This window comes from Pituophis catenifer, unplaced genomic scaffold (assembly GCF_029215685.1).
Source record: "Pituophis catenifer annectens isolate HBS135680 unplaced genomic scaffold, rPitCat1.0.hap2 SCAF_8, whole genome shotgun sequence".
NCBI classification, from domain to species: Eukaryota; Metazoa; Chordata; class Lepidosauria; order Squamata; family Colubridae; genus Pituophis; species Pituophis catenifer.
In genome coordinates this window covers 56766181-56910359 of record NW_027256888.1, presented here as the reverse complement: position 1 = coordinate 56910359, position 144179 = coordinate 56766181, and the positions used below count along the sequence as shown (strand labels likewise).

General features: G+C 38.3%; 1 protein-coding gene across 1 annotated transcript; it reads right to left on the bottom strand.

Annotated features, from left to right (window-relative positions):
* Window positions 1-79602: 79602 nt before the first annotated feature.
* On the bottom strand, window positions 79603-119428 carry FHDC1 (FH2 domain containing 1). Its single transcript, XM_070948847.1, has 11 exons — window positions 118958-119428; window positions 107026-107087; window positions 105990-106089; window positions 97458-97543; window positions 97271-97371; window positions 93331-93401; window positions 93116-93223; window positions 92134-92204; window positions 91476-91593; window positions 86743-86907; window positions 79603-81573 (listed from the first exon to the last, which is right to left on the bottom strand). The coding sequence occupies exons 1-11, from the start codon at window positions 119426-119428 to the stop codon at window positions 79603-79605; spliced, it is 3324 nt and encodes a 1107-aa protein (XP_070804948.1).
* Between the last annotated feature and the right edge of the window lie 24751 nt (window positions 119429-144179).

Here is a 144179-nt window from a genome sequence, read left to right as displayed (position 1 = left end):
ACTTGATAAACTGCACAATACCAACACAACCAAGGCAGGGTCATCAGATCTGTAATTCTTCATAAGCAACTTCCATGTTATTTTAGGAACCAAGACAATTTCCTGAATGATTTTAGATGAACCACAAGGATAAAAGTGAGACGTTTAATGAAAAAGGAACTTCATATGGCAGTGTTTGTCAACCTTGGCAACTTGAAGATATGTTGCCATGCTAGTTGGGGAATTCTGGGAATTGAAGGCCACACATTTGCAAGTTGCCAAGGTTGAGAAATACTGCCATTTGGTATGCTACATATTTGGGTGTGCCTAAAATATCCATTATGTGGATTCCTGTAATGATGAATCAGGAGATAATTGATGCTGCTCAGAGAGATCAAAACATGTACCATGAGGATAGGTTGATAGCCAATGAGACAACACAGCTTTGGTATTCATGATTTGAAAGAAAACCTGTGCAGCAATTAGTACTGCTCAATTATTCTTTTATCCAGATTATAAAGGCACAACTGACCATATAATTGGATAAATACAGGTTCTTTTTACAGAGATGGGATACAAGCAAGGAATATTTCTTATACTTTACATACTTTACAGGGCCTTTTAATTTTTTAAAATTTTATTTCTGGATTTATTAGAAGTAGACTATAATTCTACTATACCGAGAACCATTGGGAGGCTCATATAATTGCTATCAAAAAATAAGCATCTTACTGCTTTATTAGCTCCCAATTAAAACAGTAAATCTACCTTTATATTAACTAATATGCATAATAGATGTGCAGGATGGAAGAGGGGCAACATATTTTTGGGCACATACATACAAATATGAATAGACTTGTAGAGACAATTGTATAGAGCTGAATATATTTGCAGTAATACTAGCTTATTGTTATAATTTCACCCTCCCTTGTATGTTGTATCACATAGCAATGCTTATATAATGTAATGCCAGCATATTCTACAATACTTGAATACTAATATTCAATTAGGATTCTTTCTCAATTCTATTTTTATAACTAAGTTTAAATCACATGCTTTTCATTTTTTTTATAGCTGAAAAATGCATATATATATTAAAGTTATGAAAAAATGTCCTGTCCTAAATTGATCTCATTTTCATATGTTATATTTATAAAATGCTATATTTCGATTCACAGATTTCATTATTATAATCTCAATCTATTTGGAATCTTTGAGTTCCAAAAGAATAGCTACAATTACATATAGTATTCGTATTTATTTGTTTCTTTCCACCATATACAGTAATTTTTAATTAAGACAAGATTCCAAGGATCTTAGATTTGATTTCTGATCAATACTTTATATTTCGAAGAAAATTGTAGGTTCAGGAATCAGGATCCGAGAACACTAAATCCATCAAAGGCACACAAATATTTAAGTTCTCCATTATGCAATGCCAGGCAAAAAGCATGCCATCAGATAATTTCTATTCTTCTCCCCCTTCCCTTATTTTTAGTTTGTTCATCTATGCTTCTAAAAAGATACTTATACATTTTAGACTTTTCAATTAAAAAGAAAAAAAACATCTTCTATTGCAAATGGAAATTGAAAGTTTTGCTATCTGCCAGAAGCAAGTACTCCATGCCAAGAACACTTAATAATATCTAATGTTTACTTCAAAACATTTTATAAAACATTTAATTAGTTAAACTATAAGGCAAACTGCTTTAGCTCACAGAACAAGCTTGAAATAACTGTATAAGATGCATTTACCAATTGCTGGTGCATTAGCCTAATTCTAGTTTGGAATCCATAAGCAATACCAAAGTTCATAAATTTAATATTCTCTTGGAATCAGTTTATTAATACTGTAAAATAGTATTTTAAAGTACTGTCTTTTTTTATAAAAATATTCTAAAAAGAAGACAAATTTAGTAAAATTTTCTTTAGAAAATACAAATTGCACATTTAAAAGAAATATGTAAAGCAAAATATTTACACTAGAATTTATGATAAAGCACTCACTAAAGTTTGAGAAGGAATTTTGCATATATTGAACATAAAATGGGATAACAATTAAATATAATTTTTCTTCCAAAACACTGTGGAGTCTGTATAAATTTTCTTCCCATTCTAACGATTCTGTTACAAATAGTAACATTAAAATCTATCCATCCTATATCCTGGAATTTCCTGGGATATAGAATCAGAAGAGAGGTCAAGGAAAATAAAAAAAAAGTAAGAGAATTATTAATAAGAAAAGAGTTTAATAAATATAACAATGAAAAATTAGAAGTGGAGTGAATGAAATACGTGTTATCTCGATCTTCCGGTTGGCGCCGCAGGGACACAGACAGGGAAATGGCGAGCTCCGCTGAGCCCTGCCAAATCCTCTCTGCTAAGCTGCCACCGATAGGTCTGCGGACCTCCCCTGTCTTGTAGGGACAGGGGGACAAGAAGGAACGCCTTGGGCAGCCAAGAGGAATGGGCGGGTTCCTCGGGGCCGGAGGCTTCTCCTTCACGCCGGCGGCAGCGGGACGGCAGCCATGGTGGCTGCCCTGAAACTGTGGCAGCCGGGAACAAGGATTGTGCTGGAGGAAGAAGATGAAGAAAGAGCAAAAATCAAGAAGCCGGGTGACTTCCGTCGCCATCAGACGGTCCTTTGAGACCGCCAGCCCCGTTGCTCGTAAAGAGCCACCTTTACATCTGAAAGGCGGCTCGAAAAACTCCATTTCCATAAGGAAATGTGAGATAGAGCAGGCGAGGGCAGGTAGAGCCCTCTGCGAAGTCCCCAGAGTTTTTCTTTTACTCTTGGAGATGAAGCAGGATGAGGCTCCCTATTTCCCTCGCCGCTGCTCCGGGCTTCGGGAGATCTCTGCCTCTTGCAGAGCCAGGCGACGAGATCAAACCTTTCAACGAAAACAACAGATTGCTTAATTAAAGAGGATGAGATCTGGACTTGGGACCCTAAATTGCAAGTATTTTTAATGATTTTATAAGCGTTTCTAAGTGAAGGGAAAAAAAAGCTTAAAATGGCGACCGCTGAGGCTTGAGAAGTAGCCGAAAGTGAAAGTCCTTCCATAACAAGTTACAAAGTAGCAGAGCAAACAGTGCTGGCTAGAATAGAGAAAAGAAAAAAAAATTATTCTAAGTTTCTTTTTTTTCTTGGAGATCTGATATTGATCTTGTTGGAGAGAAGTCCTCTTTCTTCAAAAAGAGTTTGTCTGCGTGGCAGGATGGCATTAAAATTAACAAAGCCAGACAAACAAGCAGCGGGAGGAGGGTTCCCCCATTTACAATTATGTGAACAAGTTTCGAGTTTACAGACTCAGAAGAATGGTTTTAATTTAAAAGAATTTGTTTTGAAGGAAATGGCAAGACATGACGAGATTGTGAACCAGAATTTTGAAAAATTTAAGCAGGAAATTAAAGAATTCATACAATTAAAGTATGATAACTTACAAAGAAAGATTGTAACAGTGACTAATGCTTTTTCAGAAATAGTTATAAAGATGGATACAAATATCAAGTTATTAGAGTCTAAAATGGAGGAAGTTGATGATAAGATTTATAATTTGAACAATAAAATATAAAGAATGGAAAATGATCTGATAAATATTCAAGCCAATAGCTCTGAAGTAAAGTCTAAAAAGGAAGCTGATCACGAGACCTACAATGCAGAAAATATAAAACAAGGGATTGAAAAAGAAGTTACAATGATGCAATACAGGCTCACAGAATTTGCGGTTAGAATGAGAGGGTTACAGGAAAATAATAGAGATGATTTAAGAAAAATATCTGCTGAAGTTCTGGCTGGGATTTTAAAGATTCATCCAGAGGAGGTATCTTGTAAGATCGACAAGGCCTATAGAGTAAATTCTTGGATTGCAAAGCAAAGGCAATTGCCTAGAGATGTGGTGATTTATTTTACAGATAAAGAAATAAGAAATGATATTGTGCAAAAATCTTTTAATTCCACTCTACAATTGTATGGAAGAAAGATCTGGATATATAAAGAGTTGCCGCCCAAGATATTAAAAGATAGAAAGAAATTCAGATTTTTGGTGACTGAGCTAAACAAACAAAACATCTCATTCAGGTGGGATGTCCCAGTTGGCATAATATTGAGATATCAAGGAGAAAGATACCAACTAAATTCTGTTGAAAAAGCGGAAGAATTTTACTATAAGGTTCTTAAAATGGGTTCAACATCTTCATGTATAATACATGAGTGGAATAAAGAAAAGCAAAATCAACAAGAGATAGAAATTCAGGATAAGCAGAAAGAGATGGAAGTAATGGAAAAACAACAAGTTACAGAGGACTTTGTAGATGAGCAGCTTCTGGATTCTCCTTCAGAGGTTACAGCTGGACTATTTATAAATACAAGAGAGGTGGCTTTGGTTTCTAATGTGATGATTCATCAAGTTACAGACCAGCATAGAAATCAATCAGTTGACATACAACTCAAAGAAAAGAAACCAGAATGGAGACTTAAGCCACAAAAGCAAAACCAACAAGATCAAGTTATAGATCAGCATGAAAACCAAATAGTTGATACACAATTTATAGAAAGGAAATCAGGATGGAGATCTAACCCACAAAAAGTCAAGAAAAGAAGAAGCAGGTCTTACAAAAACAAAAACTTTTAAACTAAACAACAGTGCAATGCCAGTTATCTAAGAGATGATTGAATAAAAGATAGCTGAGGCAAAGTATTGATTTATATTATCCTGAGGACAGTGATAGATCTCTGCAGTGCTCTACTTTTGGGATGTGAAAAGGGCCTTAAACTGAATGGATTGGAATTATCTATTTTGGATTCTTTGATAAATGTATTACGTTTATGTTGAGCTACAAGGCAAGAGAGTTATGGGATTGGGGCACGCAGAAGATCTGGTTGTTACCCTATTACGGTGGTTGGAATTAATAATTTAGATGAAAGACACTACTATAGACACTATATGGAATACAAATATAAAGTCACTCGGGTGGTTGTTTTTTATATATCAAGACATCTATTGTTGACGGGTGCAGATGGTAATTGAAGATACTGAACATACTGTTGGAATTAGGATGTGATGTTACCCTAATATGGGTGATGGAGTTAACAATCCAGCTGAAAGACACTACAGAAGATATTATATAGATTACAAGCTTAAAGTTATTTGAGGATTTTATTTATATAAGGGAATACTTCTTAGTGGTGTGGGCAGAAGAATAAAGATATCAAGAACTATTATGTATGGTAGTTCTGTAGGAAAGTGGGTGGAGATAGGTTAGCTTATTGATTGTTTAGTTGAAGAAAAGGGATATTATGTTTAGATATGAATATATGTAAAAGATTTGAGTTAAGAGATATATCTATGGGGGTGGAGGAAATGGGCAGACTATGAGTTGAATAAATGTTAAATTAGGATTTATTATATAGTTTTATAGTGGAAGGTTGCTTTGAAATGTCATATTAATATACAAAAAAGATTTGATTTAAGAGATATATGTATGGGGGAGGAGTAAAAGAGTAGATCATGAGTAGAAATTGTTAAATTGGGGGATATAATAATATTACTATGCTAAATTAGGAGTTATTATATAATGTTATAGTAGAATGTTATTTCGAAATGTATAGTATAAGGGGGATATAATAATATTATTAGAAAGAAAGGGTCAGCATATGGGGGATGGAGCAAGGGGATGGTAAAGTATTATATAATCTGTTATGAATTTGGGTTGTACCTTGAAGAAGCCACAGGGGGAGGGGAGGGGGAGGGGGGTTAGGGAGGAGGGGGGGAAAAGGGGAAAAAATTTGTATTTGAAAAACTTTTTCAATAAAAAAAAAAAAAAGAAGAAGCCGGGTGAGTGACACCAACCCAGGCAAACGTACCTATTTGGAATTATTGGAAAATAAGACCCCAAAATTAAAAGCGGCTGTTGGACTGCGGGGCTTAAAGATTGAAAAGGAAAAAAAATGGGTAAAAGACCCAAATTGAATTTTGTTGCAGTAAACTTAAACTGGATGATTTGGTATTAATAAATTTCTGAAATTTGACGGTGCCTTTAACTGGAGTGGAGAGGAGAAATGGATATTCCTGAGAATTAATGCCTCTAAAAGAAAATGAAGCTAATGAAGATAGAGATGGATGGCTACAAAATAGCCATGGAGTTTGCAGTGATTAAACAGAGAAGTGGATTAAAGAAATTTTCCTTTCTGGGTGGAAAAGAAACATGTTAATTGGCTTTTTACCTTGGATTACTTGAAATTAATATTGGATATAAGGATTTTGGAGATTCCTACTCTGTCCCAGATGATTTTAAGAAAGAAGAAAGAAAGAACATTTTGGATTTTAACAATGGAAACTGACAAAACTAGGTGTGGGGTAGTTAACAAAGACAGGAAGCTGATGCACTACGCTTGGATCAGACATTTTAAAAGTTTTAAAGGGACATACAGAAATTCTTTACTTTGAACTGATGAACCTTGAAATAGAGCACTTTGGACAGAGAAGAAAAGGAAGAAAAGGAAGAATTAAAGTGGATAAATTTAAATGTGACTAACTGAAATGTAAAGTTTAAAAGCCTATGTATATATGATAAAGTTTAAAAGCCTAGGTATATATGATTTTTGGATAAAAACAGGAAGGTTGTGAAATAATAAAAATAGAAAATAAGAGGTGGCAATTAAAATAGTGGATGATATCAAGGGGATAAAAATAATAAAGAAGAATATATTTTGAGGCAGGAAAATTTTAAGAAAATGTACTGTTTGATGTAATACGTTTTAATTTTAATTTGCAAACAAATGTTAAACTGATGAATAAGGATTGATTGAACAAAATACAAGATACACAGATGCTAGTGATTAGTCTTGAATTAAGGTAATACAAGTTGGAAATGATGACTATTATGAAATATACTGAGATTTAAATTGAAAGAGCAGGATGGAAAAATGATATAAAACAGATAATTATATTACAGTTAAAATGTGTGGGATGGATACCAACTAGATAAGAGTTTGAGACTCGGTGGAAATACGTTGGAAACTAATTCAAAATGCTGGAAACAGCCAAACAAATAGGAGGAGAGTTGGAGGAGACTATGCTGGAAATCAGCCAAACAATCAAGGGAGTTAAGGAGGAGACTATGCTGGAAATCAGCCCACAAAATGCTGGAAACAGTCAAACAAATAGGAGGAGAGTTGGAGGAGATTGAGGAACTATTCTAAAATCAACTAAATAGTTGGTGTTTTGGAGGGGATTAAGCTGAGAATTAATCAAATAGAACAAGCTGGAAGATAGTTAAATATTAGAGGGAGATATAGTGGAAAATATATTAGAAATTGGAGTAAATAAATATGCCTTTGAGAGAAATCTATGTAATATGTAAACTGGGAGAAAAAAAAATCTAAGGTAAACTGATTTGAGGATAAGGGTCAAAGGATTAAAATTAGATAAAATGTTGTTTTATAAAATATAATAAAAATGGAATGGTATTGAATTGAAACTAAGAATAAATGGTGATAAAATTGTAAGGTAAACACTTAACAAGAGGTTAGAATATTGTAAAAATTATTTTGATATGATTTGTATAAGATATAAGGTAAAGAAGAATAAAGATATGTTTAGAATTGTTAAGCAGATGTAAAAATGAGTGAAACTGAATTTGAAACTAATTTTGGATAGATATAATGGATTTATATAGATGAAAATGTGAAATTTGAGGTAAAATTGGTTTTTTCTTAAGTTTTGAATTTCTTTTTTATCTTCTTTTTTTTTCTTTTTTTGTTTATTTATAAAAGATGTAATGGAAATTGTGAATTGAGCTTGTGAAAGGATTGTAAGCGTGGTAACCATCTATGACCGGATCGAGATTTTTGCTCTTGAAAGTTATGTTTTTACGTTTAAATTTGAAAAAATAAATAAAAAATATTTACAAAAAAAAAAAAAAGAAATACATGTTATCTCCTTCTGCAAGTGACTGTGAACCCCCTATTGATACTGATTTGAGACCAGATAAAATAATTTTTATTAATTTGATAATGTCACAAATAGATCATTTTACTCTACAATTTATGTATTTTCTAATACAAATCACAGATTTTTTTTGTTTACTTTACATTTTCCAGATGTTCAACTATTTTCTAAATCAACTCAAGCAATAATTACCTTATTCCTTTGGAATTTTATGAGATGTAGTTCCCTTTCCTTAGACTCTTTCATCAATCAAAATATCAAGATTTTTCACTGTCATTCAGCAACATTCCAAGAGTTTGAACAGAACAATATTTTTGTCATTCATCTTAGTCTATCGTGGCTGTTCCAAATCTTGCGTCATCCAATGTACAAAAGGTCAAAATGACTTCTACAACCACTTATATTCCCTAAATCCTGGATCATTAGTATAGGTAAATAAAGGAAGAACAATTCTTTCTCAAACTTATACATTTTGAAATACAGTTAGAGGATTGATAAGAGAAGTGACATCCACCACAGCACAACTTATTGTGTTTGTCAAACTTATTCCCTGGAAACAAAGCATTTTACAATTAAAAGTTCTAATCAAAAACTGCTCCAAATCTAATCATTCTATATTAAATGATTTATTATTCTTTTGGCACCAAAAAAGTTGTACGCTCTCTGTAAAGCGGACACACAATTGAATCATTGCAATAATATAAGGCTTATATGTCTGTCCACATCTGACTGAAGCAACATTTCCACATGACAGGCTGCATGATTTGCTGGTGCCATAATATAAGTAGTTTATTGTGTGGCTGCCTCTTAGCCAATTCAGTTGTGCAAAATAGACAGTAGGATCAATATCTTTATTAACTTAAGTTCACTTTGTGAGAGAACCAGAGGGCAATAAGTTATTCCATTTGGCTATGTCTTTTTTTAAAATGATATTCAATATGCTTTTACTGAACTAGCAAGAACATGCATAATGGAATTTACTTTTTGATGCAATCCTATCCATGTTTCATTAGCATTGAAACTTATTATGCTGAAGAAATTTGTTCTAAGAGACTGTAGGTTTATTTCTTCTGCCTTTGAATAAATAGCATGTAAAATCGTTACCTTACGGTTTCTCCAGTATAAGTACAAATTACAATGGATCTGGTCACAATGATAACCTTTTCCCATTATCAGTCTACAGGGAAGGCAACCTATATTTTATTGCTACACATCAAAAGCCAGAAGCTTTCTGACTTGTGCTGGCTCAAATGTGCTAAACTGTGCTTCATTACACTGTAGGCTGTGTAATTGTAATTGCTGCCATGCACTGTAGCAGGAACTGCCCTTCCCTTCCAGTCACTGACTATATATATATATATATATACCAAGTCAGCTTATTGCCCCCACAAACTGGGTCCTCATTTCACCTACCTTAGAAAGGATGGAAGGCTGAGTCAACCTTGAGCCTTGGAGAGATTTGAACCAGCAGAAATTGCAGGCAGCTGTGTTAATGACAGGGTGCACTAAACCACTGTACTATCAAGGCTCTTTCATTGCCTTTCACAGCCATTTTCACAGCCATTTTGTTTTACAGGCTTTCCGGTGGAATAGTGAAAAGCTGGGTTTGGAGTATTTGGCTTTTGGGAAATTCAACTGAAACAGTGTAGCTGTGTTGTTGTTGTTGTTTATAAATTTACTTATAAAACAATAAAAATATTTTTTAAAAAACATATAAAATTGAAAAAAAAATTGTCCTGGCAGCCCAAATGGTAAAAGTATGATAATCCCCTCCTTGTTCAGTTCAGAATGGGTAAAGGAGCAGCTGAACTCATAACCCGGACTATGGAAAATGTGGTCCAGACAGAATATCAGCCCATTATCATAGCCAAAGGGGAGGAAGGGGTTGAAATCAGGAAAGGATTTAAGACAGCTTCATTTCCAGCCAGTTTTAACATGGGAATCCAGCAGCTTTTTAAAAGCTCTTTTAAAAAAGGGAGATCTCTATAGATAGGCTTTCATCATCACTTGATTCCTGTAATCTCTTATTGCCAGACCAACAATACAACTACCACACCACAGAAACCACTTCTAGAACAAAGGAAGTGGCTCATGAGCAAAGTGCATAATACAGGAAAATGGCATCTCTTGAGGCACTGCAACATTAGCAGCTCTCTTGCCCGATCTAATGACCACAAAATATGCCCGACTGCCATTATTTCCGGAAAGAATAGTTAAAATGGCTAGGAGGATTGGCACTGTAGCCCAGCATATCTAGAAAGCAGCAAGTAGGGCAAAATTCTTAAAGATTAGGAACAGTTTCTAGGCTAAGGGCCAGCAATCATAATTAATCTGGAAAACAAATGTGAGCAATTTGTAAACTAATTGGTGAAGATCTAATTCTAAATATTCCATATAACTCTTTCTTGTTGTTTTAAGAACAGTAGAGAGCAAGGTTTTCAATATTGTGCATTATTTAATTGTGGCTATTTAACTTTTAGATGTGAATAATTAAACCTCTTCTCATTAGTACCTTACTCTTGTCATGAGAGAATAATTCCAGTTGGTGGCACCACAAACCAATTTTCATAAAACGTGTCTGAACTTGCAGTTTAAAGTTTTTTTACAGGTGGAAGCAGCAATTACAATACATGCTTAAACATGAAGCTTATGTCCAAGTCAAATATGATATCTAAATCACATGATGAATTTGCTATGAATCTTGTCAATATGACAGAGCCAAATGGTATTCAAACGTGCATAGAATCCCCTACATTGATGAATTTTCCTTACCAAATATAAACATGGGCCCACTTGCCTTTGGATTAGGGCCTAAAACGGGACAGCCAGAACTTTTTACATCACCATTGCAGTCCCACTTGAAACTGTCAGATGTAAATGCCTTATTCTCTAATGTGTAAATAATGTATATATGGAACATCAGGGGTTAACTTATTACTTGAGCTTTAATGTATTCATATTTTACCACTCCCATTCCTGGCTCCGCCCCTTGTATATAAAAGGAGCCATCCTCCCCATTTTCCTAGCTTCTATCTTGAATATTCAGCGAATATAGAATGCCTATTATGATTAAAGAGAATTATATTTAAACCAATAACTTCTATTATCTTTATTGAGTCTGATCCTGAAAATATTGCAACAAGCTGGTAGCAGAGGATGGTTAATTGACTCAATAAGTAATTAAAAATGTCCAAGAAAGATAGGCCCAACACCAGGGCCTACAGCAAAGAAATAGAAACTGATCAAGAGATGATCAACGAATCCACTAATGCGATTTCGAGAGAATCCGAAGAATACACCACTGAAGAAGAAGAACTGATGAGTGAAAATAACGACCAGGAAGAAATCGAGATAGAAAATAACGAACTCAGGTCAGAAATATTAAAAATACTAAAAAGCCAAAAGAATGATGAAAGCCTCATCGCGGACCTCCAGGAGATGCTGAGGAACAGCGGAGCAGCGAGAGAGAAAAACATCATTAAAGAAAAACCCAAAGATCAAAAAACTGTGAGTGAAATGACTACTGAGAAAATAGTTGTAAAAAAGAAAAGATGTGACCCCGCGCGAAATTTTGAACGGCAGCCATCTTGGTTTCAACGAACTTCAAAAGAGAGTGAAGCAGAGCCAATCAAAACGCTCAGTTCAAAATTTCTGGCGCGAAAAACGCTATCAGACGAAGAAAGTGAAAAAGAAGTCTCAAACTCTTCAGATGAACCAAAATCAGAAAGTGAAGACGATTTAACAAAGTCTCAAGTAGAGTCAGCAATGAAAACACTTTTTGCTGCTTTTGGGCCAAGATTGAAAATTTCTAAGACATCAACGAAGAAGCAAGCAATCAAACCGACAACTCAAGACCTGCACGCTCCCATCCTGACTTCGAAAACGACGACACCCGAGCCCAGAGAGCCATGCCGACTCCGTCCTACACCGCAGACAGAATCGAGTGCCAGCACACACAAGAGAAAGAGAAGAACCGCCGCCATCACCAAAGCCCCAAAAACCGAGCCAGAGACCGACTCATCTGAAGAGGAGCGGATCGAGAGAGCTGAAATGGAGAGAACCTTCCACAACGGCGCCAAAGAAGAAATGAGCAACGCGCATGTGCAAAACTACGTAGACGGCCCCGAAAGACTTGAACTGGCCAGAGAACCGCGCAGACTCGTTACAAGCATCCCAATGCCGTTCTGTAATTTCCTGCACTTGAGAGACCACGGACTGCCTCAGGTTGTAAGTAATGGACAAAATAATGTGGGGAACTTACCCAGTGACTTCCCAAAACTTAGAGTTGATGGCATTAATTTACAAGAGTGGTACCAACAGCTTCAGGTTATTTTTATGAAAGAAAATTTACTATTCTTTATAACTAGTCCTCCAAGAAGACCTTGGACTTTAAAAATAGACTGTTTACATCATAGAGCATTTTTCATAATAATTTCTAGCGTGTCTCCTGCAATGTATCATAGCATCAAACCAAACCTAACTGTATCAGAAATAATTCAATGCATGTTTAATCTATTTCACAGCGATAGCGTAGCCACAACCACAAGAATGTCTAAGGATTTCTTTTCTTCTAGAGTGAAACCAGGGGTTTCTATAAGTGAACATTTGATAAATCTAAACAAAATAAGAGCTGAGCTGCAATTGAGGGGGGAAGTGATTTCAGATCAAACTATGAAAAGTGTTATTATCAATTCACTTGATCCATCATGGGATAGCTTTATGTCACACTTAGATACCATTAATTTGGGATATTTATCAATAGAAAGTCTATCTAACAAATTGATAGCAGAAGACAATTCAAGAAAAAATCGTTCCAGTAACCAAACAGAACACAAATCTTTTAGGAAAGTAGTCTTTCAAGATAAATATAATGAAGCCTTTAGATGCCACAATTGTGGATCCAGGGAACACAGTAGAAGAGACTGTCCCAAAGTCCCAAGGGAGAGACATAGGCCAGAATATAGGAGCAAATACAATTACAGACAATCTTCCACAGATAGACACAAATATAGAAGTCCACCAAACTACAGAGAAAGTAGAGGGGGTAGAGAAAATTCAAAAGAGAGAAAATCTGGGTCACTAAATGGGCTAAATAAACAAGACAGCACCAAAACACAACAAGATGAGAACAATAATTGGCTTATTGATTCTGGTGCAACAAATCACACCACTAATAACAAAAGTATATTATCTTCATTTACAGAAGATAAGTTTGTGATAAAGGTAGCTAATCAAGAAAAGGTTCAAGTATTAGGCAGAGGAAATGTGACCTTGCCTGGTTTAGGGAAAATAGAGGGGGTATTATTAATCCCAGAAATACCTCACAACATACTAAGTGCTATAAAACTAAGCAGAGAATCTGACATCAATATAGTTTTCTCAAAGGGGAAAGCAACTATAGAAAAGAACAAAACAAATGTAGGCACTGTGATGATAAAAGGGGGTCTACCCTATCTGATAACCAAAGAAAGATGGTTACATAACATTGATTCAAATATGGAAGATTGTATTGAAGCAGATGATGAAAATGTCAGTAACAGTGACAATGATGAATGTAAAATAACTCATGATAACAAAAACACACACAATGAGAAGAAACCAAAAATAGGTAAACCAATTCATGATGAGTGTGCTCATATCTTACATAGGAAGTTAGGACATGCAAGCTTTCCTGTAGTACAAAAAATGACTGAACACGCAGAAGGTGTAAAAATAAAAAATTGTGAAAATTATTTAGAATGCTCAGTATGTAAATCCACCAAACTAAAAACCAGTCCTAGACCAAAAAAATCTAACAGATCAACTAACAATATTTTTGATTTGGTACATATGGACTTAGTTGGTCCATTAACTCCATCAATTACCTATAGAAAACGTTACTTCCTAACAATAGTGGATGATTACAGTCGCTATGGTTTTGTTTACACATTAAAGCACAAGGATGAAACCTTTCAGAAATTTAAGGAATTCTACAAACGCATAGAAACACAACATAATATCAGAATAAAACAAATTATGACAGATAGGGGATGTGAATTCATGTCTAAAGAATTCTCCCAATGGTTAAAGGATAGAGGGATGCTACATTTCACGTCCAATCCATTTTCTGCCTTTCAAAATGGGATTGCAGAGAGAAAGAACTCCACACTACAAACCATGATTAGATGCACATTAGAGGATGCTGGTTTAGGCAAACAATTTTGGTCAGAAGCCTTACATTATTCAAATTACACTCAAAATAGAACATGGTCCAGTATTGTGAATAAGACACCATATGAGGTGATGTACAATAGAAAACCTAAATTAGCACACATGCACATATTTGGAGTTACTGCAGACGTGCACATACCTAAACAATTGAGGAGAAAGGGAGAAAACGTATCCAGGAGATTAAGATTCATGGGATACGAAACTGGAACCAAAGGGTACAGATTCATCGATAATAATAACAAATTTATAGTATCCAGAACAGCTGTGTTTCATGAGCAGGCCAATTGGTCTAAGTTGCACCTTAATGAAATTTTTCCTAATAAAAGCAAAGATAATATATCTTGCGAGGAAGGAACAACAGAAAATCAAAATATTAACAAAAGTAAGAACAAAACCAAAACTTGGACAAATAGTCAGCATAAAATAAAGACAGACACATTAACAAAAAAGGAAGCCAGATATTTGCATGACAACCATAGCAAACCTGAAAGAAATATTAGAAATAATAGAAACCAAATACCAAATAAATACAAAGATTATATTATGCATATGGATGGAGAACAAATAACACCTAATACATATGAGGAAGTATTGAAACTTCCCCGTGAAGAAAGAGAAAAATGGGAACTAGCTATGGAAAAAGAAATGAAAAGTTTACAAGGATTAAATGTATTCACACCTGCGATCGCACCTAAGGATAAAACAATTATAGGTACCAGGTGGATTTATAAAATTAAGAATTTAGAAGGAGGTAATACCTTATACAAGGCCAGACTAGTTGCACAAGGTTATGCACAAAAATATCCAGAAGACTATACTGACACATATTCACCCACAGTGAGAACAGAGAGTGTCAAAACAGCTCTTGTAGTAGCATCTGCACTCAATCTAGACGTGTTTCAATATGACATACAGACTGCATACTTACATGCAAAATTAGATAAGGAAATATATGTAAGAGCACCACACAGTCAATACACTAATAAGAACGAAATTTGGTTACTAAATAAGAGTCTGTACGGATTGAAGCAATCTGGCAAAAGATGGTACGATTGTTTGGTAAAAGTACTAAAGACCATGGATTTCAACGCCACCACTGCTGATAACTGTTTCTTTGTAAAAAAGAGTAATGATCATATTGAATTTGTATTAATTTATGTGGATGATATTTTATATATTGGAAAGCATAAAGAGAGCAGGGAAATCTTTGTAAATAAGTTAAACGAACACTTCTCATTGAAATCACTAGGTAGAGTGAATAAATACCTTGGTGTACAAATTAACAAAACAAAAAGGGGATTCAAACTTACTCAAAAAGATAAAATCATTGAACTCCTAAACAAATGTAACTTAAATAATGCCAAAACATGTGACACACCTATGCAAACTGATTTTCTTAGAAACAATGATGAATCTTCCCCTGAGTTTAAAGACAACACATTTTACAGATCAGTTATAGGTTCACTCCTTTATATATCTAATTGGACTAGGCCAGATATTGCATTACCTCTCAATTTATTGTCAAGATATGTTAGCAAACCAACCTTGTATCATTGGGAAGCTGTCAAAAGAATTTTAAGATATCTGAAAAGTACATTAGATTTTTGTTTAATATTGGAACCCAATAATGACAAAGAACCAAAAATTACTTGTTATGCTGATGCAGATTGGGCTGGTGATACATCATGCAGAAAGAGTACCTCTGGTTATGTTTTTCTATTGAACGATTGTCCAGTTTACTGGTATACTGGTAAACAAGAACTGGTAGCCACCTCTACCACAGAAGCAGAATATGTTTGCTTGTCTAAAGCTGCAAATAACCTTGTATGGTTCAATGATTTGATCACAGATGTTTGGAAGAAACCTACTTTACCATTTATTATGCATGAAGATAATAAAGCGGCCATTGAAATTTCTAGATCCGATGCAATTGGACAAAGGTCCAGGCATATTGATATAAAATTTAAGCACGTGAGACAACTATCTCAAGACGGATTCATCAAAGCAATACATTGTGATACTTCTGAACAATTAGCTGACATATTAACAAAACCCTTACCTTCTAAACAACACAAATATTTAACTTCTAAATTATATGTATTATATTGTCCTGAATCTGAATGTAACTGGTGTTGTATAACGAACCGGCATTTAGAGGGGGATTTGTCAGATGTAAATGCCTTATTCTCTAATGTGTAAATAATGTATATATGGAACATCAGGGGTTAACTTATTACTTGAGCTTTAATGTATTCATATTTTACCACTCCCATTCCTGGCTCCGCCCCTTGTATATAAAAGGAGCCATCCTCCCCATTTTCCTAGCTTCTATCTTGAATATTCAGCGAATATAGAATGCCTATTATGATTAAAGAGAATTATATTTAAACCAATAACTTCTATTATCTTTATTGAGTCTGATCCTGAAAATATTGCAACAGAAACGTTGTACGCAAGTTTGCATTTTCTATGCATTTTGTAGATGTGGCTGGGACTAAGTTAAATGTTTTCATTCCGTATCAAGAACATCAGGGGTCGAAGGAAGCAGCATCAAATTGGCTGTTAATCCTTCCGGTACACTTGTTCTTACCCCTTCTTTCTTTTCATCTGCCAGCATATCTAATAAAATTAAGTTAAAATCATAGAAGAAAAATTTACTGAAATTGCCTCCTTAGCATAACTATACAACCTGTTGAAATATTTATTCCTTAGCAAGTTTGTTTCTGAGATGGATCGGAAAAAAACAGGAAGTTGCATGAAATTGTTAGAAGAAATATCCTTCTGGGTTCAGCTCCAAGTGGGGAAAAAGACACTGGAAACATGGAAACCGCTTGGAAAGATGGTTTAATGGTGGACAGGATCAAATGGTTTGAGTTCCTGAACAGAAAAGGGCGAGATGCAACAAATCACTGGGTTTCATGCCCTCTCTGGCTTTGAACTTCCTGGGGCCCCGAAAGAGTATCCTGATTGGTTGTCAGATCCCAGGGGGGTGGGGGTCTTAGCTAGCCTTGCTGGCTGATGTACTCTTCCCAGGTGCCATGTAGTGAGTTTCTGTTGCTAGATGGGTCCTATTGTGTTGCAGATGATGGTCCATTGACAAAGATTGAGTTTCTGCCTCTGGCCCATTGACAAAGGGTGGGGGCAGGAAGATGGGAGCTGCTTCATCTTTAAAACATGCTTCTCCATTTCTCATCCAGGGAAACATAATATTCTGCCTTTTTAATAGTTCCTAAAATATTTCATTCTTCTAGGAAAGGGGTGGCACTAACTTCCTACAAAATTAAATTCTTTATTCTTCACCCAATAGCCATGACAATAAGCTCTTGGGTGGGTGATGCCAAAGATGCCGTCCATCCTGCACAGGTTATATTCATTACAATCCATCCCTCATACAGAACATCACCTTTACTCAGTCACTCATATCCCTCCTTACATCATTCCATATAAGGAATTCCTTCCTTCTTTTTTCTAGGTTTCTTGAGAATATTTATCTAAGGAGAAACTATCCTTGGAATGTACACCTTATCTCACTCACTTCCCTAGGTAAACTGCTTTCAAAGTGTGTGAACAATAAAAGGTAAGAACGCCAACAAATCTTAGTCAACAAAAGGATACATGGTTTCTGAGCCTTAATAAAAGTGTAACTGCTCAGGTGAAATTTCTAATACTATGTTCTTTAAAATATTTCAACAAACCCATACATTTTGATGGATGATATATTTGATGAGGTTTTTTTTTTTTCATATAGAAGAATACAACTTCTATTTGGTAATAATCAAACATGTTCTTGGAGGAAGAGATATTGCGGAAAACAGAGTGGAGATAGAACCTCCATCATTGGCCCTATGTGAACTTCAGATAAGGTTGTCTAGATTTGTCCAAAGGCCCGCTCTGTGTTCCAACTCCACTCAGTATTAGTGACATTACTAAATGCACCTTACTCAGTCTTGTTACTATAAAACCAATTCAACCAATTCTTAAATTCAGTGAAGCTTTACTTTTGTTAATCACATTAGTCTGGTTGCAGGAAAAATTAAAGTCTTATATTTAATTTGCTTTCTCTAATTTGCCTAATTATTTTTAATAAATGCTAAATTAGTGGAGTAAAAGGTAATATATTGCAATACTAGTGAGAACTGTGCTATGGATTAAAACTAGGGTGACAATGAATTAATTTAAAATTTTCCTTAATTATAGGAAAAAATAAGATATAATACTGGTTTTTATTTAAGAAGTATTAAAGTGAGTAAAATGTTTATTTGTTGTAGAAATGACTTTATATTTCACAGGTGTGGAAAATAGTTGCTGGGAATTTATTGGATGTTGATCCTTTCTTACCTTTGCTACTGTTCACAAATGGTATTGCAATGCCTTGTCAGTCACTAATTGCAAATCACTGGGTGACAGCATTAATTGTTATTGCAAAATATTTGAGACAAACCCAGTTTCTACACATGAAGAATGTAAATGTCAGCATATAAGGCTCCTGAAAAAATTACAGGAGAGATACCTATCTACTAAGAAATAAATTCAGTTGCTTTCAACGAAACTCAGTCTTAAATATATGAACAAATGATTGTTGCTTTCATAAAATAATGCCACCCTTCAGTTTCAGAAACTATGGTTCAGTTTGTTCAGTTTTGGAATCGTAATAAGAGAACTCAGAATAGAACGTAAGTAAAGCATTTGGAATTAAGAATTCACTTTTTCCTTGATTTTCCTCTTTCTTTTGAAAAAGTGTTTTCTACCATATTCCCTTGATGTTATTTATTTATTTATTGGCTATACATCAGTTATCTGATTGAACTTCTTCTGATCATTGCTGCAGATCAGGGAGAACTCGTCAAGAAGCTCAGGGCTGTCCTTACATGGTTTAGGACAGTGGGGTTAAAACTGAAAAAAGAAAAATGTCGCATCGGGGTGCCCCGGATCGAGTTCTTGGGGTTCCTCATCGATGCTTCTGGCATCCGGCCCGCCCCGGCCAAGGTGGCGGCAATCAAACACGCCCCTACCCCCACCTCCAAAGCCCAGTTTCAGGCCTTCCTTGGCCTTCTCAATTTTTATTCCATTTTCTTGCCCCACAAGGCTTCCTTGGCGGAGCCTCTCCATCGGCTCCTTGACTCCAAATCCCCGTGGCACTGGGACTGGTGCGCCGCCGACTCTTTCAGGGCCGTTAAGGACTGTCACTGCGTTTTTGTATTTACCAGCTGAGCTCATATTTCTGGACTTTAAGACTTTCCGTAGCTTGCCAATTTTGTTATCAGTAAGCTAACTATGCATGTCCGCATTCTTTCTACTTCACACTTTTCTTTGTTCTCTTGCCAAGAAGTCCGGCTGCTGAGAGGTAGTCGGCAGGAACTTTGCCAAAATGTAACAATTTAATTATTTTAGATTAGTAAGATGTTTTACTTTCTTTATAACAAATAAATGAGTTTATTCTTAGAAAAAATATCTTTGGGGTTTATTTTCTTGCAAAGGTATACACAAGGAAATTGCCACGATCCACGTCTCTAAATCAAGGTGCGATTACCCAAAAGCAGAATGGGATTAATCAGTGCCCTGACAGTCCTCTCCTCCAACGCTGTCCTGGTACAGTATGATGACTCTTTGCCTCTCTCCTTAACTTGCGACGCCTCCCCCTACGGGGTGGGGGCTGTCCTGAGCCACATTTTGCCAACCGGCGCTGAGGCTCCTGTCACCTACTATTCCAGGACTTTGTCGGCTGCGGAGAGGAACTACAGTCAGATTGATTGCGATGTGTTAGCAGCCGTAGCGGGAATCAAGCGATTCCACGACTACGTGTATGGCAGGTTTTTCTACCTGGTCACCGATCACAAGCCTCTCCTGGGGTTGCTGGCAGGAGACAGGCAGACCCCCCAAATCTTATCCCCGCGCATGTCGCGCTGGGTGGAATTTTTGGTGGCTTACTCCTACCAGTTACTATATAGGCTGGGTAAAGCTATTGGGCACGCGGACGTCCTCAGCTGCTGCCCGCTTCCCTTGCCTGTCCACGACCCAGCCCCCATAGCAGCCGTCCTTTTAGTGGACGAACTGCCTTCCTTGGTGATGGCAGCGGAGGTTTGCGCCCGCTCGGCGGTGGACCCGGTCCTGTCCAAGGTACTAGACTCCGTGCGCAGGGGATGGCCAACCTCACAGGGCTCTGCGGAGTTTCTTCCTTTCTTCCACAGGCGCCACATGTCAGTGTTACAGGGCTGCCTCCTTTAGGGTAACCAGGTGGTCGTGCCCCCAGATCTTAGGTGCCAGGTCCTGGCTGGCCTTCACACTGCCCACCCGGGGGTGGTTCGAATGAAGACCCTCGGCCAAAGCTATGTGTGGTGGTCTAAGTTTGACCAGCAGGTTGAAGACTGGGTAGCCCGTTACCGCCAGTGGCAGCACATGCATCCAGCTCTCCCTACAGCACCCATACAGGAATGGGAGCCACCCAGGGCGCCGTGGGCAAGGGTCCACCTAGACCTAGCAGAGCTCTTTTTAGGCCAAACCTTTTTGATCGCAGTTGATGCCCATTCTAAATGGGTGGAACTTGCCATAATGCAATCAACTACCACCACGGCCGTCATCAGGATATTGGAGGGATGGTTCGCCACCCATGGGTTGCCGGATACCATAGTCACCGATAATGGGATGCAGTTCACTTCAGCACCCTTCCAGCTGTTCCTCGCCTGGTTGGGCAGCCGCCATGCCCAAACTGCACCACTACATCCGGCTGCTAATGGGCAGGCGGAGAGGGCCATACGATCCGCCAAAGAGGCATTGCGCCGTTTAGGGTCCACTGATTGGCACCACAAAATTCACCAGTATCTGTTAGCCCAGCACACGACCCCCTTGCGCCACCATTAAGCAAAACCCCGCAGAGCTTCTCATGGGCAAATGGCTCCGGACAACCCTAGACTGCCTGCACCCTAACTACACCCACAAACCGCCTTCCGGAATGAGCATTCCACCAAGGGTCTTTGGTGTGGGGGACCTGGTACATGTACTGAACTTTGATAAAGACTTACGATGGCTACCAGGACGAATAATTCAAATAACCAGGCCCTATTCTTATAGGGTCCAACTCGCCGACGGGAGAGTTTGGAGACGGCATGTAAATCAGCTGAGACGGCGGGCCGAGAACCAGAGCCTTGGCCTACGTTAGATCCTTCAGCGACAACAACAGAACGCCGTCCCGACGAACCGCCTCCTAGTTCAGATCCCGTCCGGCCTCCCCTGACCGAAGTGTTCTCGCCGGAGGGCTTACCTGACATCCGGGGTCTGGCAATGAGTTCGAGTCCTTCTCCATTGAACGAACGACGCTCCACTTCCCGCTGTGCTGGAGAGAGAAGGCAGGGCTCCGCCTGAGTCATCGGCCACGCCCATGTTGAGACGGTCTGGGAGGCGCCGTCGTCCCACGTATTTGGAGGATTACGAATGCACGAGCCAGGTGTGAAGGGGTGTTGAGTCCTCACAGTTACCACTCTATGCAGCCGCCGCTGTTGCCGGGCTAAGTTGATTGGTTCTGATGCGAGCAGCTGAAGTGGAGGGAAATTGCTGCTCGCTCATTGGTTCTCGCATCTGACAGCTCGCTATTTAAGCGGCTGTCAGGAGTCGTGTCCATTCTGTTGCTTGCCAAAATTGATGGTTCTTGTTTGGTGTCTTGTTAATAAAGTTGAGTTCGAGCAACCAAGCCTCCACTTGTGTTTGCACACTGAATATTACAGAGGGTAATGAACTTTTCTATACCATAAAAATATAACAAACTAGATGTAAGTGGAGATGAAACCTCACAGTGTAATTGCTAACAGTAATTTCTGAACTACAAAAACACTTCTGCCACTCAGGTAGAAGATGAGTGGCAGCATGGTTCTATATTCTAGCTTCAGTCATACTTCAAACCTGCAGTAAATAGATAATAACTATGATCTCTGTTTCATGTAAGTTCTATTCTACTTCCAGATTTGGAAATTTGGGAGTTAACAGTCTTAATCATATAAAGGACCCCTGGTTGAGAAAGACTTCTGTAACCCCAATGGAGTAATGTGTGACACACTCCATGTGTGCTACTTCATTACATACAGTAAATGCTAAGGAACTTCCGTTAATAAATCACAAGATTGCGAGCTTAACCCTACTTTAACCTTCATTTAGGTACATGGCAAACAGTTGTATAAGATCTGTAAATACACACCACTTCCAAAGAACAATTTATAACTGCTTGTCCATTGAACAATTTGCAGCATCTATCAGAAAATCATGGCTCAATTAATGATCTAAATTTTTTAAAGCTATACTATCCCCTTGCCCCATCCCTATTCTACCTTATCACCTGCCAAAGTATGTAAACGTTTGCATATATTTACATATATACACAGTTACAATAGAAAGTTGGTGGCGACACCACTGTTTCTAAGAAGCTCATACCAAAAAAGAAGGTTATGCAGTAGGAAGGAAGATTTGACACTTTCTGGACTCAATCGCTTCAGATGTATCACCTTTTTCAAAAATTATTATGCCCTCTTTTCCTTTCTTAGAAATTGCACATGGCCACCTCTAACAAATCACTATTTAATGTATTATCTTTGCTCTCAATAGGTAAACAATGAGTTGCAATGTCAAGCATCTTGGCAGCACCACTTTCTGGTAGCAAAATATTTATCAATAAGGATTCCCATTCACCATAAGGGTGTGTAAGCATGTTCCATATACTTACTAGTTAGTAGAATGTGACCAACACTATGTTCAAAAATTCTAATTTGCATAGGATGGTTTTAAAAATTGCTTGCCCTTCTGGTATATTGCCCAAAATATGGCCAAACTCATAAAATTTAATTGGGGACTTAAGAGCAGGAACTGTTCTCCTAGTTGTGCCTGAAGTTGATTTTATTGAATTCCAGTCTGCATTGCAATAGTTTAGCAATGGGGCTAGACGGGATCAGTTCAGATTATGGTAACCATAAACTTTGATTAGTCATTCACTTGCTTTTTCCCACTCTATACAAAAAGAAAGAAAGCCTTGCTATCTGTTCTATGTGTGGGTGAGTCTATCAGTACTATATTTATTTTTTAATTTTAGAGATAGTTCCTTTCTCACTAATCCCTATCCTTGTCCTTTGGTTTCCTAGTTATTTGGACACACAGATCCCCTTCAGTGGTGAGTTTCAAATTTTTTTACTACCGGTTCTGTGGGTGTGGCTTGGTGGGTGTGGCATGGCTTGGTGGGTGTGGCTTGGTGGGCATGGCAGGGGAAGGATACTGTAAAATCTCCATTCCCTCCCCAATCCAGGTGAAGGTTACTGCAAAGTCCCCATTTCCTCCTGATCAGCTGGGACTCGGGAGGCAGAGAATAGATGGGGGCAAAGCTAGTCAGAGGTGGTATTTATCGGTTCTCTGAACTACTCAAAAATTCCGCTACCGGTTCTCCAGAACTGGTCAGAACCTGCTGAAACACACCTCTGATCCCCTTCATATCCCCATGTTTTTTCATTTGAAACTAACCAGTCCACCCTCCCTCCCCCTCCCCCTCCTTCCCTCCTCCTTCCTTCTACCCTCTCTCTCTCCCTTCCTTCTCCCCCAGTGTAACATTGTGCTTTAATAGAGAGAATCATGTTAATTCATTCCTTTATTCTATAGAAACCCGGATATGCGGCTATGAAGAATTCATAGATCAGGTTAATAGAAGCAAAGGAACAGCAATCATAAGAGAGATGAAATCATTGCAGTATAGTGGGCATATGGTGAGAAAGAAAGGAGATTGTTTCATCAGGCCAGGCAGAAATCAAAAGGATGCTCACTGGGAAAATGTAAGAAAATCTTGGTGGCCAAAGCACTCTTCTGGACATCTATGGAGATGCTCAGTCATCCAGTTCATGGTTGTCCCAAAGGTGCTTTTTCAAGAGGCAACTGGACTTTCTGATTTTTCTTTGAAGACATTTTGCTTCTCATCCACAAAGATTCTTGGAAGCAAAACATCTTCAAAGAAAAACCAGAAAGTCCAGTTGCCTCTTGAAAAAGCACTTTTGGGACGCTTCTGGACAGCTTGGCCTTTACAGAGTTATTGAATCAACTAGAAAACAAAGAGAAAGCTGCTAATCAGCTGAAAAGACCCCAGGTTGGGTAGTCATCATTAACTGGAAAAGAAGGCATGTGCTACAGACAATCGGAGGTAGGATGATGCTAGACCGGATTTAAGTACAGTAGATGAAACACTTGGAAAGGCTTCAGACAACTCTAGACAAAAAGCAGCAAAGCACCAAAACACAGATAGTGCATATGAATGAAAGATGAGATCATTTGTTCCTCCTCTCATGAAATAGTGCGTGGGTGACAATAGGGCAAGCAGGAACTATGGATCTGGTCTTAGCCAGGGAATGATGCATGCGTCACTGGTACGACTAAAACTGCTACCTAATATGCCTTCTCTACTTTCCCCCAAAGCATTATATGTTAGCCTTGATTTAACAAGTTGATGGTGGATAACTATGATCCCATCTGCTGATGACCATACACATGGAAGATTATGACTTACAATATAAGTGAAATAAATGGTAAAGATAATGAATTAACAAAATGAAAGAAATAATATATGTTGTACCTGTGAAACTAAGGGAAAAGAAAAACATGTGCTACATCTGTATGAAAGTAGTGTGGAGTAAAGTTGATAAATACATAAAAATAATTATGAAAGAAAGAGATAAAATGTCAGAAACCATGAACTGGTGTTATCTAGACTGTTATGAGTATGTATACTATACTTCCATGTCGGAATCACTGAAGCACTTCTGTGGTTAAAGGATTAACCCATGATATCACTGTTGCCAAGGGGATGCCCAGTTGGGGATTCCTTTAATGTTCCTGTTAATGTGCCCATCAAAGTGGTAACTATTTATCTATTTGCATTTGCTTGCTTTCAAATTGCTTGGTGGGCAGAAGCTAAAGCAAATGATGGGAGCTCACCCCATCACACAACAGCACTCCAGCTTCAAATGCAGGCTTACAAATTGTCAGCCCAGCATCCTAAGTATGTGAGCCACTGCGGTCCTTTTGAGGATGTATAAAAGCAGGAATCAATAGGTAGGCGATAAATATATACTTGAATTCCAGTAATAATGGAAGAACAAGATAAAGATTTTCAGAAAAAAATGGGCAATATTTTGAGTGAATACACTCCAGAACAAAAAAAAAGGGGTTTTTTTTGTTAAGTGACGTGAATGAATAGGTAGAAACAAAATTAGAGACTACAGAAAAATTGCGCAATTTGGAAATTCAGTAATACAGGAGAATGATTAAAAAAAAATTGTTTCAAATTTAAACATCTATTTATACATATTCATGGCTATTTAATTAATCAATTAAAATGAATATAAATATCAGTATAATTGATTTGATTGTTTATGATGAAAGATTAAGAGAATTAATGAGACTATGAAAATGAAATGTGCAGAATGTAAGATAGTAAATTCTGGGGGTGGATCATGGGCAAAAGTGATTGTGCTAAGAACAACAGATGTTAGGCAAGCTGTTTCACTGATTAATTTTTCTGACTGTCAGGAAATTTCTACTTAGTTCTGGGTTGTATTTCTCTTTAATGAATTTCTACCCATTGTTTCTTGTCCTACCCTCTGATGCCTTCGATAATAAATTGACTATCTCTTCTCTGTAGCAGCCCCTCAAGTATAAGAAGACAGCTTTGATGTAACCCCGTAATCCTTCTGTTTGTTAGAGTAGACATACCTAGTTCCAGGGGTAAAATGTACTTACCTTCGCTACCGGATCAAAGATGTGAGCATGTGGGCAGAGTGGGCAGAGCCTCCCGCCACTGGCCCTACCGGCTCACACGAGCCGGATAGATCTGGCCGGATTTCACCGCTGCCTAGTTCCCTTAACCATTCCTTGTACGATTTAGTCTCTAGTCCATTTATTATCTTTATTATCTTCTCTGCATTCTTTCAAGAGTCTCAGCATCTTTTTTGTACCATGTGACCAGAATTGGATTCAGTATTCCAAGTATGGCTTCTCTAGTGCAGTATACAGTGGTACTATTACCTCTCATATCTTATGCTATCATCTATTGATGCAGCCTACTACTGCTTTGGCCTTTTTTGGCAGCTGCAGCACACTGCTGACTGAAATTTAAGTGGTGGTCCACTAGGATACCTAGATCCTTCTCAGAGTTACTACTGTGGATCCAGATGTTGCCTATCTTATATATTTGCATTTGTTTTTTTTCCTGCCAAGGGCAAATCTTACTTTTCTCATCACTGAACTAATCTTGTTGACTAGGGCCTAATGCTTAAGTCTCAGGATCCTTCTGAATCTTGAGCCTATCTTCCCCCTGCCCCACAGTTTGATGTTGTCTGCAAAAATGCAGTATTGTAAGCAAACTCTGCCCACAATCTGGAGTTCAATCCTGACAGGGCTCAAGTTGATAAAATGAGGACCTAGATTGTTGGGGGCAATATGCTGACATTGTAAAGCATCCAGAGTGCTGTAAAGCATTATGGGGAGATATATAAGTCTAAGTGCTATTGTTATTGCTATTGCTATATGCCTATTCTGACCTGCATTTCTGTTCTGTTTCCTACAGTACTGCTTTTAATAATAATAATAATAATAATAATAATAATAATAATAATAATAATAATTATAATTATAATTATAATTATAATTATAATTATAATTATAATTATAATTATAATAATAGCCACAAACTGTATGAAGGCAAAAATTCAACACGTTACCACCAACAGCAAATGCCGCCTCTGCAATGAAAAAGAAGAGACAGTTGACCACCTGATCAGTGGGTGCAGCAAAATTTCACAAACTGACTAACTACAACGCCATGACCGTGTTGCTAAAATCATTCACTGGAAATTGTGCCAGAAGTTTGGATTTGAGTACAGCAAAAACCACTGGGAACATCAGGTTGAGAAAGTTTTAGAGAATGAGAAACTCAAGATCTTGTGGGACTTTAGGATTCAGACTGACAGGCACTTGGTCCACAACACACCTGACATAACAATAGTTGAAAAGAAAAAAGTATGGTTCATTGACATTGCAATACCTGGTGATGCACGAATTGAAGATAAGCAGCAAGAAAAAATCACAAAGTACCGGGACTTACAAATTGAAGTTGAGCGACTGTGGAAAAAGAAATCGTGTGTTGTCCCGATTGTAATTGGAGCCCTCGGAGCAATACCCAAAGGACTACCCCGCTATTTAGAAATTCTAAATTTGCCGGACTTGAACATTTTGACTCTACAAAAAACCACCTTACTCGGAACAGCTTACATCCTCCGACGATACCTTAACAGTTCCTAGGTCCTTGGTTAGGACTCGAGCTGCTGAGCTATTAACCAGCCTCAAAGGCTGTGAATCTCACTAAAGATTAACCAATAAATAATAATAATAATTTTATTTCTATACCGCCCTTCTCCCGAAGGACTCAGGGCGGTGTACAGCCAATTTAAAAACACAAGACACAACAATAATTAAAAATTAAAATAATTAAATAGATTTGGCCGATTTAAAACCCCAAAAATTTAAAATACCCCAATTTTGGTAGGTTGGACTATTTTCTCCTTTTTCATGAAGATAGATGCAAAGAAGGAATTAAGGAGTTCACATCAGGGGTGTGAAACTGGCGGCCCGCAGGCTGGATGCGTCATGCGCAGACCACACCCATCCCAGCTCCACAAAGGAGGAACATGTTGTGAAATGTCACATGACAGCAACATGATGCCGTGGGTTTGACACCCGTGAGCTACATAATACACATACACTGTGAGCTCAAACATAGTTTTCTCAAATAACCCATCCCCCAGGGCTTATATGATATAGTATAGTGGTCACCAGCTGGTGGTCCATGTACCACTGGTGATCCATGAGAAGATTTTGGTGGTCCTCAGAAAAATTATTTGCATTTTTTATATTGTACTAAATACTATTTATCTTTTTAAAAAATGCATATTAGTAGTCCACGGGATTTAAAATTATGAATTTAGTGGTCCCTTAGGTCCGAAAGGTTGGTGACCCCTGATATAGTAAACCATAAATTAAACATTTAGGCTTGGTTCTGCCATAATATAGTAGCTAAAATGGTTGATTGAGTTTGGTTATAGCTGTGAAAACTCATCCTATGGCTTGGAACTAGGTGAAAACCTTGCTAATCTTGAGAATTAGCAATCATAACTTGATTATAACCCTAACCCTAACCCTAACCCTCAACTGCAAATACAAGTAGCAGATCACTGGATAAAAAGTGGCTATGTTGCTGGAATCACGTGCAGTCAGGAACTTGTGCCATTCACTGCACTGCCCAAGTATTCCAGCTCTGGACTAGATAGAACAACTCATCATTGTTGCACCTAACAATTTTATGTTAACTTTCAAGAAAAGAAAGATTGCAGTCTCGTCACTCAGATGGTAATTAAATATTTAAGTTGAACAAACAGCTGGTGAAAATAGGCTAGGACATGTAATGGGCATTTCTCTCCAGTTGTTGAAGGGTAAACCCAAAGTGGAAAAGTTGGGATTGAACAAACAACGGGACAATGGGAATTAGCCACCATGAAAGTGTATTGGAACTAAGCCAATAGGGGGTTTGTTTAGTTATACTAGCTCTCTTAGCAGGGCACTTAACCAACACTGAAAAGAGCAATAAGATTTCTTTTGATCAGAAGGATAACTTTCTAAATGTCCTGCTGGTTCAAAGAGCAGGTAAACTTCCTCTGCCTCACCCAAATCCTGACCTTTTTCTTTGTAGATAAAAATCAAGGAACCTTGATGATCCATCCACCAGTCATCAGTCCTTCACTTTTCTACAGCTGCTTCAGCAGTGACTGGGGAACCCTATCAACAACAACTTAGCAGGACCCTTCAGATGCTTAGAAGGGATCTTTATGGGATAAGAACATCCCGTGTTTTATTCTATTGCACTGAAGTGTTTCTGGAAGAATTGGATTGCAGCAAGCTTTGCTAATATTAAAGAGATCAACATTTCTCTGACACGTTGCAGATGTGGAGGTTGGTGATCCATAAAGCAGTCAACCCTTATGCCAGATGCAGCACAGTAAACAGTCTTTTACTGCCTTGATCCTTGCCCTAGCACGTTTTCCTTCATTGTCTTTCACACAGTACCCTTAATCAGCTGAAGAAACATCCTGCTTACACATGTGCTTGTAATCTAGACTTTAAGAACAGTAAATGTTTTATTTATGTCTTTATTGTGTCTTTAAAAACTGTTTGGAGATGCTTTATTTAATATTAGTTTATTGAAATTATAACTGCCTGGGTTTATGCAACACACTAAACTAGAACTCACAATTCACCATGCTGGCTTGCCCAGTGGGGCATTCTATATTTCTCAAATTGCATTTTAATTTGAAGCACGTACAAATCATGAGCTTTAGTCAATGTATCTTAAAAAAAAAACCTGGCTTACTAAATCCTTAGACTAAGTAATTAGGGTACTGATAGATCTTTAGATGTTACAGAACTACAACTTGATATGAGTTATAGCTCATTAACAGTGTGAGTGTGCATATGTGTGTGTTAAAAGTTCTCCCTTCTTAAGGTTGCATGGAGTTCCCCAAACCTTTCTTCAGTGCTGTTCTACAGGGTTCCGCTGAATTGTAAGCTGCAAATTATTAACTGCATAGACGTAATTAAATTTTAAATCAATGCAAATTAAATGCAATCAATTTTAGTTGTTTTGCCCTGGCCCACCAATTCCTTTCACATGGTTTTGTGGCAACTACATTCCACATGGCATTCAATACTATGAAGTGAGCCCATCATCTGAAAAAATGATCCTACTCAATTTCAGACCTAAAACCATCAACAGGGAAGGAGTATTTTGAACAGATCCTTTTTAATATGTTCATATGTTTAGCAACTGCTTTAACAAATATTTGTGCAGCTACTGTATGTTGTAAAATGTATGCAGTGTGCACACATGAAATGCTAGGTGTGTAAAATGCTTGCATGTGTATCTTCCTAAGGACTTTGCTGGGACTATCTCCCTTTGGCGCCAGGATAGTAGGTTGCTGATTCAGGGAACTTGGTTTTGCATTTGTGGAGCATCCCTGCAACAATCATCAAAGGTCTTGGGAGTTGCTTGTACAAGTGAGTCAGGCCTAAGGGCAAATAGGAAATGAGAAAAAGAATCAGTGAAGGGAAAAAAGACTATGACAAAGGATAGGTAAAACATGAGCAAAATCAAAGAAGTAAAAGACCGGGAGGGAGCAAGCAAAGTTAGCAGCAACACAGATTTTTTTTAAAAAATGACTGGATAGACCAGACAACTGTGTTATGGAAATAAAAAGCATGAACTGCAGTGAACAAAACATTTGTTATTTCCCACAGAAACTTGTCAAGCAGCTCACTGTTGTTTGTTTTCACATAAAAGAGAAGCTGATGAGAAAGGCTCGCTCAGTCTTGCCTAAAAGTTGTCGTCCAAGTGTGCTGTCATTGAGAGTGATTTCTACAATCCCAATGTTGTTACTCAAGTTGTGTGATATCCAGAAATATCTCTGGCTTTGTGAATAATTCTCCACCTAGATAATCTACAAAAACAACATTTTAAGCATTTCACAAATCAAAACAAAGGCAGAACCCACTATAACTAGTGAGTTAATGTAAACCTTTTTGGACTTGGGGCAAGTTTGGAAAATATAGTTAGTCCTCGACTTACAATAGTTCATTTCAGGGGTGAAATGCTCCCGGTTCGGACTGGATTGCCCAATCTGGTAGTGATGGAGGCGGGTGGTTCAGAGAACTGGTAGCAAAAATCCCTGCCCCCCCATGCCCAGCTGAGTTGCGCGATCATCAGAGGCTTTTTTTCTTTTAAATGCTTCTGACGATCCAAGCTGAGTTGCCTGATCGTCAAGCTGAGCTTGACGATCCAAGCTGACATCCAAGCTGACGATCCAAGACGATGCCTGATGATCCAAGCTGAGTTGCCTGATCGGAAGAGGCATTTAGAAGGAAAAAAGTCTTTGACGATCAGGCAACTCAGCTGGGATCGTCAGAGCCTTTTGAAAGCATTTTTTTACAACCTCTTCACCGAAGAGGTTGTAGAAAAAATGCTTTTAAAAGTAAAAAAAAAAAAAAAGTTGGCCACGCCCACTCAGTCACATTACCCGCCACCAAGCCACGCCCACAGAACTGGTAGTAACAAATTTTAGATTTCACCACTGGTTCATTTAGTGAAGTCACAACGAAACTGGAAAAGCGACATGACCATTGTTTCAAGTTTATGACCACTGTAGCTTCCCCATGGTCACGTGATTTATATTCGGATGCTTGACAACGGACTCATTTATGATGGTTGCAGTGTCGTGGGGGTCACATGATCCCCTTTTGCAACCTTCTGACAAGCAAAGTCAAAGGAGAAACCAGATTCACTTAATAACCGTGTTACTAATTTAGCAACTGCAGTGATTCAATTAACAAATGTGACAATAAAAGTTGTAAAAACTCACTTAACAAATTTCTCACTTAGCAACATAAATTTTGGGCTCAATTGTGGTTGTAAATCAAGGACTACCTGTAAATATGTTGTTTAATGAAATAGCTATGAATGATACAATGTAGTGCTAATAACATAAATGTCCCATGCAAAGCAAAACTAACAGTTGTTTTACTCCAATTCAGTAATATCTCACTTGTGCATAAAGTCCTGGCCAGTGGGATAGAGCATCTGTATTAGATGTGATTCTTGATAGTGTCGTTAGCATTCCACTTCCCAAATTATACTGAGAATATTTTTTCAAAACAGTACAGGTAGTCCTTGACTTATGACCACAATTGAGTCCAAAAATTCTGTTGTTAAGTGAGATATTTGTTAATCACATGACCCCGGGACCAGTGATGGGATTCAAATTTTTTTACTACCGGTTCTATGGGCGTGGCATGGTGGGTGTGGCATGGCATGGTGGGCGTGGCAGGGGAAGGATACTGCAAAATCTCCATTCCCTCCCCAATCCAGGGGAAGGTTACTGCAAAATCCCCATTTCCTCCCGATCAGCTGGGACTCGGGAGGCAGAGAATAGATGGGGGTGGGGCCAGTCAGAGGTGGTATTTAACGGTTCTCTGAACTACTCAAAATTTCTGCTACCAGTTCTCCAGAACTGGTCAGAACCTGCTGAATACCACCTCTGCCTGGGACACTGCAACTATCATAAGTATGAAACAGTTGCCAAGCAACTGAATTTTGATTACATGATCATGGGGATGCTGCAAAGGTTGTAATTATGAAAAACAGTCATGTCACATTTTCCAGTGCCTTTGTAACAGTCACTAAACAAACTGTTGTAAGTCGAGGACTACCTATACAATTCATTTTAGATATACAGGTAAAAATGGAAATGGTTTGATTTGAGTTTATCATGGTGCATGAACCTAGCCACTTTGGATCGTATTTTTAATTTGTTGTTTATTCCTCATGATGTTGACAGATTCAGCCAATTACATTCACTCAATAAGCCATAGTTAAAACATGGTTTACATCTTTAATGAGAGTTTCAGAAGCTGAAATAGCCAGACCTCATATTTTCCTCCAAATGTATCTTCCAGGCCCTTTCCTAAAGTCTCCCCAAAGTAGAAAGGAATAAAAAACAAAATTGCCCAATAAAATTGTCAGAATTTGATGATGAAGTTTTCCACTTAAAATGCATGAGAAAATGTGTGTTGTTAAGGAACAGTGTGCATTAAAATGCAAACATCATGAAAAAGTATGCAAAAATGGATTTATAAATTGGCAATGGAAAATTGCTACGAGTTTCTAGGTGAAAGTTTTACTTTTGTGCAAAAAATGTATTTGAATAATCAAACATACATTTAAGTCTTGAATAAATGTATACAAGACTTAAATGTATGTTCAAAAGTTACCATGGAAAAACAAAATTTATTGGTAGAAAGAAAAATAGACAATATATAGAATTGTCTATTACAACCTAAAACCAGTGGTGAAATCTGGCCGGATCTATCCAGCTCGCATGAATCGGTAGCGCTGGCGGTGGGAGGCTCCACCCACCAAGACATCATTATGTCCCATATTTGGCCCTCATGCAGAAGAGGTGCATGCATGCATAGCATATGCACGCTCCCATTCCCGAACCGGTAGCGAAGGTAAGTGGATTTCACCGCTGCCTAAAACCAATATTTATGTTAAGAGACAAAATGAATTTACTAAATGTATAATATAGCAACTTTTACATTCCTTTCTCTGACATGAACATCTGCCTTATTCCACAAAAATGAGACGTATTAGGATATGGTATAAGTCTAACAAGTTGTCCAGGCAATATATGTGTGCTATAACTTTAAATGTATTCTGTAACTCTAAGATGTAATGCTGAGTAATTGTACTGCTGAGTCATTGTAATGACTAATGACTGCTGACTGAACGCTGACTGCAATTATCATTTTATTTATTTTATTTTATTTTATTTTATTTTTGAATTTGTATACCGCCCTTCTCCCTGAGGACTCAGGGCGGTGAACAGCCAAATAAAAACATCAAATACAAATATTAAAACACATTTAAAAAATATATATAGATTTGGCCCCATTAATTAAAACGATAAACAAAACAAAACAATTAAAAAACCCTTAAAAAGAAATTAAGCCAGCCCGGCTTGTTGAAAAAAGAAAGTTTTAAGGGCACGGCGGAAGGCACTGAGGTCATGGATTCTCCTTATCTCAGGGGGCAACTGATTCCAGAGGGTGGGTGCCCCCACAGAGAAGGCCCTCCCCCTGGGGGTCACCAGCCTGCATTGTTTGGCTGATGGCACCCCGAGGAGGCCCTCTCTGTGGGAGCGCACGGGTCGGTGGGAGGTCGTCGGTGGCAGTAGGCGGTCTCGAAGATAGCTAGGCCCTATGCCATGGAGCGCTTTAAAGGTGATAACCAACACCTTGAAGCGCACCCGGAAGACCACCGGGAGCCAGTGCAGTTCACGCAGGAGCGGTGTTACATGGGAGCGCCACGCTGCTCCTGTCACTACCCGCGCTGCTGCGTTCTGGACCAGTTGGAGCCTCCGGGTGCTCTTCAAGGGGAGCCCCATGTAGAGAGCATTGCAGTAATCAAGGCGAGAGGTTACGAGGGCATGAGTGACTGTGCACAAGGAATCCCGATCAAGAAAGGGCCGCAACTGACGGATCAGGCGAACCTGATAAAAGGTCCCTCTGGTTACAGCCGTCAGATGTTCCTCCAAGGACAGCTGCGTATCCAGGAGGACTCCCAGATTGCGAGCCCTCTCTGTGGGGGCCAAAGACTCGCCCCCAATAGTCAGTGATGGAGTCAACTGACCATATCGGGATGCCGGGAACCACAGCCACTCAGTCTTGGAAGGGTTGAGCTTGAGCCTGTTCCTCCCCATCCAGATCCGTACAGCCTCCAGGCACTGGGACATCACTTCAAGGGCATCATTGGGGTGGCCTGGGGTGGAGATGTACAGCTGAATATCATCAGCGTACTGATGGTATCTCACCCCAAAGCCACGGATGATCTCGCCCAGCGGCTTCACATAAATGTTGAACAGGAGGGGCGAGAGGACCGACCCCTGAGGCACTCCACATATAAGAGGCCTCGAGGTCGACCTCTGCCCCCCTGCCAACACGAACTGCCACCGGTCGGAGAGAAAGGAGGAGAACCACCGTAACACGGTGCCCCCCATCCCCAACTCTTCCAACTGGTGCAGCATGATACCATGGTTGATGGTATCAAAAGCCACTGAGAGGTCTAACAGGACCAGAACAGAGGAACAACCCCTGTCCTGAGCCCTCCAGAGATCATCAACCAACGCGACCAATGCCGTTTCCGTGCTGTGCCCAGGCCTGAAACCAGACTGGAACGGATCCAGATAGGATGTTTCCTCCAGGAATTGCGGGAACTGTCGCGCGACCACACTCTCAACAACCTTTGCCAGAAAGCGAAGGTTGGAGACAGGACGGTAGTTGGCCAATATTGCCGGATCCAGGGACGGCTTCTTGAGGAGAGGCCTCACCACCGCCTCTTTCAAGGCCGCGGGGAAGTAACCCTCACTCAACGAAGCGTTGATAACACCCTGGACCCAGCCTCGTGTAACCTCCCGGGAGGCCAGTACCAACCAGGAGGGACACGGGTCCAATAAACATGTGGCCGCACTAAGTCTCCCCAAAATCCTGTCCACATCATCGGGAGTCACAGCATCAAACTCCTCCCAGATAACATTCTCAAGACTATTCCTCGTCACCCTGCCCTGATCTACCCAGTCAGAGTCCAAGTCCCCCCCGGATCTGAGCGATTTTGTCATGCGGGTATTGTCCGAAATCCTCCGCCCTGCCTTCCAAGGGATCCTCCCGCGCTCCCAGGTGGAGCAGGGAGCGGGTTACCCTGAACAGGGCAGCCGGACGATTCCCTGATGACGCAATAGAGGCGGAAAAGTAATTAAACTTTGCCGTCTTTATTGCCACTAGGTAGGTCTTAATATGCGACCTTACCAGTGTTCGGTCAGATTCAGCGCGACTGGCCCTCCAACCGCTCTCTAGGCGTCTTTTCTGGCGTTTCATCTCCCTCAGCTCCTCGGTGAACCAAGGAGCCGCGAGGGATCGACACCGGGTCAGAGGCCGCAAAGGCACGACTCGATCCAAGGCCCCACCAGCCGCCCGGTCCCAGGCAGCTACTAGGTCCTCGGCCGAGTCGTGTGCCAGATCATCAGGAATTGGCCCAAGCTCCGTCTGGAACCTATCAGGATCCATCAGGCGCCTGGGGCGGACCCATCTAATTGGGTCCGCCTCCCTGCGGTGGGGTGTAGCGGTATGAAGGTCCAGACGAAGGAGTGAGTGATCTGACCATGACAAGGGTTCCATATCTATATCCCCTATAACAAGATCACTTAACCACTGGCCAGAGACAAAAATCAAGTCTAGAGTGTGTCCCCCCCCCGTGAGTGGGGCCATGAACTAACTGGGTCAGGTCCATGGCCGTCATGGAAGCCATGAACTCCCGAGCCATCCCAGACGTTTCACCAACGGATGGCAAGTTGAAATCACCCATGACCATAAGCCTGGGTGTATCAACTGCCACCGTGGCTATCATGTCGAGTAGCTCAGGCAGGGCTGCTGCCACGTGGCAGGGAGCCAGGTACGCAAGCAGCAAGCCCATCTGAACCCCATGACCCCATCTCACGAAGAGGGACTCACATCTGGCAATCTGAGGCACAGTGGTCTCCCTCGAACCAAGACCTTGTTTAATAATAACCGCCACCCCCCCCGCCCCTCCCCTGGGCTCTTGGTTGATGGTATGCTCTGAAACCTGGTGGGCACATCTCGACCAGAGGGACACCTCCCTCCGGTCCCAACCAGGTCTCCGTAATATCTGCCAGGTCCGCTCCCCCCTCCTGGATAAGATCGTGAATAATTGTACTGTTGAGTCATTGCACTGCTGACTTCACTTATCTTAAGTGGATAATTACTAGTGTAAACTGTATATAATGAGGAAGCCGAGCTATAGTTATTGTTAGACCTGCTCTCATCATTGCTTGACTGGCTGCTTGACTGGAACTGTTGATTGGAACTGTTACTGTCGTGTATGAAGAAGCTCTCATCGTGGATAGATATGCTATCATCGTGATTTGTTACCAGTGTTGAATTGCTGTTTGTCTGGTAAGAAGATATCTGTAACTTCGGACTGATTTGAATGGCTAAAGACTTGGATTGATTAAAAGACTATGCAATTGTTTTTCACTACAAAGTAAAAGCTTTGTTAAACCAGTTTGTATGTATTCATTGCTCTCAGTACCGTTTCTCTGTGCACTTACTCTGCTGGTTGGTAACACAACAATATCCTTAACAAGACAGAAACGAGCAGTTGTAAAAAGGCTCAGATAATGAGGTTAATAATTGTTTTATAAATATTAAAAATTGGGTGTTCTGAATAGTAATCTGTAACAATATAATCCCTCACATAAATACATCTAAAATTTTTATTCTTTCAAATAGTGCATTATATTTTCATTATGTTTCTATGTTATTTAACAAATAGCTGAACACAATTAATTGGCCCACCACATGAATTTAACACTATAAATAAATGCACAATATATTTAGCCTATATTGCTATCACACCTTATTGTTTGCAGTTACTTCTGGGATGAGTTCTACTTACCTTTACCACTGGTTTACATCGTGCCCACATGTGCAGATTATCTATGATGACGTCTGGGTCAGTGGGTGGAGCCTCCTGCCAGTTTTACTACAGGTTCTTGCGAACTGGTCTGAACTGGGGCCACCACTGAGTTACTTACTTACTTTTGGCATCCAGGTTTAATGTAATAATTGATTCTCTAATAATAGCCAGCTGGTATTTTCAGCGTTTTACATTATTCCATCAAAGTGGCAAGTATTAATAAACCAATGGCAAATGTAAGATTGTGATAAAGTTACCAGTAAGACCAGATCTGGAGCTACACAAATACGCAAGGTTAATTTTGTATCTGGATGACTCCTTTTATGCAAACAAATTCAGGTTCGTGCAGAAACAGTGTATCAGATGTAAAATCTGGCTTAGTCAATCATAGGTTATTATGATATGCCCTCATAATGTACTTAGTGACAGACACTGCAAGGGAGAACTCTATAATCTATTATGTTAATTCAGGTAGAGTTACAACATTGGATTATTTCAGAATTTTTCTAGATTACTTATTAGATAATGGATGAAATGTCTACTAAGAAGAAAAGCATTGAAGCTAACCATAAAAAAAAAAGGCACATGAAAAATGTAGTTGTGTATCACAACTTTTATGAAAAGCAAAGCATTCTAACTTGGAAGAATTAGAGAAACTAATAAGAATGCAATTCTATACATATTCACTTAGGAACAAGCACTACTAAAACTTAGGGGCATTTCTAAAAGAAATAAGCATACGTCTACACTGCTAATAATGCCGAAGGTAGCATTTATTTTACTGAACACAAATGTCAAAATTCTGTAAGCGTGCCCAAAGCTTCACCTTTCCACCACAGAATTCACAAACTGCCACAGCTTGGATTCTGGTTTAATGAAAGCATAAGGTTTCTGTTTTCAGAACTAAGAGAAATGCTATTTAACCTATTTTAATTAGGTTAAAGTATCTAACCTAATTATTGGATAATGTTTCTTCCATGTCCCCTGATTTTTATAATACCTTGTTAGATGAAGAGTTGTAGAGAACTCAAAAGATTTGCAAACTGGTTGCTCTAAATGAAATTATTCATCAGTTCTGAAAGATAGACATAATTAAGCTGAGCAACATTGTCAAAGCAGATTTGTTTAATAGACTTCTGTTCTGTCTTTCTTTTGAAAGATCAAGACACCTTATGTGAAGATCTCCACCCATTTTTTTTTCATTCAATCCTTGAGGTAAATTGGGTTGAGAGACATTCCTTGGTTCACAAGGACAAAATAAATCTTCCTGATTCCAGATCAGCATCAACTCAATAATTGAGTTGGCCACAAATTCCTATCTGCAACTATTGGGAAAAGTTTGGTGAAAATAAGTAAATCTCCTATTCTTAACCCAGAAAGGTCTTACTCTGTCCTCATGACTACTTCCATAGAGGGAGTCGATGCGATGGTCATACGGTAGTAGTAAGACCACAAAGGAGAATTAGGAGAGATAAAGAGAGTTCTTGAGCTCACTTGTATACTGCCTTCCATTGAGGACCTGTATCATTTATTTATCACTGCTAAATAAATTTATAATTTATATATTTATAAATTTATAATTTATATAAATATATTATCATTTATTTATCACATTTATCACTGCTGTCCATTGAGGATCCGTATACTGCACAAGTCAAAAAGAGGGCTGTGAAAATATCTACAGACCCCTCACTTCCTGGGCATAAATTGTTTCAACTTCTACCCTCAAAAAGACGCTATAGGGCACTGCACACCAAAACAACTAGACACAAGGGCAGTTTTTTCCTGAATGCCATCACTCTGCTAAACAACTAATTCCCACAACACTGTCAAATTAACTACTAAGACTCTATTGCTATTCTTCTTCTCATCCTTCCTAGGACTTATCTCTTCCCACTTTTGCTTGTAACTTTACAACTTATATTGTTTCTATTGTTTCCTAGTATAATTTAATTGCTTATTAGTATCCTATGACTATCACTAAGTGTTGTGCCTTATGATTCTTGATGAATATATTTTATTTTTTTTCTTTATGTACACTGAGAGCATAGGCAACAAAGGCAAATTCCTTGTGTGTCTAATCACACTTGGCCAATAAAGAATTCCATCATCTATCTATTCTATCTATCTATCTATCTATCTATCTATCTATCTATCTATCTATCTATCTATCTATCTATCCTGTTTCCCTGAAAATAAGACATCCCCTGATAATAAGCCCAATTGGGCTTTTGAGCACATGCACTATAATAAGCTTCCCCCCGAAAATAAGCTCTCCCCAAAAATATTTAAACGCAGAGCTGGAAATCAGGTAAGATGGCAAGAGGAGACCAATCTTGCTCCAAGTGCCCCAAAATAATAAGACCTCCCTGAAAATAAGGCCAAGTGCTTATTTCAGGGTTCAAAAAAATATAAGACGATCTTATTTTCAAGGAAACACAGAATCTATCTATCTATGCATTTATGTATGCATCTATGTATGTATGTATGTATGTATGTATGTATGTATGTATGTATGTATGTATCTATCTATCTATCTATCTATCTATCTATCTAATCTATCTATCTATCATCTGTCTATCTATCATCTATCTATCTATACAGCATTCTTTACACATAAAACCAATTCAATACTTCATGCATACCTTGTGTATTTTTATAAATAATTTTTAGTCCAACAGAATCTATTTTAGATATATTTATTACATTTTCAAGGAAATAATTCAATTTTCTTCTGTGGAATAAGCTTAAAAAGAAGCAATCAGAAAACTTAAGAATAGGACAAGTTTGTTTGAATCTAAGTATGAAATAATTGATGTCACTTTCTTGCTTGAATATAGCTTACTAGATCTCAAATATAGTGTTTGGCTATTACTGCATTTTGAACTTATCATTTGTTTCCAGGATAGAAATACGAGAATTCTGAACAATTTCTGTCATTTTTTCACACAAAAACATGAAAAATGTTTTTGGTTTTTCAAAAGCAAATTGTGTCATATTAAGCTTATTGACCTAGTGGAAAACTTACGGTATGCAGATGAGTGGAAATGGCAATGCTCCCTTACAGTGTTGTGGGAGTTGGGTGAATAAATGGGAAGTCACCCCCCTCCTCATCTTTTGCTGCTGAAGTAGACACTGCATGTGCTGTCTCCCGCACTTGAAGTAACAATGTACGCTTTCATTAAGTTGCAGGTGTTTGAAGCCTGAGAGAAAAGGACTATTGTGAATTAGCAAGACAACAGTGGCTGAATGGTTAAGAACCCTCTAGCTCTACTTACAATGCAAGCTGCTGGGAATATTGTTCTTTGCTTGAGTTATCACTGAAAGCTGCCTCTCTACTGACATGAATAGAGGCAAAAATGAAGGATGACGTAGGATGTTCTAAGTTAAACTGCACTGAACTTTGACCTACTAGTTTCAGGGCATGGACTACTGTTTAATGGGTTTCTCAAAAGTGATTCAGTTTGTCCATAAGCCAAGGCTCATGAAACACATTTGCTGGGTTTGCTCAATATCTTAAGATTAATTTAAGCAAAGCACATGCTGGTTTAGTTGAGCATATTCTAGTATGTGAATCCAGGTTTTGTGTCCTAATTAGAGCAAAGAAACACTTTTCTTTTTGGGGCTTCATACGGTGATTCACAAAAGTGCCATCTTTACATTAGACCTGTGCATAAATAAGAAACTAAAATATGGACGTCAGTTTTTCACCTCCTTGTGGCCGTTTGGACATCTTCAGTTAACTAAATGTCAAGGTTAAATAGAAAAGCAAAGGAAAACACAAAAACAACAACCTTAAATGCATCAAAATAAACCTGGAAAGTGTGTATGACCTACTGAGTGCATTGCACTTATTTGTACCTTGCTAAATATGAGCATAAGTAGGGCAAAGTAGCTGCAATTTTGTCACAACTTTTTAAAATCTATTTTAAACATACTCCTGGCTTGTCAAGATTGCCTCCTAATTGCATTTTAATTAACTTATACTTACCAGTACTTGTTCTTCTGGTTGCTTGCCATGCAGATATTACTTATAGATAGTGTACATCTTTTACCCTTTAATGTCTATAAGCTACTATACGTGGCCCATAATAAAGAATATTTCAGGAGCCAGACAAATGCGTGTGTAATTGTGTCTAGAGTTCTGGTATTTGTCCATTTAAGATTGTCTTGCCAAAAAGATAATATCAACAATTGATGATTCTGTCTTAATAGTGGGATCAATTCAGTTCAAAATTTTAATTTGATGTGGACTTCCATTTGGGTTACCATATTTATATGATCTATTTATGAAATGTGTAAAAATATTTCTATGTATATAAAAATATGAAAATATCAGATCAATTCCGAAGCAACTGATCCATTTATGCACATTCCATGTTGACAATTCAATTTATAAAGTTGATTTTATGTAGGAATTAAATGAAACAACCCTAAATCCAGAATAACGTTTTGCACAGTTCCAATAGCAAACCAGATAAAGAATTCAGAGCCTTTGTTTTACTGTAGATCCATTTGATTTAGAATTGACCACATTGATACGCTCACCTACTTTCTTTAGAGCAGGGATGTCAAACTCGTGGCACGCGGGCCGGATGCGTCACACGCTGGCCTGGTTTAGCAAAGGGGGAAAAAGTCGCGATACATCTCGTGACGATGCCATGACAACGCAAGTTTGACACCCTTGCTTTAGGGGGTTTCTTTTGCTCTACTGGAATAATCCAGTGGTACAATCTGGGATTTTTGTTATCAAAGCAATATATTTCTGCCACAATCCTTTTTTATGCATTGAAATCTTCAGTCTTTCATTAGCAAAATAACTGAGAACTTTGACCTAAAATTGTAATTCCCAGTCAACATGGCAATAGGGTTAGACCAAACATATAGACTAAGTAATGGAAACTTATGATAGAGATTTATATATGGATTCCAGTTATTAGAAAGACAACGTATTGGAGAAGATTACAAAGTATCAAGAAAATACAGTGTCAATCTCAATATTGAAGTTGAAAGATTATGGCATAAACTGGCAGTGGTGGTCCTGGGAGTTATAGATGCACTGAGTATTATATCAAAAAACCTGGATGACACTTAGAAAATATGCACATTGACAAAATTTCCACCTGTTGATTATAAAATGCATACTGCTTGGCTCTGCACATATACTACATCAACACAGTACAATACCATAGGTTCTTGAGAAGAACTCAGTGTGAAGGAAGACCATTAGCTAAACACTGACAACTATGATTTTATGTTGGGTATATAATAATAATTTATATGGTACATCCAGTGGTGGAATTCAGTTGGTTCTATCCGGTTTGGGTTAACCGGAAGTGGCGACTGTAAAAGGCTCCGCCATCCCACGTAATGCGTGAGCAATGCGCATTTGTGCGGAAGGCGCGTGTGCTCACATTTGCGAACCGGTAGGGAAGGTAAGTGAATCCCACCTCTGGATACAACAATATATTGTAAATAAATTTATATGCTGCCTGACTCCCAGTAGCGCTGGGAAGTTTCTCAAAAACCTCATATATTTAACTGGCAAATTTTAAGTGCAAGTAATATAACTCTTATTTATGTTTTCTATTTTAGACTGCCTTTGTTACAGAAAAAAAGAAGTCTTCAGCTTCTGGCAAAGATACAATGCCAAGATATTATTTATTAAAAATTGCCCATTCCCATGGATTTGCTCACCTTGAGCAAACTAGAAACTTTTCTTAGAATATGTTGGCAACCCGTTTTTATTTTATATTTTTAATTTTTGGTGACTGCATGTGCTCTGCAGGCCTTCCATCTAATTCATTAGCAAAGCTAGCTGAGACAGCACAAAGAGTGCTTGTAAGAAAAATAAAACTGTTGTAATCTGCACCTGAAGGAACTTGTATACAAGTAAACCCACAAAGCAATTAATGACAGTCTTTCTTGCTGCCTCAAACTCATCCAACTTTATTCTAAGCAGCCAATTATTCACAAGATACATGCATATGGAGGAGTAGGAAAAAAAACCCCATAAAAGAAAATGATTTCCAAGTGATCAGCACAGATGCGCATTATCTGGGCAACAGTAAATGCTTAAAGCTTTTTGGCCAAGAAGTAAACCTATTTTACAATTTAATTTTAGCTACTGGCAGCAAATATTAATCATTAATTCCTGTTTAGTGGCTAATTTGGACTAAGGATGCCGTATTTTTTTTCTTAGACAATATTTAAGTTGTTTTATACTATTCTACTATTTCCATATTGGAAAATGGATTCGGTTACTGAATTTCTGCTTAATCCTTGATTTAACACATGTGTCAAACTTGCGGCATCACATTGCCATCATGTGACGTATCGCGATGTTTATTCCCTTCACGGAGCTTGGGTGGTGTGACACATCCAGCCAATGGGCCACCAGTTTGACACCCCTGATTTAACACATTACAGCATTACAGGTGGAGGGGATAGATATTAAAGAGAGTCAGTTTGCATAGTGATTAAGGTGCTAATCTAGAAACCAGGGGACTGTGAGTTCTAGTTCTGTGTTAGACATGAAAGCTGGCTAGGTAACTGTGAGCGAGTCCGTTTCTCTCACCTCAGCCCACCTCACAGGATTGTTGTTGTGGGGAAAACAGGAGGAGGAAAAAAGTATTATGTATGTTCACTGTCTTGAGTTACTTATAAAGTAATTAAGATGAAATAAAAATAAATAATATATAGATAAACTAGTAAGGTTACTCAAGTATTAATGTTCACTGATGTATAGTTTGAGTCATTATATATATATATTTATTTAAATATTATTTAAATTTATTTAAATTAGGCATATGGCCATCCCTCTTCCTGCTGTTTAACAAAATTATTGTCCCCAAAGTACATTTCCAATAGAAATTTCAGTATTATTAATGCAGAACTGAAGTGATATTGGAAGTCTTCATTGTCCTTATGTACTGTACATAAGGAAGAACTCAGTGTGAATGTAGGCCATTAGCTAAAAACTGGCAACTGTGGTAATAATAATTAGTAACAGAAACTCCATTGCTCAGTGATGGTAAGGCATAGGGTCCGGCAGATACAATTGCCATGGTTGCATGAATCCCAAAGTCATGTGACTGCCATTTTCAACCTCCTACTAGTTTCTCCATTGTTTGTTGAAAGCTGGCAATGAAGGTTCCAATTGTCATTCAAAGACTGTGGGACACTATGCATTGTATTTGTGAACTGGTCACCAATGCCCAAAGTGCACTTCTATGACTACAGGGATGCTTGTGACAGCTGCAATTATGAGAACATTTATTATTCGTTGTATTTATTTAATAGATTTATATGACTGCCCAACCAGCACACAGTTACTCCGGGTGGAGTATGACATTAAAATTCAACAATATAAAAACCCCAGAAATCTGCAGAAACTTCCTACAAGTACCCCTTGTTCAGCATCATGGTAACTTCAGTCACTGTCATGGATCTGCCCCAGATCTTTTTCCAGATGCGAATTCAGAGGAAGAGGGTGAGTTTCAGTCAGCAGAGGAAAGGATGGAGGAGAGTGTTAGTCAGGATAGGGAGAGTGCTAGCCTGCAGGAACAGCCTCAGGTGGGTCAATCAGACGAGCGAGAGGCTCAGGAAGGTGAGCCACAGCTTCAGCAAGTTGGCCAGGAGGTTCCAGGCAAGGATCAGGAGCAGCTGCCACCTGTTAGCAATGTGGAGGAGGTGGACTCCACACTACCTTCTCATTCAAGGACCCCTTCGCTAAAATGGGGGTGGGCGTGGCCAGCACATGACACATCTGGCCCATGGCCTGCGAGTTTGACACCCCTGCATTAGACAATCAGATAAGTTAGATTTAGTTTTAGATAAGTTATATTCCTTTTGTAGACTCTTGAGAGTTCTGAAGATATCATTACATAATAACTGACTGAGAGTGATGATTCTGTTATGACCATATTCTCAAGAAAAAATATGTCACCAACCGTTTTCAAATAAGAATGACTCCAGAGTACAGGTAGTTCTCGACTTACAAAAGTTCATTTAGTGACCGTTCGAAGTTACAACAGCACTGAAAACATGACTTATGACCATTTTTCACACTTATGACCATTGCAGCATCCCCAAGGTCACATGGTTTACATTTGGATGCTTTACAACCGTCTCACTTTGGAAATTTAACCAATTTGGCAAGAAAAGTTGTAAAATGGGACAAAACTCAGGTAACATATTTTTCACTTAACAACATAAATGTTGGGCTCAATTGTGGTTGTAAGTTATAGGACTTACAGGACTATCTGTATCTGTAGAAGGAAAGCCTGAGTGTGATGGAGGGTTAAGAAGTGTGACAGATTAGGTGATAGATAAATGATAGATAGATAGATAGATAGATAGATAGATAGATAGATAGATGATAGATGATAGATAGATAAATAGATGATAGATAGATAGATGATAGATAGATGATAGATAGATAATAGATATAGATAGATAGATGATAGATGATAGATAGATAGATAGATAGATAGATAGATAGATAGATAGATGATAGATAGATAGATAGATAGATGATAGATAGATGATAGATAGATAGATGATAGATAGATAGATGATAGATGATAGATAGATAGATAGATAGATAGATGATAGATAGATGATAGATAGATAAATAGATGATAGATAGATAGATAATAGATAGATGATAGATAGATATAGATAGATGATAGATGATAGATAAATAGATAGATAGATAGATAGATGATAGATGATAGATAGATAGATAGATAAATGATAGATGATAGATGATAGATGATAGATAGATGATAGATAGATGATAGATGATAGATAGACAGATAGATAGATGATAGATAATAGATAGATAGATTTTTTTTTTTTAATTTGACTTATATGCCGCCCTTCTCCGAAGACTCAGGGCGGCTTACAATGTGCTCAGCAATAGATGATAGATAAATAGATAGATAGATAGATAGATGAAAGATAGATAGATGATAGATAGATAGATAGATGTTAGATCGATAGATAGATCGATAGATATAGATGATAGATGATAGATGATAGATGGATGGATGGATGGATGGATCTTGGTTTATGATAGCCAAAAATCAAGTGTAATCAAGTAGCACATTTTTGGACAAATTTTATTAGACATTTTATTAGATTTATCTAATACTTGTTAAATTAATTAATTTGAAATAAATTTTATTTGAGAGTGACTGTGGCACAGTTACTCCTTCTCAGTCCAACTCATTTCACAAGGTTGTTGTTGGCAAAATAGGAGGAAGAATGTGTGTTGATATATCTGTAAAAATAATAAAGGCAGGAAATAAATAAAACAATAAAAATAATAAATAAATAAATAAATAAATAAATAAATAAATAAATGGCATCAGCTTTCATGCATCTGATGATAAATATAATTAAACAAAATAATAATGAAATTTGTTAAACAGCAAAAGTGCTACCAGATTTCCGATTTCTAGTTTCTCATGACAAGAAAAATCAAATTTAAATTCTTCAACTAATAAGACCCAGTTCTGGGTCTTATTTGGTTACTTATTTGGTTACTGGGTCTTATTTGGTTACTTTTTCAGTACTGAAAAAGTAACCAAATTCCAGATAATTAGTGCCCGGCATTGGTCAATCAGGTGTCATTTTTTGTCTGAAGTTTGGGATTATTACATGAATTCAGACTGAGCAGGATGATTTAGTCTCTGAAATCTTCTTACCTATCTAGCTGTTAAAATCTCAGCTCAAAATTTAACAAAGATATTGAATAATAAATTGTGCACTGAATAGAATATTACCGGCCTTTAAAATTACAGTAATATGAGCATCATAGTGTAAAACTGGTAGAACTTGATTTTCATGCGATGTTATGACATCTTGTTTCATAACAAATATACAAACTACTTTCTCCTGAAATTTAATTAATGCATTTTTAATTTTTTGGTAAATGGGAAAGCAAATGTATTGTGTGATTTTATTTACTTAATTCATATAACTTCAGTTCTTCGTACTTGCACTTACTTTTGAAACACAGACATATTTTTTAAAAGCAGCAGTAACAGATAAAGAATACAGAATAGGATTATTTATTGTTGGAAATGGGAATTTACGATTTCCGTTAAGCCTCATTTAAGGAATTTGACTTAAGCCAGATTCAGAAAGCTAATAAAACAGCATTTCCAATCAACTTGTATTTGACTTCATCTGTCATAATTCCCAGCCATGATGTTTAATACATCTAGAAGGCACAGGAAAGGAATGAAATATAGAGCTAAAGCAGTTTTGTACCATACCTTTGCAGCTGCAACTATTATCTATAACTTGATGGGTGTGCATGCTACTTAAGACAAAAATGATAAGATCCTGGCCTAAGGATCTTTCAGTCTAGTAAAGACATGCAGCAGAAGTGTAAACATTAAACCACAAAATGGGAGTGGGACCAGTTAGGAGAGAACCTTGAAAATTTATCTTTGAGTCATCAAAGAGTTGGAAGGAATCCATCAACCGAATCTTTGAGCTATTACACATTTTAAATAGGCAAGATGAAATCATGAATAATGAGTTCCTCCACAGGCTCTGCTGAAACAGGAGTAATGATGCGGGAACAACTTCCAAATCATTGTGCTGGTGCATATCAAGAAGCTTCTGCAACTCAATGTTTCTACTCATTTACAATTCCCTAGAACCAGGCAATCCTTTGCAAAAGCAAAAGCAATTGCATCCATCAGAACCCGGCCTAAACCATCCACTAATATTCTTGTTCTGAATCTACATGAAAATCCCTTTGACCCATCCTTCTTCCACTCCTGTATGTTTTGTGATTAGCTTTCACTAGGAGCATAAGGATTTCCATATTATATCAGTAATTTGATCTCCCAAAGCTACTATCCTGACATAGCTAGCCAAGTACATATAAAGTATTATCAGGCAGATGGAAAGTAGATAAACTTCCACAAATGGTTTAAGATCCGGATCATTCCATACCCAATAGCGAACTGCCAGAATGTTTGAACTCGTGATTGGAAGGAAGGGTATGCCTGTTTTTAACCATATTTTTATGAATTGTTGTGAGCCACCTAAAAGTTATTTTATGAGATAGGCAGCCACATAAATCCTGTAAATAAGTAAGTAAGTAAGTAGGTAAATAAGTAGTAACCAAAGCCTATTTGTAAGGTCATTTTTGTTTCTATGAAACTCATTTTATTCTATTGCAGTTTTATGTATCTAGCCCAGGGATGACATGCTCCTGGTTCGGACCAGATCGGGCAATCCGGTAGCGATTGTGGCAGGTGGTTCGGAGAACCGGTAGTGATGGCGGCACGAGACTCTGCCCACTCACCCAGGTGTCATTGCTTCCTGCTTTTAAAAGGTAAAAAAAAGCTCTGACGATCACAGGTGTACCACATGATTGTCAGAGCCTTTTTTTTACCGTTTAAAAGCATTTGAATATGTTGTAAAAAAATGCTTTTAAAAGGTTAAAAAAAAATGTTGGCTATGCCCACCCAGTCACATTACCCACCCACCCCACCAAGCCATGCCCACAGAACTGGTAGTAACAAATTTTACATTTCCCTACTGATCTAGCCTCATTTATTTGACAAAGGACGCAATTTGAAAAGGGATAAAGAACAAAGCAGCTTATACGCATCTGTTTCAATGTTTTTCCTCTGATAATTTCCATAATACGTTGGAAAAGACTAGGAGAAGGCAAAGGAACACCTTCTGTAATGTTAGAATTAGCAGAAGTCAAACTCAGTATAAAAACTTTACTTTTTAGATATATGCAACCGAATCTAGTTCATGAACGCAATGTATAGGAAAGATGCCACCTGATCTAGAATCTACTTATTAAAATGTCTAAATAAAAACCCTCCTCCAAAGTACAAATAGATTAAAATGGCACATCAATGCACACATGTGCACACCTAGCCACATACAGGGAGTACATGCAAATTCTTCTGGAAAAAAAATGGTGCTAGGAATAAGGACAAGATTCTGCTCTCCTTGTGTGTGGCAATTCTAATCTATCTAATGGTTACCACTTGAATGAATAGAAATTGGAATTGCTATCTAATTCATCAGTAAGTGTTGTATTATGTATTGGTTCCCATAGTTACATAGTGAGTCACCTTAAATTATTTTAGAGATGATGAAATCTATGGTAATATACAAATATTCTTCCAGGAAGAATTGGGGTTTGATAAGGATATTAATATAACCCAGTGGTGGGTTTCAAAATTTTTTACTACCGGTTCTGTGGGTGTGGCTTGGTGGGCATGGCATGGCTTGATGGGCATGACTTGGTGGGCATGGCAGGGGAAGGATACTGTAAAATCTCCATTCCCACCACACTCCAGGGGAAGGTTACTGCAAAGTCCCCATTTCCTCCTGATCAGCTGGGACTTGGGAGGCAGAGAATAGATGGGGGCAGGGCCTGTCAGAATTTTTACTACTGGTTCTCCGAACTACTCAAAATTTCCGCTACTGGTTCTCCTAAACTGGTCAGAACCTGCTGAAACTCACCTCTGATTTAACCTACGATAGGAAACATTGAAAAGTATCACCTCAGACTGTCATAAGAAAGTACACAATCATCACTTTGATTACATTTATGAAACTGTCAAAGCCTCACAGTTCATTCAAGGCAGAAAAGGAAAATCATCCATTTGTTTCAGAGAAATAATATTCTATGTACACAGCACAGTGAGGTAAAAATATACTCTAGTTTTAGTCATATAATACACTACATCAAAAATCATAACTTGCAAACCACAGCGGTTAAACTATAACCCAACAAACCACATTATAATTTAGCATGTTATATGAATTAGGCTATCATATTAAGCCATGTTATATTTTGGAATATTACATTATGTGACCAAAGTAATTTTCCTGTCTTAATCATAGTGTTTGATTTACTATTGTGCAAATGTGGCCACTTATAGTACTGTTTTCTCTCTTGCTCGCTTTCTGTCACACACACATACACACACACATACACATATGCCTTCTTCCAATTAATATTTATTTTTTTCTCCTTCTATCTGAGTAGGAATTACTTAAGAACAAAGTTAACAGTACGCAGTTACATATTAAGTAATGTACAAGAAGTGGAAGCATATCAAGAACTGACACGAAGCTAGCAGATCTTGATTAAACATAGACATTCATTTTACGTCATGGTCTCTTTGTCAGTCTCCTGAGCAAACAAAATATCTCACTTTAATCTTACTTTCTTGTTTCTGAGCTGCAGGCATGACTATCCACAGCAAGTTTCTTTGGCATACAAGCTGGGTGAAATCCAGCAGGTTCTGACAGGTTCTGGAGAACCGGTAGCGGAAATTTTGAGCAGTTCAGAGAACCGGTAGCGGAAATTTTGAGTAGTTCAGAGAACCGGCAAATGCCACCTCTGGCTGGCCCCAGAGTGGGGTGGGGATGGAGATTTTGCAATATCCTTCCCCCAGGAGTGGGGAGGGAATGGGGATTTTGTAGTATCCTTCCCCTGGAGAGGGGTGGGAATGGAGATTTTGCAATATCCTTCCCCTGCCACGCCCACCAAGCCACACCATGCCCACCAAAGCCACGCCCACCGAACCAGTAGTAAAAAAAAAATGGATTTCACCACTGCATACAAGCCATAATTTTAGGCTTGAAGGAAAAGAAAGTTGCAGTATTGTAGCATAAGACAAAATGTTCTAAAAAGCATGTGCATGGATACATTTCTTTGTGTTTGTGCATACAGACATATTTAAAACAGAAGTCAATATCATCTGTAAGTATATATTCATCCAAGAGCCGAAAAAGATCACTCTTGCAACATGTACTTCTCAAGAATTTATTAAAAGAAATTAGGTACAGACTATTAGAAATCTTGATTGTGTAGAAAGCATTGCAATTTCATACACATTTACATGGGAATAAACCTCAGTGATTTTCAGAGTAAGCATGCAGCAGATTATACTTGCATTGGATATACAGTATATAGGTTTGTTAACACACCAACAATGTGTTTGGTTTTAGAAAAATGTAGTGTGAAACCAGGCATTGTGATTTGTAAACCATAGTTTATGAATTGTGATTTATTCAGTAACCTACAATTGAAAACCACTGCTTAGTGTAATGTAAGAACTCACCGTATGCATTTCTATTTTCTATATTTTTCTATGGAAGCATTTAAATTAAAATCTGCAGCTGATCAAACACTTCTTTTCATATATAATAGAAATGTATGCATTGCTAGAAGCAGAAAAACCTAAACCTCAAGATCTACTAAATGTATGAGTTAGCTAGACTCTTAGCATGTGTTCATTGTTCTTACAAAACTAAAAGCTGTCAGATAAGTCCATGGTTAAAAATGGATAAAAAGTGCCTACAATGTTACTGTACAAACTAATTGAGAACATGAGATTGGTTTGCACAAATAATGAGGGGACAGGAATTGTATTCAAATATCACTAAGCATAATCAGAGAAGATAAAATGCAATCATGCTTTTGAAAATCAATTGTTGGGGAAATATAGCAGATCTATGTTCTTTAGGAAAATAGTCTGGTCCTCAGTACTATGTTGCTTTATTTTATTACTCTTCTACCCAAATCCACCTACCTTATGCCAGGGGTGAAATCTACTTACCTTCCTTACCGGTTCGGAAGTGCGCGCACATCACAGGCGCGTGCAGACCCTCTGCGCATGTGTAAAACCTTCTGCGCATGCACAGAGGGTAACCAACACATTACTTCCTGGTTAAAACCAGGAAGTAATGACACCTGGGTGGGTGGGTGGAAACTCGCGCCACCATCGCTACTGGTTTTCCGAACCACCTGCCAAAATTGCTACTGGATCTCCTGATCCGGTCCGAACTGGAAGGATTTCACCCCTGCCTTATGCTCTCAGGCAAGATTTCTTTAAACAGAAGATTACACGCTCCCCTTGCCTACCAATGCTCTTGTCAGGATCTCTCAATTTATTTATACCCCACCTTTATTATTTTTACAAATAACTCAAGGTTGTGAACATACATAATACTCTTTCCTCTTTCTATTTTCCTCACCATAACAATCCTGTGTGGGGAGCTGGGCTGAGAGAGAGTGACTTGCCCAGAGCCACCCAGCCAGTTGTCATATCTAAAGTGGAACTAGAATTTACTGTCACCTTGTTTCTAGGCTGGTACTAGACCAAATTGGCTTTCATTGAGTGATGCTCTGGTGATTTACATGATGCATCCATGTCATTTTCTTGGCAGCCATACAGAAGCATTGCCTCACTGCCTCCTCCCAATCTAATCTATAGCCCTGAGATTTCCTAATAAGTCAAGGTACTAACCCAGAGCAACCCTGTAACCTGTCTAACTTTTTCAAAGTCACCAAACCACACCCCAAAAGTCTTGTAGCTGTCTTAAAACAGCCTTGCTAACCTATACTTGAGAATTCTCAGCCAACAGACCACTTTATTATCCTGACTGGAATTGGAAGACTCACAACTATTACATCCAGAGGACAAGAACAGGGGTGAAATACTCCCAGTTCGGACCATATCTCCTGATCCGGTAGCGATGGTGGCGGGTGGTTCAGAGAACCGGTAGCAAAAATCCCTGCCTCTTCCCCCCCCCACGCCCAGCTGAGCTGCATGATCATCAGAGGCTTTTTTTTTTTACTTTTAAAAGCATTTTTTCTACAACCTCTTTGGCCGATTTTTTTTTTTTTTTGAAAAGTTAAAAAAAATGCCTCTGATGATCGTGTGGCTCAGCTGGGATTGTCAGAGCCTTTTAAAAGCATTTTTTCTACAACCTCATTGGCTGAAGAGATGCTAAAGCAGCTTTTGCTAGGTTCTTGTCCAGTGGTGAAATGTAAAATTTGTTACTACCAGTTCTGTGGGCGGGGCTTGGTGGGGGGTAATGTGACTGGGTGGGCATGGCCAATTTTTTTTTTAATTTTAAAAGCATTTTTTCTACAACCTCTTCAGCCGAAGAGGTATAAAAATGTTTTTAAAAGAAAAAAAGCCTCTGATGATCAGGCAACTCAGCTGGGATCATCAGAGCCTTTTAAAAGCCTTTTCTTTACAACCTCTTCAGCCGAAGAGGTTGTAGAAAAAAATGCTTTTAAAAGTAAAAAAAAAAAAGTTGGCCACACCCACCCAATCACATTACCTCACCACCAAGCCACACCCACAGAACCGGTAGTAACAATTTTACATTTCACCACTGGACAAGAACCTAGCAAAAGCTGTTTTAGCATCTAATTGACTGGGGTAGCCATAATTATCTCCATGGAATAATTCAATTTTCTGGGTTTCCATGCTGAGCCAAAAACTAACTACAGGTAATCCTCAATTTACAACCACAATTGAGCCCAAAATTTCTGTTGTTAAGTGAAACATTTGTTAAGTGGATTCTCCTTCATTTTACGACATTTCTTGCCACAGGGAATCACTGCAGTGATTCTTCACTGCAGACTTTGCTTGTCAGAAGGTTGCAAAAGTTGATCTTATGACCCCAGGACACTGAATAGCATCTGAATTTTGATCACATGATCATGGGTATGCTGCAAAGGTTGTAATTGTGCAAAACGGTCAGAAGTCACTTTTTTCAATGCCGTTGTAACTTGAATGGTCACAAAATGAACTATTGTAGGTTGAGGACTACCTATACAAAGCCTGGATTTGTATAACTGATTTATAAACCAGCCAACCACATTTTAGGTTAACACACCTTGGAATTTATTTGACCTATGAATTGATGAAGAAAACAGTCCCACCAAATGGGACAGCCAAAAAGTGATCTAGAACGGTGCCAGAAACCAAAAATGATCCTTTGTCCTTTGCTGAAGACATTTGGAATTCCAATAAAGTTAAAGAATATTAGAGGAGAGGAACGAGGTCATAACTATATTTGTATAACACATGCCTATCCATAATAAACCATTGTTGGTTCAGCCTGGTATTCTGAAAAGCACATTGACTAATAAACTAATCCTATCAGCTAGGTCAGTGATGGCTAACCTTTTTGCCGTCGTGTGCCAAAAGTGGGGGTAATGGGGAGGATTGCATGTGTGCATGCCCCCACCCATAATTCAATGCGCCCCATCCCCCCATGCATGCGTGCGTGACCCTCCCGCTCTCCCCCGCTTTTGGCACGTGATGGCACGGTGGGCCTGGTAGGCCCATTTTTTTGCCCTTCCCAGGCTCCAGAGCCTTTCTAGGAGCCTGGGGAGGTTGAAAACAGCCTTCCCCACTCCTCCAGAGGCCCTCCAGAGGCCCGGAAACAGCCCGTTTCCTGACTTCCGGTGGGCCCGGAAGGCCCGAAAATCAGTTGGCCAGCGCGCACATGCGTGCTGGGCTGAGGTAGGGCAACGCTTGTGTGCCCACAGATATGGCTCCATGTGCCACCTGTGGCACCCGTGCCATAGGTTCGCCATCACGGAGCTAGGTTGACCCAAGATGTGAGTGGGTACCAGTGGTAGGTTTCTACTGGTTCCCCCTGTTTGGGTTAACTGGTAGTGGCGGCAGCAGGAAGCTCTGTCCACCCACCTGCATATCATCACGGATGCTCTGCGCATGCACAGAAGCGCCGCAAGCGCACACTCACAGTTCCGAACCAGTAGCGAAGGTAAGTGAAACCCACTACTGGTGGGTTCATAATGACTCAAGTTTTTATGCCAATACTATCTCTTGAATGGTCAATAAGAAATAACACAGAGACTGTCTGTATGGAAGAATTTCTAATTGCCTACAGAAAGAGAGCTAGAAGTGGGCTTATAAAGACTGCGGGAAGTATTAAAATAGATAATTCAAACAGAAAATGAAACAGAATTCCTGAAAGGCTCTCTCCCTTGTCTTTCTATAACTGAAATTCTGTTTTATCTCAGGAAAATGAAAATCATAATTTATTTTTTCACATATTGCTCTATTTTGACAGCCCTCATAATTCTTTCAAGATTACTGTTCTAGAGACAGATGTTGAGCAATTTCTCCTTTCACATAAAATTAAGAATTATGGAAGGGAACATCAGATTTCATAACTCATTCACAATTTTAGGAAAGTAGTTTTTTAATGTGGAAAGAGATTGTCAAAGATTCAACAGACAGAGGTTCTCTATCAGGGGTGTTAAACTAGTGGCCCATGGGCCAGATGCGTCACACGCAGGCCACGCCCACCCCAGCTCCACAAAGGGGAAAAAGTCACAAAATGTCAAGTGACGGCAACACGTGGCGAGTTTGACAACCATGTTCTATACAATCAGCTTTCACGCTTTTCTTTAACAAATTAAAATAGTGCATATATATTATTTAAATATGCTGCATAATGAGACTTTAAGACATGCCCTCTGCAGGCTGAAGCTAACAAAACACAAGCTGAAGTTACTCAATAAACAGTTGAACTAAGAACATGTGATTTCATTTTATTTATTCTATCTTTCTTCCAGGAGCCATAAAAATGAATAGACAACACAAGAACTGATTTATTAAATAATCAGAATAATCAATTCTGTCATTGGAAATGAATTTACTATGATGTACATGTCAGGGCAGATCAATATCTATTTACTCAAATCTGTACAATAAATAATTTAAACTCAAATGTAGATAAAGTCCACATTCAAATATGCAAACTTGCATCTGTGTTTAAACTTGATTTATCCTAGTTCACTCATGTATAAACCAAATTAAGCACTAATTAGAAAAGGCTTCCGTAGTCCTTATACTAAAGTGTGGTGGAAATAGTAACAATATGTCCCTGGTCCTCTATATAACCAGAGCATTGGAAATACCTCACAGAAAACGGACAAGGGCTTTCAAGGGGTGAAGGTTGAAAAGATATACGTCCTAAGGCAGTGATGGCTAACCTTTTTGCCATCAAGTGCCAGGAGCGGGGGTGGGGTCACACGCATACGCGCGTGCCCACACCTATAATTCTATGCTCCCCGCCCCTGTGCATGTGCATGCGACCCCCCAGCTCCTGGCATGCGATCGCACGGTAGGCCCGTTTTTTGCTCTCCCCAGCCTCCAGAGCCTTTCTAGGAGTCTGGGGAGGGTGAAAGCAGCCTTCCCCACCCCGGAGGTCTTCCAGAGGCTGAAAACAGCCCGTTTGCCAACTTCTGGTCCCACCAGAGCTGAGCCGGAGATGAAATAGCATGCCCACTGATATAGCTACGCGTGCCACATGTGACATGCGTGCCATAGGTTCGCCATCACGGTCCTAAGGGATTCCAGTCCATTGAAGAGAATTTGATGGAAGAGATGCAATGCAAGAAAGAACATACTATGCAGGATCTGTCAAGTTAACATAACTGTCTAGCTAGAAAAGAGAAACCAATGATAGCAGTAGGAATGCTCAAATTTTACCAGCTGTGAGAAGGTGCAGCAGGGATTTTAAGGTGATAGTTCTCCCAAAGTGACCTTCAGGCAATTTAAACCTTAAATTGCTTAACGCATTAATTGCTTAAGGCATTGTAAGCCGCCCTGAGTCTCCGGAGAAGGGCGGCATATAAATCAAATTAAAAAAAAAAAAACCCATTGTTAATAAAATGCAAAACATATTTAAGAAGAAACAAATTACCAATTTCTGGCATCCTTCATAAGTACGTTGGTGGCATTGGTCCTCCTCTAGAGCAAATAAGAGACCAGCTCAGCAAGTTTCTGTGGTGACCTTTGCCCTCCCCCCCTCTTCTCTTTAGGCCTCTTTCCCGCAGGCAGCTGATGAAGAGGAGGTGGGTGTTATGTTACCAGCCCTAACCTATCACCAAAAATGCCCACATAGCCTGAATTTATCAGTTCATTAATCTACCTATTTGTGTTAATTGTCATGTTTTTTCCCCAACAATTCTAGAGAAAGTCTTCTGAAAAGCAAACAGAATGGGGAAGCCAGAATCATTTAGTATAATGATTCATTTAACAACTATGATAAGAAAGATCCTAAAGCGGGGCAAAACTCACTTAACTGTCTCACTTAGCAGCAGAATTTCGGGGCTCAATTGTCAACGTAAATTGAAGACTACCTGTATTAATAAAGATAAATCAGGAAGACAGCTGTTTAAATAGTCATAAGTCATAAGACAATAGACATTTTCATTTAGTGTTCTGGAATCTACTGGATGCTTATTAAAAATATTCCAACTTTGCTTGGCAGGTAACCTTTACTAAGGTCAGTAGCTAAGTGGACAAGTTTGGATATGTCCATAAAATTCTATATAGATCATAAAAATATTTATTAAAGGGGTTAAACAGAACAAAGGGTGGGAAAGAATAACATTTTGAATATCAAGCAAATGTAATTTTCTTTTTGCCTTATCCTCATGGCAACAAGGCAAAATTTAGCTACATTATGAGTAATAACGTCTTTATGATCTCATAGGAAGTTGGGGACCTGACCAAGCCTCTTCCTGGAAGTTCCTTTAAAAGAGATTGAGTCTATGCCTAAATCTCAAGTTCAGATCAAGTAGAGAAACAAACAGAATAAGAATAAAGTCCATTGCATATTACAGTGAGCACAACCATTGTAATCTAAAGCAGAGGCAGAAAAATAGGAGGCCTCTATTCTTGCTATTCCTGATCTCCACTTCTGTCTTGTTGGGCTCCACCCAAACATCTCAATATTTTGTTGCACTCAGATAGGATGTTTCCTCTTTTCTTGGCAAAAGATCAACTTTAGATCACTGGGAAGCCCAAATAGGAAAGAAATCATGTCAACATATCTGGAACTTGGAATGTTCTCTTTTGTTACATAGTATGGTTGGGGTATAATTGTATTTTTGCAGCAAAGGTGCTTTTTCAAGAGGCAACTGGACTTTCTGGTTTTTCTTTGAAGACTTTTCACTTCTCATCCAAGAAGCTTCTTCAGCTCTGACCATCGGGACAACCATGACCTGGATGACTGAGAATCTCCATAGATATTTCTGCAGCATTTTCACTTTTTATTAGAATTTCAGAAAGAACTTGATTTGATGGTCAAAAACTAGATATAGTTGGTCCTAATCCTATTCTAAGTGAAGGATCTAATATTTTATATCAAAAGCATGAGAACAAATCAGAAGTAAACACTCCAATGTAGTAGTATTTATAATCTACTTCAGAATCTCTCAAACAGGCAATTCAAGATGTGCAGACTTCAGCTCTCAGAATTCCCTAGTCAGCATGGGAACTGAAGTCCCCATGTCTTAAAGTTGCCAAGGTTGAGAAGCACTGATCTAGTTCATGAACAATGTGGGATTATCATCTTGCTAACAGCTGTGGAGAAAGGACCTGCTTCCTGTGCAACTATTACAGTGAGAGAATATGAAAACATAGTTTTAGGAGGTATTCCAGGGCTAGATTCTGCAGTTAGGATAATAGATATTTATCAGTAACTAAGGATAGTTTGGAAAACTTGGAGGAATCAGCACTACACAATCACCTAGGATACCCTGTATCTGTCAGTTGTCAATAGTCCAAGCTAATTTGCATATCCAGAAGCACCATCCTGTTAGGTCTTCCTACCAGGATTTTAAGTGTCAAGACTTATTGATCATTCATGGGCTTATTGGCTGATTAAAATATGGGAAGTTTGCTGAAAGCGTTATGTGGATTAGCTATATCACAGCTAGGAAATCTCACATTCATTACTGAAAAACCCTAATATTTATTTATTTATTTATTTATTTATTTATTTATTTATTTATTAATTACATGTATTTATATGCTGCCATTCTTCCAAAGGACTCAGGGCGGCGAACACAAGTTAAGAAACAAGTACAATAAAATCATACTTTAATCCAAATAATTAATTAGTAGTAAATAATAAAGCCCGGAATCAGTCTCAGCCTATTTGTTTGAAAAGCCAAGTCTTCAAGTCCTGATGGAAGGAGCGGAGATCAGGAGCCATCCGGAGTTCAGTAGGTAATTCATTCCAGAGGGTGGGAGCACCCACAGAGAACGCCCTACCCCTGGGCACAGCTAGGTGACATTGGCTCGCTGTCGGAACCCTGAGGAGAGCGGCCCTATGTGAGCGAACAGGACGGTGAGAGGCAGGCAGGAGAAGGTCATGCAAATATCCCAGACCTAAGTCATGAAGGGCCTTATAGGTGAGGACTAGCACCTTGAAGCGGACCCGGAGAACCACTGGTAACCAGTGCAGCTCACGCAGGAGGGGTGTTATATGGGAGTAATGAGGGGCTCCCATAACAACCCGGGCAGCTGCAATAATATGATTAATATGAGCAAGACCATCTTCACATATTTAGCTCCTTATCCCCAGCCTGATGTTTTTCCCCAAAAAAACTTCCTTTATTTCTAAAGTCAGATTTCACTTAGGTATATACTTACAGTTGTAACTTCAAAACATGGAAACTAATTTTCTTACAAACAAAATAAAGTTGGAATTCTTTTAAAAAGTTCTTTGCAGGTTGGTTCACAATCACATATTATTGAACTTGATACACTGAATTTGGTCCAGGGACCCAGCCAAGATTTACATGTTTTGAATCTTCAGGATGTTCCACTCAATACTTCATAACGATGTAGAAGATACACACCTGTCTGCCCTTACCCAATTTCACACTTCTTTCATTTCTTAACCAAATCCAATTTCTCTCACAATGGGGCTAGCTTGGTGATTGGCAAAATGAAGAATGCATTCCATCTAGATTACATGCAAAACCTGCCTTTTGGAATACCGCTTACCTAGATGCTCAGCCAGCCATACATGTGATCAGGCACATGTTCCATTGCTGAGTGGTAATTATATCATCTTTCTTGTAGCCCAGGAAATAGTACAAGTCTTCTCAAGCAGCAGTGAGTCACTCTGAATATGCATGGTGTGGTTCTAGTGAAAAAAGCCACCCTTATTACTCACCACACAGTTGAATAAACACATGGATATAAAATTGTGTTGGCAGTGAAATGGGCTAGTACAGAATGTTTACCAAAGCCAAGGCATTCCAAAATAGCAATTAGTGTGGTGTCCTGATCATTCCTTGTCGTCTTTGCTATTCCATTCCTGAGCTCCCAGTACTGCTTACATGCCAGAGCAGTTGCAGAAAGAGGAGTAAACAGGTTGAGTCAGAAGCCACATAATATCCTCTCATCCCAGCATACTGGATGGGGAATTCTGGGAGCTGAAACCTATGCATCTTAAAGTTGTTGAGGTTGAGAACAGAACAGAACAGAACTTTACTGTCACTTTAAATGAACACTAATCAGCATACATTAAAATGAAATTTCGTTGTATTCAGCTCTCAAAAGATAACCATTGTGTATATACCCCCCCCCCCCCCACACACACATATGTTGACATAAAAAGCCAACATGGGTTTTTCAAAAACAGATCATGCCAGACAAATCTTATTGCTTTCTTTGACAAGGTGACAAAATTAGTGGACCAGAGGAATATTGTGGATATAATTTACTTGGATTTCAGCAAGGCATTTGACAAAGTAGACCACAATCTACTACTTGATAAGATAGAAAAATGTGGGTTGGACAACATCACCACCAGATGGATTCATAACTGGCTGACCAACTACACTCAATCTCAATGGAAGTGCATCTACATGGAGTGATGCAGTGAGGTAACCCAAGGCTCTGTTTTAGGCCCAGTACTCTTCAATACCTTTATCAATGATTTGGATGAGGGGATCTATTCTATTCTATTCTATTCTATTCTATTCTATTCTATTCTATTCTATTCTATTCTATTCTATTCTATTCTATTCTATTCTATTCTACTCTACTCTACTCTACTCTACTCTACTCTACTCTATTCTATTCTATATATGACACAGAGAAACATCACAGTCTAATTTAAATTTATACATATAGATGGTGGGGAAAAAAGAATCCTGTGAGTTTACAAGATGGATGGCATAAGGAACAAAGCTGTTACAGAATTTGGTAGTCCTGCTATAAATACTTCGAAACCTCCTCCCAGAGGGGAGCAACAGAAACAGACCGTGAAGTGGGTATGTGGGTATGTACATAATGGTTATCTTTTGAGAGCTGAATGCAATAAAATTTCATTTTAATGTATGCTGATTAGTACATGCGACTTTTAATAATGGCTGTTTTCTAAGATAGTTTAGAATTTATTACAATATGAATATCAGTGTGGGGGATTAGTACTGAGAAGCTAGAGTTAAAACTGACAAGATAATTTTCAAGTCCTTCACCTAGGGCTAACCAAGATAGTTCAAAGCTATACCTTTGCACCCATAACAGGAAAGACAATAAGATAATCCATCGGGTTTATTAAAAAAATAAATAATTAGTTCATCTTTTGGACAGTGTCTGCTAATTATAGAAGCCTATAAATCTTGGAGAATTTACAAAGATGAGGCAACATAACAGGTACTCTTCATGTTGATCCTCGCAGAGAAAGGAAAAAGACAACAAGGGGCTTGCTCCTTACATGAACAGCCTCAGGTTAAGATTCCATTCTGACAGCTGTTGCATTTGACTATTCCAGGTTCTGCTGCATTTAGTAGTGTCACAGATTACTTGACGTTTCTATTTTCAACAGATTTAAAGCCCGTTTACATGCCCATTTCACATAACCGTCTATAGACCTTTGTCTACTTTTTGCCATAATGTCTTAGATTAGTTTAATTCAAAACTGGTTTTAATAACAAGTCATATCAATATAAAAGATTATCTCTAAGAAGAAATCCACATATTTTCTTTCCTAATACTTCAAATAAGATGCTGCAGATACAGGCTATTTCACTTGTAAACTGATCTTCTTCAACTTAATGACCTCCTTACAGTCCCAAAATTCTCAGCCTACATCATCCTTTGAATTTGAGCCTTGGCTGTGTTGGCTGCAAATTGTGGATCGTCACATCTGGAGGGTAGACTTGCCAAGACATTTGTGGAGGAATCTTATCCATTTCTTACATATGACATAAACTCTTAAATTGTCAATGAACCTTCCAGATTAGGAAGCCTTCCGCCCACAGGAAGACTAGAATTATACTTTATTAAGATAGGTAATATGAACAGAATCTTGCTAATCTGATTTTATTTATTTAACTAATTAATTTCTATGGTCACATATCTCAATCAATGACTCTTGAGTGACTTACAGTTCATAAAATATAGTACAACTAAAAATTAAAACATTTTAAAACTATAAAAACAGTAAAATCAGTTAAAAACATTAAAAATACCCAATTCAAGATACACAAGAACAAGATATTTGGCCCATTAGCAATATAGCCAGGAAATGGGGCCTTCGGCATATTCAATTCCCTAAACTCATTTTTTAAGCTAGGTTTTTAAGACCTTATGAAAGGCTGACAGAGTTGGGGTCAGGGGTGCTATTCAGCAGGTTCTGACAGGTTCTGGAGAACTGGTAGCGGAAATTTTGAGTAGTTTGGAGAACCGGCAAATACCACCTCTGGCTGGCTCCAGAGTGGGGTGGGAATGGAGATTTTGCAATATCTTTCCCCCAGGAGTGGGGAAGGAATGGGGATTTTGCAGTATCTTTCCCCTGCCACGCCCATCAAGCCACACCCACAGAACCGGTAGTAAAAAAAAAATTGAATTCCGCCACTGGTTGGGGCCATTCTGATCTTTGAAGGGAGGATGTTCCATAGACAGGGGGCCACTGCAGAAAAAGTTCACCTTTTGGTCTCTGCCAGTCAATATTCTGATTGTATTTCTTGTGCCCTTGTAGTTCAGTGAATCATGGATGGAGAGAATCATTCTGAATCTTAGTACAAATTCTCTGTCCAGAACTTAGGATATGTTTCTATCCTCTAAGTATACATGATAGTTTCTGAGTATGTGCCCCAAGACTATTTCCCTGGTCCTCTACATAACCGGAGCATTGGAAATAGCTCAGGGAAAACGGACAAGGGCTTTCAAGGGGTGAGGTTTGAAAAGATATGTGTCCTAAGGGATTCCAATCCACTGAAGAGAATTTGATGGAAGAGATGCAACGCAAGAAAGAACATACTATGCAGGATCTGTCAAGTTAACATAACTGTCTAGCTAGAAAAGAGAAACCAATGATAGCTGTAGGAATGCTCAAGTTTTACCAGCTGTGAGAAGGTGCAGCAGGGATTTTAAGGTAATAGTTCTCCCAAAGTGACCTTCAGGCAATTTAAACCATTGTTAACAAAATGCAAAACATATTTAAGAAGAAACAAATTACCAATTTCTAGCATCCTTCATAAGTACGTTGGTGGCATTGGCCCTCTTCTAGGGCAAATAAGAGACCAGCTCAGCAACTTTCTGTGGTGACCCTTGCCCTCCTCCCCCCTCTTCTCTTTAGGCCTCTTTCCCACAGGCAGCTGATGAAGAGGAGGTGGGTGTTATGTTACCAGCCCTAACCTATCACCAAAAATGCCCACATAGCCTGAATTTATCAGTTCATTAATCTACCTATTTGTGTTAATTGTCTTATCAAGCATGTTTTTCCCCAACAATTCTAGAGAAAGTCTATTTTAAATATTTTGTGCAGAAGCTATTGAACTCAACGTTAGAAAATCTTTTTTCTCTATACTATAAAATGAATTTATGGTGCTGTTATCCAGACTTTTTTTCAAGTCCATTACCATCAATCTCTTTTATTAAAATTAAAATGCAGTTACAGTATTGTGAAGCCAAGTTTGGAAACGACCTGTGGTTTGAACCCATGATTCGCAAATTAGGTTATCAATCATACATGCTTCCGAAGTCATCCTATGCATTTCCAAAGGCAATTGCCGTGTATAAACTTGAACCTGAGACTTCAAGGCCTACTATTACTTTAACTACTGTACTACATTAGCTGGAACATTCACATGGTAATAAACTCATAACCCTACAGGTTGGGAAATCAGATGACTATAGGAATGAGTTGGATGTATTGCTGGAAATTATTCAGACCTGTATGGACAAGGTGACATGGTGAATAATATATAGACCTCAATCTTTTAGTTCTTCCCCTTTGCTATCAACCTACAAGACTGCAGTGAGTTTGCTTCAATAGTGTTTGTCTGTTCTTGTCTTCTGGCTTCACTTCCAATTTCTTACACCTAACCGCCACATTTAGAGCCCTTGCTTCACTCTCAGATCATGCTAGATTTAAACATATTGAATCATTCTAGTTAGCAAGCTTGGCTTTCATGCAACCACGAGATGCATTTCAGGCATCTTTCTATAAAAGGAAAAAAATTCATGAGACCAATGCTGTCATATTCTGGTTTCTGAGCTTACCTTTAATACTTTGCTTTAAGGAAATTTGAGGAATTGAATTTACACAAGTGGTCTAATTCACTGCCATAGTGCTAACTGTTCACATTTGCACAGCATGGTAATTGCACTTTGATTTCAGTTATCATGTCATGCAAACAGGGCCTCCTAACCACAACAAAAATGATTAGGAGGAATTCTATAGTTTAAGGGTAGAATATATGCTGTTATATGCCAAGGATCCCAATGTACAATAAAACTGTTAAGTATGAGATTTGAACAGTCTTTATAATCATTCTGCATATCATTATGATCTGTCAGTCAGATATTATGACTGGATTTGGCATTTGTATCCACCTGTTGAGTCCTTCCCTAGGACCTCAGATAGGTTGGTGAGGCAGGCTGATGTTTGATGGTGTTAAAGATATTATTGCAAAATGATAGCTGTTCCAAGTAAAACTGCCTTCTGAAATTGATTGATGGTGATTTTGTCAACGCCAATTGACAAAATCAGGTTGTTTTGGGGTTGTACCCAAGGCCTTATTAGTAGTAGTACTACTTTTGCTTTATTTTGCTACAGTTGTTCTATTTTCATTTGCAGGTCTTAGTATTTTATCATCTTCTCCCATTCTTTCTCTTCTCTTCTGCTGTCTCCAAATACTATCATGACCACTATCTAGACACTTTTGTCTTTCCTATTGACCAAACAGGTGCCTGTATGTCTGAATTCTAAAGTCCCAGAGTACTTTAGCTTTTTCATTTTTCAATTACTTCTCTATTTTGTGGTCCCATCAATTCTTGTTTGCAGACAGATGGTATTTCTTACAGATCTTCCAATGCACCATTGTTGCTACTGTGTCGTGCTGTTGTTTGTAGTCAGACTGTGCGATCTTCTTGCAGTAGGTAAACATTATTTTTATTATTTTATTTATTTGTATCCCACCTTCGTTATTTTTACAAATAATTCATGACAGTAAAATATTCACCACATTTCCTCCTATTTTCCTATGAGGTGAGTTGGGCTGAAAGTGTGGCTAGCCCAAAGTCATCTAGCTGACCAAGGCAGGACTTTACCTCACAATCTCCCACTTTCCACTGTGGTGCTCTAACCACTAAATCTAACTGGTTCTAGCAATTACATAAGAAATAATAATATAAGTAACCAGCAGCCATGCCAATGACTGATGTGAAAGACAGAATTCTGTTTAGTGGTTTTATGCTGAATATACATTAAGACATAGAAATCATATTAATGAAGTTGAGTCTTATAAAAAACTAATATTGTTGTTAATAGTTGTCATATTAATGTTAAGCAAAGATCTTGTTTAGAGGATTGTTTTGATATTTTGACACTATACAGAAGTTTATACATTTAATTTCCATATTTTATTGTTAAATAAACTGACTAAACTGTTAATAAACTGAGACGGGTAAATATGCTCTAGGCAATAAAATATGTTTGTTTTATGGACTTCATTTTCTGCCAATAATTTAAAAAATAACCAATGTCATGCCCAGTGATGGGTTTCAAATTTTTTTACTATCAGTTCTGTGGGTGTGGCTTGGTAGGTGTGGCATGGCTTGTTGGGCGTGGTAGGGGAAGGATACTGTAAAATCTCCATTCCCTCCCCAATCCAGGGAAAGGTTACTGCAAAATCCCCAATTCCTCCCAATCAGCTGGGATTTGGGAGGCAGTGAATAGATGGGGGCCAGTCAGAATTTTTACTACTGGTTCTCCGAACCACTCAAAATTTCCGCTACCAGTTCTCCAGAACTGGTCAGAACCTGCTGAAACCCACCTCTAATCATGCCTCACAATCACAATGTACAAATGTGATGTTTAAAAACATTTCTTATATACCATAAAATTAGATCTCTTTATGTCCAAGAATATTATCTCACTTATTCGAATATGGTAGTAATAATTTATTTACTACTGGTGTATTTTAGATTCTTCTATCCACCTCTACAATAATTCTACCCAACTGTACAAAAAAATTATTTCTTAAAAATCTATTCTATTATCCTATAACATTACAATAGCAGCAAAGTGATACACAGAACTCTCATTTTTACTATCTAGTGTTCATCTAGATTACTGCAAGTCAGATGTGGTAATGCTATTATTCCATAATAGAACACCTGTCTAGGTAGCCTGAGATGAAAATGCAGATTTTTTTAATGAAGCACAACAGGTTATATGTGTCAGGCCTCTAAGGTAACCCAGACAAGAAGCACCAACCACAAATACCAACATTGTATTGTATGGTTACAGTAACAGAATCTTGCAACTGTCCCCTGCCTTACTTTTACTCACCTGAAAACTAGGGAGTATCCTTCTGAGATATTTTCTCCATCCTCAGCCCTCCTTCAGACTTAGATGTTGTTATCAGACAGTTGCCTAGGCTGTAGCTCTTCTTCTGCCTTCTTAGGTCATTTCCATATAACATTAAAACATGGCAGCAACAAACTTTTAATGTCCATGAGAATTTTAGAGTAATACACAAAAATATAGAGCATTTTATTGCCATTGGTGGCCCTTTTAAACTGTAATATAAAATTGCCTGGACAGAGAGAGTGGGAGGGAGGGAGAGCGAGAGAGAGAAAGAAAGAGAGAGACAGGGAGGGAGGAATGGAGAAAGGGGTAAGGACAGGGTGGTGAGAAAAAGATAGAGAAAATGGGAAGAGACAGGTAGGAGTGTCGGCAAAGCAGTTAGAAAAATCAAGATGGTAGCCATAACTAGGTTATTGAATCTTGTATCTTTTCATGCTATTGCACATTTATGGCACAGGTAAAAAAGTAAAACTTTGACTGCACAGTTGTCACTGCAAGTTTTCTACAACTATGCAAATGCCAAAGACACAGGACAGAGAGAAGCTCTTCAGCATCCATGACATACAAGACAAGTGAGATATTCAATAGCTGACATGAGATGTATTTGAAAATATTAGGAGACTGAGTGGCATCCCCTCATCTCACCAGCCAGCCTTCTCCTCACAGGTTTTTCTCCAGATTTCTACTCTAATCATTAGCACTTTATTTCCCAAGTTTCCTTCAGATCTATCGTCTCCCATCTCATTTTGGAGAAGAAATCTATTCAGATCTATTATCTCTCTCCCTACACAGGCCATTTTTGATACCAACGTCTACGGAGGCTTTCAACAGTAGATGTCTTCTGGGAGAAAGTTAGAGATTACCTCAGCTTGATGGCACATAATCAGTCAAGACAAGAACAGATCTCTTTACTACATTTGGAGAATAGGGGACTTATTTCTTCTTACATACTATTTTCCCTATATTTATTAGCTTCAGTCATTCACCCCCATTCTAGCATATCAAATCATAAGACACTGGCTGCCCAACTGTTAGAAGGTTACTGCATTTCTTCCTTACAACACCTAGCTAGCTGTAAATCATGGCAGAACCCATCTCCTTCACTTTGGTATTATTTCTGATTTGGTGCCTTTTATATGATTTCCTTTGTTTACATTTATTTAAATTTGAAAGATGTCTTAATGGTATAAGAAAAGAGGAGCAGAAAAAGCATTTCCCCTGCACAGACCTGACTGACAACTAATGATTATCTGGTGACATCTGGAAGCCATTAAAGAAATCAACTTATCTATAACAAGGCAAAAAAAAATTTGCGAATAATTCAATAATGATATCATGGAGCTGAATAGAAATTAGTAACAGGATAGCAAATATTATGCTGCCATTGTTCTAGGTAGGCTCAAGGTTAGATGGAGAACCCTTTTATTCATTAATAGGGAAAGATCGGCAGAGAGAGAGAAACATGGAGGAACCCATAACATTCCCTAAGATAAATGTTCTTTGATGGACACACAGTTTCGTTTGATAAAAAAGGTGGTTTTTCCATGGTCCTATACAAAATCGAGAAGTTTTAAGGAAATATATATTTGAGTATCTTTTCAGGGAGTTAACCTGTATTTGAAGAAATATATGAACTGTTTGGAGTTTTATTTTCAAAAGTCTTTTTACATTTAACCGCTCTGTCAGGGGGAAATACTTAATGTATAAAGCTTCTCCTATCCCTGCGTCTACATGACTTTAAAAAAAATAGCATCTGTGGAATTTCTCCTTAGGCAGACATAATGTGACAAATAATATTAATTTTAAAAGAAATTCACACCTGTGAAAATGAGTGGGTTGGCCATTTGTTTGTAGTTCTTTCCTGTCAAAATGCTACAATACCAGTGAACTCTAACTATCACAACGAGCTGCTGTAGGATTGTTAAAACGACTTTCTCAATATTCTCTCATCCCCTAGGATTATAAGAGGAAAATTAGTTATCAGATCTGAAATTTGAAGGTCTGGCTATACTAATTTAAAAAAAAATGAAGAGCAACCAACTATGTTGGGAGAGTGGAGGGGAAACAACATTCCAATACGAACAAAAAAAGAGAGAACAAATTATAGCATAGCTTGTTAGGATAGGGTGGAGAAAAGACAATATATGGAATGGGAGTGGAAGGAAATTACTCTAGACAAAATTAAAGGAAGGGTTGGAATAGGAGAAAAGGAAATGAAAATATCAGAGGGGAAAAATATAACCTAAAATATAGCTATAGGATTTCTGAATTTGAGAATGGAAAAACAATATTTAAATAGAACATGTAGCAATTTTATATTTGAAAAGATCACATTCAGGACTACAGTGGGATGGATGATGATAGCTGCCAGTTAGTTGCTGGGTTAGTATCTTCTCACACTACAGTTTAAACCGATGTTTCTCAACCTTGACAAGCACAGTCATAGTCATCAAAAGCCAAAAGAACAATATGAAGTTATTTCACTTATATGGATTTAGCTTTATTTCCTGTAGAGGGAATGACCTAATTTGTTATTCAAGGATAGATTAGGATTTGAAGCAAGAGATAACATAATCAAGTAGTAGCATCACCAGGAATGAGCAGCACAAGGGAGGAAAAGAAAAAAGAAATAGTATATTTAGGCTACTTAATTCAATCCTTAGCTCATAGGTGATCCCATGTAAATTGTACGGCTATTTTATGTTTTCACTAATTTATCAGTTGCTCTGCCATCCCATGTCTGCTAAAAAAATCCTATTTATATTTTATTTCTGTTCTTCATTAAGCAGACATCCGTATTTTTCACACAATGTACATTTGCAGTTACACCTATCTCTTTAACAGGAAGAGGAAATTAATATGAGAACATTTGCCAGCTTTGTTAGCATGGGTGTGGCTATGTAGGGAAATAACAGTGAATCTTCTCATACCAGCCAGCCCATTTATAAGTATCTAGTGGGGGAACACCATTTCCTGGTTGAAGGAGGCGAAACATTTAGGAAGTTAGACCAGTCATGAAATATCTTGTTCCATGAGTCTTGAATGCCTTAATTCACTTTATTTACTTGTGAAGACATTTTTACTTTGAGAAATGGTCAATATGTTAAATTGGCCTGAGAAATCTCACTAAATGATTTTATTTAGATGGGTGGATTAAAATCCATTGGGATGTGATTAGTTCACTGTATTCTTCCCCATAATCCACTTAACCTGACTGGCTAACCATTAACCCAGTGAAATTGCATTACCAGCGATTCTGGCAGCACGTAGGACAATGCTCATCATTTTTAAGAATACTCATTCAATTTCCCTGGAACTCCATCAGCTTCTTGCGTGCCCCAAGCGTCTTAATATAATTAGATGCTGGGAATTGTGGTTTCTTCAATGTGTCTATAAATATTCTTTGCTGCTGGGTTTGGTGCAGGGGTGAAATCCAGCAAGTTCTGGAGAACCAGTAGCAGAAATTTTGAGCAGTTCAGAGAAGCGGTAGCGGAAATTTTGAGTAGTTCAGAGAACCAGCAAATACCACCTCTGGCTGGCCCCAGAGTGGGGTGGGAATGGAGATTTTGCAATATCCTTTCCCCAGGAGTGGGGAGGGAGTGGGGATTTTGCAATGTCCTTCCTCTGGAGTGGGGTGGGAATGGAGATTTTGCAGTATCCTTCCACTGCCACGCCCACCAAGCCACACCACGCCCACCAAGCCACACCCACAGAACCAATAGTAAAAAAATTTGGATTTCACCATGGGTTTGGTGGGATGGTTGGACACAACTGAACAGATGGTTCTGCAAATAACCTGACCCTTTAGTGCTTTAGAGGTGACCATAAGCATCTTAAATTGACCCAGAAGTGAATGGGAGCTCATGTAGGGACAACTTGCCACAGCCAACCCACCATGGCCAACTTGCCATTTAAATTTAAATTTTTTAAAATTTTATTTGATTTATATGCCGCCCTTCTCCGGAGACTCAGGGCGGCTTACAATGTGCTAAGCAATAGCCTTCATACTTTTGTATATTTATACAAAGTCATCTTATTGCCCCCATAATCTGGGTCCTCATTTTATCTACCTTAGAAAGGATGGAAGGCTGAGTCAACCTTGAGCCTGGTGAGATTTGAACTTGCAGTAATTGCAGGCAGCAGATGTAAGTGGATGTTAATTAGTCTGCTGAGCCACCAGAGCTCAGATTTGCCATGGGACAAATCAACAATTCAATTTAATTATCAATGAGGACCCAGATTGTGGTGGCAATAAGATGACTTTGTATAAATATACAAAAGTATGAAGGCTATTGCTTAACGCATTGTAAGCTGCCCTGAGTCTCCGGAGAAGAGCGGCATATAAATCAAATTAAAAAAAATATTTAAAATAACTAAAAAGTTATTTTAACTTTTGTTCTTCACATTTCATTTTGTCCCTCCTTTGGAATCCTTTCTTTAGTGATTCTATTCCACTATTTCTATATTAGTGTAACTCTTGTCCCATGGTGAGTTGTCCTGTGACGAGTTGGCTGTGGCAAATTGTCCTAGACCTAGACTCATGTAGTGATTGACCTGCCTGTGCCACTGCATCCTAGACAAGCAGCAACTTCTAAATCTCTTCAAGGGTTGACCCCTGAAGAGTCATTGAAGTAATCCAGCGAGGTAGTGCTGTGACCAGAAGTTCCAGAATGGGCATAATTGACTCACTAGATAATTTGTGTAAAGGCCTTGCTGGTTACACCTATCACTTGATCTTGGGGAATGAGTCATCAATCCAGAAGGATGCCCCCCTCCCCATTATGTATCAACAGTATCTGAGAGACTACAGCCCCATGTAGAGCCTTCTTCCCCATCCAGACCCCCACAGCCTTCAGGCCCTGACGAAGAATCCTGACCGCATGACTTGGGCAGCCTCGGGCAGAAATGTATTGCTCAAAATCATCAGCATACTGATGGTACTTAATTCTGCACTAATGAATGACCTCACCTAGTAGCTTCCTGTGGGTAGATGTTAAATAGGAGTGGGGAAAGAATTAAACCCCAAGGCATTCTGTAATGAAGGAGTCTAGGGCAGGACTTCCTCACCAGTGATAGGAACCAGTCCCCAAGTAAGGAAAAAAACACCATAATAGTGTTCAACACTTCCAGCACCCTAGGAGCAAACCATAATTAATGGTATTGAAAGCTATTGAGAAATCAAGGAGGGCACACTACCCCATCCAAGCTATCAGAGGCTATCTGTAAATGCAATCAATGCTATCTTAGTATTGTAACCCAGACTAAAACCCAGCAGAAAATATTTCCAGATAATCTGCTTTCTGTATGCCTACTATCTTCTCAACAAGCTTCTCCAAGAATAAAAAAAAAATAATAGAGACTGGATGAAAATTGCCAAAGTCAGTTGGATCCAGTGATGGGCCTTTGAGGTGAGGGTACATCATCACTTCTTTCAAATCAGAGACCTATTCATCACTACCTGCTTTCAACCACATGTCATCTCCCAAGTGACCTGGATCAGTCAGGTGCGACCTGGATCTAAGACACAAGAGGCAGAACACAGAACCCAAGGACCCTTTATCAAAACTAATAGGCTTGAATCGCTTCCAGATAATCAAACAAGATAGGACCCATACAACAAGAATCCAACTCCGTTAGGATCCAAGCAACATGAAAAAGTTCTCACAGTGGTTTGCAAGGGTTTCTTCAGCCTGCAGTATCTAGAAGGGATTGAATGATCCAAAACAAAGTCCACTAGCTGAATATCCCTGAGTATAACAAGAGCAGAAAAACAAATAGATGAAGTCGTACTTATCACAAGGCAGCCCTTCATAAATTCTTGCTAGCTTTCTCCAGCAGCTTTCTAGGCATCCCTTGTGCCACTTTATCTCTTGAAGTTCCTTTGGAAATGAGGGGAACCTCTGGGATCCACAAACAAAGACAGTCTGCACAGATGATTTCATATAACCAAGAACCTAGTTGCATGCTCATCCCAAGCAGCAACAGGCTTTGGCTAAACTATGCCACAATTTCAAGTACTGTATATCCCAGATTCCCTCTGAAATCCTATTGGGTTAGGGTGTTGATTTGTGGCTGCACCTAGCTAAAATTGCTGATTGTAGAGGTGAAAAAACAAACAAACAAGTTATAATCTGCTTAATACTGGAATGGGAAACTGATCAAAAACCTGGGTTGCAGGCTAGTGTGGAAAAAAACATTCCAGAAAGAGGCAATGGCATGCAACTCTGTACTTCTGCCAAGAAAACTATATATATAACTCTATGTAGTCCTTAACAGTTGGGTGACATTCAGACGAATTTACCTTTTAGTGCTCCTGTAACCAAGTAATTTCATCCTATGTGGAAATGGGTCAGATTAAATTTAGTTTCCTGAATGACCCTTGTTTGGTCCTCCCACAATATATTAAATCTTTCTCCCATCCAATTAAAAGTATTGTGGTGAAAGAGTCAGCATGTCATGCAAATGCAGCCCTCACATAAAGTCAGTGTGTGGTTGCTTTTCCATTTATATCATCTTTCTCTTTCTTTATTGAAAATGAGTTGAAGACTAGAAGTGATTGTGTCAACTTCTGTCCCAAAACATCTTCATATCCAAAAGAGAATAGATTCTATTCTGGCCAAAATTATATTCTCCCTTGTGTTTTTATTTTACAGGGTAACTGTAATTAGTTCATCTTGCCATTATCATGAAGTTTTGAATTTGGGTTTTATTTTCTCTCAATATTTGCAAATGCAGAGTTTGAGTTAGCTTGGATTCAAAAGTACATTTAAAATTGACAAATGGTAGTCCTCAACTCAACAATCATTGTATAGTGACCGTTCGTAATTACAACACTGAAAAAAAGTGACTAATAATAGTTTTTCACAAGACCGTTGCAGCAGCCCCATGCTCACATGATTAAAATTCAAACGGTTGGCAACTGGCTGATATTTATGATGGTTGCAGTATCCCGGGTCATGTGATCACTTTCTCTGACCTTCTGGGAAGCAAAGTCAATGGACAAGCCAGATTCACCTAACAACAGTGTTACTACTTTAACAACTGTAGTGCTTCATGTAACTGTGGCAAGAAAGATAATAAATGGGTTGAAAATAACTGTGTTGCTTAGCAGTGGAAATTTTGGGCTCAATTATATTCATAAATTGAGGACTACCTGTACTTTATCACCTGTCTCGCTTAGCTCAGATTACTTGAAAATAACCTTAAAAACAGGTAAGACAACCAATATTGGGAGCCTATGAAACACTCCAAGGATGAATATGCAGTTGTGTTTCTTCTAAGAATGCATTAGCATTGAAAAGGAATTTTCCCACACTTTTTACTATGAAGTAAATCTTAGCTAACAAGCTGACGCAACTGCTATCCATCTGAAAACTCTACCCTTGTTAAAAGATGATTCTGCATCTGCTAGGCCTCTCCCAAAATGAAGTCATTATGCTAATGGTTATCTTATCTTTCAATTAAAATCAATAAGCTAAGTGCATGAAAGAAAAGGAAGTTAAAAAATCAGAGAAACATTTTTGCTTCCGCCCCACCCCCCAGGACTGGAATCTGTTTCCCATGGTGAGTGACAGTTGTCTTTTATATTTTCTCATATAGCCAAAGTTTAAAAAATAGCTAAGAATGCTAGTTTAAGAAATCAGACCAATGGGACTAATTTTGTTGCATTTTTGGCCTATGTTTCTGCATACTAAGAAGATCACATTTTAGTGTTTCCTTTCTTGCCTAGTTTTTTGTTAACTTTTAACATTTTAATTTCTAATCTTTTAAATGTTTTGTTTTATAATGCTGTCTTATGATGTTGTAAACTGCCCATAGTTGCTCGTCTATGAGATGGATAGCATATAAATTTAATGAATAAATGAAATACTCAAAGAAGAATATGAATGTGTGCGTGTACCAGTGGTGGGTTCCTCCCGGTTCGGCCCAGTTCTCCTGAGCCGGTAGTGGTGACGATATGACGTCACCAAACCGGTTCTGCCCCCCCGCCTCCCGCGCCCCCCCCCACCCCTGCATTATTCTTACCTTTTATTTGGTCCCACCCCCAATCTATTGCTGCCTCCTGAGTCCCAGCTGATGGCTAGAGAGAAAAAAACTGCCGCCCTACAGCTGATCAGTGTTAAAAGAAAACAAATGAGTAGATCAGTGCCTGCAAAAATAAATGGGTAGATCGGTATAGCTCTGCAAGCAGTTAAAAGCCTGGTAGACCAGTACCTCTGCTAATCCTAAATAATTGTCACATGACCATTAAGCCACCCCCACAAAATAAGCCACATCCACAGAACCGGTAGTAAAAAAATTTAGAACCCACCCCTGGCGTGTACGTTTATATCTATGTGTATTTATATAGGATTATAAAATGTTCTCTGAGAACAAGAAAATAATTAGGCAATTAGTAAAAATTGGTAATTGGGCCTTTCCCCCCCAAAGAGCAACATTTTTAAAAATGTGTAATCTATTATGCTATTCAGTCATCATATGGGAGATGTTAGTTAAGCATTTCAAGAAATCTTCTGAGGGAGATTTCCCAGGATGGAATACATGAAATTTCCAAAAATATATTAACAACATCTGAAACCTTTAGAAAGTTAAAGGCAGACTTGATGTCTTAAGAAAATAATACAAAACTCTTAAAAATGTGATCACTATTATGTAGCAGGTTAGCAATGAGAACATTGCCGTGTCTCCAGACCAAAACAACCAATGACAAGGAAAATATCTGAAACTATCATAGATTTTAAAGTTTTCTACATAAATTCTAATAATTATTCTATATAATTATTTATTATTATAAAATTTGTAACTTAAAAACCACATTAAATTTCTGTAACAGTTTTAATTAACAAAGTAATTTGTTGGGCTGACATACTGTATTAAACCATGATTTCTTAAAATAATTTATAAAACAAACCACAATTGGCTGGGTCCATGCAACACTGTACGTCAAAACCTTTTTGGCTTTAGCAAACTGTATGTACCACACAGTAGTGGGTTCCTCCTGGTTTGGCCTGGTTCAGCCGAGCCAGTAGCGGTGACAATATGACATCACCGAACTGGTTCTCTTTGTTCGGGAGCTGCCTGTCCCTGCGTTATTCTTACCTTTTATTTGGCCCCGCCCCCAATCTATTCGCTGCCGCCCAAGTCCCAGCTGATCGACTAGAAGGAAAAAAACTGTTTAAACTCTTGCTGCGGGGCTTCAAAGGGCCATCCTACAGCTGATCAGTGTTAAAAGGCAGTATGGTGGTAGACCAGTGCGCTCGAAAAACAAATGGGTAGATCGGTGCCTCCAAAAATAAATGGGTAGACCAGAACGCTCCAAGAACAAATGGGTAGACCACTACAGCTCTGCAAGCAGTTAAAAGCCTGGTAGACCAGTACCTCTGCTAAATCCTAAAGAATTGTCACATGACCATCAAACTATGCCCACAAAATAAGCCACGCCCACAGAACCGGTAGTAAAAAATGTTAGAGCCCACCCCTTCTGCCACACCAGGATGAAAGGCAGATTTGGAACACAAACCATCTTCTTTTAAAGAGCTTTTGGCAGTTTGACTTTGTTCAGCAGTTGTTGGTGTTTCCAATTGTAGTGTTTTTGTGCCGGATCCACTGTTACTTTGTGATACCATTTTTCTGTGTGCCTGTTTATAAGACAATTGTGTTTTTAACTTGTATTTCGGATGATTTGTCTTTATGAAAGGGCAACCTAATCTGTGTCATATGCTGCTTCCAATCCTGTCTAAACAAGTGTGCAATTCCCCTTCTTGAATTTATGTAGCAATAGATAAAATATTCTAAGTGAATACAAACAAATGCAAAGGCAAATGCAGACTTGTCAATTTTTACATATTCATAAGGCAACCTAAGCCTCAAACTAGAAGGGAAAATACTGCATCCAGACTATAATTTTTCTAAAAGAATATGGTATCTTGAGTAGTATTTGCACTCTAAGCTTAAGCACCTCTTAAATTTTTATTCAATTCTGAGTTATGGATGGTTGCTCTTATATCCTGCCAGGGACTCTTCTACAAGAGCACTGGTGGTTTGCAAGAAGCAGGAACACTGGATAGTCCAAGATGGCTATTCCTTAGGGTCAGAAGACAGGCATTGGTTCTTTTGGGGTTGTTGGGGTTTTTTTGCTTATATTGTTGCAATTACTGTTAACATAGTATAGTTATAGTTATTAGCCTGTATGTTATTTACCATTGATCTCTCTCTGGTTGTGCTTTATTTGCATTGTTATCCTGACATGACACTGTCTTTTCAATAAAAGAAAAGAAAAGAAAAGAAAAAAGAAGAAGAAGACAGGCATTGGGCACTCTTGTCTTGGACATCTCTTATCTAGCTTCACACAGCCGCGGTGGCGCAGTGGTTAGAGTGCAGTACTGCCGGCTACTTCTGCTGATCACTGGCTGCCAGCAGTTTGGCAGATCGAATCTCACCAGGCTCAAGGTTGACTCAGCCTTCCATCCTTCCGAGGTTGGTAAAATGAGGACCCAGATTGTTGGGGGCAATATGCTGAGTCTGTAAACCGCTTAGAGAGGGCTGTAAAGCACTATGAAGCGGTAAGTAAGTCTAAGTGCTAGTGCTAGAGTAGCTTAAATGCTTAATGTAAAATGGTCAATTTATCACTTAACGTATCAATTTTTTTCAAGGCATTTTATGATTAATCTTTCCACCATGGTTCTTAACTGGAATACCAACCAAAATGCTAAGCAAAATTGCAGTGGAAGAATGGAAACATATAGCACAAATCCCATAAATGGGAACTTTATTAAACTAGCAAGATAAACTCAGAAATGTATAAATGGTCCATTAAATACATCCAGTTCATTTTTACATATACTTTTATATAGAAATTTACTTACATTTTCCAAACATGTAACATTTAAATTATTTTCTCTTTTTAAGATCACTACCATCAAAAGGTAATAAAAATCCACCACCTGCTTTTGCAGATGAGTATAAAATGATGTAAGTAAAGCCAAAAGGACAGATTACTGCATTTTATCTATGGAGGAAGGAGAACTCAAGAACCTGCTAAAATCAAAAGCAGTGATACCATTCAAAGAGCATTTACCATAAGGAAGTTTGGCCAGCCATTCTACTGAAGTGGTGGCTCAACTATACACTTGATGGCATTTTGGCAAACAAGCTGGGAATAAAAAAAAAAACAATTCAGTCACAGAAAAACACAATATCATGAGCTGAAATTGTAAAATTATTCATTTCAATCATTCAGTGTCTGGGCAAATTACGTAGGACTGATGTACATATAGAAGAAAGAGTGGGAATGCTAAAAATGCTAAAAACATGGCTTGGTAACTATCATTATTTGCCCAAATATTAATATTATTATTTGCGTTTTCACAATATTTCATCAATGAATAAAATGGCAGCTGCTTAAATGAAGAGGCTGAATAGCCACTTTCCCTATAAACCTCACCACCCGATATTTATTTGGAAAGAGACCAAGGAGAATGCAAAATATACATTAACAGGTTTTTCCTCATTCTCTGTATCTTAGTCTGATCTGGTGTTATTTCTCATGCAGTGAACTATTTCTCTAACACTAACATACTAACACACACACACAAACACACACGCCCCTATAAGTGAAGTTTAAAAAGGAATGTTAAAATCCACACTTGAGGCAAAAGAGCCTTTTGTCATACTTAAAGAAAATTTGCACATTTCAAGCCTAGTTGTTTTTTAAAAGAAAGTGGCATCAGGAAATTGAAGGCTTTTCTTAACTGGAGCAGCAATTCAAGTAAGTGGCATAGTTAAAAATCAATGGAAACCAGAACTGATAGGAAAAGTGCTCTGCAAAAGGTTATATCCCTTGCAGGTTTCAAGCTGCAGCATTTGTGATAGGTATCATAAATATGGCACTTATGTATACCTAAAGCTGGCAAGTTTGCACATGACTGAGACAACCCAAATCAACCATAAACATTTTTCTAACTACTACTTCTGGTTTCTGAGAGCCATGGCTTCCAGCTAACCAACTAATTTCAACACCAATCATTCCTTTTAGTATTCTATTTATACATGCAAGGCAGCTCTGCTACAGTCACGGAGAATAAAAATTCTGCCCAGCAGAGTTTTCCCTCCTTCCAAAAGACACACACACACACAACTGAAGACATGCTGTATATTCTTTAGATGAAGTTATGGTCACACCCCTTCCAAAGCCAGCAGTGTTCAATTTTTATCATTTAGTAGGCCAGAAATTCCATGTGTCCAATTGCCAGCAATGGACTCTGCAATAGACACAATTGTTCTTGAACTCTGGTGTTTAAAATGATCTATATGTATTTTTCATACTTTTTGCAAAAAAAAAAAAAAAAAGTTCAGGACTGCATTCTCAGAAAAGCAGTGACAATACAACAACTGGCCATAATTCCTAATTCTGAATTCCCTGCCTTAATTGCATGAAAGAATTTGTCAACACAATCTTCCCCGACTTTGCAATATGTTTTTTTTTACATGTAATTAACTCTAGTTCATCTCATCTCAAGCCAGCTAACTTGGAGATGAGTTCTTGTCTGGCAGAACACTAAGTTGAGGAAATCAGTTTTAGCATGCTAAATTCCTGAAGAGGTACTATCTCCCCAAGACAAGGGATCTTAGTTACAGCTATTCCATCACAGTAGTTTTGAAATACATTCAATTCAGGCATCCCTCAGGATTCGCACAAGGTACCTTAGTTTCTATCGAATAATAAAATACAGCATGACTGTTTAGAATCTTTCATAACAAAAATAGTTAGTGCTGAGAAACCTGGTTTTCACATTCCATATTGCCAAATGATACAAATGCTTTTATGTTTTAGAAGTGATTGAATAGTTTCCCAATTGTAATTTGACTCCCATCTTTGCATTTAAGGGATCCTGATTTTTCAATTATGTGTTCCCTTGGCATAGGGTCTGCTTTAACACTAAGAAGGTCACTGTTGTCAGTGTTTCTTTTCATAATTTTAGCACTGTTGGCTCTTTTCAGTGTGCCTCCACTGTTTTCCTTTGGGTTAGACTCATCAGAGGCGGCTGTTACTTTCATTCGAGGTAGTCTTTGAGACAAAGACCTTGTGAGAGGTGGAGCTCTGGAAGGGAGGGGCAAATCCACCTTTGCGCATTTTGACGAAGAGGCCACTGTATTTCTTGCAAAACTTGGAACAGGAGCTGGTGCCTTGGGAGCTGTGACAGATGTGCTTTTGTTAGCATCCACAGGGCCCTGAGATTTGTTCAAGGAGCGGCACATTTTTGTTTCATCAGTTTTTGACTTGGGAACGTATCTGACTGGCTTGCAGCTTGGCTTTTTGAAAGAGCCTTTATGCTGAAGCGGTTCCTTCTCAAAATGGCCACTGCTTGAATTTGAAGTTCCATGCTGAAATTTGGGCTCTTCTACCGATATACTCTGCCGATACGGAGGTTTTGGCGCTGCGTCTACAATACCCCGGACAGAGTTACGCCGTGACAGACGTGTTTCAGCTACAGCCGTGTCTCGAGATGCAGGCTTAACCTCTGGTTTTTTGGGGCAACTGGGAGATGCTGGTTTAGTGGACCTAGAAATGGGTACAACTTTTCTCATGCTTGCATTTTCTGATGAATTCAGAGTTCTCACAGGTCTGGGATGATTTGGAGAGGCAGTGTTGGATTTTGTGGTACCTGAAGTTTTTTCTTTCAAGGAATTTCTCTTTGGTCCTAATGTGTCTTTGCTCCTTACCAATTTCTCCTTTGGAAAACTAGACTTATTGCTGCAGTCAGATTTATCATTAGAAAAGATGGCATTATCACCAGTTTGCAGTTCATTCATATAAGGGGAGTTAGCACCATTTTTGTTATCGATTTTATTGCCACCTAGCATTGAACTGTTTTCTTCTGAGAGATCAAGTGTCAATGAACATTCAAAATCTGATTCAAAGAAAACTGGTCCTTGAGTTTTAGTCCCTGAAATGCTACCATCTGAAGAGATGGGGCTATCATTATCAGGTTCCAGAGCTTCATTAACATAACTCATCATTTTGGCAGAATTTTCAATTGTATGAGTCTTTTCTCTATTGGAAGGATTTCCTGTAATGCCAGGAGAGTGTAATGGACCATCCTGAGCATCTAAGCCTTGCATTCCAGCCACAAAATGAACTGGAGATGAATCCTCTACATCATTGGTTTCATGAGAGTCAAATTTATGCAGTCTTGGAATATGTTCATGTTCTTCCATAGATAGGTCCCAAGGAACTGCATCACTGGATCCCACACAAGGCACATCGAACATATACTTGTCATTATTTGACCTCTCTTGATTGCTATAGAGGTTATCATGGGAAGTATCTTCTACATGTTGAGCCTGAGATGGGAAAAACTGGTGACTGTAGCCCTTGTTTTTGGAACCTTGGTCTAAATGCAAATGGGTGAAACTGACATCCTCAGGAGCCTTATTTTCTGACCATGCTACATTTGGTCTTGTTGGACAAGGATGTTCACGAGGAAGACTGTTAAACTTGTTCGGATCTTCTTCTTTTGAGGTATCCAGGAAAGTAAAGAGTTCTCTTTCTGCAGTCACACCCAAGGAATGTCGAGAGCGTCTTGTGCTGGTATTTCTGTAAGAAGGACTTTGGGGTCTTTGTTGCAAAAAGGGTAAAAACTCTTCGAGTCCTCGCTTTGTTAGTATACCAACATCATTTTCACTACTGCTTCTGCCAAAAGCACTGATATCTGCAGCAACCCACGACCGGCGTTTGTCCTCCAGCTCTTTAAGTCGCTGTAGTTGCTGAAGGTGCTGAGCCTCTCTTTCTTTGTTTTCCTGTTCAGAAAATACATATTTATAATCATGGAATTAATTACTTATTTACATTAAATTTTCCCTTATATTAATCCTCCTTACCTGTACCCCATCTTTGTCCTTGATTTTTTAAAAAACAAAGTAGCACTGTAATAATTTTCTGTCAGAATACAAAATGGTGTAATAAATGTTTTGTGGATGTCTCATTGTAAGTACGTAGGCCTAACTGCAAATGGGTTATTATATGCTCCTCAAATTTTATTCCATTATGCTCAAGCATTCTTTAAACATTCAACTCAGTCATAATATTGTCCAGAATTCTAAAGTTGTCATTTAATATATTAAGAAAACATAAGCAAACCAGTCAAAGCAAACAGTAAAATTCATGTCCAGATTTGAATAAGTTTACTATGAATGTGAACACATTTTAAGTACAAGGTAGGATAATAATGCTTCAGTATGCTTCAGTATACTTAGCATTGTTTCCATATTGTTTTCTTTTATAAAGCATTTAAATGCTTTTAATATGATACGGCAATGTGATTCTTGCCTTTTTTAAAAAAACTGGGTTTTCTGTGCCATAAAAACACTATAATGAAAACCATTACTTGCAAGTAAAACAATGCCCTTCCACCAGTCTACACTTCACACAAACAAGGTTGGAAAGCATTGATAATTCTCATGTATCTATAGGTTTGGTAGTGGTCGTCTGGGCATCCACACATGTGATTACATATTTGCACATTTAACACATTTCTACACCTTGTAAAAACATCTGATAGATGCTCTATTCCACACATATAACTTCCATTAAACCCATTCAGATTCTAAGACTGAAACAGCAGATCTGAGAGATCTTTTGAAACCAAGTCAGTTGGAGGATGAAATGTGTGAATGCACATATAACCATTCAAAGAACTGTAATTCTTCATCATTATGTCTGTGATACACAGACATAGGTAGGTGTCTTACTTGAAAGGGAGTTTGGTTGCTGTAAGGTAAATGAAGAGAGGGGCTCCTTTCAAAAGACAGTTATCCTTGAGATCAAAGATGCAACCTGTAATACTGGATGATGAAGGAAGATGAGCCAATATATCCATGTAACACAGAGGCTGGTTTCAAATCCCGTTGCTACCGGTTTGCTCGTGTGTGTGTGTGCGCTCGTGGCGCTTCTGCGCATGTGCAGAAGTGGGTGGGTGGGTGGGCGGAGCCTCCTAATGCCACTGCTACTGGTTCGCCCGATCCGGTGCGAACTGGTAGCAACCCAGAAGATGCTGCTAGAAGATGCTGCTAGAAGATGCTGCTGATGTTGACATTGCTGTTAAGAAGCAATTTTGGATAGCTGGTTATGATTACCATTTGGAAAAATATTGAGGAAAAAGTTCACAGTTTTTAGACAAGGGCCATTAAAAGGTATGAGAACATTTCCATATTATTCAGTAAAAGCATGACAGACCTCTGGTGAATAAAATTATGTTTCCAAAGGAGATTAGAGATTTGTAAAAGGTAGACAGTGTTATGTCTAATTTAACAAAAAAAAATGGATTAAGGACTGATTGTCCAATATAACAAATGTGAAATAAGATAAACTGGTAGCTATATGATCATAGGGTGCTGAAACTAAGACTGAGAATGAAAGAGAAGCTCCATGTCAGAAGACGGGTAGGTGGGGGACAGAACTATGCTAAGCCTTTCCCCAAACATTTAAATCTGGGAGTTTAAAAAATGGTACCTACCTCCTTACAAATTAAAAAAACAATCAAACAGCAACCAAATATATATTTTACTAACAGTAAAAACATATTTTACTGTTGTTTTACTTGGAGAAGAAAAACCAAAATATCCCATGCTATTGTAAAGGGTTGATCTGCTGTCTATGAATGAGGTCTACAAAAATTCCCAGAAAACCTGGTGGAAATGTTACAAGATGGCAGTATAACTTGTTCAATCTCACTGCAGAGGGATTGCAAAAGTAAATACTCTAAACCAGAGGTCTTCAAATTTGGCAGCTTTAAGACTTGTGGACTTCTTAGCTGGCTGGAGAATTCTGGGAGTTGAAGTCCACAAGTCTTAAAGCTGCCAAGTTTGAAGGCCTCTGCTCTAAACTGCAAAGAAGAGGAAAGAAAATCTGGTAGAAGACCTTGACAGTGAAAAATAGGCAAGAGCAGTTTAGCAGGTGGAGCTACTCTTAAAAGGTGACAACAAAACAATGAGGTGAACCAAGATTGTCAGAATCACTAAAGTGTGGCAAGCATTCATTTTGACTTGCTGATTTTTGCCAGGACTCTAATCAACATGAGAAAGATCAGAAACATATAAGATGGATCTGGTCTGGCAGGTGAGTGGAAAATATTGAAAATGGAATTAGTGATGTGTCATAGTATATCTGTAACATTAGGTACAGAAAAGGGGCATATTTTGTGCTATCTTGATTGTTTTTGTACCGGACTGCTACAGAACTGTCTGATATAATCGACAAAGTGTGGCTTTAGAGGACAGAAGGTCCTTGAAGGATAGAAGGAAAGTCTAATTAATGAAAAGCTGAGGTAAATAGGTATAAGCCCCATTCGCCAAGACACCTTTAGAAAACATTTCAGACAGGCCTTTCCCTAGTTCACATGAAGGTAAACTGAGGTAGAAGGGTCATCAATGCAGTCACTTAGAAGAGAACATTTAACTGTAAGCTGCTCAGATCCATTAGGACTTGGGCAGACCCTAAATTGAATAAATATATTATTCCTGCAGTGCTGACAGGAACCTAAAGCCAAAGGCTGAATATCCATATCAATAAAAGACACAGCCAATTTTCCTATATCCATGAGAATTGATATCATGATTAACAATGAAAGAAAGTAAATAAAATAAAATTATAATTTAAATAAGTCTTATGGAACAAGGAGCTCAAAGGTGAATGTGATACTGCTCTGGAGGTCAAGAATAAACAAATGGCGTTCAGCAGGAACCATGCCCAGCCACATGACAAACTTTTTGCAGGGCTACCACCAAACACATTTCTATAAACTCTAGAATGTTCCAATACCTGCAAGTGGTTAGTATTATCAGCAATACATATAAATTCCCAGTAATACATTTAAATGCTTGGCCATTCAAGCAATGCTTCTGATCTTACATCTCAGTGACTGGAGGTCATGGGAATCTAGATGGGGGAAAACAGGCTCAAGTTCAACCCTAGCAAAACTGAGTGAATGATGATTTTAGGACCACCTGGATGTAAAGAATTTCTAATTTTGTTTCTGGATGGGATTATATGCCCTAAAGAGATACAAAGTGCAATCTGGGGGTTTCCTTAAAATATGGCTCCTGAGTGAAGAACAGGCAATAGCTGTAGTTGTGAAAACCTTTGCACAAATTTATCTTGTATGCCAGTTGTGCCCATTCCTGGGCCACAAGGTCTTACTCAAGTCAACATGTCCATAGAGCCGTGATGGCGAACCTATAGCATGGGTGCCACAGGTGGCACGTGGAGCCATATCAGTGGGCACGCGAGCTCAGCTCCGGCACGCATGCGTGCGCCAGCCAGCTGATTTTTGGGCCTTCTGGGCCCACCAGAAGTCAGGAAACACACTGTTTCCGGCCTCCAGAGGGCCTCTGGGGGGGGGAGGCCGTTTTTGCCCTCCCCAGACTCCTAGAAAGCTCTGGAGCCTGGGGAGAGCAAAAAACAGGTCTACCGGGCCCACCGTGCCATCATGTGCCAAAAATGGGGGGAGCATGGGGGGACGGGGCACATAGAATTATGGATGTGGGCACGCATGTGTGTGACCCCACCGCGCTCCCACCGCTTTTGGCATGCGATGGCAAAAAGGTTAGCTATCACTGCCATAGAGCAACAAAGATGATTAGGGACTGGAGGCTAAAACATACAAAGAACGGTTGCTGAAATTGGGTATGTCTAGTTTAATGAAAAGAAGTACTAGGGGTGACATGATAGCAGTGTTTAGATATCTCAGGGGCTGCCACAAAGAAGAGGGAATCAAGCTATTCTTCAAAGCACTTGAAGGCAGGACAAGAAGCAATGGATGGAAACTAATCAAGGAGACAATCAACCTAGAACTACGAAGAAATTTCCTGACAGTTAGAACAATGGACCAGTGGAACAACTTGGCTTCAGAAGTTGTGAATGCTCTAACACTGGAAGGTTTTAAGAAGAAATTGGACAAGCATTTGTCCGAAGTGGTATAGAGTTTCTTGAATGGGGTTGGATTAGAAGACTCCAAAGTTCCTTCCAACTCTTCTGTCCTGTTCTGTCCTGTTCTGTCCTGTTCTGTTCTGTTCTGTTCTATTCCGTTCTATTCTACTTTCTATTTTCTACTCTATATAATATTCCATGACCTGCTGGTTATCATATACTTCCAGCCTGTGTTTGAAGGTGTTGATTGTGACTTACAATGCCTTTCTCCAATTACTTTTGCCTGTCTGATAAGATTTGATAGGGTTGGCATGCTCCAGGTCCCATCATGTAAGATGTTTACTGTTTACTTGTTTACTGTTGCATGTACTGCAAGGCACAGCTTCACTCAAGACATCCAGATGGCCACAATCCTTTTGGAAAGCCATGAATACCTGGCTTTTCTTCCAGGAACTAAGTAGGGAGTTTTTGTGATTGAATAACAGAATAACCAGAGTTGGAAGCAACTTTGGAGGAAATCTTATACCATTTCAGCCAAAGATTGTCTGGGTTTTTTTCCCCCTGCTTTGGATGGATGAAATTACCTCATGTGCAATATGTTTTGTTTTTTTAAAAAAGATGTTGTTTTTAATCTGTGTATGGTTTTCATGATTGGGTGGCAATATAAATTAATAAATGAATGAATAAAGGGTAACAATACTTTATAAAATACACATTATTCCCATGCATCTGAGGGGTTTTGTCAGGAACCATAATCATAGCCGCATATATTTGTATGGACACATAAGTATTATGTACTCCAAGAACTTTATGATCTTGAGTTTTGCAGAAATAGCTCTTTCAGGAATTTGGCAAGGGTAAGAAGTACAAATCAGGACAGGGCAGGCAAAGACGGACGAGAGAACAGAGAACATGGTTCCTTGGTAGCTCCAAAGGGTGTCATGCATTATTTGACTCAAAGGATCGCCCGAGATCACCTAGTAATAAAGCAGCATGATCACTTAAGGCCAATAGATATTTCTGAGTTTTGGAGTTCTTATTACCTTAACAGCTTTGTTGAATCTTAAACAAAAATCTCGAAAGATCTGAAAGCATTCTTCCAGTTTCATAGTTTCTTTGTCTTCACACAAAAAGTCTATAAGGGCGTGTGCTTCTTTCATCAGCTCTCGTTTCCAATGGTCGAGTTCTTTTAATTCTTTAATAGCAAACTTTAAATAAAAACAAAATACATCGATTAATGATTATTTCTTACGTGCTATGCATGCAGTTGCTAATTTCAGAACCAAATTATAGCATTGGCACAACAGTTGCTGTGGTCACCTTGGTCTAGATATAACTTTTTATCCTGCCAGTCAAACAGGTTTTGCAGGGTTTTTTTTTTTTTTAAAGTATGGCACAAACCTGCAATACAAGTTTATACAAAACAGTAGTAGAGTAAGTGGGCACTTTATGGGCAATAATATCACTTTTCCGTATTCAACAGTATTCAACATTCAGAAATTAATCAAACATATTATACTTCTCTTCACACAACACAGATCCCTAAAGAGCTGTCTTCCCGCTCCCCTCAGTTCAGTGAAATGATAAAGGGAGAAAACTCCTAAACACCGAAATAAGCAATAAACGTGTGAAATAAATATATTGTATCTTGCCATATAAATAATTTTAATTATTGATTGAAAGCACTAGTATTCCGTTACAGAATATTTATCTATGAAAGAAATGGAATATAGTACATGCTCATTATTTTCCTGGCAAATATTTCATTTCATCGACAATGATGCACAAGATATCCAACCATGAAATCTCATCTGAAATTATCCCTGAGGATATAAGCAGACAATATCCTCCTCTATGTATCAAGAGCTTCAGCATCTGTTCTTGTGATTAATAGAGCCCTTTGGAACACTGGGTTTCAAACGCAGATCCAATTTAACAGACAACCAGTAACAGATATTTGATGAAGGTAAAGTAAAGGTAAAGGTTCCCCTCGCACATATGTGCTAGTTGTTCCCGACTCTAGGGGGCGGTACTCATCTCCGTTTCAAAGCTGAAGAGACAGCGCTGTCTGAAGATGTCTCCGTGGTCATGTGGCCGGCATGACTAAATGCCAAAGGCGCACGGAAAGCTGTTACTTTCCCACCAAATGTCCCTTGCATTTTTCACGCGTTTTCAAACTGCTAGGTTGGCAGAAGCTGGGACAAGTAACAGGAGCTCAGCCCATTATGCAGCACTAGGGATTGCTTACAAAATGAAAGGGAAAGCCTGAAGGTTAAAAGGCATGGAGATATATAAATGCTGTTCTAAGAAAGGTAGATTATCTTAAAGTCATCAGTTATCCAAAAAGGAAAAAAATGCTATTTCACTCAGCAAAGCAGTTATGAAGATAACCTAAAGAAAGAGTATGAAAAATTGGCTCCACCTTTCTTATTAGGTTGTTTATGAGTCACAATGAGTAGATTTTTAAATCAAGTTATTCATTCAGCATTTTTAGGAAAGATTATATTAGATGCATTTTTAAAATAAAGGGAGACCCAAACCTGGAATTAGTCTAATTAAAATTAATATGAAAATTATATGTCTGTTGCCTCAAATTTTAGGCTTCAGTATTAGCATTTTAAAAGGTAGTATTAGCACCTTTAATATGGCAGTCTAGGCCTCTTTTTAACATCAGGAAAACATGTATTTTTCTTCTGGGTCAAGGCAATTTATTTTTGTATGCAAAAACTCGTCTTTTCAGTACTAAACAATAGTGTATTCTGAAAGTCCTTGAATACACTTTCAAATTTTAAGAAAGATACAAAGTCGGCTGGAAAAGAATAACGTAACCCATAAATTTGCTTTGAAATGTTATCTAGAATCAACATTTTCTATTGTTCAAGTCTCACATGTAATCAATCTCTTTTATTGTTTGATCATTTGCTTTCTGACATATTACATATAATATACAGTATGCTTCATTTCTTTCTCTACTTTATAAAGAGACTTGATGCCCTTTGCTTTGCCTGAATTACTTAGTGATTCACACTTTTGTGCGGGCAAAGAAGCTGCTTTGCAAAGGTAAATGTTTCTTCAATTCAGGGATCAAATTCTTATCAGCTACACGTCAAACTCAGGATGCCAACAGAAGATTAACAAGGACATTAGGAAAACTTAAACATTTCTCAATACTGAATAGGTGATACAAAATCATTTGTAATAATAATAATAATAACTATTACCAATGAAGTACAGCAGTATGTAATGACAGTTGGCAGCTGTCATCAATGTAAACTATAATATCTAATATTCAAAGGCTAAACCATAAATTGTCAGTTTGGATAGGTTTGACACTTATGTATCTTTTCTGTGCTTCATATAATTGCATTTGTTGCTTACAATGTTCAGATCTAGATGGTAATGCCTACTTAAAGCTTTTGTTTTAAGATCTCATGCATTTAGTGATATTATAATGTAGGAGGTTAGCACCCACCCCTTTCCTAGAAGAATGAAATATTTTGGGAAATATTAAAAAGGCAGAATATTATATTTCCCTGGATGAGAAATGGAGAAGCGTATTTTACAGACAAAGCAGCTCCCACCTTCCTGCCCCCCCACCCTTTGTTAATGGACCAGAGGCAGAAAACCCAATCCTTTGTCAAAGGACATTTGCAACACAATAGCAACAGAAACTAACACAATGGGCCCCATCTAGCAACCACAACTCACCACATGTGACCTGGGAAGCACATGTGACCATCAGCCACAAGGCTAGCTAAGACCCCCACCCCCTGGGAATCTGACAACCAATCAGGATACTCTTTCGGGGCCCCAAGAAATGCAAAGCCAGAGAGAGCATAAAAACCCGAGGATTTACTGTATCTGCCCTTTTCTGTTCAGGAACTCAAGCCATGTGATCCTGTCCACCATTAAACCATCTTTCCAAGCAGTCTCCATGTTTCCAGTATCTTTTTCCCCACTTGGAGCAGAACCAGAAGGAGATTTCTTCCAACAATAGTGTGATATTATACTTGGGGATCTAATTCTGCAATTGTTAAGTGAATCCAGCTTTCCCAATTGACTGCTTTTTGGAAAGGGAAGCAGGGAAAGTTGCAAACCATTGATTTGATAAAACCAAACTTCACTCTAAATCATTTTCCATTTATCTACTCTGTAATAATAAGTATTGTCAACTTTTTAAAATTTTACTTTCTCATATAATTTAGAATACTTTCAGAAACTTTACTTAATGTGTATATTTAATGTGTTATGTGAAACTAACATAATGTAAATACCATCAAAGACGTGAATTTGGCCTCTTATTGGACCTACACAACAATGGGTGTTTCAATTAACTACAGGTGGTCTTCGACTTATGGCCATTCATGAATGACAATTCAAATAATTACAACCTCAGAAAAAGTTAGTTATGACCTGTTCTCAGTTACAACGGTTGCATAACCCTATAGTCACAATTTGAATGCTTGGCAACTGATTCACATTTATGATGATTGCAACATCTTGTGGGCATGAGGTCATGATTCTGCAACCTTCTCTGAGTCCCTTTGCCAAGAAGCAACGTCAATTGGGAAAGCTGGATTCACTTAACAACTACAGTAAAATGGTCATAAAATTATGTCCCTAACTATAATATCACTAGATAACATGGGATCTTAATTAAGACAAAGGCTCTAAGTAGGTTTTGCCTTACATATATGAACATTGTAAGCAACAAATTAAATTATATGAAGGACAGAAAAGACACATAAGAGTCAACCCTATCCAATGTAAATGTTAATAGTTTTAGTAGCTATTATTCATAAAACAGCAAAACAAAGCATTCATAAAAATGCTATTCATAAAAAGTTATAGACTAAAATCAGTGCTTCATTCTCCTAGAAGTAAATTAATTCTTTATCTCAGAAAGCCTCATTTTATAAGACTAATCTGAGAAGCATGATGTCAATTGTAAAAATTCTTGAGTTTATAAAATCCAGTAGGACATCAGACTGATTAGAGTATACTAATGAATATTAGAAAAGCAACATCTTATCTGAGACACATTAGGGTAGCATTACTCTAATTACTAATTTAGAAAACCAATAAGACGCTAATTCCTGTTGTTCAACTATTCTGTCCTTTCTATAGAAATAATGAATAAAATACTAAGCAGACTTTTAAAAACCAGGATGTTTAAGATAGTCTATAATGGAAGAACTTTTAACAAATAAAATCTGAGATTGTAGGAAAGAATGCTTTGATCACCAGTATAAAGGCAAACGGATAGGTTCAATTGCCTTAAGCATTATACTACTTGGCTTTCATCAAATTGAAACAGTGGTGCAATTAAATGTTTCTACTGAGTTTCAGACTACATCAGCTCAAAGCTACTGAAAAAAACAACAACCATCAGCTTCCATACTGAAGTGGTAATATTTGTTAAGAAAAGAAGCCTTTTTAAAGCATTATTTTTTCCGCAAGCAGAGGAAAGTGGGTGGGCAGGAAATACCATTGATCAACCAGTTAGCACTGCTTGAATAATAGGCACTTGACACAACCATTTCACACAAATTAAGAAAGCATACCCTTGCAGGACAACAATTAACAATTAAGTCGCTTTGACTGTGAAAAGCAACCTCTTAAAATGCCTACAGAATTTTAGCAAGGTTATCACTGAAAAGAGTTTTTAAGAGAAACAAGGGGTTTATTATCTGTTAAGCGCACCAATTGAATTTAAATTATGCAACTCAATATATACATGTATAAAGAACAGACATATCAAGCATCTCTGACAAACCTGAAGGAATCCTTCCATCTGCCGAAAGAGTTCTGTGTCCCGGCGAATACTATCCTTTAAAGATTTTGTCTTTGATGACAGGGAGTGAAGTTCAGTTTCAATATTTTCTAGGGATATCCTGCAGAAAAACAGTAATTTCAGTCTACTTTGGAAAAGAGCACTTCTCCATTGAAATGTGAACAACTTAAAACATACTATTTGCTAATAGGACACATTAGTGAACAGACAGAATCTAATTAAGCAAATCATCAGTCAACATTAAGTTGCACCATGACGTTCACAACACAAATCAATGTATTTGCATCAATGTAATAGGAGTGTTACGATTCTGATTCTTAAGTGGAAGGATACAGTGATGGCAAGCTGTTAAATAATATGATTGTTACACTAAACCTAACTTTAATCAGTCCATTCAATTGGTTTATAAGTATAACTCAGTAAGCTTTAGTAAGTTAACTGCCACAAAAAGCCCCCTTAAAAATCGCTGCATTCAACCTCTAAACAGAGAAGCTGCATATATCATTCTTTTTGCTGTGAAAATGAAAACAATCTATAGGAAATATTTTCTTAGAACTCAAATTTTCATGCCCAAACTCTGCATACCAATTTAAATGCTCCGTGAAGAAAATAACCCAATGTTTACAGTTTTCTTACTTACCTTGCTGCTTCATGAACATGGTGTAATTTTTCTGAAAAGGTTAGAAGAACTTTATCTTTCTTTTGGGCTTCCTGAAATAGACAAAACCCCCAGTAACATTTCGTTTCATTCAACAGCAATCAATGTGAATGTTTCACCACGGCAGTTAAGAGGTTTCCTGCTTTAAACCTGGAGACTGTGTATTTCAAAACCTCATTTAAGAAAACTGATGAGGTTCGATCTTAATTGTGGACATTGTTAGAAAGACTGAGTATAGTTTACCACTGAATACAATCATTTTGCAGTAGGGAAGACCATTAGATAAAGGCCGCATACTAATGCCTTTTCTGAAAACGAAAACAGGTAGTCCTGTATTTGGACTTACGACCACAGTTGAGCCCAAAATTTCTGTTGCTTAGTTAAGTGAATTTTGCCCCCTTTTAAGACCTTTCTTGCAACAGTTGTTAAGTGAATCACTGCAGCTGTTACGGGGAACCTGGCTTCCCCATTGACTTTGCTTATCAGAAGGCTGCAAAAGATGATCATGTGACCCCCCCCCGACACTACAGCCGTCATAAATATGAGTTAGTTGCCAAGCGTCTGAATTCTGATTGCGTGACTATGAGATTGCTGCAATGGTTGTAAGTATGAAAAATGTCATAAGTCGCTTTTTTCAGCGCCGTTGTAATTTCATTAAATTAACTATTGTAAATTGAGGACTGTCTGTACAACATTTCCTGCTTAATCTCTTTTTTGTCTTCCCTCTGGATACTTCAAATTAGCTGTTAAACCAGTGTGCAGGGAAAAATTAACAAAATCACTAAAACGAATACTAAATTTTAGATTCTCAGGAGCATATAACAAACTGAGCAAGGATTAGGAAAAACAATTTGCTCCTCGATTCTGCAGCCCCTATCTGTCCCATAATAATATCCTATCCATTACCTATTCCTTCTGCTTAGTTGTCTATAGTTTGTTATCTCAGAAATGGCAATTTACATACCAAAGCAACAAAATGAAGCAGATTCATCCCAGGCTTGTTTGCTTTTGTATCTGCCAACTTGAGTAATGAGGATAGCTTGAAGCCAACTGCATTGCCAGCGCAGCCTCCCTATGCAGAAGAGCGGAGGGGGAGGCAGAAGAGATATGGGAAGTCAATCCACAATGCTTGAAATTCTTTGCCCTACTCGCCATCTGCAAAGAGGCTAATCCACTTACTGCATTCATAATATTCCCAGCTTGAAGCACCAAGTGCAATATGGCATGCAACTCTTCACAGCACATCAGCTCTAGAAAAAGGCACAAGAAGTATTATCCAATGGGCATTTGTTTAGGAAGCAAAAAAAAAAATATCTATACTTTGCACATTCTATTTATCTTATTTTTCTTAGAGGAAGCTATGCTAAAAGTAAAAGTGTAGAGCTTAATTTAGGGAGGGGATATAAATCTAATTCTTGGGCAAAAATAAATATAATAAACAAATAATTTTTTTAGCTGGAGCTAAGGAAAACCTTATCAGCTGCCTTCTTTGGTCGATCCTTGGCTAATAGTTTTTCTTTAAAGTTTCTTCTGAACTCTGAAGTTGTACTCTATAGGATGGACCTCTGCACAGCAGACAAGGAAAGCAAAACTTTTAGGCTCCATCTTCTTTGCTACAGCTTATGCCATTTAATAGGGTCTTCTAAATATGAGAATTTGGGAGTGGGTGGGGGTATTGGAAGGTGTGATACTGTGACCACAGTATTTTTTTAAACTCGGTGTGGGAGTTGGGATTGGGAAGCACTGTGCTCTAGTGGTTCATCTCCTTCAACAGCAGTTGTTGGATGGTAGAAAAATGGGAGACACACATTCTTCAAGGACCCTCGTGTCATGGCTCAATGTTCTCCTTTTTTCTTTTCAACATTTACATGAAACTGGATGAGGTCTTCCACCAGTTCAGGGTGTGGTATCATTAGTATGTATGGTAATAATACCCAGTTCTACATTTCAACCCCTGAATAGCAGAGGTGAAGCATTCAATACCTTGACCCAGGGTCTGGAAGCTGTTAAGGTCTGTATGGGGTAGAACAGATTTCAGTTCAGTCCTAACAGGGCTGAGCAGCTGTGGTTGTTTGGACCCCCCTACGTCAAGGATATTGGGTCTTGGATGGAGCTGCATTTCCCCACTCAATACTGGTGTGCAACTCAGAGGTCCTGGATGAACAGCTACTGCTCAAAGAACAAGTGGCAGCTGTGGTCAGGAGGGCCTTTGCACAGTTGATCCCTTTCCTCAATTAGGAGAACTATCAGAAAATCATTCGTGCCATAATCATTTCCCACGCCTGGATTATTGGAGTGTATTCTAGATGAGGTTGCCCTTAAAGATCAACCAGAAGCACCAAGATGCAGTGGTGCAAGCAGTGCCCTTCAATGTGCCCATGTGTTGTCACTGTTATGTAAGCTGCACTTGCTGGTGTTTGGCTTCTAAGAGCAATCCAAGGTGCTGGTTATTACCTATAAAGCCTTGTATGCATAGGGCCTATATACCTGACAGAATGCTTATCTCCAATTGTTTCTGCCTGCCCAGTACATTCCCATCAGAGTGGGTGGACTCCAGGTCTCCTGTATCAAGTACTTCCATCTTGGTAATCCTAGGAAGCAGCATACCTTCTCTGTTGCAGCCTCCACCCTCTGGAACATCCCCCTTCTAGAAATTAGGGTGGCACCCTCTCATATGGGGCTCCAGAAAGCCTTAAAAACCTGGCTTTGGTTCCTGAGCTGAGCTGATGCTTTTGTTAGAAGAATATTTTAATCTGGACTGACTGTTAACTTAATGTTTTTGCTGGTTTTCATTTCATTTTAATTATATTTAGTTTAGTAAACCCCTAGAGTACACTGGAGAAGGGTGCTAATACATTTAAAAAATAATAAATTTAAATAATTATAATTTAGCACCCTTTTCTTTGGAATTACCTATATGTTTCCAAGGTAGCCATAAATTGGGCAAGACACTTCCTCAAATACGGTGGTCTCATGTGATGAAGGGCTTTAAAGGTGAATACAACACCTTGAATTCACCTAAACTAAAAATCTTAAAACTGCCACAATTTGATAATCCTCATTGAAAGAAGTAAGGTTCAGGTAAGTGTAGCAAGTTGCACCAGTTCACCAGCCACTGTTTTGTTTGTGAAGTGCTTTTCATCTGTGGCATGGATTAAAAGATTTTGGGCAGAACTTGAAATGTAACCACCTACATTGCAAATCAAACTGACCGGAAACTATAAAAGGATGTGAAAAATGGGCCATGTGTTGGAAACCTGAAAGAAAATCTAGTAACTAGAAAGTATCAATTAGTGTATTTTACAAGACAGGGCCATTACATTTTACAAATCAGTCTTCAAGTTACAATAATATTGTGTTGTTCTGGTCATGAGTAAGAGAAAATGTAAGGCTTTCCCACTTCAAAAAAATTCAGACTGTTTGTACTGTATTCCTTCATAGTAATCTCATACATTAGGCTAAAATGAATAATGGAAAAATGGAAACACAAATTGTTCATCTAACATCAAAGTTTTGCATAATATATACTAGTCCTTAGCTTTGTAAAGAAATATGCCATAATTAGAAATTCCAAACTGAATTTGTCTCAATTTGTGCAAATGCTCCTTTTAAGTAGATGTGTGGAAAACAACATCTAAAATATTATTTCCCTGGATTAAATATTTATTCCCCTATAATAATGTTCATCAATCTGGGTTACAATGAGTTCCATGTATGAAGGGATATGCAGAAGGAAAAATGAATTATGGCACACCACAGTCCTTTTAGGTCAGATGTCAAGAGGGCCAACTGCTAATGGGAAAGTTCTACTCTGAGTGAAATTACATATTTTATAGTCAAGGACCAACATATTGGAAAATGCCAGAGGCTGATTAACTAGAGTAACCCGAGGAACCCCTATGTATTTAGATGTTCCTGCATAGCTAATGGTCAGACAGAATCATTCCTCAGCCCAATAAATGTCCAAGTAGCACAACAGATTTAAGCCAGGGTAAGTATTTTTGCCAATCAGCATCAAAGATCAGAGAAATGCAACACGATTAGATCTTAAGAATCAATGGGTGGTTTCATATATTTTTCTAATTCATACTGTGATTTATATGGTGCAAGATTTGGCAATCGCTGTGATTTGCAAACTATAGTTTAGTTTTTTGGGAATCCAGCTTCTTTTAAGTTATTCACTATCAGCACTAGGAAGTCATGTCATAAAGTTATTCAATAAACCATGACTAAACGTACTGTAGCTTTAGTATTGGTCTAAAACCGTGATGGCGAATCTGTGGCACGTGGAGCCATATCAGTGGATACGCGAGCTCAGCTCCGGCACCCATGCATGTGCCAGCCAGCTGATTTTCGGGCCTTCTAGGCCCACCAGAAGTCAGGAAACACACTGTTTCCGGCCTCTGAAGGGCCTCTGGGGAGGTGGGGAACGCGGTTTTTGCCGTCCCCAGACTCCTAGAAAGGCTCTGGAGCCTGGGGAAAACAAAAAACGGGCCCACCGGGCCATCATGTGCCAAAAATGGGGGGAGCACGGGGGGCGGGGCGCATAGAATTATGGATGTGGGCACACATGTGTGTGACCCCACTGCATTCCCCCCGCTTTTGGCACGCGATGGCAAAAAGGTTAGCCATCCCTGGTCTAAAACCAGTGACTACCTATCTGCACAACACAATGATTTTCATTTCGATAAATTAAGCACCATTACTCAGACATAATAGCATTACAACAATGAATAATGCATAAAGGAAAAATGAACGCACATTTGTGCTGTTCCCAAGATTTAATAAGATTATTAGAAAACTCACTGTTATGCAAAGTTTTGGAAAAGAAAATTATATGATGTTAAGAAAAGCAAAATCAGAATACAGGAAAATAGAAAAAGGGGGAAATGATTCTATCAACTTCAGAATACATCAAAAATTGTTATACACAAACATACACACTTGATTGATAACATATGTACATGGCGACACACACCCTTATGGAATGTGTCAGAGCTAGCTTCCTTCTTTAAATAGCTAATAGGTACCTGAAATTCCAGATCTCATCTCTCTAGTTAGTTGATTAACCTGCTAAGAAAAACAAGATCCTAATGCATGCTGCAGCATGTTTAATTACCCTTTGTAGCCATTTTTATAATTGTCATGTTTTTCTGCAGTGAAGTACATGATGGAGAAAATTCTTTTTTTAACACCATTGCTTCAATGCGCAGGGAATAGCTGAAAATAAACAAAATAAATTTTAGAATTGCGATGCAAGAAATAATGAATTTAGGGTGAATAACAAGGATTGAACATTTCCTTACTTTGGCACCTGGATTAGCATATACATAAATGAATCTGCTTGACATAGTTTTGATAGATCGCCACTGAAATCCTTTAATTTCTTTACCTAGGGGGTGCAGAATAAAGAAAATAAATAGATCAGAATCAAAGCAAAATTTTAAACAGTGAATTTAAGAGTCACCACAGTAAAAAAATTATTTTGAAGTTAATATGAAAATAGTATATGCCATCTCCACACTATTTAATATTTGGATTGAAATATATGTTATGAGATACTATTATTTAAACCTCGTCTATTGTTAAGGGGAAAAGAAATGATAGCATGTCTACATTTTTTGTGAAGAAGTTTCCAGGGCAGAAAAAAGAGGTGATGTATCAGATGGTTGCTTCCCACATTTTCCTGTAACATCTAATTCCAGCTCAGGATGCTTTGTTTAATATTGTTGCAAATGATGATAGCATTCACCAATATTATGTCTCCAAATCTATGAAAATATTATTGTGTAAAAGTTCAAAACAAGCAACTGTCCTTCTAGGAAAAAAACAGCCTGCTTTTTCACAATAAATAAATTAATTTGACTTCTTATAATCACTGAAAAATTTTGTTTAGTAAACATCAGATATAGAGCAGTCTTCAAAATCTTTGCCCAAATGCAGAATAATGTACGTACACCTGGAGGTTAGCAGCATTTAATGCTATGAAATAGCATGACAGCTTGCCAACTCATTAGCACATAAATAATTAAAAAACAAGTTGGGTCTCATTTCTCTCTCTATGTTTCTCCTTTAGGAGGGCAATTCTTGGCCTCTATTCAAATGAGATGTTTCCTTCATTAAGGATTTCTTTCCCTTAACATAGTTTAGAGTCTAAGGGTGGGTTTAACATGAAGAGAAAACTATTTTTAAACCAAATAAAATTCCACAATTTGCAGGTGGCTTTACTCAATAGGTATTGCTAGCCATTTAAAGGAAGATCTGTCATACACCACGGTATTTGCCTGAAACATATTACAAATAATGGGATTTGTAATTCAAACATTTAAAGAACATCAGATTGAAGAAAACTATCTGGATTAAAGATATTTCTAAATTTACAGCACATTAAAAAAATTCTGTAGCAATTAACAATTACTATGCCACAGAGACAATAACAAAATCACTCCCACATACTATGTAAATGAATGTAAACATATTATGTGTAAGTATTTATGACACTCATCTGAATATACAGATTCTCTACATCTATGGCACTGTAAAAACAATGCACTTGCTAAAAACAAGGTTATCATTTTTGTGAAGTAAAATTACAGCTGCAACTGACAACAGTGATGAAAGTTGTGAACCTTTCTACAATCCCTATCACCAGTTAGCAGTTAGAGGTATTTTGATCCATTTCCCACTACAGAACTGCTTTAACTCATTAAGTTAAAGCAAGATTGTTTTACATGAATCTCTCCCTTTGGGTCATGTCACAATGTATGTCAGGGGTGTCAAACTCAAGACCTCGGGGCCGGATCTGGCCATTAGGGTACTTAGATCTGGCCCACAGAGCTGCCCTGGAAGCAACAAAGGACCGGCCTGCGGTGCTTCTGACAGTGAAAACAGGCTCCCAAGCTCCGTTTTCGGCTGCCATGGCCTCCTGCAACCCTCTGCCAGTGAAAACGTAGCTCGGGAGGGCTGCGTATGTTTTCACTGGCAGAGAGTTGCAGGAGGCCGTGGCAGTTGAAAACGGAGCTTGGGAGTCTGTTTTCACTGGTAGAGCGCTTGGGCCACCACAGGTGCCCCCGACAGGAGTGACATTGGGGTAGCCACACACTCTCTCTCTGGCCGCACACATCTGCCCCCCCAAGGTCAAACAGAACCCTGATGTGGCCCTCAATGAAATCTACTTTAACACCCCTGATGTGTGTATTTCATTTGGGTCAAGATCAGATATTTGATTCAGCCATTTCAAAAGGAGAAATTTATTCTGTTTTAACCACTGTGTAATAAGATTTACTTGGGTGTTCAGGACTGCTGTCATATTACATGACCTAGATTCATTTAAGCTTCAGCTCACTGATCTAGATGCTCCCTTGTAGAATTTGCTGTTTCCTCAAAGACTGTGAGCCATTTAAATTCCAAACAACCCAAAACACTCTCACTGCAATGCTTCATAGCTGAGGTGAGTTCTTTAGCTGGAAACCAGTATTTATTTTCCCCCCAAATATAATATTTTTTCATTAGTGTCAAAACATCTCACTTTCATCTCATCTGGAACAGAGTGTTGTTCCAAAGGCCTACTGATCTCTGGTAAGTTTAAAATGTGTAACAACATGCTTTCTGGACAATAGTGGTACCTGCCATGCTCACCATTGCAGTGTTTTCCTTGTGGCCATTAATATCATATAATACAGACGTATCCTACGGACCCTATGACCTTAGAATTATTTAGAGTATTGAACATGGGGTGATTTTGTTGGATGACCTTTTTAAAGAAAAAAAAATTATATGCCGCCCTTATCCGGAGACTCAGGGCGGCTTACAATGCGTTAAGCAATAGCCTTCATACTTTTGTATATTTATACAAAGTCAGCTTATTGCCCCCACAATCCGGGTCCTCATTTTACCTACCTTTGAAAGGATGGAAGGCTGAGTCGACCTTGAGCCTGGTGAGATTTGAACTTGTAGTAATTGCAAGCAGCAGATGTTAATCTGTTAATAGCAGTGCTTTAGTCCACTGTACTACAGGCTCTTAACATTTGGGGAAGGTGTTGTATTTTGTCCATCTATGTACTATTTTCCTGATAGTGGATTGACGGAGGCCTTGGATTACCTATGACACTTGATTGATATCTGGTTGATCAGAACAGTTGACTGAACTTGTCGCCCTAAGAGAGCTGATTATCCTAGGGCTTCATATACTTCTTTCAACAAAGCCTGAATCTGTCAATGAAGACATGACACACTACAATGTTTGAGTATTATTTCTTTAATCCTCTCTTTATCTATTAATTGGGCTTAGATAAAGCTCTAATGAAACTGCAGGTCACAGTCCTGACAGATTATGGATAGTTCCAAAAGGTTCACTATTTTTACCACAGCGTGCACCTCCATAGCAAGAACATTTCAAAAGGTGTAAGGTGCAGGTATGAAACAAAATATTATCAATTTTCATTCTTCTACAGCTCTTTACACACAAACCAGTTTCACCATATACATTTTGTGCATGTAATGAGGATTTCTAAAGCTGTGAACATTTGGAGTGTTACAAGAAAAGAGAGAACTACTTCAAGATGATCCTGCTGCAGTCAAGCAAGAGCTTCAAGGGCATTAGTTACCTTTTGTTATTTGTTTAATTGCCTGTGTTTTGTTTCATGGATTTTGTTACTAGAGCATGGTAGACAGGGCTGTCTCTGTTAATATTTTCAGCAATTGTTATGCCTTCGTTTTGTGCACAGCTCAGAGTTCACTGGAAATGACTGGCCAATACATTTAAATAATTAAATACTGTATAGAGCCTATACTTAATTGCCAATACACAAAAATCTTTATTCAAAAAAGTATGCATCTAATACTTCTAAATATTATTTTTAAAAATATTTTCAAAGCTGCAGCAACTTTGTAGCAACACTTCCTTTCCTGCAAGTGTTTGAAGTCAAATCCATATTTGCTTTATAAAACTTCAGCAAAACACTGAAGCTTTTCAAAGATGTTGCGTATATCACAAAACAAATTTGCACTTCATTTTTAGCTCGTGATATTGATGTAGCATCTACTGTCATATAAAAATCCATATATTATTGAAACAGCATTGGAACCATCCACAGTTACAATCATATTATACATGTAATATGTAAGTTAAGTCTTTGGAATATAGCACGTTCATCATTAAAGATATGAAAATACATGCCAGGTAGAATTTAATGATTTTCAAACAGGCATTTTTCTCTTTACTCTCTGAATTAAGAAAAGTGTAATCCTACTCTTTTCTAACTTTTACTTTGTATGTTGTTTAGCATAGGAAGTATGACTGAAACATTAAGATAGATCAGCCAGGAAGGTAAATAGTAGTCTAAAGGGAGGGGAGAATTTTGAAACAGCCCATAGATCTTTACTTAAATAGTACAAGATTATGTCACGTTCAAAGAGTTTCTATGTTCTGTCGTTCAGTACAATACAATCTAACTTCTTTGTTTCACTAATACCCTGTATTACACGACTATTTAATATTGTTTATTATTGATAGAAGAATAACTGTGGGAGTTCAGCATGTTCAACTGATATGGTTGAATTCACATATCAGGCAAATCAAGGTTTGTTTTCACTATGATTTGTTGAGTAAATCCAATGACCAGATTCAAACATCATAACAACCATAAGTAAGAGGTATATCTATTGCAAATATGATTTAGTATAATGCTTGTTTATGAGAAAGATGACTTGTTTGAGATTTCCTGGATCATTCTAGTTTGATTTTGCACCCAAACAAACTTCTAGTCATCTAGTAATGCAAGACAGCCATAAAAAAAAAAGAGTGGGGAGAAACCAGGAATTGGTCAGACAACCCAAAACTATGTTCCTCATCTCCAAACCCAATTCTAGCTTATTTAGCAACCTTGTTGAAACAGTGCATGTCACTTAGCATGGTGTGTGAACAAAGCCATTGTATTTGACGTCTAAACATTCCCAGCTTTCTTGTATGCCAATTTCAGTACTTCTTAAAACCACTGGGAGATGAAGAGTCATTGAGTGCCCAGTTCTCAACTTCACAGATCATTAATGAAAGAGACTTTGTTACTTAAGCAGATGCTGTACAGAACAGCTACTTGAAACAAGAGAATCAAGCTTTCTACTTAAACATAGGAAATATTTCAAGGATTTAAGCTGTAAACTAGGCAATGCAATGACCTACTCTAAATAAAAAAATCTGTATCAATGTAAACTACATTAAGTAGTGTGCATAAACAATGGTTCACAAATGTAATCACCATGGGAACTGCCTGGCCACTTTTTAGTAACCCTTCCTATCCTAACCCTTCCTTCCTGTGCTTTAAAGCAGGGGTCTCCAACCTTGGCAACTTTAAGACTTCTGGACTTCAACTTCAGCAAAGCTGGCTGAGGAATTCTGGGAGTTGAAGTCCACAAGTCTTAAAGTTGCCAAGGTTGGAGACCTTGCCGCCACCCTGAGCCTAAAATGGGAAGAAGGAAATTTTTAAATATCGACTTTATGCTATATTTTAAAAGACATTCCTATTCTCCGTAGAATACTGGGTCAATATGAGACTTCCTTTTTAGTACAATAATATACTGTGTCTTATGAGTAAATGCTGGCAAAATTTGAGACTGGTGGTTTAGATTTATGGCAAAGTGTGAGGTGCCTTACACAAAACTTGCTTTCTCCAAAAGTGTGACACCGAGTAGAAAAACCATACAGTTAAATGTTAACATAAGAATTTTTTGGGGGGGCCCTTGAGATTTTTAAAAATTGCCTTGTCCTATATGGAGTCTTAACAGCAGCCTTAGCTTGATTATTAACATGCCAGTTTTTACTTTGCTCAATTTTTAACTTAAAAAATATATATTTGTATCAAAACAAAGTGTTGTTGAAGGGAGATTTCGAGGTGGATACTTTCATACTTCTAATGTATCTGCAACGATGTGTTCAAGTTCAAGCATGTTAATTTTAAGTTAAAAGAAAAACATTCATGACACCATACATATTTACTTGCAGTCTTGCTAAATTGAAGTTTTCTCTCATCCTTGTTCTTTGCACATTGGCGTTTTCTTCTGCTTCACATACTGGCAATGGGGAAATGCTCCAAAGTCTGCTACTGGTTTGCTGTGTGCACGCATGTGCAGTGCGCACCAAATGCATGCTGTGCACATGCCAAACACACTTTGCGCACATGCGGTGTGTGCCAAATGCACACTGCACACGCATGCGCACTACAGATGCTACCGTGCAGCACTGAAAAAGGAGGTTTTCTAAGGTAAGTAGAACAGCGAGGGGGGGAACAGCTGTGCCGCATGATTTAGATTCGCTAGAAAGCAGTGGCGCAGTGGTTAGAGTGCAGTACTGCAGGCTACTTCAGCTGACTGCTAGCTGCAGTTCAGCAGTTCAAATCTTACCGGCTCAAAGTTGACTCAGCCTTCCATCCTTCCGAGGTGGGTAAAATGAGGACCCCGATTGTTGAGGGCAATATGCTGACTCTGTAAACCGCTTAGAGAGGGCTGTAAAAGCACTATGAAGCGGTATATAAGTCTAAGTGCTACTGCTATTGCTATAAATCACGCGGCACAGCTGATTGTCGAAAATACCAGTTCGTCTGAACTGGTAGCATTTTTTACTACCGGTTCACACGAACTGATAGCATTTCACCCCTGCATACTGATATTAGTCTCAGCTGATGGTAAAAGAGTTTTAGCAATCCAACTTCTTAAGCTACCTTTTTTACCCAATCTAGCACCCTTCACATTTATGGGAGTTCAACTTTTAAAATACCATTCCAAAAGTCCAAAATGTTATATAATTTTGAGGTATTATATAGAAATTATATGTTATATATGCATCTATTTAAGTATTTTATACTTCTTTCAGATACATCTTCTGTTTTTATTTTTACAACATTTTGGCTGATATTTCTTTCTGAGTGTTCCTTCCTATTATATCTCAAATTAAATATGGCAGTTTCAACTTTTCTTTCTTCATAAAAAGTAAGAAGAAAAAGAGAGAGAGAGAGTTTCATTCTAATGAAACTATCACGGGGAAACTGAGAATCTTCACTGCCATGATATAATGGGGAAATTTATATCTCTTCATTCCTCGAAGCATGCTATCTTAGCAATATTTCCAGTTCTACCCCTTCCTCCTCACCCCATTTACAAGAAAGGCTATTATACTGCTTTTTCAGATGTTTTTCTACATCTCAAAGATTCCATTCATTTCTGTTTTGTAGCTACTGTTCATGGTCTTGAAGACTGTTGGTTGTCCCTTATTATGGTTTGTACCAGGGGTTCTATTCAGCAGGTTCTGACAGGTTCTGGAGAACCGGTAGCAGAAATTTTGAATAGTTTGGAAAACCAGCAAATACCACCTATGGCTGGCCCCAGAGTGGGGTGGGAATGGAGATTTTGCAGTATCCTTCCCCTGCCATGCCCACCAAGCCACACCATGCCCACCAAGTCACACCCACAGAACCTGTAGTAAAAAAAATTGAATTCCACCACTGGTTTGTACTGTATTTATAACTCTGCTACGCCTTTTTTTTTTTTTAAAAAAAGAGCTCATTTCTTGATAAGTCTACGAAACTTTTTTAAAAAATGTTTTTCTTCTGCTCAGAATAGTCTTCCCATTTCTGTACTTTAAATAGGCTTTCTTGGTCTAAAATGATCCTTGTTCTTCTTAGATGGAGTTTTTTTGGTTGCATTTTATTTTGTCACCTAAGCTAACTGCCTAAGCAAGATTACTTAATGTGTACTTCAACACATACATAATGTCTTTTCAAAACTAAGTGTGAAACTGGTTATATAAGACAAACATATCATGGCTAGTGCATTTTCTTTTTAATTCTATGCTATAATTTTAAGAGTTTACATTTTTCTTCTTTCTCCAGAAATACAACTGTAGGTTTATATTGCTATTTATTTCATGCCATTTAGGTGCTACCTAATTCCAAACCAACTGTAGGCAACTCATAGTATAATAAACAATAAAAACAAAAACACATTCAGTAAAGATGTTTTGAGAACAACTAGGTCTTTCAAAGTCTAACCGTATATAAACTGGGTGGAAGCCACATAAATCTCAAGTAGAACCACAATCCAAAGGGCAGGTGCTGGGACAGTACAGAGAAGTTTTGTGGATCCTGACTCTGTTGATACCAACTCTGCCAGCATGTACCAGAGATGGGTGGTACCAAAAATAACCTAACCCAGGGGTCAATAACCTGCTGCTCCGGAGCCACATGGGCCTTCTGCTGTGGCACCCTGTTGGGTGATCCCACCACTGGCTGGCCCCTCCCCTCCCAGTCACATCTCGCCTGGCCTGAGAAGGTAAGGGTGACAGCAGGGGATGGAGAAGTAGCCAGGGCAGAGACAGAGGGATACAGAGAGAGAGAGAGAGACAGAAAGAGAAACAGAGAGAGTTGGGGGAGGGAGGGGGGAGAGAGAGAGATGTCAAAAGGGTTTTGTGGTTCCCGGTGTTTTTTAACAACTGGTTCTCTGCCCTAATGACCGGCTGGGTAGGCGTGGCTGGGGGGGGTCATGTGACTGGTGGAAGCGAGTGACATCGAGTTGGCCATGCCCACCCAGGTTTTGTGGCTCCCGGTGTTTTCATTTTTGTGGGAAATGGGTCCAAATGGCTCTTTGAGTGCTTAAGGTTGCAGACCCCTGACCTAACCAAATGCCATGTCATGCTTTATAGTGAATTGCTCCGGCAATCAATTGCATCTTATAAAGCAGAAGTATCCACACAGGCATACTGAGACATGCCTATCCCTGCCTATGCTGTTGCATTCTGATCCAATTGAAGTTTCCAAATGGTTTTCAAAAGCAGACAATCCTATTCTTACCTCCTCAGCTTCTGGCAATAATTTAAGAAGCTCACGTAAGGTCTCAGAGCTATAGAAGTCTCTTCCAGTGTGAAGATCTTCAATGATAGAGTCAAGTGATCTTAACGAGACAATAGAATAAAAATACATTTCAGTTTAGGAACATGCGATTTCTATGTTTTAAAACAGCCTTTATCAACATTATACATAGGGCTTCAATTTTTCAGTTTTTAGAATTCTTAGCCAGTACATCTAATGCTGGTTAGGAATTATGGGAAGAAACCCAGCACATCTAGATGCACTGTTGAGGAAAGAAGAATCTTTTTTTTAAAAAAAAATATCATGTGATGTTCCAAAACAATTTTCAATAGTTAAATGTACAGCTGCCTCTGAGCAAGTTTATCTGAAATAAACACAACTGTTCGTAAAAAGTCATTAATATCAAAATATTAATTAGTGATATTGTCTATCACTAAGTGTTTTATCTTTTTATTCTTGATGACTGTATTCTATTCTATTCTATTCTATTCTATTCTATTCTATTCTATTCTATTCTATTCTACTCTACTCTACTCTACTCTACTCTACTCTACTCTACTCTACTCTACTCTACTCTACTCTACTCTCCACTCCACTCCACTCCACTCCACTCCACTCCACTCCACTCCACTCCACTCCACTCCACTCCTCTACTCTAGTCTAGTCTATTCCTATTCCTATTCCTATTCTATAATATTGTCCTTACTTTCATGACATTATCATATTATCAAAAATGCAAACTTTACGAAAAATAAGTTATAATTTAAAAGTTTAACTACTTACTTTAACTAAAATTACCTACAATACTGTAGTATTATATATTGCCTAAAATTTCAAAACTATTGCTTAAAAGGAAAATGTAAGTTTAACCCAAATATAACGTAAGGTTTTTAACAGCTTGAATACCTTTTCAAGCTAAATTAAGTTTGTAATTACACTATTTGTGCTGAATATATCTTTTTTCTTGATATTACGATATCATCAATGTAATAATTACAATAGCAGGAGAATAACTTACTTTTTAAACTGTTTGAGAAAAATCCCAATATTCATACTTCTTTTGGCATCCAAAATATTAATCTGCAAAAAGCAACAAAAGGTATCATTTCAGAGAGAGCAATTGTTATTTTAAGTCATTATAGATAGAATAAAATTATTCTGCATAGCAAAAATAATTCTAAATATCTTAAGAAAAGGTAAACATACTTCCAAATAATACAGTTCTGCTGAGAAAGAAATATGGACAGAATTGTACCTGTTAACTCTCAAATCACTACAATGACAACAATTCTGAAATTTCAGTTGGTGAAAATAAGTTCGGCTGCTTATTCGTACAAGGATATACAATAATATTGTGCCAGTATTTCATTATCTGCCCTGGCTGTATAATGAGGAAAATAGGTGGATGCTATTGTATCATTATGACACCCCCACCCTCAGTCCCTGAGGCTTACCTAGTTCCTACATTATGTTATTTTTAATTAAAAGTCCTTCTCCTGTCTAGATTTGCAATTCATCCAGAGAAATATGCTGTAGGTTACATAGCAAGTGTAGGCTATATATCAGTGTTGGTGGACCTTTTCAGCACCGAGTGCTGAAACGGGAGCGTGTGTGTGCCAGAAACCGGAAGAGCAGCCGCCTGGTGCACGAATATGATTTTCTGGTTTCCTGGGTGCATATGTGCACTGGCCACCTGGTCTTCCGGTTTCTGGCATGCATGCACATATGAAGACCAGCTGGCCTGTGCGCATGCACACCCTGGAAACCGGAAGATCATCTTCCTGGAAGGCGCAGGCGCACTGAGTGGCTGCTCTTCCAGTTTCCGGCACTCCCACGTGCGTGAAGACTAGCTGGCCGGAACCCAGAAGAGCAACAGGTGACAGGTCACATGCCTGGAGAGATGGCTCTGCGTGCCACTTCCGGCACATGTGCCATAGGTTCACCATCACGGCTATATATGGTAGAAGAAAGGATTGGCTACAGTAAATGTCACATGTAACTGGGAGAGCTACTATTCTTTGATAAATATTTCCCCTTCTCCTTCTGGCCTGCTTTCTCCTCCTTCCTTCTTTCTGTCTTTGGAAAAGGCTTTAATGTTGGGAAAGGTGGAAGGAAACAAGAGGATAACCAGCAAGAAGATGGACTAACTCTATTACAGTAGTGATGGGTGCACTGTTAGAAGATCTAAAAGACCAGGTTAGAGACAGATCATAGCAATAGCACTTATATACTGCTTCATGGTGCTTTACAACACTCTCTAGGTGATTTACAGATTTAGCATATTGCCCCCAACAATCTGAGCCGTCATTTTACTGACCTCAGAATGATAAAAGGCTCACTCACTCTACCTTGAGCCGGTCAGTATCGAACTCCTAGCATGGGCAGAGTTAGCCTGCAATACTGCATTCTAACCACTGCGCCACCATGGCTCATGGAGAAAAACTATCTTTGTAGTTGAAACAAACAAAATGTTAAAAAGTTATGATATTTATGTAGTTACTTATCAAGCACATCTAAATTATATTAAAGTAACCAAAATATCTTTACAATCCCCAAGGCATGTTACAACTTTTGAGTACCCCTAATGTTTGAAAATTGAAAACTGAAAAATCTGACACGCCTTAAATAATCAATCAACCAATTAATCTTTTGTTCTGTTTCCAACCCATTTCTTTCTTCTAGAAGAAGAAGAAGAAGAGAAAACTGAGATCCTTCAGCCCATAAATCTGAATAATTACGACTGAAACCTAGTTGTTGTTATGGTAAAAGCTACAGGCAGTCCAAGAGCCACAAATTACATAGGCTGTCTAGCAGATTTGACTTATTATAAAACATCTTGGAAAGTCATTGTGTGCTATGTAACTTTTGTGAATAAAATACATTAGTGCTTTTAACCAAGAAAATGCCAAATTAATTTCTTCCTTTTTTTTCTTCCTCCTCTTCCACCCAATAAACATTTGTCTTGAAATACTATAATAAAGGATCTCTTTAAATCCCATTACATCTTTATAATGGTGATTAACATCACTATATCAAGAATAAACAAATTCATAAATGGATGGAATTATGATGCTTCTATAATGTTATGTGGCAATCAAAGATCTTCCTAATGCAGGATCACCAGGTACTTGGAAGGAACATTTTCATTATCAGGAAAGTCTATTTGTTTTTCCATTGATTGACATTATAGTTTGTTTATACCTTGAAAGCACATGACATTTTACAGTTATGCTAATAAATAATTCATTTCACTTAATACCTACAATCTCATGCTATACGTTATGTAAGATAGAAATTGCTGAAATGACACTAACCGTACTGAAGATAGTTCTAGCACATATTCCTAAGACTTTACACAAGCGATCAGACCGATATGCTGGTTTTCTGTGTTATGTTAACTGTATCACGTTAACTGTGCCTTGTATTTTTCACAAGCATTATCTTAAAATATTGAGTGGAGAGCCCATCTAATTCTACAAAGTGCAATTAAATCTTATAATGCTTTGCAGTAGTTAAATAAAAGAGACTTATGCTTCTCCCACAAATTATTTAAAATCTGTTTTTCCCAGAGAATTATCGAGTCATAACCCAGCCAACTAAGTCATAAGAGTACTTATACATTGGCCAACCCAGTGTTTTGGCAAGAATATAACTGAATCCTGATGCTGATCAGAGCATTATTCATGGTGTCTATTGTTCTTGTGTTTGCTTAATTCTTTAGCATCTCAGCAATTGACAGAACAAGCCTAACCTGTGCTTAGAGTTAAACAGAGCTGGACCTGGTAAATACTTGATGAGATCTTCAGAGAACCCCAAAACAGTAGTTAAAAATTAAAAAAAACGTTCTAGGAACGGCTGTGCCAACCACTTCTATTACCGTTAGTTAAAGCATACTGAGTGCAAGCATAGCTAAGTTCATCTAGTCACCAGGAACTGAATCTGTCTTAACATCTTATGTTTTAGTGTCCACTAAGATGGCAGCATGTAGCTATCCCTAGCTGATCTCAAAAAGCTAAACTCTAGTTACCGATAATATTTGAATGGGAGATTATTACCAGGAAATAGCAAGATAATAGTCTGGAAGCCAAACCACATCCCAAAAACAATGCAAATCACTTTTGTATTGCTGCCAAAAAAACAAAACAAAAAACACAACACCACTACATGGACATACCCATGAAGTTACCAGGAAGTAAGCCATGTTTGCAAACTTTAACATGGCTTTAGTACTGATACATTTAAATACAATAAAGTAGCCAAAATCCTCCAATGAGAATTTTCTAATATTTCTTAGGTAAATATTAAGATAAATACATTGAGCCCTCTGTCTGCTGCTCCATTCTGAGCAAAACCTCAAAAGCAACCAATCTTTGGTTTGATTTTGAAATAAAAGCAGGAGCTACCCTAGAGATTAAGCATAAATTGTCTTTTTTATCCTTTCATGTTTTCTGCTTCCCCAGCAACAGCCTTTAGCTCAGTAGTGACACAAGATTTGACTGGCCTCAAATCATGCCTGTGATCTTTGTCTAACACTAACTCTGCTATGTGTCTAGCCTGCTTCTTTTCTGTATAATAATGAGCAAATGAGACAGAGAAGAACCTTCATTTATGAACTTTATAGCACCAATGCTTTATCTGCCAGAATTTTTGGCAGGCTTTTCCCTTTTCTCCAGGGCTCCCTCCCTCCCCTCTCTCTGCTCCCTTTAGCCAGGCCCTGACCCTTTGCTTCCTGATGAAAAGTTCACCCTAAGATGAAAGTAAGCCTTATCTACATTCAAAAGGCTGCATAGACAGAAGAACTCTTTAAGGTTTTAATATATAGTTTCCCTACAAGACTCAGCCAGACTGTATATGGGGACCTTTTTTTTTTTAAGGACAGCTGCTACTACGGGATGAGGAAGCTAACTCCCCCACCAGCAATTTGAACTAATCCATTCTTGAAAATCCTCCCTTGCACTGCAATGAAAACCTAGTTGCAATATTTATGTGAGTTTGTGAGGATGTGATGTATACATACAAGTAGCCCTCCACATATAATCACAATTAGGAGCAGAATGTTGGTCACTAAGTGATACAATCATTAAGTGACTCACTATATGACCAGCATCAAATTTTACAACCATTTTTTACTGCAGTCCAAGGGTGAAATCCAGCAAGTTGTGAAGGGTTCTGGAGAACCGGTAGCAGAAATTTTGAGCAGTTCAGAGAACCTGCAAATACCACCTCTGGCTGGCCCTCAAGTGGGGTAGGAATGGAGATTTTGCAGTATCCTTCCCCTGCCACACCCACACTATGGCACACCATGCCCACCAAGCCACGCCCACAGAACAGGTAGTAAAAAAATTTGGATTTCACAGCTGCTGCAGTCATTAAGGCAAATCACATGTCATTAAATGAATCTGGCTTCCCCAACTGACTTTCCTTTTCAGAAACTAGCTGGGAAAGTTGCAAATTGTGGTTATGCGACTGCAAGATGCTGTAGCTGTTATAAATGCAAGTTGGTTGGCAAGCACTCAAATTGAGATCACATGACCAAGGAGGTGGTGCAATGGTCATAACTTCAACAACAGATTGCAGATCATTTTTTTTCAAGGCAATCTCTGAACATTAAATGAATAGTTGTAAGTCGAAGCCTACCTATATTTGGGTAGGAAAACAACCTAAAACATTCACATTCATAGGAGAATCTCCCAGAGATGTCTCTGTCCCCATCATAGGGATGAACCTTCCAGACAAGTTTGTCCCCTCAGTTCATTCCCCAACTCTTGTCTAATAGTAGCTATTAAAATATTTCATTAAAATACCAGAGCCCAATATTTAAAAAGTAGGAATAATCAGTACTCAATGCCAATTTTAAAGTTATAATAATGTTTATGCATGCAAGGAAATAACCACACAATCTCTCTCTTTTTTCATTGTCTCTCTGACACTTAGGTGTGCACATCTTCTCTTTAGCAAACAACATGCATCTATAATCTGATCATGAAAAAGTGGCAACAGGCTTATGTGAAGAGAAGAAGAAAAGGAGTCATTATATTTACCACACTTGCACTAATAGGGACTTGTAACTATTTTGCTTATCCACAAAAAGTCTATCATCAAATATTCTGTCTGCAATACTGCCAGTATTAAAAAGCAAAAGTTGGGAACCACTAAACACCCAACTTAAAGAGCAGAGAAAAGAATGAGACAAGCAAAGACATACATTAAAACCTGTAAAACTATTTTACAAAGTATATAGCAATTATAATCTGTCCTTTTAGACAGATGCCAGAATTTATCATTCTGAAATCCTGTTTAGCATCCTTGACAACTATAATTTTAAGTCCAGAAACAGTTTTTAAAGCATCTCTTATCTTCTAAATAAACCATACACAATGAACCAAGATAAAATTAGTTCATTTCAGTCAATTCTATTAAATATGAAGCAAAATTTAATTTTACTTAATCTGCAAACAAATCCATCAAACCTTTTTTTTAAAAAAAAATTCTGACAGAGAAAATGCCGTGTCTGAAAATTCAAGTTATGTTTTCCACTACACGTTTCGTGTATTTTTAAAGCCAAACTCAGAATCTACCTGTCCCGATTTCACTTCTCCCGCTTTTAAAAAAGTTGGACTTGTCTTCTCTTTTGATTCACCATTTTTTTTTTATTTACGAAGAGCCATGTTTCATGTGCTTCTTCCTATCACCTTACATTCTGATAACCATCTGACACCAGTTATCTGGGAAGAATTTGAGCCAGTTGATCTTAAGGAAATGAACCGGGTCGTTCTAGCCGTGAGCTTGGCCACTGTATTCTGCACCCCTGGCTCCACAATTGCATGAGGCCTAATGGGAATTGTTATGTGGTTGGTACAGGCAGCAGTTAATGCTTCTTTGCAGGAAGATGAGGTACTGCTTGCCTTGAACAAGACAGTAGAGTGCCCCCTTCTCAAAAAACCTTGAACACAACAGTGTTGCATTACTTTCATCCAGTCTCAAGGAAAGGTTGTTGAGAGGTGATTGGCTCTTCTGCACAGAGTCTTGAATGAACAGTATTATTTTAATTTTTTTTTCAGCTGGGCTCAGGTTGAGTTGAAATATGGAGAGAGCAGTATAATATAGAGACTGCATTGGTCACAGCCGCGGATGACTCTGGAGGGCTTAAAACAGAAGTGGTGCAACCAGCCTGGACTTTCTGGATCTGTTGGCAGCTTTTGATACAATTGACCATAGCGTCATCCTAGACTAGTTTCAGGGACTAGGAGGCACTGTTTTGCAGTGGTTGTCCTCTTTCCTCTGCAGCTGGTTGCATGTGTTGGAAGGGTGGGAGAGAGATCTAGTCGTAGGCCCTTGCAGTGTGGAGTGCCTTGGGATTCAGGTCTTTCACCACTATACATGTACATGAAACCACTGGGTGAGATCATTTAATGGCAAGGAGTGCAGTGCAGTATCACCAGTTATGTTACTCCACCCATGGCTGAGCAGGTGATGCTATTTCAGTACTGACCCAGTGCCTGGAGGCTTTGAAGGTCTGGATGTGGACAAACCAGCTCTAACTCAACCCAAGCAAGACAGAGTGGCTTTGGGTTTTGGCTCTCCTGGGAATGGTGATGTGTTTTCTTTGAGTATCGATAGGAGAGAACTATCCAGACACAGCAGGTACACAATATGGTGATCCTGCAACAGTTGTGGCTCCTGGAGGATCAGGTGGCAGATATGGCAAAGGGCTTGTTCAAATACATTTTATGGACATCCTGTTGGATTACTGCAATGTATTCTTCATGGGGCTACTCTTGAAAACCATCTGTAAGTTATAACTGGTCCAGAATGTGGGGGCGTACAGTGTTTTGGGCTCCTCTCAGTTTGCCAATATCACACCACTGTTACATAAACTACGTTGACTTTCCAGTTTTTTCACCAGGTAATTAAAGGTGCTAATTGTCTTCTTTAAGGCCTTTTTAAGCTGCTAATTATCTTCAAGACCTTACTTGTAGGACCGTCTCTCCCACTCCATGCTAGGTCAGGTAGGGTCCCTTCCCTTAAATACTGTCATCTAGTGGGACTTATGAAGTGCACCTTTCTGCAGGAGCTCTGGTCATATGGAACATTTCCCCTCCTGGAATATGATAAGCCCCCACCCTTTCATCCTTCTTGAAACCCATAAAGGACTTGTTTTTCACTTCATGTGTTTTCACCTTATAGGTTGCAGCTGGAGTCTGAGAATTGCATTGCTTGATGGATTAGAAACCATATTTTTGATTTTAGTATTTCTGTTTTTTATCATTGTCGTAAGCCACCTAAGAACTGTGTTTCATAAAATTGTAAAACAGATCTTTAGTTCCAGAATATAAACTTGCATTTCCCCAGGTAGTAACATCTGAAAGAGCCTTCCTCCATAAAAATGGTCAACCAGTCTTTTTCATGTGCAGTACGGACTTTTAACAGAATAGTGTGAGAGTTCATAGTTACACTAATTACACCTTCATTACAGTAAGTTTTCTTCTTCTGCAAAAATATAACTTATATTGTAATCTATTCATTAAAATCTTGGAGCCTTAATCTGGACCATACCTTCACTAATCACTGAGCATAGTTCAATGGATAAACAACAGATAAGGGCACTATTTTAAAAACTTTACTTCTTAGTATAGCTTATATAAATCATATACATTTTTTTGTTTATTTCTTCCTTTTGAGAGGTTGGTTCATCCTTTATAATGCTCTAGCTTTCCCTACGAGAATACTCTCAGCTAGGAATTTAAAGTATCACTAAAGCTTATAATTTATTCTCTTATAAGAACATTTTCTAGGGAACAGGAATAAGAAAGGAGGATTATGACTGACCAAGCCCAGCAGAATTCTGTGGCAGCCACTTTTCGCAAGAGTGCTAAGGTACAATATAAATACTTTCCAGAAAGGCCTATTGAAATATACATCTAACTTCTATTGTAAAGGTTCGACATTTCAGAAACAGCCTGAAATACTAGTTATAGAAGCCATGGTGGCGCAGTGGTTAGAATGCAATATTGCAGGCTAATTCAGTTTACTGCCAAGTGTTTGATCCTGACCAGCTCAAGGTTGACTCAGCCTTCCATCCTTCTGAGGTTGGTAAAATGAGGACCCAGACTGTTGCGGGCAATATGCTGATTCTGTAAACCGCTTAGAGAGGCCTGTAAAGCACTGTGAAGCAGAATATAAATCTAAGTGCTATAAAGCAGAGGTCTTCAAACTTGGCAGCTTTAAGACTTGTGGACTTCAACTCCCAGAATTCTCCAGCCAGCATAGGTGGGAATTGAAGTCCACAAGTCTTAAAGCTGCCAAGTTTAAAGACCTCTGGTATAAACCATGGCTTACAAACCACAATAATTTCCAACCAGAGAAATGCTAAGTCAGTAAACTATTGTTAGGACATTACTTTAGATAGAATTATTGTAAGCCAAGGTTCATTCTTAATGTGTTGCACTGTCAGCCAATTATGCAACGATTTTTATATCTTAGTTCTTACATTACAATTGAAATATCAATACAATGAATCAGTCCACATAATATGAATACAGCTTTCCTATCTGATGTTTTCCCGAGACATTGAATGTCAATATCTATAATTTCCTAGACAACATAGTCAACTGACATTATGTGACATACTATATGACTTAATCCACAATAAAGTACTTTGATGGTATTTGCTAAATTCAATTAAAAGCTCTTAGATATCTGTCTCTTAATAGTGGTTGAAAGTTTGTACACATGTCAATGTCAGTACACTTATACATTAATTTTTTGATGTCTCTTTCAGTCTTAACCAAAGTATGAGCTTAAACTATATCGATTCCTTTGTCATTTAATAATTAATTGCTACATAATAGCAATCACTACTTTCATTTTTTTTAAAAAAAAAATTACTTCTAGGATTAGCAGCTCTCTTCTCATTTATTCTTATGTGCTTAAACATGCCTTTTCTAAGAACCCACATAATTTTTTAAAATTATGCTTGCACACGATCTTGGATGCTTCTCCCAAACCACATGATAACAGTTTCCTGAAGATGCAAATCCTGAGAAAACATTAGCAGGGGTAAATATAAGCATTACTATTGTGCTGAAATAGAAAGAAGTGAAAGCTTTAAAAGGTACAGTATAAACATATTAGCTTTTTAAAATCTTTTTTAGCTCCCATGAATATTTATGGTAAAAATCTATGATAAGATAAGTATAAAGTATAATATATGATTTGATAAGTATAATAGATTGGGATTTCCTTCTCCCCTCTTTCCAAAATGATTTTTTGGGGTGTTTGTCTTTTAAATGTACATGTTTATCTCAAGTTTATATCTATTTGGTGAAAGTGATTAAATGGATTTTAATGTTTTAGATATATCCACTTTCCTCCATATTATTAGAACCTCATTGTGTTTAGTTAGAAAAGCAAAGTCATTGAGCTCAAAGGAATCCAATCAGTTAGGATTGTCATTTTCATATAAAAAAAGCAAGAGCACAGTCTGGTTTATGAGGAGAGAAAAATGAAAAATATTTAAAAATAAACTCAAATCCATATTAAAGCAGTATCTCTATAAAAAGATAAGCCAGATCTAACACTTAGTGCATAAGCACTATATTTATTGTATTTATTTATTGGTTTGATTTATATGCCGCCCTTCTCCAGAGACTCAGGGCAGCTTACAATGCGTTAAGCAATAGCTTTCATACTTTTGTATATACCTGCTTAGTAGGGCTTTCGCCCCCCCAAGCGGTGTTCTTTTTATACAAAGTCAGCTTATTGCTCCCACAATCCGGGTCCTCATTTTACCTACCTCGAAAGGATGGAAGGCTGAGTCAACCTTGAGCCTGGTGAGCCTGGTGAGATTTGAACTTGCAGTAATTGCAGGCAGCTGGTGCTACTTAACAGCACTTTAGTCTGCTGCACCACCAAGGCTCTGTATTGCGTTTTAAAAATCCAAGTTTCACTACGAAGAGGCAAGAAATAAAAAGACAGAGACTATAGACAGGATAATTTTATAGGCAAGGCTATCAACAAGACTCAGTTGCCATATTCTTATTCTATTTTACGTGAAAAAAAGGGAAGGGCAGTTTCTAGTGAGCAAGACAACGCTGGTCTTTTTCTTAACTACAATTAAAATAACAAGAAAGAATGAAAATCCAGCAAGGTTTTTATTTTAAAATTATATTTGACTTGCATATCCTGGTGTTTGGGACAATGGTGGGATTCAAATTTTTTTACTACCGGTTCTGTGGGCGTAGCTTGGTGGGTGTGGCATGCTTGGTGGGCATGGCTTAGTGGGCGTGGCAGGGAAAGGTTACTGTAAAATCTCCATTCCCTCCCCACTCCAGGGTAAGGTTACTGAAAAATCCCCATTTCCTCCTGATCAGCTGGGACTCGGGAGGCAGAGAATAGATGGGGGCGGGGCCAGTCAGAGGTGGTATTTACCGGTTTTCCGAACTACTCCAAATTTCCGCTACCGGTTCTCCAGAACTGGTCAGAACCTGCTGAATTCCACCTTTGGTTTGGGAATTATTTTGGTTCTATATTTGCTGGACAAAGCAACAACAAAACAATATCTACTATTTCCAAGAGAGCGCTCAAAAGGAGAGATGGCATTGTGTTGTTAGTTTGTATTTGGGCCAGGCTGGAATTCAAAGCTACAGAAACCTTTGCTAGACAGCCTTCTAATAAAGGAAACTAGAAAACAGAAACAATGCAGAAACAGCTCAGGCCCTTTCCCCTCACATCCTAACTTGGAAATATTGTTGAAGAGTTTGTTTTCTGGCATCTCAGTCCAAGCCTACAAACAGAAAAGTTCACACTGATAACATCACTCTGTGTTTCTGAGATGTAGCAACAGGCAGTTCAAGGACAAAACTCTTTCTTTACCTTGCAAGGTCTAGTGTAAGGTCTAATAATTACAATATGCAGCCATAAAGCAGTCTCTCTGCACTCACGAGGACTAGAAACTTGTCTTTTTAGCAGGAAGATACCTTCAAGTTTGTAAATACTTTGTTCAGCAGAAAACTTTAAATATAGTCCTAAAACGATTATAGGGAGTATAATTCTAGTACATGAAAGGCATGTTTTTCCTGCAAATGCCCAGCTACAGCATGGGTGTGCAAACTGATTACCACTTTAAAATTTGTGATGACAATACATTTTGCATTAGTTATACATTAATAACGTCTGATAACTTGAAAAAATGCAACATTTTCTTACATAGAAAAAGTCTAAAAGTTTAAAAGTTTAAAAACATTAAAGAGAAATTTGGCTACCTGTATGCTCTACAAAATCTTCTATCTCTATGTTTTCAAGAGGTCACAGAAGATAATAGAAAGTTACAAATCACATATTTTTATTTCATTGCCATAAACTTTATGTGTGATTATTGCTGTTATTTGACATACATTACATTTAGATAAAGTCCATTTTGTTCTCCATTAGAATGAGATATTACAAGTACAAGATGCACAATTAATTAAGCCAGGTTTGCACAAATGTGTGCCCTCTAGCTCTGTTGTACAACAACCCCAATCATTGCTGATGAGCAAGAATCATGGTTAGCTGAAGGATGATGAAAATGGAAGCAGGGGTGAAATCCAGCAGGTTCTGACAGAACCGGTAGTGGAAATTTTGAGCAGTTTGGAGAACCGGCAAATACCACCTCTGGCTGGCCCCAGAGTGGGGTGGGAATGGGGATTTTTCAGTATCCTTCCCCTGGAGTGGGGTGGGAATGGAGATTTTGCAGAATCCTTCCCCTGCCACGCCCACCAAGTCACACCATGCCCACCAAGCCACGCCCACAGAACCGGTAGTAAAAAAAATTTGGATTTCACCACTGAATGGAAGCCCAGCACCTCTAGAAGGCATGGCAGACAAGTATTACACACTCATATCTTAGCAAATAGGCTGCCTTTAATAAACATTCAAAATTAAATGCTTCTTTCTATGTTCATGCTTACCTCTTGTTTGGAATCTTTAAATGACCTTCTTAAAGTTCTGCTTCTAGATTCTAAAGGCGCAGGTTCTTCTTGCTGACCAAAGAATTCCTCAATTGTTTTTGTGTCAATTTGATAGTTCTGCTTAGCACCAATAGTCCAGATATTGTTTTTACCACGGACTTGTTCTTCGGGGATCGTTTTCCAAAAGAAACTACGTATCCGCTTCTTCTTGCTCAGGTGGCCATGTCCATTCAATAGCTGTGATACTGAAGATCTGCTTAGATTGGGAGGAGGAGGGGGTGGCGGCGGCGGTACTCCCGCTGATGAAGGCAACAATCCAGCTTCTATGGAAAAGCATGGTGGAGGAAGAGGTGGGGGTGGGGGAGGTCCTTCTTCTTGTTCATTGGTATCACCAATCATTAATCCAGCTTCGGCTGAAATTGCTCCATTTTCTTTATCATTGACCAAGGAGACACAATTCATAACATGCATTTTATAATCTCTCTCCGTGGAGAGACAGACTTAGTTCTGTGGATGTGCATATAATGCTTAGCAGCTGAACAACGTATGACTTGGTCATCAAAATTTTGGTTTACCATCCGTCAATGAAATTCAAGAGATCTGTGTTCGTCCCTGAAATCTGTAACAGAAAAACAAGAAGACTAGGTCAAATGTTTTTGCAAATATGAGAAAGGGTATAACTGAAGCACCAATTTGTAGACTATATTCAAATGATTCCATCAATCCAGACATACCAATTACTAACTCCATTTTATAAGTCTTGTAATGCAACATACAACCTGAGTAAGCTTTGTAAACAACACAGTCAGAAGCCATTGTTTATAATCATGGCCAAAGTATTTAAAACTGAACTACCTGCCTGTAGACCTAATTTAATGTCAACCTAAGAATAACTTTGAGGGCTGATCCACATCTCTAGTGTGAAGATAGGTGAAATCCAGCAGGTTTTGACAGGTTCTGAAGAACTGGTAGTGGAAATTTTGAGTAGTTCAAAGAACCAGCAAATACCACTTCTAGCTGGCCTCAGAGTGGGGTGGAAATGGAGGTTTTACAATATCCTTCCCCCAGGAGTGGGGAGGGAATGGGGATTTTGCAGTATCCTTCCCTTGCCACGCCTACCAAGCCACACCACGCCCACCAAGCCACGCCCACAGAATCAGTAGTAAAAAAATTTGGATTTCACCACTGGATACTTGCCATTTTGCTAAGGCAGGAATGGATGGTTTCATCCTTAGCCCATTGCAAAGAATCTCAAAAAGTGTCCCCCAACTGTAGATTCTTACTCTGCATCAAAAATAGTGGTTTCTTTTCCTCTACTAATGAAACAAGCCAGTCTCTTGATGCACCTCATTTTGTCTTACACAACTCCACTCCAGGTGGCTGGTGTGTGTTCTGGCAGGCAATTCCAATAGTCCCTACTCTGTGACTTCAATGACCTTTTGTCTTGGGCTGCTTGGCTGCCTGCCATGAAAGAATGGGTCTTTATTTTGTTTTTATGTTTTGTTCCAGATTTAACAGTGGAACGGTGAAATGCTGGCTATTTTTTGCTTGTTTTTAACAGGTTCAGCAGAAGGATAAAAAACTGAAATCAGCAAGAATTTTGTTGTTTCCCCTTGAAGACCAAGAGGACAGAGAGAAGAGCAAAACTGTTAATGCTTTTTTCCCTCCCCACCAGGTCTCCAAATATGTGCCTGCAGAAGGGAGAGCAATTGGCACATATTTTGCTAGTATGGGAAGGAAAGAAAGATGTGGGATTAACTATAGTCCAGACAAAACATCAGGTCATCACTGTGAGTGAAGTTGAGGAAGCAAGTTGAAATCCAGAAAAGGATTTCTTAAATCAGCTTCATTTATGCCATGGGAGGCAAGTGAAGGCTGCAAAGGATTTAAATTGAACCAATGTAAAACATTTTATTTAGGCTTCTGGCCAAATCAATCATACCAATATTTACAATCTTATTTGGGCTGCATCACAAGGTTTGGTATGATATGACTACTTTAGATTAAACCTATTATCATTAACTCAATAAGTGTCAGACTACATACCCTGTTTCCCCCAAAATAAGACATCCCCTGATAATAAGCCCAATCAGGCTTTTGAGCGCATGGCAATAAGGCCAAGCACTTATTTCAGGGTTCAAAAAAATATAAGACAGGGCCTTATTTTCAGGGAAACACAGATAGCAACGCATGCTTTACTTATTATCTTGTGCTATTTTTAATTTCTACCCTTCAATTCAATTCAATTTTATGCACTATGTGCACTAGGAGTCAAAAAGTACTTGATGACACATTCAATTTATTGGATTTATACAGCCCTCTCCCCCCATCTGACTTGCATATGGTTCTGAGTAGCTTACACAATTAAAATTCACTCAACTGCTTCTCAAAAGTTTGCTATAGGAACTTAGTGACAAAAGAAAACAATAGCCACCTTGGTATAGCTTGTTAAACTACAGTATATTATAAATAATTCTGACTTATTGTGGACCTATATTCTTTCACTTTAATGGCTAAGCAATATTTCAGTGATACCACACACAATTCTACCTTCTCCTTGCATGGTACCAAGGAACTTATTTTTTATTATTTTGGTTTACTTTGACTTTTATGCCAAGCTTTTTTGAACTGTATTTATTGGGGGACAATTATACACGTACACCACCAATACATTCTCTACATTTGATAAATTAATTCACTACCTGCTCTTTGATATATTTTATATCGTATATCAGAATAGAAAAATCAAATGTGAGCATTCTAGATTAAAATCAGTTTACTATATATTGTGATGACACAGTATGTTTATTATTAATAAGCATGCTGTGTAAACCCAATATATTGATTTTAATCACAACCATCACAACCGTTGCGAACCGGTAGTAAAGGTAAGTGGAACCCACACCTGATTCGGTCATATATTTTTTCCAGACTGATAGTTGTGTGGAATACAAAAATTATCTTTAAGCATTTCTTCTGTGCGTATGTGCAGTACCATAAATAGTAGTCACTAAATTAATGTAAACTTTTTATCATCTTTTGTGGAACTTGAACATTAAATATCATAATTGAAGCAATTTTTATATTCCTGATAAATACCTCAAATTCAGTTTAGTTTTACATCAAAGGTCTCAGAACATTTGATTACTCTCATCTATATTACAGAATTTGAAAATATACACTAAATTTGTTTACCAAATATATCAGAACATCATTTTGGGGGGTTGCATTACAGATTGATACTTTAAGTTGGACTCCTTGGGTTAGTATTGTAACAAGTATAAACATATAAAAGGAAAGGAGAAGATGCATAACTATGCAAATGTGCAAAGCTAAATATTTACATAGTCAAACCAGTATGTCCAGATTATCCCATACTGGGATGATAGGTATTTTAAAAGCTAGAAGAGCCACTGTATAATTGCATTTTTATTATCAATAAATAAATACAACATAGACAGCAACTATTTTAGATATCAGTTTTTGAAATACAGTTTTCAAAATCTAAGTCAAACTCGATTTCATTAAGGGCCACATCCAGGTTGTGTTTGACCTCAGGGGCTGAGTGGGCATGGCCCACAGGGTGGGCCAGCTCAACATCCTACAGCTCTATGCCAGCAAAAACAGAGCTCGGAGTCCATTTTCGCTGGCAGAAGTATCACTGCAGGCTAGTTCTTCGCTGTTTCCAGGGCGGCCCCGCGGGCCAGATCTAAGCACCCCGCAGGTCAGATTCAGCCCGTGGGCCTTGAGTTTCACACCCCTGCCCTAAGTGAACAGATGTTCTTTTAAAAAGAATCCAGCAAAGCCTAGCTGGATTCAAATGATTAATAGAAAAAAAGTCTTATAACTGGCAGATCTAAATTACAAGGCTGTTTGTAAACAATATAACAAAGCATTAAAAAAAAATCTCAAAATTTTAAAATAGTACGCAAAAAAATATTTAGGAAAAAATAGGCGTCAATATATGCGTGGAATATATTAACCAATCATATTTTAAAAGACAAGATACCATTTCTGCTCTCAGTATATTGTAAAAAGAAAAGATTAAGAAAGTGAGAGTTTAGGATTGAAGCCTAATACTACAATATCAAATTATATAGCCAATTTAGGAACGAGGCATGTAGGAACTTTGATCAGTTTCAGTATTCCATAAAGTCTAATACATTTTATAAGTGCTCTGAGATTTTAGCAAAGTAAAGATTTATACATATTGGATACAGCTGAGCTTTTTCTTGCTATAATATATTGTGACACATACAGAATTATGGATACTACATAATTTATACACACACCATAAAGTTGTAAGTCAAGGCTTCAAGATACACTTCTATTAAAGATTAAGAGAAACATGTAAAAATTTAAGCATTAATCCCAGCTAAAAGACACACATTTTGACGTAATTGAAAGAAACCCATATTGCTCTCTCTTGCTAACTCTTCTATTCAATCATTTGTTCTTTATTGGCCTTTGGCTTTATTATTGGCAGATACCGAGATTGGGACAATAACAAATCAAATTAATTACTCATTCAAATTTCTTCTACCACAAGAATAATTTTATTTCACAATCCTATAATGCTGCCTTATAGATCTTTTTAATACATTTCTCTTTTTCTATCAGTATCAAAAATTATCACAGCAATTTCTTTCTTTTCTTTTTCCTCTGCAAGTTTCACTATTCGTTTTGTTTTTCTGAAGGAAAACTTCATGTAAAAGTAAACATGATATGGGCGCTTTCTCCAAACTGATATTGGCTAAAGGATTATGGAGCTTGAAATCAACATTCATTAGTTGGTTCATTCATTCATTCAAAAGATTTGTATGACAACCTATCTTAAAACACAACTCTGGGTGGTTCACAATATAGGATGAACAAAACATTTTTTAAAAAAGAAATTTGTTTGAAGTTTAGTGGAATATGATATGGAAGAAATAAAATACAGCTAGAGTCCATATCCTATGGTATTAAAGCCAACATTCAAGTCCAAGATATAATGAAATATGGAATATATTATATATATTATGCCTGAGGAAGAGGTTTAAAGCTTACAATTAAATTCATATTGGGCTGAACAAAAAAAAAACTGCAGCTATTGCAACACAGAAAGGGAGATAGTCAGTGACGGAATCTGACAGAGAAAATTATACAACTAAATTGTATTGTTAGAACAATATAGCTCTTTGTTAAAGAAATACAAAGACTAGTAAGCTTTCAAATACTATTCTTGAAAATGGAAATGTTTAAATGTCTTCATGAGAAGGAACAGTACTATCCAAAGTGTGGCAGATTGACATTATTTATGGATTGATGTTGATTAAGCAATTCAAAAAACAGTATTTTCTCTTATTATAAGCAAATTGGTTTTCAGCATTATAAAAATATTAAAGAACTTTAGTTGCAGAGGAAAATTAATAACTACTTTTTTTTTTGCACAGCAATATGTAGGTGAACTTCCAGATTTGTATCAATCGATCAATTAATTTGGCAATTAACAGCAAGATAAATGCCAATTCCAGAATATAATTTACAATGCAATATTTACCTAAACTGGGTGTTTATGATCCAGTTGGCTACTGAATTAATCACAAACCTTTTTTAAAAAAAACAAAGCATGTTTGACAGCTTATTCAGGAAACGATAAACCTGCGCTCAGAATAATACATCTAATTTGAAATATATTTTCTTACTAAAGGAAAAACTGTATATGTGAAGTTCTTGTGCACTGGACCAACCAGTTTTAAAACACTGAAGATGTTTCTTAGGAAGTGACAATTCTAAATGCACCATGTACATGCATAACATTCACAAAAGCTCAGTAATCCCAAATTGCCACTTATATCCAAGGTAAACATGAATGCTACAAGCTGGTCTCTCTTCTAGCCATCAGTTAAGAAAGCAGGCAATGAGTGGCTCAAAAGGAAGTGATTAATACATTCTTGCATTACCCTGATGGGGACAGTGAGTAGACGTGTAAGGAAAACAAGAGATATGGAACAGTTGTTTTAGCAGAATCGCTTCAAGAAGGGTGAAGCAAGATAAGTGAACATTACCAACTTCATTTTATACATGCAAGTTGTCCTGAATTAAGTGAAATGAGAAGCAATTAATACAACAGTGAATAGATTCTGATGAAGTCATTGTCACTTTGTGCCTACAGCAACCATGTCTCAGGTTGATGCTCTCAGGATTGACAGGTAATCTGTTTTATAATAACTGAATCAGAAACAGCCATGTTGTTTGAGGGGACAGGAGCCAAAGACCAACCAAGTGCAAAGTCCCGAGTTTGGGAAAGCTGTGTAGAGAAATTAGAGAACTTAAGAAAAATTAAGCACACAATAAGAGAAGATAGACAGAGCCAAAGGTAGCACCTATAATAATACACTTCCCCATCTAGGAGATAAGAAAGGATACGTGCAAAGAGGAAAACCACACCAAGGGATCTTAACTGCTACTGGAAAAAAGTACAACTGACAGGAAAATGCCTTGTCACTATCACCCTTTTTCTTTGTATATTAACTGCAGAATTAAAACATTTCAGAAAGATCTCAGGTGTGAATGAACACATCTAGTTTTGCACCAAGAAATTTGTTCCAATTGATAGAGGCTCCATGGCTTACAGAGATTCAGCAAGGTCCATCACCATTTATGCTGAATAAGAATCAAGGTACATAAACCCAAGACCATTTAAGACAGCATTCCCCTTCAGAAAATGGTTAATCAGACACCTGCTCAAACAAATGATGATTTTCCAGAAACGTTTTGTCCTCTTTTTTCCAGAAGCCTTTGAACTGTGGTGCTGGAGATGACTATTACACATCCCATGGACTGCAAAAATAACAAAGAAGTCCTAGACCGAACCTCACCAAAAATATCAGTTAAAGCCAAAATCGCCAAACAGAGACTACCACACTTTGGTCATGTCATGAGAACCGTCTCACTCGAAAAGTCAATCATGCTGGGAGTGATCAGTGGAAAAAAGAAGAAGGGGCTGCCCTAGTACCCTCTGGCTGGACACTATAAAGGATGACACCAGGATGACCATGTGAGATCTGAAGGAGGCAGTGTGAGACAGAGCAGCATGGAGAGTGCTGATTCATAGAGTGGCCGAGGGTCAGACATGACTGAATGGCTGATGATGACACATGGCCATCAAAAGAGCAGTGAATTAGAATATATAACTTAATCTTACATGGACTATCAAGATTACTAATGATAATTAGTCAGAATTCTAAGCAATGATAATGTAATATCCAAACACTGGGATTGAATATCAATATTACTAAACTTTGTTTAATGTTTCCAGTTTTAGAGCCCTAAATCACGCCAGCTTCATGTTTTGCATGTTTCAAATTTTAAGCAAAATTATATATTTTTTAATTTAGCTCTCTAGATTAAAATCTCAATAAAAATTTGGGGATGAGTATCGTTGCCTCTCACATAAAATGTGAAGGTTTAGTTACCCATTTTAAAGACTAAGATACCTATTTATAGGAAAAGGAAGAATTGAATAGTTTTAACACCATCAGATCAGTAGAATTCCAAATTTTATTTGGACTATAGTTCAATTCAGGTCAATTTTATGTTGGACAGGTTTCTTTGAGAAAGAAACTTCTGTTGTTCGTTGTAGCTTCCCCCTCAGCTATCTACTCCCTTATTGCCTCTGCTTCAAGCAAGGGTGTACACTTCACCTTGGCAATGGATGGAAACCTAACAATTGGGGAAGAAATTAAATGGGCTTTCTGGGTTGCTGTCTTCTGTCCAAGAGCTAACCTTAAGGCATATTCACACACAGTCCCTTCTTATTAAAACAAGTCATATCACACGAGTGTCTGAAAAGCTATTGCTCAATTTGCTTCGGCAGATGTCTCCAGTTTATAACCGAGTGCAAGAATAAAACTGGAGGCTATTACCACACATTTTGCTGGATGTGGGATTACATCCTGAACAACTAGTCTGAAGGAAACTAGAGTTTTAATCTGAAGAGGTCTTAGGGCCGGTTCCCACACAATCCTGGTGTTCAAGTTACACAGGGTATGGATGGGGTGCGGTACTGAGCTGCCGATAGACCCTGATTCACAAGAAAGGGTGTGAATGAATAAATGTGTATGCCTAAGGCATACTCTCACAATACCATTGTATAAATAAGCTATGCACCTGTGTTGTGCACAAACTAAAACTGAGAATTACTTTACATAGAAAAGTAGATGTGTCAGTATAAAGTCCTAGAGAGGAATTGAGAGGTACAGATCTTTTTATGTGTGTACCAGAAGTACACAGTCAGCCCTTTCCACATCCTGATGTTTTCTCGAGAATGTGAAAATGTGAATCTAACGGAAAGGTGAAGAAACAATATCAGAAATATCTAAAGAAATACCATCACAAGAATAATAGCTGATGTGTAAATTCACCTCGGATCTCCAAAAATAAGCCCACCAGGGATCCACAGGCAAGCAGAGATATTTCTAAATATAAATGATACAGTAGCTACTATGGTTTAACTACTTGAAATTTTCAGAAATTCAAGTAATTTACAATTAACACTATAAAAATCCAGTCATATCTAAAAACAGTGCGTTTCTAAGAAATCCACACTCACATCCATGATAATAAAATAACAGATATCATCACAATGGATAAAAAAATATAATTGACTGGAATTCACATTCTAAGACAAGTTTCTATATCAGAACAGTGATGCTAGTAGTTTACACATGCCACAAGCATGTCAATAATGTTTTAATATCTACAACAGAGGTTGGAGAATTCTGGGAGTTGAAGTCCACAAGTCTCAAAGCTGCCAAGTTTGAGGACCTCTGATCTACACAGTAATTCCCCTACAAAAAGGGGAGATTGAGTAACTAACCACAAATACTACAGCAGCAAATTCTGGAGTGTAGAAGGCATTTGAAAGGCTGTTTTGTTTTGTTTTCCTTAAAAAGCAAACATGGGTGTTTATTGTATTTGGAACACAAAAACACATCCCTTTTATACTTTTAGGAAACCTACATTATTTCTAAGAATTAGCTTCCCCTTTAATGCAGAATATGCAATGTGGCAGTTTACTGCTTCTCCTTTGTAATCACAATATTCATCCCTGGTATCCAATCCATTATTGAGATTTACAATTTCTTCAGGCCTTAGATCAAAATACTGGGTTCTCTGCCAAATAGTACTTGTTTTTACATCAGCCAACATAACTGAAAATAAAGCAGGGATATACAGGGAGACTGGAATAGGCACACTGTTGTTTTTCGAGTTACAACTTGATAGCCATAATGACACACATCTTACAACTGTAAACTTTGGGCTCGCTCTCTCTTATGTCTCAACTAGTGAATGGTCAATACTGGATAGAAGCCAAACCATTTCTCTTCCTTTATGGCTGAATTTAAATTATGTTCCATTAATGTCTGCCAGGGACAGCAGTGTTAAGCCATTCAGGCAGCAGAAATTTTAGTATCTAGAACAAGCTTGATACATTTCATGAGAACATGAAAAAGTTGTTACTGAACATTTTTTATCAATCACACCAAGCATGCACAATACATCTTGATAATTAAACTTAATACCCTACTAACAGCAAAAATGCAATTTTAAAGTATTCTTAAAGCCTTAAACTTTTTATAGATTATGAAAACTATATCTTTTTTTCCAGTCCTCATTTTCCAAGCTTAAGAGGTTTGCTGTCTAAGTTTTTTAAAAGTGTGGGAGTAGGCACATGTGAATTTGGAATAATAAAACGGCCTTCTGCTTTGGAGACCACCCAAGTGGGGGCTGTCCCCTACGCTACAGCAAGCTGATCATTTAAAAAAGAAGCTAATCTAAGTTTGTTCCGGTTCTCATTTGATTAACAGTACCTGAAATTAGAAATTTAAGATTTTTTAGCAAGTACCTGACATTTAAGGTCTGTTTGATTAAACCCATCCAGAAAACTGTAAGGAGAATCCTGCAGGAACAAATTCCCTGTACATTGCATATATGTCTCAGATCAATGGTGACAACGTGAAATGCCCTCGCCTCTATTACTCTCCTAGGCACTAACTGATGCTTATTACTGTATTATTATTATTATTATTATTATTATTATTATTATTATTATTATTATTATTATTATTATTAAAACATGAAACTCAGTCAACTGAACATTCAAAAATGCATCACAAATACCATTGACTGGTGCTAATGGTTGATATGGGTTGCTGCCAGCATCCTAGGTATCAACCAAGTACCTTCTTAATATATTATTATTATTATTATTATTATTATTATTATTATTATTATTATTATTATTATTATTATTATTATTATTAATTTTAAGCTGCTTGCTTTGTTTCTGGATAAATCCTAATAAACGTGGGGAGGAGGCCAATTAAAAATAACAAGCTCGCTAACAGCCAGAGTCGACGTGAGATCAGAGAGGCAGTCTTCCCTCTTGATACCGTAAGGGCGAGGCGTTGTGGGCTGCAGCGAAGATGGTCTCCCTCCCCCCCCCCAACCAGGAGAGAGACAGATGCTGACGCCAAAGCCACCCGCCTGTCGATTGCAGTGGCAGAAACAGCAGCAGAGATGGTGGATGTGGCGATAAGGGGGTCTCTTCATCCTCCCCCCCTCCCCATGGAGACGATACCCTCCAGCAAGAGACATTTCCTAACCACTCCTGTTAGAAGCAAATGGAGCCCCCCCGCTCTTTCCTGTCTCCCACCTGCCCGGCTTGCTTCTTCCTGCGGGGCACGAGGCAAGGCTTTCCCTCTCACGGGCCGGCCCCCTCAGAGCAGCTCCTGCACCAAGAAAGCCCATTGTTTCCATGGCTGCGCCTCGCTTGCTTCTGGCGGCTGCTGCCACCAGAGACTCGGCCTCCCTTCTCTCCGTCTCTGCCGAAAGTGCTCGGGGCTCCCGCGGGGCACCTTGCGACACCTCCCTGGGGGTGGGGGTGGGGGTTTTGCTGTGACGGCCGGGAGGTTATCGCTCCTTCTACTCCAGTCTTTGTAATCGGAGGCGGCGTTTCCCCGTTTCCACCCGCAGTCCAAGGGAAAGAGCTGACGGGGCGGCCGGGACCAACTATCCGGGGATACCCAATGACTCCCACCTCAAGCTTTTTCGCACTCACCTCCCCTCTCCCGCCCCGCTACCCCCGCTTTTAGTTCCCAGGAGCAAGAGAGGAGCTACGGCTGCCTTTCGGCTTCAGCCGAGCAATCCAGAACTCCGCGTTTGCCTCCCGTTTCTCCTAGAATTACGTGAGGGGAAAAGGAGAGACTGAAGGGCGATTCTGCCCTCCTCTTTATTTTGGCCCTTCTCTACTTACTCCCGGGGAGGCCGGGGGGGAGGGGGAGAGAGAGAAGAAGCTATAGCCTTGCCCGACACAGCCCCTTCCCTCACAATGAGGCAGCCCAGTTAGTCCAAGCCATAATGTACCGCTTGGGCAAAGCTCCAGGTCTGCAACTTCTGTGGGAATTCAAGTCTTTCTGAAGCCGCCACATCGAAAAAGAAAACGAAGAGAGAGAAGTGGACTTGTGCCCCGATGCCGGCTTTTAGGTCGTGAATGTGTGCCTGAAAACGTGTGTGTGTATGTGTGTGAGAGAGAGCGACAGAGAGAGAGAGAGAGAGGGAGGGAGAGAGAAGGAGAGAGGGAGGGAGAGAAGGAAGGAGGGAGAGAGAAGGAGAGAGAGAGAGAGAGAAGGAGAGGGAGGGAGGGAGAGAGAGAGAGGGAGGGAGAGAGAGAGGGAGGGAGGGAGAGAGAAGGAGGGAGAGAGAAGGAGAGAGAGAGAGAGAGAGATTTGAAGGAGAGGTGAAGGAAAAGGCGAGTTTCAGAGAATAAGTCCCGGTTCAATATAATTCAATATAATTACAAAGGCAAAGATGCAATAGGATGCCGGACTGACGGGAATCTGTCTTAATTTAATGCCCCCCCTTAAATTAATGGGGGGGAGAGAGAAATCTAACCGGAGCCAACGATCCTCCTATCCCTTTTCATTAGAAACGAACACACAGCCGCCTTCTTCCTCCCGAAATCCACTTCCATTCCTCTCTTCCCCCACCCTCCCGGTCTCCCAATGGTTTAGCTTTCCCCGAGACCAGGCTCTCCCGACACCATGGGGCATCCTTTCAAAGTGCCCGATTAGTACACCTGCTAGCTCGGATGATGGGAACAGTAGTCCCGACGCCTAGACTGAGCACCGAGCAGGGGCGCGATGTTCCTGTTACTGGAAGGGGCGTCAGGCAAAGCGAGGGGAGAAAGAGGGAAATCGGATGCCGAGGAAGCCGGCTGGCGGGTCTCTCCGAACCAGCCTCCCTTCCCTCCAAGCAAACGCGAAGGAGCTGCGGGCCGGGGACCCCAGTGCAGGGCGCGAGGAAGGGAAGGGACGTCTAAAGTCTTCGCTGACCTCCCCGCATCAGCCCGTGTGACCCAAACCTCCGACCTGGTTGGGAGGACGGCGACTCCCTGCCAGCTCCAGCTGCGCCTGGTGGGAACTGTAGCCTAGATAAGAGACATCGGGGAGTTGCGCTTCCAATATACAACCGAGTCGAGAAACGCTAAATCCGAGTCCGGAAAACCAGGAGCGAACTTGGATCGACCTACCTGCCTGCCACCCGGGGCTCTGCGAGCCGAACCCGCAGCGTCCGGACGCCGAGCAGGCGGACTTCTCAAGCCTCCGGACGCCACCGCTGCCGCCGCCGCCTCTTTCGCTGCCAGGATTAAGCCGGACAAGGCGGAGACGCTGCGCAAGCGCAGCTTTAGGCGGGGCTGTTTCAGGTAGCAGCACCAGCCTGCTCGCCAAGTAGCAATTAAGGCGGAGAGGCGAAGAGCTCGTCGCCTTCGCTCACGCTTTGGGGGTGTTTTTAGAGGGCCGTCCCGGCCTTTACCTTCGTCCCCGTTCTTGTGGCCACGAAACCCGGAGCTCGGAGGTACAGAATCAGCCCTGGCTGGCTCATGGGCAGTGCCTTTTCCCACCACTACCAGCAGCAGCAGCAACTGACGCTTGAAGAGTAATCCCATTAAACCCCAAAGAGTTTACCGTCGAGTGGACGTGCAGAGAATTGTACTGCACCTGCTCTCCTGCTCACACTCTCTTGGGAAACTGTACTACAGGTAGTCCTCAATTTACAACAGCGGATTTAGTGACTGTTCGAAGTTACAACGGCATCAGTGATGGCACTGGAAAAAGTGACTTATGACCAGGTTTCATGCTAATGGCCGCTGCAGCATCCCCATGGTCTCGTGATTTGCATTTGGATGCTTGACAACTGACTCACATTTATGATGGTTGCAGTGTCCCCCCCAGTCACGTGATCCCCTTTTGCGTGAATCCCCCCAGTCATGTGATCTCCCTTTGCGACCTTCTGACAAAGTCAAGGGGAAACCAGATTCACTTAACAACTGTGTTACTAATTTAAGAACTGCAGGGAGTCACTTCATAAGCGTGGCGAGAAAAGTCGGAAAACAGGGCAAAACTCAACCGATGTCTTACTTAGCAACATAAATTTTGGGGCCCATTGTGGTCGTAAGTTGAGGACTACCTGTACATAGTCCCAGAGCCAAACCAGAAAGGTTTATTCCTTCACATTATGCACACCCTGCCTTTGTTGGACCTGTGATGTGCAAAAAAAAAAAAAAAAAAGGAAAGTGAATCCTGCAGATACAGGGAGGAGGAATCCCCTTTTTGATATTTTAAGGGAACTGATGAATCAAACTTTTTTATTCAAGGCAGTAGGACTAAGTTCCTAGGAATTTCTTAAGTATCTTATATTTCCCCCCCTCCCACAGGCTCCGGGCTCCTGGACCATTGAGTGCTATGTACAAAAAAATTAATAATAATCAAGGGAGAATAATATGCAAATGCTGTTGGATAAAGTGAGACCAAGGAAGGAATTCCTTGAACAATTTATCATTCAACCTTTAAAAGGGCCAGGGACAAAGAGCAGGCTTGGAACCTCAAAGCTTTTAAGAAAGTCTGGATGTCTTCAAATCCCTCTTGTGGCCATTCATCTAAACCTTCTCTAAGAGGTGGGGGTGGGGATACAAAAAAAAAAAAAAAATCTAGTCCGCAAAGATCAAGCCTCTGTGGGAAAACAAGCCTTCTGTGACGCCCTTTAGTTAATATTAAAAGATTCTGGATTTGCACCACATGCTAAATTGAAGCACAGCTGTCTGGTTAGTGGGACACTGTTCAATGCAAATACACTGTGTAATAGACAATAGGCAGGATTCTCATTTTATGCCAAGGTATAATGAAGTTTGTTTTTGCCACAGGCTTTAGCCTAATATTAAGCCTAAAAGGTTTGATTCATTTACCTGCAGAACCAGCTTAATAACACAAATAACAGCTATTAAAGGTTAGCATTTTGTGAAAATACTGCTTCAATGGGATACTGTAGGAAGTTAGCACCCACCCCTTTCCTGGAAGAGTGAAATATTTTAGGAAATATGAAAAAGGCAGAATATTATATTTCCCTGGATGAGAAATATGAGAAGCATATTTTACAGACAAAGCAGCTCCCACCTTCCTGCCCCCCACCCTTTGTCAATGGGCCATTAAGGCCTGGGCCAGTCTATTCTACATAACAAAGATCTGCCTCCTTCAGGCAGAGCCATAGTAGGAATTGCCAAAGATGGGATTAGCCCTCTACACAATAGCAGCAGAAACTCACCACATGTGACCTGGAAAGCACATGTGACCATCAGCCAGCAAGGCCCCCACCCCCTGGGAGTCTGACAACCAATCAGGATACTCTTTTGGGGCCCCAAGAAATGCAGAGCCAGAGAGAGCATAAAAACCCGAGGATTTACTGTATCTGCCCCCTTTTCTGTTCAGGAACTCAAGCCATGTGATCCTGTCCACCATTAAACCATCTTTCCAAGCAGTCTCCATGTTTCCAGTGTCTGTTTTCCCCACTTGGAGCAGAACCTAGAGGGATGTTTCTTCCAACAATACGTAAAGCCAGTTGCTGATCAATTAAAATAATGGGGAGTTCAACAATTCATAATAGGTAGAGTCACGTATTACACTTTGATATGGCCCAAGGGCTAATCAAAAAAAGTAAACGCAACATAAAGTCAAATCTAAATGTATTACATTATGGCTTAATAATGCAATATATTGCAACATAGGAACCTACTGTAAAAAAACAGATCAAACTGTACATCCACGTGAAACTTTGTTGTAGAGTCATTTGAACTGAATCAACGCTCGATCTAAGAAGTTTTCCATCTCACCTAGCCTAATATTCTGTGGTTGTATCACTAATGCTAAAGCAATCAACCATGATTAGCATGTCACATTGGCTATGGTTACCCACCCCAAGCAAACGGGGACTATATACACAAGGAGCAATAATACTGGATTAAAGTTTCTGATGTTGAGGGTGCAGATATAATAAACCATTTTGCACTTAGTTGGACTCAATTTGGGTACAAATTAAATAAATCCCCCATCCTCTTTGTAAGGTCAGAATCCACTCTTCTTATTTGTGCATATAAGACAGAGATGAATCTATTACTGCTGTTGAATTTTCTTTAATGGTACTTCAAAAAGATAACTCTTGAAAACAGAGCAAGAAATACTTTCATCAGGAAAAAACACTTTTTTTTCTAGCCTCCAGCAGGGTTGGTTTTCAACTTCCCAAATGCCTTAACCCAGGGGTGGGCAAATGTGGCTCTTTTACAACCTGTGGACTTCAACTCCCAGAATTCCTGAGACAGCTTGGCCAAGCTGTCTCAGGAATTCTGGGGGTTGAAGTCCACAGGTAGTAAAAGAGCCACATTTGCCCACCCCTGCCTTAACCAGTTGTGGCATTGAGTTGTCCAGCATTTAAGAATAACTAGGGCAAAGTGGCAATTACTCTACAAGAAGAAAGCAAAAAGAGGCAAAAAAATTTCAAAAGTAAGGATTTGAATGTGAAGGAGAAAAATACTTAATTCCCCCAAAGTAAACAAACTCAACAGGTTAAAATTGCCTAATGTGAAGATTAATTGTGTCTTTTGATACCTGCTAATAAGGCAGTTGAGCAACAATTTAAATTCTAATTAAGATACATTCTTGGCATTCCACACTTTTTACTCAATTATACTTAAACATCCATAATATAAATGCACTTGAAATATACAGGCTACTCTTGTACAAAGTGATCATTAGACAAACTTGAGCCAGAGGCCAACTCCTTACAGAGGAAGACTTTTCTATTACAACCGGTCTATAGGTGTACATAGAAGACTGATTTGAAACAGACTATTGTACAAGTTCTGTTCCTGGCTGATGTTTTCTCCCTGCCATTTTCAGCCAATGTTTTCACTAAGAATTTGTGCTTTATTTCATCTTGACCTTTCTTTTTTCTCCTTTCATTGTCTTCATGTGAGATTTGGTCTCAATTAATAACTGCTTTGAAAGAGAATTTTGGGAAAGAGATTTAGAAAGCATGCAGTGTGTGGAAACGGTTCGGACCGGTTCTGTAGAACCGATAGTAAAACCGGCGGGAGGCTCCACCCACTGACCCCGACGTGATCATGAAGCTTCTGTGTATGCTCGTGTGCGTGCGCATCCCCATTGCACACCCCCATTGCGAACCGGTAGTAAAGGTAAGTAGAACCCACCCCTGGGCTATTTGTGTGCTAAATCTTTACTGCCCACGGACAACTAAAGCAATAGAAATGGAGTATGTATGCTTGTTTTTTGTTGTGTTGTTCTGTATGTTATTTATATGGTGTGTTGTCTTCCTTTTTTTAATGAAAAATGTAAATAAAGATTTTTTTTAAAAAAAGAGAAATTGTAAGATCAGAAACATGCAAAGTACCTAGTAAATGTTATATATCATTTTGAATCTTGACTATTGACATACTTTGTCAGAAGACTAGCTTGTAAACCATGCCTCAATTTGATGATCTTCCTGTTTGCAGATGATTTCCTGAATCTAGTGTATAAGCAACATCTGAATATTTCCAATAAATCACTATCAGTACAATTAATTATATTTTATAATAGTTTCTAACAGCAGCATTTTTCCATTTTTGACAAATAAATTTACTATAATTTTGGGCAACTAAAAAAAAAAAAGAAAAATGGAGTTCTGGTTAGGAAAATACTACTGAAATGATTCTTTGGAGGAAGGTTTAGTACCATTAAGGGGACGCAGTGGCTCAGTGGTTAAGATGCTAAGCTTGTTGATCAGAAAGGTTGGAAGTTCAGCGGTTCGAATCCCTTGCGCCGCGTAACAGAGTGAGCTCCCGTTACTTGTCCCAGCTTCTGCCAACCTAGCAGTTCGAAAGCACGTAAAAATGCAAGTAGAAAAATAGGGACCACCTTAGTGGGAAGGTAACAGCATTCCATGCACCTTTGGTGTTTAGTCATGCCGGACACATGACCATGGAATCGTCATCAGATAGCGCTGGCTTTTTGGCTTAGAAACAGAGATAAGCACCGCCCCCTAGAGTCGGGAACGACTAGCACGTATGTGAGAGGGAAACCTTTACCTTAGTACCATTAAGACAATGGCTACTGTTAATGTGTTTTTATTCTATGTTATGTAAAATGCAAATATTCTGAATTTGTTTAGAAAGCTAGCTAACTATGATTTATTAAAAAAACTAGGACTGAATATAACATTTGAGTATAGCCAAAAGGGATTTTATTTTGAATAATTTAATCTCACATCTGCCATTTTTGAATCATCTTGTAATAGTAACTTTTCAGAATCCAGGGCCGTTCAATGCAACTGGCTGTCTATTGTCAACTTCCCAAAAATGATCCCCTGGCAGATTTGTTTGGATTACAACTCCAAGCATTCTCTTCACTGCTCAGTATTTCAATTAAAAGGATGCACCTAACCCATGACACAATGCAAACATGTACAGCATCTATTACTATACCCAGGTTGTTTAAAACAATGAACTATATTTAAAATCATACTTTGATTAATTAAACAAATTTTCTTGATTTGAACAACATGCTAGCTTAAACTAGTTTTACTTGCAGAAATACAGTTTGTAGAAAGCAACTAATGGTACATTTTTATTTATTGGATTATTGTGAATCACCCTGGAATCTTTAAGTACAATACATATTCTAAATAAAACACAAATATAAAATCTTGACTTCTGCCTGTGATCTAACTCTGCCAAGAAACAGAAAACTATCAATTTCTCCCCCTCTCTCCAACAACATTTCTTAGAAAGTTGAAGAAAGAACAAGGAATTCTATTTTCTTGACATCATGATATCAAGGGATAAAGGTTTTTGGCAAGTTTTACTCCCTAAGACTTTAGTTGGACAGCCTTTGCCCTTTAAGCTTTGAGAATACCACAAGGATCCTCAGGCAACATATTTGGGACACTGATCTTCATATTCTAAATCTAGTTCCCAGCCTTTGGGGCTCTTCAAAAGGATATTTGCCATTCTGCTACTTCTCCTCTATCACAGTCCTGCATTGTTGCTGGAACTGCATTTTGGCCAGATGGGAGAAATCTGAAAAGAATATATAAGCAGAGCTCTATGAAATAATGAAAAGGGGGAAAAAAAGGAATATGTATACATAGGAAACGCAATAAGCAGCACATAACCAAAGAATGCAAGGCAGGTTCCAGCAAAAGTAGAACATGTGTCAGAAAAACTAAAACCTGGAATGAGCTGAGTCTTGTGAGAAATTCAGAAAACTATGAAAAAGTTTTGTATAACTTTTAGGGAAAGGGAGCCCTGTACACATCAGTTCAAAAGCAAATGTGGTGAGAAGGTGGACATTTGTAGCTGCTGTTTTTGTATCTTTTCTCATTGTTATTCATTAGGAAGAAGAGAGAACTATAATTGAGGAAAGAAAAGAAGAGGGTAAGAAAGAACTTGACTAATTTAAGCAAATTCAAATTTCCAGAGCCACACATTATACGCTACAATAACAAAGTGCTAGTAGAATCACTCTCATAAATCTTTAGGATCTCCTGTAGGGCTGGCAGAGTTCTAGAAGAATAAAGAAGACCAAATATCTTCATTTTCAAGAACTGAAGGAGAATGACCCAGGAAACAACAAAACTATCAGTTTCATATCTGCATGGAGCAAACATGCTGGTGTTTGCTATGCATGCTACAATTAGCAGAACTCACAAGAGGTTTCTTGCAAATAAGTCATACTAATTAACCTATATTCTTGGATGAAGTTACTAGTTTAGTAGATCAGGGAATGCTGTAGACATAATATATATGGCCATACCAATGCTTTAAATAAAATCTCTTGGAATATTCTTCTTAATAAAGTGGCAAAATTTGGTCTACATGATACTACTGTTAGATGAACTCATAACTCATTGAGTGAATGAATCCAAGCAGTGCATTTAATGTTCATTTCAGATTGGAGAGCGTATTGACCCGGGTGCAATGTGGCTCTGTCTTAGTCCTTTGTGCAGTTCAACATTTTTATCAATGACTTGGATGAGGAAGAAATATTGATCAAGTATACAGATGTTATTAAGGTAGAGTTATTTGACTAATATTTTAAAGGGGGAAGAGAAGATTCAAAAGGTCCTAGATAGACTTGAGTGTAGGGCTGAAATTAATAGGAAACGAATTTAACAGGAAAAAAACCATAAAGTTCAATATCTAGATAGGGAAAATGAAAAGTACAATGGAATGGTAGTGGCACTCTAAAAGGAACAGTAATATGATTTAGCTGGTATAAAGAGAAATGCTATCTTGTAGTCCATTAACAAAAGCTGCAAGTCCACGTAACAGAAAATAATTGTTCCACCCTATTCTGTCCTAGTTGGTTTTCCTTTATCAATACTGTTTATTGCAGTTATTAAAAAAAGACTGAACAAATTCAGAAGGGTTACCAGAATAATGAGGTCTAGATATCAAGCTATATGAAGAATGTTTAAAGAATCAGGTCATAGTTAGACTATAGAAGAAATGCTGGAAACTGTAGTGGTTTTTAGTACCTGAAAGACTGATACGTATTATAGAAGAAGAAGTGGATTTATCCTTTGTTATTCCAGAGGGCAAGCAGTTGACTTGAGCTGTGGTGGTGCAGTGGTTAGAGTGCAGTATTGCAGGCTAATTCTGCCTACTGTCAGAAGTTCGATCCTGACCAGTTCAAGGTTGACTCAGCCTTCCATTTTTCCCGAGGTCAGTATAATGAGGATTGTTGAGGCAATATTCTGACTCTGTAAACCACTTAGAGAGGGCTGTAAAGCACTATGAAGCGGTATATGAGTCTAAGTGCTATAGCCATTGCTATAAGGAAATAGGCTCAGGATAGATTTCAACAATTTCTGAGGGCATGAGCTGTCAACCAGCAGAACAGGCTGCCATATAAAGTGCCAAGTTCTCTTTCACAAGATGTTTTCAGAGACTGGCTGATCATCTGTCAGAGATGCCCTAGTAGATTTTGGGTGATCATCTGTCAAGGTGCCTAGCAGATTTTGCACGGAGCAGGGGGATAAACAATATGATGTCTAAAGTCCATTCCAACTTTGTCTATGAAATTGGATTTCTATTCTGTAAAATGTAAAAATTCAAAACAATGTGCCAACACTACATTTGTACAGATATATTTTTTTGCTGTCAGAAAGGAAATATATATTTCATAATAGATGCAGAAAAAAGTTATCACAGTTAATAGAAGTTCATTTTTGCATTTGTTAAGATAAAGTATCCTTTGAATTGAGCTTCACAGACATGCCCATGCTATTTTCTTAGTGACAATACAGACATGGATAACCATTGCTTTCTTCTGGGGTTTTATTTTCAAATCCCCAGTCTAGCTTACAGCTTTTAGACCAATGGTAGGTTGCTCCCGGTTCTGTCCAGTTCTATAGAACTGGTAGTAAAACCGGCAGGAGGCTCCGCCCACCCATGACATCATCATGGGTGATCTGCGCATGCACAGAAGAGCGCATATGTGCGCTTGCTTTGCTCGTGCGCATACGCAATCCCACTGCGAACCAGTAGTAAAGGTAAGTGGAATCCACCCGTTTTAAACCCTCTCATCCAAGTACTATTTAATTAACTATTTAACATTTAGATTTTCAAATGTTGGATTTCAGGTATAGAGTTGCTGGATAGTGAGATGGGCCGCCTATAAATGTAATAAATAGTTACCATTTCCCCCTAAGTTTAATTCTAATTGCTCTAATCAATCCTGTGATTCAAACCATGCATCATTCTTTTATGTTCCTACAAATGTTTCACTTAAAAGTATAATAGGTAAGTATTGAATAAGAACCTGATAATGGTATATGGTGGACAAAACATTAGCTCACTTATAGTCCATTGGCAAGAAGATGTTATATCTGCCCTCACTGCAAATGACAAAATATTTTGTACATGCAGCTTCATAAGAATTCAGAATTCTTATGTTCCCAAGAGCAATGCAATAGTTAAGTGAAGCCTGAAGCACCCCTGTATCATAGCAATAGTGGCAGAAACCATATATTATCTTTTTACAGTAATTTCTATTCCATTAAAATACAGTAAAGTTGCACCCCAGTGTCTTATATTGGTATAAGCCTCCTTTTATGAGCATACAACACATTTAAGAAAAGGGAATGGAACTTCAATCATGTGGTTGCATCCTGCCGTCCTGATTTTTGACTCCTCCTGTGGATATCTTTTTCCCCAGAGATCTTTGGGGCTTAGTGTGTGAAGTTGAAAAATTTACTGAAAGAAGACAAACCACCTCTAAACTCAAGAAAACTGTATTGCTTTGTCCACGTGGTCACCCACGACCTGACATTTTTTCTCCCTTGCTTTTCTAAACAAAAAGAACACATTAAACTAAAAATTTAATTTGGAGAATGTTTATTTTGAGTTCATGCGCAGGGCTTACATGTGGGATGTGTACCTGTTTAATAAGTTAAGAGAGTGTTAAAAATACTAAATGAGCTGAGCTCTACAAGTCACAAATGCTTAACTGTTGTTGACAAATCTCGAGAGTATCTGGGAGGTCAGAGAAGGCTACCGGGAAAGCTGAAACCCACTTCACAGCATCTATTGAAAACAAAATGAGAAAGATCAACATTTTGTTAGATATGTAGGGACTCCTTGTGCTGTTTCAGAGCAGAAGATAGTTCAAGATGAACTTTGGGATCCTGAAGTTTGGTTGTTCTGTGCTCTGGCTGTTACGAAGTGGCTTCTGAAAATTTTATCTTCAGATTTCTTAATTTTTTTTTTTACTTCTGATCTAAAAGTCTACATGTGTATTTCATTCAGAGCACTGAAACAAACCATATCCTCAAAGACGCTATAAAACGTCTCTGAAGACCATCAGTAACCTTCCTTCTAGATTTTATTTAAAGGGACTATAATATTTATATCAATATTGGTGTACTGCAGTGGTGGATTTCAAAAAATTTTATTATCGGTTCTGTGGGTGTGGCTTGGTGGGCGTGGCATGGCTTGGTGGGCGTGGCAGGGGAAGGATACTGTAAAATCTCCATTCCCTCCCCAATCCAGGGGAAGGTTGCTGCAAAATCCCCATTTCCTCCTGATCAGCTGGGACTTGAGAGGCAGAGAATAGATGGGGGCGAGGCCAGTCAGAATTTTTATTTTATTTTATTTATTTATTATTTATTTTTATTTATTTATTTAGTCGAGTACATATTAGATAATATATATAAGTATAAGCATGAATTGAATACATAAAATGAACCGGTTCTCCGAACTACTCAAAATTTCCGCAAAAATTTCCGCAGAATTCAGAACTCGATAGAACCTGCTGAAACCCACCTCTGGTGTACTGCCAGTATAAACATAATGATTTAAAACTCAGAATTATTACTGGGAAATTTGTACAATCGAACATGAGGATATAGAGATTAATTTTTTAATTTTTTTCCCCTGGATAGGAAGATAAGAATCCTCTTGCTGGATCAAGGTCAAGGCCCATCATAATTTAACACTTGATTTCTCATCAAGGCCAACCAAGTACGGCCAGGCTATTTGCAAGAAGAGTCAGAGATATACCCTCCTCCCACTCTTGACCCCCTGCAACTAAGTACAGGATGGAGCCACTCTGTTCAAATTTAAAGCAAACAGTGAATCTTAAAGATCAAAAGCATTTGATAAACCCGTTCTCCATTAATTTATCCAGTTCAACTGTTTGTTACTGTGCTGATTTTCTATTTTTCCTTTAATTTATAATTTTTGCCTGTAACTTGATTAAACTGTCGTTAAATGCTATCTCACCTATATTGTTTCGTGGTTCAAAGGAATTTATGGACATAAATATTATGGTATAGGCTTCTGTTTTGTTTTGCAATATTCCTAATTTTTAATCAAAAAGAGTCTTTGTAAAAAGTCAAGAGGACAAGAAGCTCCAAAGGAGGCAGTCAGGGTTCACACCAAAGTTACCAGGCACCGTGTTGTTTATTCTGGGTTCAAGGTTTTGATATTACAGTGAGTTCCACTGAGGCTAATTAAAATAACAATTATATTTGTTTTGCTGGTAAAATGCAGGCAAAAATTATTGCTATAATACAATCTCCAGACAAGATAGTGATGGCCATGGGCAAACCATGTGGGATTACACAAACCAGATGACACTGGGATTCTATTTTAGTTATAATGAGGCAATACATTTTTACTATGTCAGATGTACGGAGGATGAAATAATTTGTCTTCAGTGACTTCTTATAATTCTTTATAAAGAAAATTATTACTGTTACATGAAGCACTACGGTATGAGTCAAATCCTAAAATTAAATAAATCTCACTGTATTTCAGCTAAGTGTTGAAATACCAAAGACTGCATTCAGAGACACATGAAACAGACATAATTTTTTTAAAAAATCTGAATTTAAGTAATTAAGAAATCAGTTTCTCTTTTAATACTACAAATCTATTATCAGAAGCAAATAAAAATATTTACTATCAGTATAAATATTCACATTGCTATAGGTGTAATTCAGAAAAAGAAACCAAGACAGAAATTCATAGTAACTTTTTAACATTTATTGCTTGGAGGTTTTATTGTATTTAAGAATGTGGAAGATACATGTTTAGCTAGTCTCATTATCTTTCTGTCCATTTGAAACATCTTGGCATCCAAACAACCAGCTCTAAAAATCTTCCAATATACATAAAGGCTTATTTTCTTTGAACTAATAACAAATTACCATTAACATCAATTGTAACAAAACAGAAACATTACTGCCATGGATGGTGTACAGGCAACTGAAGGTTTTAATTCATTTTGTGTATAATGTGGAATTTAATTCAGCCAATCCTTAAAGTTGTCAGTTGTTTTTGAAAGTATACTGTCAGAGGTTCAGCCTCTGCTTATCTACATAATAGCAGCAATAAGTTAATAACGTATTCCAAAACATCATGTGAAAATGCTTATTTCCTACATATCCGTTATGTTTCATATAAGCAATACCAGAAGTATATATTTTAATGCTTGGAGTTACTAAATAATTATTTTGGCTCAAACATGTTATTTTTTGTGATACAAGAATTGAAAGTTAGGACCTAAATTGCTTTGAATATAAATCAAAAATTCAAGACTATGCAATATGATTACCGATATTTGAGATATCATTATAATATTCAAATGTAACAATGCATACAGCATGTCTGATGACTTAAAAACCTATTTCCAAAGGTTTCCTTAACAATTTGGACCAATCAGATCCTTACAAATTTTTCAGGAATTAAAAAACTACATTAATTTGGTACAGAGGCTAGATGAAGATACAAAACTAGCACAGAATTTCATAAAAATATAGCTTTCTTTGAATTAGCTTGGCTCCTGATGTTTACTTAGAAAGGCCCACATAATTATTTTCATGAAAATATAAAAATGGTTTGCCTTCTTTTAGGATGATGATCATTTGCAACAATGAATTATGAGGTTATTTATGTTACATTACTAATTAAGCCATTTGTGCAACTTTTTAGGACAAAATGATTATTTTTTAAAAAGTGAGATAATATAATCAAATGCTACTAACAAAATAAAAAAAAAATCCTTATAAACCTTTCTAAGGTAAGCTTTCTAAGATAAGTAGCTACTATAATGAAGTTACAAGCTTTCACTAGCTTTTTTCCTAAAAAAAAAATAATTAAAACCAAAGGCCTTAATTACCTCTGAATGACCTATTTTGTGTTTTTCTCCAAGCTGGATCTCATCAACTCTCACTCTTTGATATAGTCACACGTTTCCCATTAGCTAAAAAGTGTGATCAACTAAATACCTCTGTTAGAATCAGGAAGTTTGCATCAGAGTAGAGATGAAATCATTGATAGAAA

What these genes read in the sequence shown, in the direction of transcription:
- FHDC1 (XM_070948847.1), bottom strand. Translation starts at nt 119,428, where the DNA reads ATGCATGTTATGAATTGTGTCTCCTTGGTCAATGATAAAGAAAATGGA. An exon ending in TGCTTCATTTTGTTGCTTTG is followed by an intron (nt 92,205 to 93,115) that starts GTATGTAAATTG and finishes TGTCTATTTCAG; the next exon opens with GAAGCCCAAAAGAAAGATAA. An exon ending in CATGTTCATGAAGCAGCAAG is followed by an intron (nt 91,594 to 92,133) that starts GTAAGTAAGAAA and finishes GTTTTTCTGCAG; the next exon opens with GATATCCCTAGAAAATATTG.